Below are 129,248 nucleotides of genomic sequence, written 5' to 3'. Positions count from 1 at the left end.
ACTGTCCCACTGGACACACACACACACACACAGGCACTCACTCACTGTCCCACTGGACACACACACACACACACACACACACACACACACAGGCACTCACTCACTGTCCCACTGGACACACACACACAGGCACTCACTGTCCCACTGGACACACACACACACACACACACACACACACACAGGCACTCACTCACTGTCCCACTGGACACACACACACAGGCACTCACTGTCCCACTGGACACACACACACAGGCACTCACTGTCCCACTGGACACACACACACAGGCACTCACTGTCCCACTGGACACACACACACAGGCACTCACTGTCCCACTGGACACACACACACAGGCACTCACTCACTGTCCCACTGGACACACACACACAGCGGCACTCACTCACTGTCCCACTGGACACACACACACAGACAGGCACTCACTCACTGTCCCACTGGACACACACACACAGACACCCGGCACTCACTCACTGTCCCACTGGACACACACACACACACACACACACACACAGGCACTCACTCACTGTCCCACTGGACACACACACACACACACAGGCACTCACTCACTGTCCCACTGGACACACACAGGCACTCACTCACTGTCTCACTGGACACACACAGGCACTCACTCACTGTCCCACTGGACACACACACACAGGCACTCACTCACTGTCCCACTGGACACACACACACACACACACACACACAGACAGGCACTCACTCACTGTCCCACTGGACACACACACACAGACAGGCACTCACTCACTGTCCCACTGGACACACACACACACAGACAGGCACTCACTCACTGTCCCACTGGACACACACACACACACACACAGGCACTCACTCACTGTCCCACTGGACACACACACACACACACAGGCACTCACTCACTGTCTCACTGGACACACACAGGCACTCACTCACTGTCTCACTGGACACACACAGGCACTCACTCACTGTCTCACTGGACACACACAGGCACTCACTCACTGTCCCACTGGACACACACACACACACAGAGACAGGCACTCACTCACTGTCCCACTGGACACACACACACACACACAGGCACTCACTCACTGTCCCACTGGACACACACACACACACAGACAGGCACTCACTCACTGTCCCACTGGACACACACACACACACAGGCACTCACTCACTGTCCCACTGGACACACACACACACACAGGCACTCACTCACTGTCCCACTGGACACACACACACACACACAGGCACTCACTCACTGTCCCACTGGACACACACACACACACACACAGGCACTCACTCACTGTCCCACTGGACACACACACACACACAGACAGGCACTCACTCACTGTCCCACTGGACACACACACACACACAGACAGGCACTCACTCACTGTCCCACTGGACACACACACACACAGACAGGCACTCACTCATTGTCCCACTGGACACACACACACAGACAGGCACTCACTCACTGTCCCACTGGACACACACACACACACACAGACACACACACACACACAGGCACTCACTCACTGTCCCACTGGACACACACACACACACACAGGCACTCACTCACTGTCCCACTGGACACACACACACACACACACACACACACACACACAGGCACTCACTCACTGTCCCACTGGACACACACACGCACTCACTCACTGTCCCACTGGACACACACACACACACACACACAGGCACTCACTCACTGTCCCACTGGACACACACACACACACACACACAGGCACTCACTCACTGTCCCACTGGACACACACACACACACACACACACAGGCACTCACTCACTGTCCCACTGGACACACACACACACACACACACACACACACCCTCACTCACTCACTCCGTCCCACTGGACACACACACACTCACTCACTCACTGTCCCACTGGACGGACACACACACACACACACACACACACACCCACACACACACACACACACACACACCGGCACTCACTCACTGTCCCACTGGACACACACAGGCACTCACTCACTGTCCCACTGGACACACACAGGCACTCACTCACTGTCCCACTGGACACACACACACACACAGGCACTCACTCACTGTCCCACTGGACGGACACACACACACACACACACAGGCACTCACTCACTGTCCCACTGGACACACACAGGCACACACACACACTCACTCACTCACTGTCCCACTGGACACACACACACACACACACACACAGGCACTCACTCACTGTCCCACTGGACACACACACACACACACACACACACACAGGCACTCACTCACTGTCCCACTGGACACACACAGTCACTCACTCACTGTCCCACTGGACACACACACACACACACACACACACACACACACACACACAGGCACTCACTCACTGTCCCACTGGACACACACACATTATAACATACTTTGTCAACTAACATGTGCGTTACTTTCAGCTTCATATCCCATTGATTGCTTCTTTGATAGCAAAACCCCGTAAAGGGCTTTCCCATCTAGTGGCAAGTGTGCCCTCTATACATCTCTAGGGTTCGTGTACATGCGATCTATAACCAGAACCAGAGATTTTGAATGAAAAGAGAGCCAAATATCTGCACAGATCTTTTTACAGTGTACAGTGCATTTGGAAAGTATTCAGACCCGTTTTTCCACATTTTACATTACAGCATTATTGTGAAATGTTTTAAATAAAACATTTTCCTCATCAATCTACACACAATACCCCATAATGACAAAGTGAAAAACGTTTTTTAGAAATGTTTGCTCATTTAAAAAAAATAACAGAACTGAGACTCGAAATTGAGCTCAGGTGCATCCTGTTTACATTGATCATCCTTAAGATGCTTCTACAACTTGATTGGAGTCCACCTGTGGTAAATTCAATTGATTGGACATGATTTGGAAAGACACACACCTGTCTATATAAGGTCCCACAGTTGACAGTGCATGTCAGAGCAAATACCAATCCATGAGGTCCAAGAAAGAGGGCTCAAAGACGGTTGTGTGGAGTCACAGATCTGGGGAAGGTTACCAAAAAATGTCTGCAGCATTGAAGGTCCCCAAGAACACAGTGGTCTTTTTTATTCTTAAATGGAAGAAGTTTGGAACCACCAAGACACTTTCTAGAACTGGTACCTTGGCTAAACTGCGCAATCGGGGGAGAAGGGCCTTGCTCAGAGAGGATAATGACCCTACGCACACAGCCAAGACAATGCAGGAGTGGCTGCGGATCTCAATGTCCTTGAGGGGCCCAGCCAGAGCCCAGACTTGAACCCGATCAAACATCTCTGGAGAGACCTGAAAATAGCTGTACAGCGACACTCCCCATCCAACTTGACAGAGCTTGAGAGGATCTGCAGAGAAGGGGAGAAACTCCAAATATAGGTTTGCCAAGCTTGTAGCGTCATACCCAAGAAGACTGGAGGCTGTAATCGCTGCTGAAGGTGCCTCAACAAAGTACTGAGTAAAGGGTCTGGAAACTTGTGGAAATGTGATATTTCAGTATTTATTTATTTTTGACAAGCATTTCTGAAAACCTGTTTTTGCTTTGTTATTGTGTTTAGATAAGGGGATAAAAAAACATCTGTTTTAGGATAAGACTAAGGTAACAGTGGGAAAAAGTCAAGGGGTCTGAATACTTTCCGAATGGGGGGGGGGGGGTGTGGTGTGTGTAAGCAGCCCATATGATAGCTCAGCTTTTGTAGACTAGCACAGGAAAGCAGCGCCACAGATGAAAGGAGAATCTTGTGATCAAACTTGAGTTAGGCTACTTACTATCTTTGGTAGAGCGTGCGCGGCTCGCCTTGCTCCCTCTGACAGTCAAACAAACTGAGTTTGAGATTTTCCCCCACGAAAGTAACTCAAAGTAATATGTTACTTTCCGTACACAGTAATATGTAATGTATTGCTTTTTCAAGCAATACATATTAATCAGAACACTGTGCCCAATGTGGAAACTCCCTTGTTTTGACAGAGTTGAGCTGATAGCATTAAAGAGCATGAATGAACCCTCTTTTCATCAAGTTCTTAAGGATTGAATGAAATAAACCCACCAAAGATTGAAGTGGATATAGCTAGGTTCTTACTGTGTTTTTTTTGTCTTGTGTTCTTGCAGACTCATTTATGGAAAACAGCATGGGTCCTGGTGAAAATGAAAGAGATGTAAGTATTCTAACCCTTATATTAACAATACATTGGCCCATTCATGTACTGTCTCTCTCTGTCCACAGGTGCATTTTTTGCTGAAAAAACAATTTCCCATTGGGGATAATAAAATGTTCTATTACGGGGATGGTTAACTTTGATGGGGGTGTGGGATTACAAAGAATCTGAGTTTGTCATCATGGCCCAGTGGCTCACGGGTCTGCGTACCCACATTCATACCCACACATTGTCAGAGTAAGGCCCCTAGCCTTTTAGGGGCCCTGGGTGAAAGAAATCCCCCCCCCCCCCCCCCCCAGAGAGAAAAACAGCGCTTTGCTGCAATTCTACTTATTTGCCATGGGGTGGAGAGAAAAATTAGCAGTTTCAGATTTTCTGCAATTCTACACATTCTACCACATTTTGAAATTGCACTTGTATTTGACTATTCAGACCCTGACTGAGTAACTAAAATTATTAGTATATATTTTTTTCCCCTGACATTTTTCCTGCAACAGGGTGAACAAATGAAGATCCTTCATCTATATTTAAAATGTTTCCGCAGTCCCACATGTCAGCACCTGGAGATCTGAGAGACATGAGGATGGGTCCCCTCCCCCCCATGGACCCTTACTTTGCACGCAGAGGCCCCCCAGGCCCTTACGGACCCCCAGACTTCTTCCCCCCACGAGGTCCAGCAGGGCCCCCCGTAGGCAGTAAGTATTATTCTCTGTATCCCTTTCATATTATAGGCTCATATGTGCTTTGTACTTATAATGCATTTATAACTGAAGGTTTTTATGTAATAATTTGGTTCTATTAACAAGCTATGGATGGGATGAGGAATATAATTTTATACCACAGTCACTACATCTTGCAGGTTAAATGACTCTGCATGTATACTGTTAGACTGACTAAACGTAAAGCTTTCCCCCTTGTTTTCCCCTGAAGTGCGAGGACCACCTCCTCCGGGAATGTTTGGGCGATTTCCACCTCTGCTGCATTTGGGCTACCCTCCCATGAGGCCCCACCCAGACAGTTTTCCCCCTGGACCCCCTCCAAGGCCCTCCCCACCAGACAGCGAACAGCCTCCTGACCAGTCCCCTTCTCCACATGATGTCATCTGAGCCATCTCTCCCCCTCCCTCTGGGGGAGAAACTCTCTCTCCGCCTGCTTCCTGTGTGGCACTTCACTTCCTGTTGTGCTGGTAGTGAGCGACTTAGGGTGTGCTCAAGGACAGTTTCATGAAGTGTAACCTAGAGTCATTTGACTGTCTTTCCCTTTTTTAGAGGCCGACAGTGGAATTGTTTCCCCAGTCTGTCACACACACACACAAAAAAATAGATTAGTGGCTTAGGACTGTTGAGAGAATACAATACCATCATGAATTTTACACAACTGGAACTGAGTGATCATCACTGTTGCTATGTGTATTTCTGGTATTGAATGCAGTGTCTTTGAAGTTCCATAGTTATGTGAATCTGCTGATGGTAAACTGCCTGTGAGACTGCCTTTTTCTGAGTTTTGAGAAGGCTGTGTTTTCTTGCAATGTCAAAGGCTTTTTAATTTTACTTTGAAATAAGTCCCTTGCATTCTTGCCATGTGTATATATTAAGAGAACTTGTCAATATTGTTTAGAAGGAAGTGTGTGTGTGTATACCACCCTTAGTCCATTAACATTTTCTGTCAATTGACCTGAAAGATGTTCATTACCTTTTAGCTGTGAGTTCTTGACCGTCCATTGTTTGATAATTAAATGTCAAGAAATTACAGTACTGTTAGCTTTGAGGGAAAATGAGATATTGTAAAAGTGTTAATAAATTATGCTCAAGTGTTTACAGTTGTCTTACATTTTCATAGATCAAATGATTTAGGGGATAAGGATGGAATCACAAAATATTATAAATAAATGAATAGCAGCTCACTTTTCTGCTCAATTTGTATTTACAAATGGCATGCCATATTGGTCCTCTTCAGGTAGAACTAACCCTTACATGACCTGAAAAGGACCGTATCAGCTGTGCCATGACACAACGTCTAGCTCTAACATGTACAGTTGAAGTCGGAAGTTTACATACACCTTAGCCAAATACATTTAAACTCGGTTTTTCACAATTCCTGACATTTAATCCTAGTAAAAATTCCCTGTCTTAGGTCAGTTAGGATCACCACTTTATTTTAAGAATGTGAAATGTCAGAATAATAGATTAATTCCAGCTTTTCTTTCAGGTCAGAAGTTTACATACACTCAATTAGTATTTGGTAGCATTGCCTTTAAATTGTTGAACATGGGTCAAATGTTTCGGGTAGCCTTCCACAAGCTTCCCACAATTAGTTGGGTGAATTTTGGTCCATTCCTCCTGACAGAGCTGGTGTACCCGAGTCAGGTTTGTAGGCCTCCTTGCTCGCACACGCTTTTTCAGTTCTGCCCACACATTTTCTATAGGATTGAGGTCATGGCTTTGATGGCCACTCCAATACCTTGACTTTACTTAAGCCATTTTGCCACAACTTTGGAAGTATGCTTGGGGTCATTGTCCATTTGGAAGACCCATTTGCAACCAAGCTTTAACTTCCTAACATCTTGAGATGTTGCTTCAATATATCCACATAATTTCCCTCCCTCATGGAGCCATCTATTTTGTGAAGTGCACCTCCTCCTGCAGCAAAGAACCCCCACAACATGATGCTGCCACCCCCGTGCTTCACGGTTGGGATGGTGTTCTTCGGCTTGCAAGCCTCCCCCTTTTTCCGCCAAACAGTTCTATTTTTGTTTCATCAGACCAGAGGACATTTCTCCAAAAAGTATGATCTTTGTCCCCATGTGCAGTTGCAAACCGTAGTCTGGCTTTTTTATGGCGGTTTTGGAGCAATGGCTTCTTCCTTGCTGAGCGGCCTTTGAAGTTATATCGATATAGGACTCGTTTTACTGTGAATATAGATACTTTTGTACCCGTTTCCTCCAGTATCTTCACAAGGTCCTTTGCTGTTGTTCTGGGATTGATTTGCACTTCACACCAAAGTACGTTCATTTCTAGGAGACAGTACGCGTTTCCTTCCTGAGCGGTATGACGGCTACGTGGTACTGGGGTGTTTATACTTGTTTGTACAGATGAACGTGGTACCTTCAGGCATTTGTAAATTGCTCTCAAGGATGAACCAGACTTGTGGTCTACAAAGTTTTTTCTGAGGTCTTGGCTGATTTCTTTTGATTTTCCCATGTCAAGCAAAAAGGCACTGAGTTTGAAGTTAAGCCTTGAAATACATCCACAGGTACACCTCCAATTGACTCAAATGATGTCAATTAGCCTATCAGAAGCTTCTAAAGCCATGACATATTTTCTGGAATTTTCCAGGCTGTTTATAGGCACAGTCAACTTAGTGTATGTAAACTTCTGAACCACTGGAATTGTGATACAGTGAATTATAAGTGAAATAATCTGTCTAAACAATTGTTGGAAAAATGACTTGTCATGCACAAAGTAGATGTCCTAACCGACTTGCCGAAACTATAGTTTTTTAACCACTCCACAAATTGTTAACAAACGAGTTAATGACTCCAACCTGTTTGTAAATCGCTCTGGATAAGAGCGTCTGCTAAATGACGTAAATGTATGTAAACTTCCGACTTCAACTGTACACTGGGTTAATGGGAGGTAAAATTACAAAGGTAAAGCACTGCCATAAACTAGGATCAGCACAGGATTATTGCAATTCAAATTAAGCCACCATGAATAACAAAGACCATGTTTGTCTTTTGTAATGCTTTTATTCACTGGTTTAAAAAGGACCATTCAACATTCAGCTGGTTTACCCAATATGTCACTTAGGCTTTTCCTTCTTTAGTTATCACTTTTTCGAATAAAAAATGTTCACACCTGCACCAGTGGATTTCCCATTTTCAGATGTACAATGCTATGCGCTCACTTGAGACAAAGTTGACAGAACACACCTGTCCAAATATTTTAACATTTAGCAAAAGTGGTAAAACCATCAAAGCTTACAAATGTTCATAAATAGAACCCGGACATATGTTGCATAAGAGTATACATTAATGTATTGATATATACAAATACGCACAGTTATTTTTTCCCCCCGAAAGCTTATAAGGACACAGCCTAGGTGTTCGCACTGCCCGTGCCCCATGGTGGCCACCTGTAATGCATGACTTATTTTGCAATAAAATATCCTGATTTTAAACAAATGCACAACATTCATACCACTTAAAACTGGGGCCCGCTGGCCAGTCTCATAGAGACCATGTCTGTAACCCACGGTAGCCTTTGAAACAGAGTTTGGCTTCCGAAGAGTCAAGATCTTAAAACAATCACATTGTTATTTCCATTTGTAAGTGATAGAAAAATAAAAGCCACTGGAATATATGCGTTTGACTTGGCTGTAATGCAAGTCAGCCATTAAGAGATGTGCCTTGATTTAAGCTCACTTCCCTCCTGACCCCCACAACAGTGAACCTGTTATATGATAGTGGTGCAGGTGTTTAATAATGGAATAAAACAAAACACTCACTCAGGTCTCTTGACTTCAAGCGTTTACACTCTTAATAAGGCTGGTATGAGGTCATTTAGCCGTAGCTTTCGCAGCACAATGAGGTTCTACAGGTAACTCTCTGAGATGGACATGCCCTCAAGCAGCTCACTGTCGCTATATAGCTTCCTCCTTTTCAACAAGAGAGATGTGGATTGTGATTGCATATAAAATGTCAAGAACAAAAAAATGAGATCCAACTGATTTGTAAGCTGTAATAACCCAACTGGTATTTTTCTACAGAGTATAAAAAGAAAATACCTCCACTACTATGACTGTTAACATGCAGAGTGAGACTGGGCTGCACAACCACTTCTATATGACTTCACACAGCAAACCATGTTTTCATCAAAGACCAATTGTGCATAATTTACTGGATCCAATTACCCCTAAAAAAAATATTTTGGAAAATACATTTTATACAGACATTTGGCCATTTTCTGTTGGTTTTTAACTCCCCAGTGGAATGTTCCTTACACGTCTCATAGCAGCGTACAGGGCTGAAAGAGTCAACCAAACTTGATTTTATCTATACTTAAATGACATTCACTTTTCACAATGAAACTGGTGAGCGAGAGCTCTGTTGTTGACCAAGCCACAGCACAGCTGTGCACCACATGTGGTCCAACTTCACCCAATATTCAGTAGGTATATTTCTAGTAGTATTTGTGGAGGAGCAGTCATAGTAGTACATTTTGGCTGATCAGCCATTGGCCCTGCCCTATGCCAGCACGTGGGCACTTCATAAGGGTCGTTTCACACAGTTATCTTTGGCAGCTGATGCAGACACGCTGACAGACCGTTTTGTTTAATCCAGTGACAAGTTGGAAAAAAGATTCTTCCTAACTTTCATCATTTATTTTTTTAGGCATGGAACACCTCTCCTCCTCAACTGACAGTAACCCTGAGAAAGGTTGTTTCCTGCTCACTGGTGAGAAAGGGGCACACCATACACTCCCTTCTTTGATGTATGCACTTCTGAAACTTCACACACACACACACACACACACACACACACACACACACACACACACACACACACACACAATGCAGAAATGAGATGCTTTAACGGTAGTCAAATGCTGTACTAGACAATGAATGGTGAACTGGAACGAACAACAACAAAAAGAGCGAAAGCTACACTGGATTTAGGCACAGCATTAGGATGTTTTACACATTTTAACAATTGACTGGCATTTGTCATCCTCTAACAAGGTCTTACACTACCCCTGCACAGCACAAACAAGTTAACTCCAAATATAGAATATTATCTACATCCTTTTTGGTGTGGTACTAAAAACAAAAAAAGGTAAGAATCCCTCTGTTAAAGGAATATTGAAACGATATACATGTTATCACTTCTCATGGATCAACCGTAGATAGACTAAGGTGAACCGTGCATGCAGGCTCATATCTTACTGCCACAACTAAACAGGTTAGCAGTGGATCCCATATGCTGATCATTACATTGCCTAGAAACAGCTGGCATCGGTTCAAACAAACGTATTTTTTCTCAATATACAGAACTTTGCATACTGTGTTTCTCTTCCTTGACTAAAATGGCTGGCTTTGGTAGTACCAATGAAAGTTATGGGCACGGAGGAACACAACAAATAGTAATAGCCGACCGACAGCTTCACAAGTCACACAAGATCAAGAGAAACCTCTTTTCCGGAATGTTCCAACGTCTCAGCAGCACAGAACAACCACAGGTCACCTATTCCAAGCACTACTGCGTTATCAGTCAAGACTGGCTCCCGGAGCTTTACAAGCAACAACAAAAAGATATGCGTATACAAGGGGAATTCTGGATAGCAGGCAACTTTACACATTAAAAAGGTTGTTAGCTTCATATTTACATCTACCACTGAGCAATCAACCTCAGATTCTCTCTACTACTCTGAGCTCTAAAAAACGTCAAATACACGATAGAAAACGCCATTAAAAGTATTTTCACAGACGCACATCAAGGATGTTAACTTTTAAAAAGGTTAAGAGGAAACGAGAAGGCGCGTCTAGAAAAATAAAACCAACAACCTCTGGTGTGCGTAGTGTTGGAAGAGCTCTTTCCACAGTATTAGTATCCAGTCACACCACCACGCACACTGGCCCGCAGATCAACAGAAAGCTTTATATTAAAAGAAAGCCTTCAATGGACAAATTTACTGAAAGTGCAAAAATCCTGAGATTTGGAACAAGCAAGCACATACTTCCCTCCATCCAACATTCAGATGGTGAAACACTGTGGCCCTGGAATCAGCCAACATAGCTGTGAACAAGAGAAACATGTGCAAGGAGTAGCTTTTTGCCATTCTTTAAACACCTTAAATCTTAAAACAAATGTACGACTAAGTTTGTTTACCCCATGGTAAAAGGGGCAGATTGGATGGCAAAAACTATTGATACTAGAAAACAAAGGGTTTTCCAAGGCAAATGTGAAGAAAACTGCATTAGACTGACAGACTAACTGATTGTTTCATAGTATATACATCCTCATCATCACCATCTTCATATAATCATGTTTTGCCCACCTGAGACACAGAGGATTCTTCTGAGAACAAACTGCAGCGTACGACTCGCAATGCTAACCCCTGACTTAAGTACTGCAGCAGAACGTAGGAAACTCAGTGTGGAAACCTATCATATCCCACCTCTGGGTTGAGAAGAACCAGCAGGATCTTAGTCCCGTAACATAGCAACAATATCATCTCCAAAACACAAAAGTAAAGAGCTGACAGGATCTTGCTAGGCTGAGGGAGGCCTAACCACACACTCCATCAGCACGGTCCCTCCCTCTACCGGAAGACTACTAGACTAATATCCCATTTAAAAAAAAATTTGCACAAACAAGTACACAGGATTCCATCATTGCAAAAAGCCAAGGTGGATTAACTGATAACTCAGCACTTGCTAAGATAAAACACAAAGCAACAACAACAAAAAGCTTGCAATACAACTAACTAAACTAGCTGTGTAGAAAAGCCCCCTTGCAACACCAATTGCTCATTTAGCTACTAAACAAATATTTGACTATACTCTCCTAATCATAAGCAGGATATATATAGATAGATATAAATATAGAGCTAATATTGATAAACACGGCACATAGAGGATAAGTTCATGCTACAGAGAAGAAAATAAACACAAATAAAAGATAAAGTATGTAAATTAGATGGGACCTATAAGGTGATTAGATCATCAAGACAAACACTCAGCATGTGCAGCAGGCAAGATCACACCAGGGTTGTGTTCATTAGGTCATTCAATGGAAAACGTTGTAACAGAAAATGTGCATTGCTTATTGGTGAAGTGGGGTCCCTCCTGTTTAGGTCTTGTTTTCTTTTGTTTGATGCCTAATGAACACGACCCAGATGGCTGCCCGGTCTGGTAGCTGCAGCTCTAGCCTACATGCCCAAGCTGAAGCTCTGCATCTCCCTGTGGAAGTGCTGGGTGGGCTCGCTGAGGACCAGGTTGGAGTCCATAGAAGGGTGCCAGACGCGCCCCAGGCCCAGGGACACCTCCTTCACCAGGTTGTGGACGGGGTCACCTTCCATGAAGACCCTCTGGTCTGGGTCGAAGTCGATGCTCTCCTCGGACACAGCCAGGACCTTGAGGCTGGAGCCACGCAGACGGGAGATGGCCACCAGGTTATGGGACCACACAGTGTAGCCTGTAGTGTTCAGACAGAGGAGAATCACATTGAACGCCACTGTCGAAAGAACATACTGGATATTGAATGTAAAACAACTCCATTTGATCTGTTCTATACATATGAACATGCTGCCAATATGACCTCTATAATACACACACACTAGACATTAGGGCTGTCCCCTTATTTTTATTAGTCGACCAAGATACTGTTCTTTCAACCAATCGATAGGTCAATTTTAAAACATGTATTTTTCCATATACTGACACATCCTATGAGTTTTAATCAAATCAACTATATGCACTGAGCTTGTCTGATGCTTTAAACAACCCGTTTGTTGAAATAATTAAGGCACAAATGACTAGAGGGAGTTTGACCGCAATTGATTGGCTCAGACATGCGGCGCTGTGTAAAAAAATAAAAAAAAATAAGACAGCGAGTGACTGACTAGCTCCTGTTGTCTCGCTCTCCTCACTGCTGCATCGACACCACAGAACATCAACAGTGCGCTGTCCGTGTTGCAGAAGCTGCAACATAATTTGCCATTTCTGACTGAAAAATTGTGTTACCGAAATCCCTAATTTGTTTAGGAAAAAATATTCCCTCAACCCTTGCTCTCTTTACGTGACCAATAGGGCTTGACCTACAGCATATCATAATAACATCAATAAATTCGTTAGAAACTCTGAACACGTAACAGCAAATCGGATGCAGAGGACTTGACAAGTAAACTCGAAACAGGATAATGTTTACTTGTTGCTTACTGGTAAAGGGGAAGTCAGCTGTGTGGAATAAATTTGACTAGTTATGGAAAATACTGAAGATCAAGAAAAATGAGGTAAGGAGCAAGCGCTGCATGCATATTATGTGTGCCAAACAGGTGCTGTTAGATTACAATATAATTTCTCTGACCGTTTGGAACAATGTAAACTACACAAAATAAATTATAAGTGGACCAGAGAGTTGGTTGAAAATTCTTAAAAACTTAAATGCTTGATTGCATTTCAAATCATGAATGACTGTGATGACATGAATGAATAAATTGATTCATGCAGTAGCCTATTTACAGTGCCCTTGACTTTATCCCCCGTTACGTTACAGTCGTATTCTAAAATAGATTAAATAAAAACATTTGCTCAGGAATCTACTCACAACACCCCAAAAAGACAAAGCGAAAACAGGCACTTAGAAATGTTTGCCTCCCCCCCCCCCCCCAAAAAAAAAAAACTACGAAAGACCTTATTTACGTAAGTATTCAGACCCTTTGTCACACCTGTTTATATAAAAGGTCCCACACTTGACAGCAGAGCTCAATTTCGAGTCTCATAGCAAAGGGTCTGAATAATTATGTAGATAAGCCATCTGTTTTATGTTTTTAATACATTTGCAAACATTTCTAAAAACCTGTTTTCACTTTTTCATTATGGGGTAGTGTGTAGCTTGATGAGGAAAATGTTTTATTTAATCCATTTCAGAATAAGGCTGTAACGTAACAAAATGTGGAAAAAGTGGTCTGAACACTTTCCGAATGAACTGTAAGTACTGAAATATAGGCCCAAGTTACAGTATTAATACTAAACAGGATGCGCTCTTAGACCTACAGCTCAATGGTGGTTATACAAGGCTGCTATACTAAGCCGACTAATGAGAATGAAATTACTTATAATTATTATCATCATCATCATAATAATAACAACAAGGAGATCAAGGAAAAAACGGCCAATTGTGCGCCGCCCTATGGGACTCCCGGTCACAGCCGGTTGTGACACAGCCTGGGATCGAACCTGAGTCTGTAGTGACGCCTCAAGCACAGCAATGCAGTGCCTTAGACCGCTGCACCAGTTGGGAGGCTTATGGATGATTTAGAAAGTCAGGCACATTAGCAGTTAGGCCTATATACCTAATTAAGTTGGGGTTTCCACTCTTAATTTTCTTGGACAATTAAGGCAAAGTCTGTTTTCTCATCTCTCCTAACTTCGCTGCTACCTCCACAGCATTGTTCTCAACACCATGCTGGTTAACTATTACGCACTTAGCAACATGGTCTAGTAAAAGACGCCAATTCAACAGTGTACTGATGTGTTTCAGAACTGAGGACAGTGACTACTATCCAAAGTGTGAGAGGGCGCAGTTGTTAAAAACATTTGATTTGTGTTGCACCATTGTTCTTACATAACCATATACAGTTTCAGTAGCACATTTTAGACTGCTGGACTGTGTCATCCCCACGGCTTCCACAATGGATCAGTCCACTCAGACAGATGTCTTGTACACCATGATTTTTTTGTTGTTGTTGCTACTCGGTCGACCAGCAGCCTATCACCCAAAACAATCAATCAATCAACCAGTCGACTAAATGGGGTCAGCCCTACTAGACATTTTATTTTTATTTTTTATTTTACCTTTATTTAACTAGGCAAGTCAGTTAAGAACAAATTCTTATTTTCAATGACGGCCTAGGAACATCCAACTGCCTTGTTCAGGGGCAGAACGACATATTTTTACCTTGTCAGCTCGGGGATTCGATCTAGGAACCTTTCGGTTACTAGTCCAACGCTCTAACCACTAGGCTACCTGCCGCCCCACATAACATTACTCCCAGAAATAACCAGCAATAAATATTTCTATCAGAACATCTTGTAGAACCCATGCCATTGGAAATCAATAATTTCCATTAAAATGTTAGGCTACACTAAAAGAGTGGTGAGCTATGTAATGCTAACATCTGGACCAGGCTCACCGTGGATGACCAATACAGAGAGGTGTACGCAGCGCCAGGCCAGTAGGACCAGCGGGTCCTCGTTTCGGTTGATGCCAAGGTCAGGGAAGCCGGTGTCATCCCTCATCAGGACGAAGTGGCTCAGGGTCTTGTTGTACTGCTGGGCAATGAGCTCCAGGTTTCCGTCTGTTACCAAGGTAGAGTAGCTGTCCAGGTGGATCCTCTCCAGGGGCAGGCTTGGTTTTAGCACCCTCAGCAGGTCCTGGCTGCACACATCCAGTGCCATCATGTAGACCCGCAGGTTAGCGCTGCGTTGGACCAGGGCCTTCCAGTCGTCCTCACTGGCGGTGCCATCGAGCGGCTTAGCCTTCAGAGCAGCGCCGTTGAGCATCAGGGAGAGGCGGTGTAGCGGAGCACGGTCTCCTCCAGCCAGTAGGTGGCTCAACTCAGAGGTGAAGTCACAGAAGTCGAGGGCCAGGGAACGCAGGTGGACCAGCCGCTCCAGCTCCACAGGGGAGACCAGGCAAGACAGCTGGTTGTCCAGCAAGCCAAGGTGCTCCAGGGAGCCTGCACTGGGGTTGGACAGAGAGGCCAGGGAGCATGGGGTCACCACGCCCAGCATGAAGGCGGAGGACAGCCACTTTATCTTCCTGCTGTTAGACAGAACCTCCACTAACAGCTGTTGGATCCTACCCCAGCCCAGAGGAAAACACAGAAAGTTTGAAAACTTTTGACATTTTTTCTCTGTTCCATTTCTGCAAATAAAGGCCTACTCACTGACAATGAATACATAAAACAAAACCTGTATGGGCAGAACAGAGATCCTATTAAAATGACCTATGTGTTCTATGTAATTCTATGAGGCAGAATTTCAACTGAGAACAGTTTGTACTGTGATTTTGAATGATTGTGAACCTAAGTATTTTGCTGTGCGACCTCGAAGAAAAATCAGGATCCTAGCTTTATTAACTCAAATTATTTTCATTGTGTTCCTAAATTTCTTTATGTGTCCTGACGTTTTTCAATTTAGGCGCACACATGTTCCTTGTAAAAAAGGTTAGTGTAGAGCCCTGCTGTATGCCCTTTTGTCGCCCTGGGTAAGATGTAGCCTTGCCTAAAAGCTACTCACTCTTTGATTTTCTTGCCTCCTTGGTCAACCTGCTGGAGATAGGCACTGTCCAGAATGCCCTCATCCTGAATGCATGTATCCCCATACAGACTCAGCTTCTGGAGATTTCTGAGAGAAGGAGCGAGAGAGAGCGAGAGAGGTGGGTGGGGGGCGGGGAGAGAGAGATATGAGCTTTAGTCAAAACCGGACACAAATCAGCCATAGTGGAGGTCAGTGATAGTATGTTCTAATTGTGGTCTGCAACAAACACAATCAAACAGTATACATGTCGTCACCAATTTGCCAGAAAGCCTCTGACAATAAATACCTTTCAACATCACACACTGGTGTCCACCACAAACCTAGCAGCTAGACACCACAAACATAGCAGACTAAATTCCACTCCATGGTGACTTCCTTCACCATTGAACGGAGTTTGGTCCACTACCACAAACCCAGCTTCCCGCATTTGATTGTGCCACTAAATCTCCCGAACTCTCTTATACAAGTGTGTTGTAATTGAATGAACACTGGAATTAGTTATCAACAAAGAAATGCCTCAAGACACTTTTAAGCCATCTCTGTGGCAGTGCAAGTGTAACTTTTCAGGACACAAATGTGTCCAAAAGATATTAGCATATTGAAAGTACATGTTTGAAAAGGCAGAGTTGTACATCACCAGGGTTGGGGAGTAACGGATTACATGTAGTCCGTTACATGCAAGTGATTACAAAAAAACGAACTGTCATCCATTACCAGCAAAAATATTGTAATCAGATTACAGATACTTTCGAAAAACTAGATTACTTTAAGGATTACTTTTAAATTCAGAAATGATGTTTGTGGGAAAAAAATCTTTGACACTTCTGTTCTCAATGACATTCAAATCAGCAATGAAAAAGGTGCAAGTTTAAATTTATTCAACGTGTGAGAGTCTGACCGTAAGTCAGAGACCACTATGATGACAAACCAAATGTATTTGATGGATCGCGGGAAAACAGCAGGAATATGCTTTTGTAGGCTACAGTCCAAGCTATGTCTTCCATGCCTAGAAGGCCAGCATCCCGGAGTTGCCTCTTCACTGTTGCTGTTGAGACTGGTGTTTTGCCGGTATTATTTAATGAAGCTGCCAGTTGAGGACTTGTGAGGCGTCTGTTTCTCAAACTAGACAATAGCGCCTATTTGGTAGTGTGCACCGGGGCTCGAGGTGCTCGACCAGTCGGCGAAAGCCAACATCCCCCACGACCGAGAACGGTTGATTGTCAAGGGCAATCAATTCCATTATCTTGGCTTTAATGGGTTTCGCCTTTGAGTTGTCTCGCTGAAATGTTCTTACTCTTTCAAATGACTGCTGGACTTGAACTTGTTTAGTTGTTGGAAGTGTGCGCTTAGTTTTTCTGGGGGTGATGCACTTTCAAATGACTAATTAGGTTTGTGGTATTGAACGATTTCACTTTCTCCCCTCGGGAAATAATAGCAGCACAAACGTTGCATATGGCCTTTCTGTTATCTTCCTTTGAAACTTCAAAATAGATTCACACAGCAGACATTGTGGGCTAGGTTAGGAATGCTGTTTGATCAAGGAGGAGAGTGATTTAGTGCTGCATCAGATGACTTGGCTTCCACAATACCCCGACCTCAACCAAATTGAAATGGTTTGGGATGAGTCGAACCGCAGAGTGAAGGAAAAATCAGCCAACAAGTTCTCAGCATATGTGGGAATTCGTTCAAGACTGTTGGAAAAGCATTCCAGGTGAAGCTGGTTGAGAGAATGGCAAGAGTGTGCAAAGCTGTCATCAAGGCTAAGGGTGGATGCTTTGAAGAATCTCAAATATATTTTGCTTTGTTTAACACTTTTTTTGGTTACTACATGATTCCATATGTGTTATTTCATAGTTTAGATGTCTTCACTATTATTCTACAATGTAGAAAATAGTAAAAATTAAAATAAATCCTTGAATGAGTAGGTGTTCTAAAACTTTTGACCGGTAGTGTATATCCATTGATTATTGAAGAATATAATTTAAATGCGTCATCAGCTTAGTTCATCTGTCACACTCCATGAGAACCCAAAATATAAGCTTGTTTTTCACCAATGTTTGTTAACATTGGAAATTTAAACAAACACTGGATAAAACAATAATTTTGATATCATGGATGGTCAGTCCTTGCATCAATAGCTCTGTCTACTAATCTGAGAGTGGTTACATTTCTCCAGGCCCATCGCTCAACTTATTACCAAAAACAGAGGTGGGGCGACCGTTTTGTTATTGTTTCATCTGTGGATTTGCCCTTTAACACAACTGCATATTATCAATATATCAAAGCCAACAAAAAAGTAAACAATAGGCCTATAGCAAATGCAGCATATGGCATTCATTTTTCACATGTAAATAGCACTTTTCAATAGTGCTCAAAGCATACCATTCCATGAGCGCAGCATTTATTTTTCAACTCGAATCAATGAGCCCAATCAATCCTCCATGACAACAAAATCATAAACAGTAGGGATGGCTAGTAAATCCTTAGTTTTGGGGTTATGCTCAATTAAAACAATTTGGCTAATCTATACTTCCAAGTCCTATTCTTGAAGATCACGTAGTATAATTGGAATGACTGGAATTCTGATAGACTTCGGTTATAAATGTAAAGATATAATTAAATGTAGTAGAAAGCAATGGGTTAGAAGAACCCTAAATAACCAACCCATAAATTAAAATGTAGCATCCATATAAAGGCCAGCTATGTAAACTTTAACATGTATTTATGCTGCAATAGATATCGTTCAATTGGTAACATACATGTTTGCATTCTTCATATGCATCTTAAGGGGAAGTCATCTAAAAGTAACTTCATGTAATCAGATTACGTTACCGAGTTTGGACAATCCAAAAGTTACGTTACTGATTACTATTTTGGACAGGTAAGTAGTAACAGGTTACATTTAGAAAGTAACCCACCCAACCCTGAATGACAACATGCTGCCAATGTCATTGTTGACCTCAGTGGTTGAGCCTAGCTAGATTCCCTGAGCATGACCACCACTGCTGCTGCATTGTTGTTCAAATGTCATTGAAAAAACTCCTTGCAACATTCTTTGCAAGGCAAGCAGAAAAACAGACTTCAAACTGACATGCCTTTTCCAAGTAGTCAGATTATAGCTTCAACAGACTGAAAACCACACAAGTAGCATAACGTTAAGCAGAAATCGGTAGAGTAACGACATGACCCGATTACGTAATGATAGTTTGTTTATAGCTAGGCTAGCTACTTAACGTTAGCTGACTACGACCCAACAAACACTCAAATCGACACGTATGGAGTTGCTGACTCAATTTGCTTTAAACATGTATTGAATAATTGTAGTAACTATCCAACTACCTGTTATTTCGAATACATCCGAGCACACACAACACCTGTTCCAAATAGGTGATCCTTGCGTCTTCCCAGCGATCAAGCAATTGAGGGTCGCGTTCTACAGGTTCTACCCTGCCCTCCACTCCGCTCAGTGGGCTTAGATATCCGTCCACAGGGGAAACCTCGAGATGTAGCTCGCGCACGAAGGAGCCAAACTTCCTCATGAGAAATTCTAATCTTGGGGTCTGTTCGGAGCCAGAGCCTCCCCGGTTTGCACCACCTCCGACACGCAACTTCAGCTCCGTCCAAAGCGATGGGTAAAACAGACACTCCCTCCAGCGAGAGCACACGGACGAGGCCCGAAGCTTGTCACTGTCGGACAAGAATGAAAATATATGGACGATAAGCTCGCTAGGTAAAGCCATGGCTCCGACACCCCCGTACAAAGCCATGGCGCAGACCACTAAACTACGGTATTAATCGCGGACAGAAAGTGTAAATATAACCGTTGTAAGATTGTACGACAACAGTCCAGTTCCGGTACTCGCTCTCCTTAAAACTAAACATCCAGCAGATTTGCTTTCAATACTATTGGATCATACCACTTATGACTACGTGGGGATGAAAACAATATTCTGCAACGTTTCACTTTTTGAAAACAGGCCGACATCATTTATGTTTAAGTTACATATTCATATGTTTGATCATACTTTATGTTTAACTTATATATTCATATGTTTGATATACTTTCATTTTCTGTAGAATATGTTGTTAATTTAGTTGTCACCTGCAAATATAGTTATTTTATCAAACCATTTGCAATAGTGGTTTGGCCCAATTACTTATTTTTGCCATACCTCTCAAGTGCACAAGGGGGAGAACTTTTACTGCAGTTGAGTCCCCCACATAAGGGTGCATTTTATTGAATTCTCTGCCCACGACAAGACCACCTCGTTTTCTCTTTGCCGTTATAGTGTAGGATACCATATTATTGACCTAACTAGCACAGCCAATGCTGTAGAAATGTAAAAGGAATTATTTTTCAAGGACAATATCCAATAGCAGACACCTTCATCACATTTAGGGGTATTTGATTGAATGCCATATACACATATTTGGTTGCATCCAACAATTTCTTATCTGTAAATTGATGGAATGGGAAAAAAGAACCAATCAAGTCGAGGCAGGAATCATGGTGTAATTGAATGCCGAGTTTGAAATGAGAAGTGCATCATGTAGAGAAGGAGAGGCAAAAATGGCGTCTTTGGGCTGGATGGCCTGTAAGAAAGAGGACCGGGAAAAAATGAGGAAAGTGGAACATATGAGTAAATATGGAGTGGGGGATTGCACAAGCCTGCAAGATCTGATGAGGGAGAAAATGTTGGACAAGGAAAAAAAGAGAAAAGTGGAACATGTTTTGAGTGAATATGGAAAAGAGGATCATACAGAACTTTCGGAAGAGCTACAAAAGAAAATTGAATGTAACGAGAGTGAGGATGAAGTACCTGCGGTGAAGAGCGCCGAGTTGGAGCCTCGTCCCGATGATGACAAGGATGATTCTGGCCCAGTGGGAGTGAGATTTGTGGAGAGAATGGATACTTGTATTCTGGCTGATCCATATGTGGTTTCAGGTTGGATGGAAAAATAGGTTTGGGACTGTTGAGTTGGTGAAAGTAACTCAACAGTGATTTATTGTGTTTCTTCCATCCAGAGGGAGAGGGCGCTCCGGACCATGTGATTAGGGACAAGAACTGTGACTTGCTTTGCTCTTCGGAGCAGGGCGCTGTTGAAAGGCGTGATAATGTGGGTGGCATTAAGTATTGCGGAAGATCAGCTGAAATGGAAGATTCCTGGTGTCTGTGAGGCCAACCGTTTGGAGCGATGCAGACCCGGTGGAGAGCATGGTGAAATGGAGAAGACATTGGCTGTTCTGCTGAGTTTTGATGCAGAGTCTTTGCACAAGGTCAAGTTAGGATGTGTTAGTTATCCCGTGAGAGTTTCTGTTCCGAAAATACTACAGTGTTATAGGTGCCAAGCTTATGGTCATGTCGCACCAGTGTGTAGGAGGGAGATTCCTAGATGTGAGAAGTGTGTAGGAGGGCATGAGATTAAGGAATGTGTAGTATTGGTGGAGAAAGTTGTGTGTGTAAACTGTGGGGGTGCCCATGGCGCTGGAGATCGGAGGTGTCCGGTGTCAGAGTAGTACTCCAGGCGTCAGAGTAGTACAGAAAGTGTCATATGCTGAAGCAGTGAAGAAAGTTGTAGAGAGAGATGGGTACAGGGTGAGAGATCCTGATGGGATTCCTGTGAGTAGGCAGAGACCAATAGAGAGGGATGGGAATAACATGTGCTTCAGTAAGGTGGGTTTCTTAGCATTCATAGCCATGGTTGTCATCTGTACTGTAGAAATGGAACATAAGTCACAGAAAATAAAGGTGGTGGTGGCAGCTGCAGAGAAGTACTTAGGATTGTGAGGTTGTACTGCAGAAGACTCGCAGGGAGTGTTGAGTGTTGTGTTCTGTCCTCCCTGACCATTGGCCTGGAGTAGGATTAAATAATGGAATGGGGTGGTGAGTTTTTTAGTGAGGGTTAATAGTTGGCAGGGTAATGTTCCCTTTTCCCAATTTTGTATTACCGGAAGTTAATGTAGGTAGGCCGTGACTGGCCTCACATTCCAGTACAGTAGGTAGCAGTGTATTCCCGTAAAAGTTGGTTGCGATCCGCCAACCCAATACCGAAGAAGAATGGACAAAAGTAGTGGTGAAGAATGAAATGAAAAATAAGTGTTGATAATTGAAGGGGATGATAGTATATCAGACAAGGATTCGTTTCTTGTTGGGATGCGATTTTTTTGAAAAGGGTGATTATCTGGGAAATCAGTTTGGCGTCTCGAAGACGGTGAATCGTAGCCTATGTTAGGAAAAGTAAAATCAAATCAGAGTGACCAGGCGTGGGCCTCACAAGAATCGAATCACCCAAAGTATCATGCTTCAAACACCGGAGTAGGGGCAGGGCACCTGTTCAGGGAGTCATCTCTGGGTTGTCAATGGAAACAGGAAAACCTTGTGACAAGAATCCCAGGTGTGGTTAGTGCCCGTCACTTGACCTGCATGGTGGATGGAAGAAAATTTGTCGGTTGTATTTTTTTGAATTATGTCACCTTTTGTTACGTTACAGGCTTATTCTAAAAATGTATTTAAATGTTTTCTCATCAATCTACACACAATACCCCATAATGACAAAGCAAAAACCTAAATACCTTATTTACATACTGTAAGTATTCAGACCCTTTATGACACTCGAAATTGAGCTCAGGTGCATCCTGTTTCCATTGATCATCCTTGAGATGTTTTTACAACTTGGAGTCCACCTGTGCTAAATTCAATTGACTGGACATGATTTGGAATGGCACACACCTGCCTATATAAGGTCCCACAGTTGACTGTGCATGTCAGAGCAAAAACCAAGCCATGAGGTCGAAGGAATTCTCCGTAGAGTGCCGAGACAGGATTGTGTCGAGGCACAGATCTGAGGAAGGGTACCAAAACATTTCTGCAGCATTGAAGATCCCCAAGAACACAGTGGCCTCCATCATTCTTATGTGGAAGAAGTTTTGAACCACCAAGAGTCTTCCTAGAGCTGGCCGCTTGGCCAAACTGAGCAATCGGGGGAGAAGGTCCTTGGTCAGGGATGTGACCAAGAACCCGGTGGTCACTCTAACAGAGCTACAAAGTTCCTCTGTGGCGATGGGAGAACCTTCCAGAAGGACAACCATCTCTGCAGCACTCCACCAATCAGGCCTTTATGGTAGAGTGGCCAGATGGAAGCCACTCCTCAGTAAAAAGCACATTACAGCCTGCTTGGAGTTTGCCAAAAGGCACTTTTTATATTCACACATTCAACAGACATTCAACAGACATTCGCCAAAAGCCATTTAAAATTGTAAAAATCAATAACTAACTCATTGATTGTCACAGAAACATAAAAATAGATAGAGTTTATTTTATAAATGTCTAGCATACTTTTACAACCTTTGTTTTGAATAAAAAAAATCCAGTTTTGATGGAAATACATAACATCTATAAAATGCCATTTAAAGCTATATAAATCAATAACGTTTTCACTGATTATGACAGAAAAATTGAACTAGGTATGATTTATTCTATAAATGTCTAGCATACTTTTACAACCTTTGTTTTGAATACAAATTCCAGTTGATTTTATAGAAATACATCAAATCTATAAAATGCTATTTTAAACTGTATAAGTCAATAATTAATTCACCGTTTGTCACAGAATCATCAAACTAGGTATGATTTATTCTATAAATTTCTAGTATACTTTTACAACCTTTGCCTTGAGTAAACATTCCAGTTCTGATTTGATAGAAATACATAAAAATCTATAAAATGACATTTAAAGAAGTATAAATCAATAACTAATTCACCGTTTGTCACAGAAACATCAAACTAGGTATGATTTTTCTATAAATGTCTAGCATACTTTTACAACCTTTGTTTTGCGGGAAAATTCCAGGTTTTAATTTTATAGAAATACATAAAATATATTTACATATTTCTATAAAATCAAAACTGGAATTTGTATTCAAAACAAAGGTTGTAAAAGTATGTTAGACGTGTATAGAATAAATCATATCTAGTTTGATGATTATGTGACAAACGATTAATTAGTTATTGATTTTTACATTTGTAAATAGCTTTTGGCGAATGTCTGTTGAATGTTCGAATGTGCGAATATGAAACCAACTTTACCTCGGTTCTTTAGTGACCATAGAGTTGGGACACCCATTAAAAGACCCATCTTCAATTTTATTGAGGAACATTCCATTGTTAGTTAGTACTTCAACACTATCAAAATGAAATGAATGTTGTAAAAGTGTATGGTATAAATTACAGCAGCATTTCTTAAAGAGTGGGTCGCGACGTAAATGTATAATTATTTCATTAATTACTGGAGTTTATTTGGCCAAGTGAAACTGCGCTCTCGGTTCAGTGCGCTCTCTGCTCAGTTTGGCAGCTGCGCGAGTGGGAGAGGTAGAGGGAGATGCCCTTCTGCTTCGCGGTTTTCCAGATTTTTTTCCCTGCAGTTTGGTTGAAAATCACTCCGCGACCCACACGCTGCAGCGCTGTGGTTCAAGCCGCTGATTTGTTATTCCCAGTCGCCATCATGAAACGGACTCATGTTAACCACAGTTCTGACTGAGCTCAATCGTCATGAAACGCAAATACAGTGATTACTTTTTGTCTCTTTCATACAAACTTTGAGAAATAACGAGGAGCGCCCACAATGTGTTTTGTGTGGGGAAGTGATAAGTAATGAAACAAATTAATAAAACGACACGACCAAACATCCAGGCACAACATGACGGTAAACCCAGGGAGTTCTTTCAGAACAGGGCAGAATGCTTCAGGAAACAGTGCTTCGAAAGTGGAAAAGTAAGTCAACTAGCAAGGCATTGTTGTCATTTTATAACAGGTGATGATATGCAGAAATAAGGGAGTACTATCTCTCATAGTAGTAGATGTGAGTTTCTCTTTCAAACAATCCACTGGCCTTGTAACTTTACACAGCTAATAGCTAACGTTAGCCAAAGCAAGCTAACTAGCTACTGATAGTGCAACCCTAACATTTTACATTTTAGTCATTTAGCAGACACTCTTATCCAGAGCGACTTACAGTAGTGAATGAATTAATTTCATGCATTTTTTTTTGTACTGGCCCCCGTGGGAATCGAACCCACAACCCTGGCGAAACAGTACAGATGAAGATAAAAAATTATTCAGGCCTACTGTACATTTAACTGTAAAAATAATTGTTGAAAACAAGTCTAGATTGGAACTGTTGCTGTTAAAATACAAGTAATTTTTATTCTGAACTGGAATAAACTGATTGAAGCAAGATACTTTGAGGCAAACACTCACACAGTTCTGGGTAGCTCATCTGCAGTCATTTAGCAGACGCTCTTATCCAGAGCGACTTACAGTAGTGAATGCATACATTTCATACATTTTTTTGTTTCTGTGCTGGCCCCCGTGGGAATCGAACCCACAACCCTGGCGTTGCAAACACCATGCTCTACCAACTGAGTTACAGGGATGCCAGTAGATATTCTGATCCAGTTTGGCACCACATACCTATGCAAGTCAGGGTTCTCAAGTACAGAAACGGTGTCAATGCTGAGCATGACCTCAGTGTTGCACTATCAAAAACTGAGCCCAGAATAGACATGCTTGTTGAAAAATTCAACCAGCCACACACCTCTCATTAGGATTGTGTTTTTTCTGGTCTACATCTGTGTGATGTGATCAATCAGTTTATTCCAGTTAAGAATAGAAAATATGTATTTTAACAGCAACAGTTCCAACCTAGACTTTCTATCAACAATAATTTATACAGTAAGATGTACAGTAGGTCAGAATTTTGTATCTGTACTGTTACTTAGGGTTGCACGATCAAAAAGCCTGTGTGTGTGTGTGTTCTGTATTACATCGGTGTGATGTGATCAATCTGTTTATTCCAGTTCAGAATGAAATTATTTATTGTATTTTAACAGCAACAGTTTCAACCTAGACAGGTATATAAGTGTTTTAATGGGGAAAATAAACATGAAAATATATTTACATTTTCGCCCAAAACTTTTGTCCTTTTGTAAATGTTACGAATTTTAGTTACGTTGCCGAATGTATTTAGTTATTTGGTTCTCAAACTTGAAGTCGAGATATGCCAATGATGTTCTGCTTAAAATGTATGTAGTTCTTGTCTATTGATGTTCTGTACTTTGTCATGTTATGTGTGGACACCACTAAGAATAGTTGCTTTTGCAAAAGCTAATTGGGACCCTAATAAAATACCAAAAATACCATTTCGAAAATGAGGTGTTCTCCGCGAAGCAGAATACGCGCCATCACACTCCCTCATCTGATTGGTCGGGTAGGCGAGCCTTCTGATTTTGTGGCCGTGGTAACTCCTGATAGCCCCGCAGAGAAGTGTGATCACTGAGCTAATAATGGTGCGTTCAAAATAACTGGGACCTCGAAAAAATACGAGGATAAATCATGACATCTGTGATCTTCAGGTCGGAAAGTCGGAGCTCTAGAAAGAGGCCCGAGTCCACATGTGAATTTCGAGTTGGATTACCGTTCAAAATATGTTTTCCAGTCGGAGTTCGTTTTTTTCCAAGTTCAGTTGTCTTGAACAAACAGAAGTTGGAAGTAGGACACTTCCGAGTTGATCTGAACGCGGCATAAGAACGGCGTCGCTGTATCTCTAATGTCATCATCCCTTTGGGGCAAGCAATGGACACTGAAAAGGTGTGATTATTCAAATGTTATACCTGTTCTCATGAGTTTAGCCAACCAAAAAACGAATGTGTGTGTGTGTGTTTTTTTTTAGCTAGCTAGCTACTTCATTGTACTGTAACGTTAGCCTCAGCAGCTGGCTAGTAGCTATATCTAGCTAGTAGCAAGCTGTCTCGAACAGGTATAAATATGTGCATTCTGTAGCCAATTCGTTCACAATTGTACATTTATACGACATACATAGCTAGCTAGCTACCATAGTAACAGCCACTAGCACTCTTTAATTAGCTACGGTACGAATTAAACACTCACAGAAACGGCTTGAATAAACATGCTGCGTTGGAATGTTTTCATTCAAATGTGTGACAAATGTCAACAATCCTAATGTACCTGCTAATCTTTCTAGTAGTTAAATTATGATAGTAAAATTCTGTTTCTACCAGCTGTATGTAACCAAACACGTCAGGAGAATTAACTGTTATGATGATTGACAGAGCTCCAATATGGTGAAGGAGTTTGAGAGTGTGGAGCTGGGAGACATGGGGATGAAGAAGCAGAAGGTGCCCCGTAGGACGATTTACTTTGCCAGTGGCGAGACCATGGAGGAATACAGCACAGATGAAGATGAGGAAGTGCAAGTTTCTATCGCTGTTAAGACCTCAGCTGACCCGGTTGGTTTCTCTGGACTTTACTCCATGACATGCACTTGAATAGAATTAATAATTCCCACATTTTGTTAACTTTGTTTTCTTATTGTGTCATGTTTTTGATAGTCCAAGTTGAATTGGGGTCCATACTTTTGGTTTCACATGTGGAGAGTGGCAACCTCCACTATTTCAGGTAAATGTGGTATTTTGTATACTACACTCTAAAGATACACATGTATGATGAGTGACTTAAAATGTAGCCTATATAAATTGAGTGCTCTGTGTGTTAGTAATACTGTGCCTCTACCTTGTGCTTTTTACTTTCAGTTTGTGACTATCTTGGGGAGAGAATGGCCTCATTGTTCGGAATTACCTCACCCAAGTACCAGTATGCTATTGACGAGTACTACAGAATGAAAAAGGAGGTATGCTGTTGTCTTGTCTTTGTGGAAAGCATCTATTTACAGACCTTGGAATGCTTCATTACTTCTACTTTGTTACTACTCCATGATGTAGTTTGTAATATCCCTGTTTTTCCATTCATGTTGTGACTGACAGGAGGATGAGGAGGAGGAGGAGAACCGGCTGTCTGAGGAGGCAGAACGTCGTTTTGAGGAGGAGCACAACCAGGAGATCCAGCAGCCAGCCACGGAGCAGCCGGAGGGCAAAGCCTCCTTCGTCAACGTCAGCTTCGAGCTGGATCAAGATCCCACACCTGATGCCAACAGATGTCCTGCCCCCATCCCCACCTAACAGTTCAATTAAATAGGTGTTTCCATTTTTCTCATTTCACGATGTAGCCTTTTTTTTTGCTATAGCATAGAATTCTTATTATCATATTGATTCAATGATGAATCCTCAACATTTTTTTCTATCGTGTAGTTTTCTTATTTTTGCCTAATCGATCATGCTGCGTTGTAAATATGCATGAACTTTTGTGTGCAATGAACATTGCTGTGTGTCAGTGACAATGAATAAACACAGGGATGATATCTGATGCTGATTTTAACTATTTGCAGGTTTAAGAAATGTCTTTGATTCTTTTTTTCAGGTACATAACATTGTTATACAATAAGTCAGCAGCTATTTTCAGCCAGTTAGCGGCGAGATAAGTTACCTTTTAATAAAACTATTCCAGATGTGCACAATGTTATAGGAATAGTAAAGATTTATTTGAACTGAAAATGATTTATATTCCATGGCTAACCATAAATCTATTTTAATTTCAGAATGACCACAAATGTTACTATGAGAAGTTATGCACAGTGCTTTTCAGAGTCCATCAATTTAATGTTGGGATCTGTCCCCAGGCCTTTAATGTAATAACTTCACACGTTGCTCATTGGCATCTGTGCGAACACTTTAGACATTACTGTTGTCCAATCAAAGACATTTCTTAAACCTGTCGTCCAGGGCCGTATATTTAGAAATACAGTGAGCTCCAAAAGTATTGGGACAGTGTCCATTTGTTTTGGCTCTGTACTCCAGCACTTTGAATTTGAAACGACTGACTTTTTGTACATGGTCCCCTAAAATGGGGGAACTAAAAGTATTGGAACAAATTCACCAATGTATTTGGTCCGATATTCCTAACACAAATTGGGCACAAAATAATCTGAAACACAAACAAAACAGCAAATGAATCCAATGCTTGATGTAATCATTGTGTGCTAAGAATATGGGACCAAATAAACTTTTGATAACTTTGATACACACAAGTGAACTTGTCACAATACTTTTGGGCCCCTAAAATGGGGGGGGGGGGGGGGGGAGAAAGAGTCCATGTACAAAAAGTGCTGTCATTTCTAAACGGCTCATATGGATGAAAATACCTTCAAATTAAAGCTGACCGTCTGCATCGAAAGTGCTGGAGTACATAGCCAAAACAAAACACACTGTCCCAATACTTTGAGCTCACTGTATCTCTGCTGGAGCTGACCTTATCTGCTATTGTCCCTTCTCAGTGTACAGGGCTTGAGAGGGATGCCTAAGGTAAAGCCAAACATGTTTAATGTTAAAATCTGCTACTCTTTTGGAACGCAGTATTGTCAAGATAACTACTTTTTACCGTGTGTAAAATTGCTTGTTTCATTTGAAAGCTTTTTATAAAAATACAAAAAATGCATGAAATGAAATGTATGCATTCACTACTGTAAGTCGCTCTGGATAAGAGCGTCTGCTAAATGAGAAATGTAAATGTAAAATAATAATTTGAGTAAAATACATATTCTTTTTCTATATGAACTGTACATTAATAAACATTTAAATTACATACAACTGTCTTGCCTAGTCCACAGGAGTGTGTGTCAAGAATCTTCAACTAACATTCGGGAAGTATTCAGACCCCTTGACTTTCCCACATTTTTTTTTTTAACTTTACAGCCTTATTCTGAAATAGATTTTTTTTTTTTAAACATTCCTCAATCTACACACAATACCCCACAATGACAAAGCAAAAACAGATCTTCAAATTAAAATAAATTTAAACTTTACTCAGTACTTTGTTAAAGCACCTTTGGCAGCGATCGCAGCCTTGAGTCTTATTGGGTATGACGCTACAAGCTTGGCACACCTGTATTTGGGGAGTTCCATTTTTTTCTGCAGATCCTCTCAAGCTCTGACAGGTTGGATGGGGAGCGTCGCTGCACAACTATTTTCAGGTCTCTCCAGAGATGTTAGATCGGGCTCTGGCTGGGCCACTCAAGGACATTCAGACTTGTCCCAAAGCATTTACATTTACCCACTCCTACATTGACTCGGCTGTGTGCTTAGGGTCATTGTCCTGTTGGAAGGTGAACCTTCGCCTCAGTCAGAGGTCCTGAGTGCTCTGGAGCAGGTTTTCATTAAGGATCTCTATACTTTGCTCCGTTCAGCATTCCCTCAATCCTGATTAGTCTCCCAGTCCCTGCAGCTGAAAAACTTCCCCACAGCATGATGCCGCCACCACGCTTCACCGTAGGGATTGTGCCAGGTTTCCTCCAGACATGACGCTTGGCATTCAGGCCAGAGTTCAATCTTGGTGCCTTTTGGCAAACTCAAAGCAGACTGTCATGTGCCTTTTACTGAGGAGTGGCTTCCATCTGGCCACTCTACCATAAAGGCCAGATTGGTTGAGTGCTGCAGAGATGGTTGTCCTTCTGGAAGGTTCTCCCATCTCCACAGAGCTCTGGAGCTCTGTCACAGTGGCCATTGGGATCTTCATCACCTCCCTGACCAAGGCCCTTCTCCCCCTACAGATTTTCATGGGAATATTCTAAAATCCACATAAAGAAAATATTCACATTTTCCCACCAGTGGTGTTTCCACCAAACTGACTTGAAGATAAACATCTGTGTGTGATGATGTAGTGCACACAAAATATACTTTTTGTTCTTAAGTTTTCATGTACCGAATAAAAAACCCAGTGTTCAATTTGTTTCCATCGCATTTTCAGCTCTATCGATAGTTGTCACAAACAGCAAATATGACTACTCTCATCTTTGCACTTGCACTCTAGTCAACAGCTCGCAGATACTGTGCGGGTAGGCTAGTCTACATGACGAGACTATTATGGATAAGAGCGAGAATATTTTTATTTGTCAAACGGCAGTCAAGCATCAAGTCACCAGAATATGACCCTCGATATTTAGCGGAAATGAGCATCAATATCACTGTGCACTTTCACCACCCTGTGAAGTTCATCATAATTTATTTAATCTGTAACTTAATAAACTGCATGGTTTCCTTAATCGTAGTGGGAGTCAGGACCACACACGTGACTCCAAGTTTACTTCAATAGGATGGTTATTATATAAATATTTGCGCATAAAAAAAGGTGTTTCCGCCGCTATTTCTCACATAATTAATTCCGTCGAAACAAAAAGATCCCACCATGTCGAATGAACAAATGACCTGTCGGCACGATTTTTTTTTTTTTTTACGTCGGATAAAAAATTTATAAAAAAACTGACAGGTCCTATTGAAAAATTTGTTGGTAAACTTTCCAAATGTCGACAAAACAAAATACGCTAGATAAGGTGGGCTCTTTTTGTGTGTCGGTCAAATTATTTATACGACAAATGTCGGTGGAAACGCTTTAAATGCGCAAATTTTTATATAATAACCATCATATCGAAGTAAACTTGGAGTCATGCGATGGCATGTTGTGTGGTCCTACCACTACGACTTGGGAAAGCATAAAGTTTATTAGACTACAGATTTAAAAAATGATGATGAACTTCACAGGGTGGTGAAAGTGCATGGTGAAGAGATGTGATGCTCCTTTCCAAATATTGTGGGTCGTATTCTGGTGATCATCGATGCTTGGCTGCTGTTTGACAAATGCAAATATTTTCGCCCTTTTGTCCATAATAATATCATGTAGTAGCACTGTATCTGAGCTGTTGGCTAGAGCCCACGTGCCAAGACCAGAGTGGTACATTCGCTATACAACGCAATTTTATGTTGTTGACAAAACCATCAGTAGAGTTAAATGCGATGGAAACCCATTTAACGTTTTTATTTGATACCTGGGAATTTAACCCCAAAATTATTTTTATGATGCACTATGTCATCACACACTGTCTTTTATCCGCAACATGTCAATTTGATGGAAACCCCGGTGGGAAAATGTGCATATTGTTTTTATGCTCATTTAAAAAAATATATTTGCATGAAAATCGGTCACCAATTGGATAGCTTCTGGTGGGAAAATGCACATATTGTTTTTATGCGGATTGTAGAATAGGCCATTCGCATGAAAATCTGTCGCCAAATGGATGGAAACCTAGCTACTAACTATGTTTTCATCCACAGTTATGTGAGTAAAGTCATACAAACTTCACAGGGTGGTGAAAGTGAACAGTGATGACCTTGATGTAGAGGTCTGCACGAGACTGATTTCTTCAACCCGCACCCACTTGCTTGCTGTCCAACTCCCACCCACTACCGCAAGAACTGGTCCTGAAACCAACAGCGGTAATTGTGAGTATTTCTGTCTGTAATAATGCCCTTTTGTGGGGAAAATCTCATTCTGATTAGCTGGACCTGGCTCCCAAGTGGGTGGGTCTATGCCTTCCCAGGCCCACCCATGGCTGTGCCCCTGCCCAGTCATGTGAAATCCATAGATTAGGGCCTAATGAATTTAAGTAAATTAACTGACTTCCTTATATGAACTGTAACTCTGTAAAATCGTTTAAAGTTGCGTTTATATTTTTGTTCAGTGTAGCTAGCTTTTAGCTACTTGAAAACCGAAGCCCATCTCAGTGTGGAAAATGCGGACTAGACATTCGGCAAAACAAAATGGATATGTATCTGGTGGACATCTGGCATTACTGGGCTATATCAGCCAATAGGCTAGATGTAGTTTGAAGAGAGCAGAGTTTGGAGCGAGAGCAGACACTTGCACTTTCTCTTGAGTTACGTTTGATAGCCTATTTTTTAAGAGTGGGACGATTTTCAGACAGAGACAAATATGGGTGATCAATGTGTATTTCTAGGCAATGTAGTAAACTATAGCCTGTTCATATTTAAGAAGTTAATTTCCTTGGAAAGATAACTGCCCCATGCTTCTCCGCCAATGCATAGGCTAGCCTACTATTTTAAACCACACAAAATCAAAACGTCACGCCAGGGTAAGCCTACATGAAACACAGCCCTTATTTTAAGAGTTTCTAAAATCCCCTATGGGAAAATGAATGATGGAAAAACGACTGGAACCATTTCCCTGTTTGACCGCTAGGTTTTATGGGTATTATGACTCATACTGTGGTACTCTATTTAGACCACACATACAAGGCACACTTGATCTCGCACACCCAACTAGGAGAAGAGAGGTAGGCTACTGAAATTTAAGCAGCAAATTCTGTGTGTGAATAATGCGGCAAAGAGGTGCTTTTAACACAATAGGTAGGATAATGCCTACAAAGCAGACAGTTTCCAAATAATTTGCAGGACCAAAGAAATATCCTCATCCCAAAGTTGTCTGTCTGACCATGTGCTTCCTCCCGCAGCATTAAAAATGCCGACACGCACAGCCTACCAGCACTGTGTCTGCGAGCTTTTGGCTAGAGCGCATGTGCCAAGACCAGAGTAGGCACATTTGCTACAATTTTTGTAACAAAACTCTCGGTAGAGTTGAAAATGCGATGGAAACACATTGAACTTTAGATTTGTATTCGGTACATGAAAATGTACACGAAAAGTACATTTTGTGTACTCCATCTCATGCACTGAAGTCTATTTGATGGAAACACACCACTGGTGGGAAAATAAACATTTTCTTTATGCACATTTTTGTATATTCGCATGAAAATCTGTCACCAATTGGAGGGAAACCTAGCTAGCATTAAATATTGTATCAGCAAATAGATTAGATCTTGGGGAATCAAAAGCAGCAGCACTGAATACCTACTGAGCACTATGACTTATGGTTAACTCCATAAAAATCCTTGACACCCACAACCTAATCCCTCCACAACATTTCTGGATGAGACTTATTTCCGGATACTTCCAGCTCATTTTACAGTAACCAGTAGTACACTTCAGTTACTTCATCCATGGTGAATATGGTAACAAAGTCTATTTACCTTGACATCCTGGAAAAATATCGTCTCCTGCCCATGGATTTTCATCAACCCCTGAATGGCCTGGTGGATTTTTTTTTTTAACATAATAGATGACAACACTTTTTATACAGTGAGCAGGAGTCCCGCTGTCTGCTGTCTCCATTGACTTCTATTATTTCTGGCCCAATGTGGCATGTTCTGTCAGATGTCCGTCTCACCCTGAAGAAGTAATTGAGAGCGAAGACATTGAGGTAACCCTAGTTCTCCATGTCCAGCAGCATGAAGATGTACTGCAGCGCTGCAGGCTTCTTCCTGTTCTCCAGAGCCAGAACAAAGTCCACGTACGTCTTATAGTCCTGGGAGAGATGCACACAAAGTCAAGACCAGATTTAGTATTAAATCAGGTCCAGTGTTAACCCCTATATTCATTTAGCAGCGGCTGCTATATTGTTGCCGCCACTCCAAAAAAATTATAAAAATAAATAATAATAATTTTAAGGTAAGAGTGACAAGTTACATATCTTCCTCAGATTCTCATGATTGTCAGAGAAATCTCCAAGGTAACTATCTAGCTAGCTTGTAATCCTGGAAGTGTAGCCAACCCTATTAATAGATGTACTGTATGTAATAATTGTTAGCTAAAATACAGTAATGTTACACTAGCAAAAACATTTTTGGAGTTAATATAGAATTGGCTATGATGTCATTGAGATCAAGACATAAAATTAAACTGTCCTCAATTTTGAGATGAGTTTCAAAGGAAGAGAACATAATTTAATTTTCATGAATTTGAGTAGAATGTCCTTTTAAAAAGTCAGCAGAAGTGACCTTACCATAGTTTAACAACAAAAAACTCCCAAGGGAAGACCCCAAGCAGATAAGGTTTTTACAATTTCTCCGTCGTAGGTGAGGCACTTCCGGTATACGCAGTCCAGAAAGACGCTGGTCAGAGTGCCAGTGCCGTAGCGAGACAGCTCCTCCTTACTGAGCATGCCGTTGTGGTCCTTGTCCAGATTCAGGTATTGACCTGCAAGAGGAAACAGAGGATCGACCATCTTACCAAGACAAAACAAACACATCTAGAGTACCTTTTTTTATTTTAACATTCAGGTATTACCGGCTTCAGATTAGTCCGATGTCCGATTAGTCCGATTGGATTCCTGGCTCTCCTTGGAAAGCTCCTCATCTCTCAGCTTAAGTAGATCATCCAAAAAAACTGCAGGCCAAGATGTCTTGAATCTTAATTTTCCCTGGAAATTAACATAAATAAATGGAGCAAGATGTTTGTTTGTAAGAGTGGGCACAGGCAAACAAGTTGTAGGCATGAAGATCAATCATCGGAATCTTACAGATAGGAATTCAAAACCTCAGCGTCTCTTATACATGTATAAATCTGCACATTTGACTAGTGTTTCTGGTTAGTTATCATTAACTAACCAGTCCGTAAAGAATCCAGGAAGAAGAAGAACTTGCGGACAGCGGTGCAGACATAGAAGGACATCTCCAGGCCATCCAGCTGAGGGAGTGTGGGGATCAGTTTTAAAATGTAGTTTTCCACGTCCTGTCACATAACAAGACAACACACACACATAGCAACTCAATCCAACCTGAATTCCAAACAGCCTGGTGTTCAACCTATTTATGGGTTGCACATTGTCACAATATCGTTTAGAACGTTCGTTTTAGGACTGATGGCCAACTGAACATTCTACTCAATGCATCCTCAATGGGCGATGATGAAGATTTGGTCTAATGCATTACTAAACCTTGAAAACACAATGATATTTCTAAAAGAAGGCAAATTATTACTAGGAAATCGTTTGGTCATCATTTTGTTGTCGCCAGATTGACTTTATTTGCAGTATAACGTTAGGTAGCTAGCTAGGATTGAGGGGGGACCACCGAATTTTTAGCGCACTAATGTTAGCATCGCAAGCTATTTTTGAGGAGCTTTGCTAGTTAATGACAACATTGCCATCTGTCTAAAGTAAATTTAACAACATGATGACAAAGTTTTTTCCTACAAAATATTTGCCTACTTCAGCAATGTCATCTCATCTTATTTCTAAGTCACTAATGTAATCTAGGCGAATATTCATTAGCTCCCATTCTACTTTTGGGCATCAACATGGCTGCAGTGTCTGTAAAATGATAACAATGGCAACTACGCAACCAAGCGATAGAGGTGCACAAATCTGGGGCTACTTGGACAATTTACACCCCAAAAGTCATAACATTTGTCTCTTTGCTGGAAAAGACAGCAATACAGAATGGTTATCCAAAGGTAAAAGGGTCACTGAGAAAAACATGATGTCACAGTGAATAAGAAAACCATTTACTGTAACCAGAGATACTTCACAAGAGGTTGGTTCCTGCCTCAAGGTCATAGTACATATCATCTTTCACATCTCTGAAAGGCACAAATGGGCAACCTCAATTGGAATCATGAGAAAGTAAGGAGGGAAGGGATATCCCTATTTCAGTAAGGAGCCAACAACACAAGCTTTTGGTCTGAAAGTATAATAGTAGGTAGAGAGCTTACAGACTCGCAGAGGTAACCCTGTCCGGCCATGTCATGGAGACTCAGCCCTAGCTGTGTTTGCTAGGGATGGGGGAAAAGTGTGACACCAATCAGGCCCCCGAGGACTGGAATTGCCCAGACCTGCTCTAAACGCTCTGCAACGTGATGTAAAAGCTGTTGAATTCTGTTTAGTTGTAGTTAATTCTTTTGAAGCAGAGCGGCAGAGCGAAAGGCCTATGAACTACATCTTCCGTTTAAGAATGAAATGGAACTCAACAGCCTTTACATCATGTTGAATAAACCCCTAGCTTACAAATACACTATGTCTCATCATCACGGCATTCATGTCGCCTTTTAACACCAGCCTTTGGGCTAATGTGAATGTACACAGAGGTAATTCTGCTCAAGATTAGCACAAAACTTTGTGGCTCCAAAACGACTAATATGCAGAGTACTCACTTGCACTTTACTCCTGCTTTGTCTCCAAAGTTCAGAAAACAGTCATAGCTTATCATCGCCTCATCTCCTGTCATGGATGACACTTGGTGTTTGTCCAGCAGAAACCACAGGATCTATATAACAGAAAGAAGATTTTGGTAAAATAATTAGGTTTGATTACTTGAATAGACTTATGCACTTTTCCGGTGCTTGTAAAGCTTTCTATTTTAATAAACATTTGTTTGATTCTGCCAGATGTTAGTCTCACCTGTAACTCCTCATTTGTTCAGAAGCTCCAGGCTCTTCCTCTGCAGAAAGATGGCTCTGGACTCCTCTAGCAGTTTCTGTCTGAGAACTTAATCCTCTGCAGGAAGCTATATGGGTCACAAAGATAAAAGACTTCATTAAACATGATCCTTTCAGCCCCTCAAAAAAGTAAAACAGAAGCAGGCTAATGATAGAAAACGTCAATAATATCATAATTATTTTAGGCTATAAAGCTGTTAAAAAATTGTTGATTAGTTAAAATGTTTAGTTAGAATGTTAGAGATTGTCAGAAAATGCAATTGCTTGCCCTGTAGTAGAAGCGTGGAATGTTCTTGTAGTTCTGTGCTCTTTAGTAAAGAGTATTGTCTCGTCTACTTTCTTCTCCTCAGCCCTCTGATCTGAACAGAAATTGATAAGTCAACGTAACAGGTTGACACAATAAGGCTGTGTGAAGGTTCAATCATTGAAATACGTGGGTAGATGGCTAGTGTGGCTACCTGTAGTTAGTTATCTAGCTGAATAGGTACTTCTTACTCAAAAATAAAGAAGCAACGTTAACTAGCTATTCAGGTTTCTATGAAATTTGCCTAGCTAGCTAGTTAAATAAACACAACCAATATATGGATGCAGCAAACCATTCATGGAGGATGCCAATCTTCTTTTCAAAAGCTCTTTCCAGTGCACTAACTTATCGTTTGACATTTTACTTCTGTTTGTTCGTAATAACATGAAAACTAGCAAACCAAAGTCATGATAACTTCTTAACTCCAGCGTCTCTAAAATCTCTAAACAATCGTAGCTCGCTTGGGATTGGTCGGCTATCGACGTGACCTCTGAACTGAAATGTCACACGATTGTGACGTCATGATATGCGACTTTCTGATCACAGGCATGCCTTCTTCTGCAGGTGAATACTCCGTAAAGTGTTATTTAGCTACATTTATTTAGCCAAATTATCATCCAAAACAAGTGCATGTAGATATTGGGTCTCCGGACTCCTTATCGAAATAATAAAACCGGCAAGCTGGTTGTTTGTTTATAGGCAATGTCAATTAAAGTCTCTAGCTAGCTAATTAGTTTGAACCTCGTTTCTTAAAGTATCCCTGACTTCACTTGACTGTTTTTTTTGTTCAACACAGACATGAGACAGCACATCTGACAGTGTACAGTAGTAGTATATTGTTACTAACTATGAGCTCCCTCCTGATATTAAAAACAAGAATATGTCTGAAATACATTAGCCCACTCTTTAATCCAAGCACTGCTGGCTTTACTCCCCTGAATAATGTGATTAGCAAGCTATCAGTTAGTTCCAGACTTTTATGCACTAAAGGAGGGAGTAGACATGCAGGTAACAATAGGAAAGAGGACAGACAGAGGGAATTCAATATCAGAGAGAGGCTCCCTTTTCCCAAGTCAGTGTTTGCTGCTGGGACAGCCAAGAGAACTGCTGAGTACCAAAAGAAGAGGGCTGAGGAGGAACCAGACTTCCCCAGAAAGAACAAGAGAGTGGAACCCCCAGACCACCCTCTCACTGCCTCAGAATGGAAGAGCCTAAAATTGACTTCACCGAATCCTGATCGCTTTGACGTCCGGATGATTTCATCAATGCTGGCCGATGGGACAGACATCAACGTGGCCAAGTCCCTGCTGGCCTATGTTGCCATGGATACCGGTACGCTGTCTTACGAGCTGCTACTGCGGTACCTCACCCTGTGTGTCGGCAGCGGCCACCACTCTGAGGTGTTTGACATGTATGATATCATGAGGAGCCGGTTCAGGACATTAGACACTGGAGCCTCCAGCCTGTTCATAAAAGGCTTCAGCAGGACAGAACGCTGGAAGGAGGCGCTGACCATTCTGGAGAACATCAAGAGGGCTATCACGCCATCACCGCGTAACTACGGCGATACCATCGCTGGGGCGGTGCTGCATGGTGACGGTGACACTGCTTGGGCCCTGTATGCTGAGCTGATGGAGAAGGGCCTCATTCCCAACCAGGAGACATGGCAGGCCCTGTTCCAGTGTGGTCTCTCTCATCAGGGCCACGAGGACGGGCTGCAGGCCATCCTGCTCCATATGAGGGACAACCAGATCTATCCCGAGGAGACTCTGGCTAAAGATATCAAAGCTTGGTTTGATAGGTAAGTCCTGAATATAGGTTACTAAATAAGCCTACAATCACACAATGTTATTGGGACAAAGCATGGGCTGTGCCTATTTTGGTTTGATTATGATATCTTCTCCTGCCAGTCTTCCAGAACAGAAGTGGATTGGAAGCTGGTCCACCGTAGACCCCAGGTAACAACATAAACATTATTTTCATTTTCTTCATTAAACCATTAGACCTAATGAATTCAGAGTTTGAATCAGCACTTCATACACCACTACTTCTATACTTCTACTTCTATTCGAAATCTAGATGGCTGGAAAATGGAAATTCTTTATTAACCTCTGACCCTGTTACCTTTGCCTTTTTAACCAGGGGAGTGTGTCGGAGCTGCCAGGCAGAGCTGGAGTCCATCCAGCTGAGTCGGGAGGAGTACACCCAGCTCAAAGACAGGGTGATGGGGGACGTGATCCAAGGCAGAGACGTCTTCAATAAGACCACTCCAGAGGTTTGGGAACCTCTTTTTCTTAGTTTGTCTCCCTCTTGTCCTCTATCTCTGCATTGATAGTGTCCACACACATTATGCAAATTGTCTACACTACAGGTCAGCTTTATGTAATTGGTCAGCCAATCCTTTTGAGTACAGTTGGTTGTAATATAAACGCAACATGCAACAATTTCCAAGATTTTACTGAGTTACAGTTCATATAAGGAAATCACTCAATTGAAATAAATTAATTTGGGCCTAATCTATGGATTTGACTGGGAATACAGATATGCATCTGTTGGTCACAGCTACCTTAAAAAAAAGGTAAGGGTGTGGATCAGAAAACCAGTCAGTATCTGGTGTGACCTCCATTTGCCTCATGCAGTGCGACATATCTCCTTCACATAGAGTTGATCAGGCTGTTGATTGTGGCCTGTGGAATGTTGTCCCACTCCTCCTTAATGGCTGTGCGAAGCTATTGAGCCGTGCATTATCATGCTGAAACATGAGGTGATGACTGCGAATGAATGGCATGACAATGGGCCTCAGGATCTCGTCACGGTATCTCTGAATTCAAATTGCTATCGATAAAATGCAATTGTGTTCGTTGTCCGTAGTTCATATCTGCCCATACCATAACCCCACCACCGCCATGGACACTCTGTTGACACAACTTTGACATCAGCAAACCGCTTGCCCACACGATGCCATACACACGGTCTGCGGTTCTGAAGCCAGTTGGACATACTGCCAAATTCTCTAAAATTATGTTGGAGGCGGCTTATGGTAGAGAAATTAACAATCAGTCCACCTGGCAACAGTTCAGGTGGACATTCCTGCAGTCAGCATGCCAATTTCACGCTCCCTCAAAACTTGAGACATATGTGGCATTGTGTTGTGTGACAACACTGCACATTTTAGAGTGGCCTTTTATTGTCCCCAGCACAAGATACACCTGTGTAATGATTGTGCCATTTAATGAGCTTCTTGATATGCCACACTTGCAGTGGTGTAAAGTACTTAAGTAAAAATACTTTAAAGTACTACTTAAGTAGTTTTCTGGGGTATCTGTATTTACTATTCATATTTTTGTCTACTTTTACTTCAACTACATTCCTAAACAAAATGATGTACTTTTTACGCCATACATTTCCCCTGACACCCAAAAGTACTTGTTACATTTTGAATGCTTAGCAGCACAGGAAAATTGTGAAATTCACGCACTTATCAAGAGAACATCCCTGGTCATCCATACTGCCTCTGATATGGAGGACTCATTAAACACAAATGCTTTGTTTGTAAATGATGTCCGACTGTTGGAGTGTGCCTCTGTCTATCCATACATTTTAAAAAGTAGAAAATTGTGCCGTCTGGTTTGCTTAATTTAAGGAATTTGAAATGATTTACACTTGTACGTTTACTTTAGTATATTTTAGTATAATTTTGCAATTGCATTTACTTCTGATATTTAAGTATATTTAAAACCACATACTTTTAGACTTTTACTCAAGTAGTATTTTACTGGGTGACCTTTTCACTTTTACTTGAGTCATTTTCTATTAAGGTATCTTTACTTTTACTCAAGTATGACAATTTGGTACTTTTTCCACCACTGAAAACTTGTCAGGTGGATCTATTATCTTGGTAAATGACAAATGCTCAATAACAGGGATGTTAACAAATTTGTGAACAAAATTTGAGATAAATAAGCTTTTTGTGCTTATGGAACATTTCTGGGATCTTTTATTTCAGCTCATGAAACATGGGACCAACACTTTACATGTTGCGTTTATATTTTTGTTCAGTGTGTAGTTCGACAGCAGAATAGTTGCGTACAATGGCCACTAGATAGTGCTAGTGTCGTATCAAACCAAATCTGCACGTGAATTCAACGACAAGCACTGCAGACTTCTCCACATGCACACTTTGAGAATTGCCCAAGAAATGTGAAAAACCTCTGGCAAAGTTTTATTTTGGATTTAACTACTCCTTTGGTAATGGATGTTTTCGGGCTACATTTTTTAAGTATTGGTCAAACTTTTCAGCCATAAATGCAGTGTTTCATGATTCAGTGTTGTTCAGGGCTGATCTTGCTTTACTCTTAGGGTTTTCTGTTGTTTAGGGGTTTATCTCCTGAATTAAACATGATATTTTGCTGCGTGAGGGCCAGTTGTATGAGCTTGGGGGTCTACTGATTAAAATAGCAAGTCGTCCTCCAAGGGATCAGGCCTGTTCCACAATTAGATGAGATGATGGGGATTTCCAGTTGCAGAACATGTATCTGTCTCTCTCTCTCTGCATCTGCACTGAGCCCGCTCTTAGAGTCAGTCAGCACAGCCACACATTTCAAACATTGAAAAAGGCTGGTCAATATGTAAGTGACAAAATGCATTTTAACCTTATACTGGCGAAGACCCGTTTCACCTCATTGTAAGGGTATTTGATGATAGCTGCCTGTAGGCTCTTCTCAGGTCAAAATAAGTGTACTGTAACTAGCTTACCTCCATTTGTCATTCTCCTATATGTGGTCATTTATGTTTCATCAATAAGAAATCTACAGATGCATGGTAGGAAACATACAATTATTTGTTTATTTGAATCCCCATTAGCTTTTGCAGAGGCAGCAGCTATTCTTCCTGGGGTCCACAAAAAACAGGAAACATGAGTAACAAAGGACAGTCACATAAATGTAAAATACAACTATATACAACCACAACAATACAACAACAAAAATTGTGTGTGTGCATGTATTTGTTTGTGTGTGTGTGTCCCCTCACAGTCCCTGCCGTTCCATGGGATGTTGTTAAAAAACATGTTTAAATGTGGTGGCATGTCTTATTGGGTATAGGTGTCTCAGCTGAATGTTATTTAATTATGCAGACAATCAGGAATTTTCATTACGGTAATGCTTCTCATAAAAACTAGAAGAGAAGCAGTTCATCTCTCGTCAACCCTCAACCAGGAAAGGCAGGCATACATGTTGTTGATGTTAGTTCTGTATGTGCAGTTAAGGGCAAGACGTGCTGCTCTATTTTGAGCCAGCTACTGCTTTGCTAGGTCTGTCTTTGCTGCACTTGGACATATTACCAGACAATGATCTAGATGGGACAAGACCAGAGCCTGAACAACTAGTACAGTTGATTTGTATGTAAAAAAAAAAAAGACAGAACATCTTTTAATAACAGACATAACCCCTCCACATCTTCACAACAACTTTTTCAGTATGACTTGACCATGGTAATTGACCATCCAATGTTATACCTAGGAGCTTCCTCAACTTGCTCAATGGTCACACCCTTTCTACACAACTCCAGTTGAGGTTTAGGTCTTCGAGAATGTTTTGAACCAAATATATGGGGCGATTTCAGTGCCAACATAAATTGTATTTGAATTCCATAATTTTACATTTGTATTAGGATATTGCATTTTTTTTATTTGTAATGCACAAATTAAATCATTGTATTCATAAATTGAACTTGTATTTCATGATTTGAAACACAATTGAGTGAATATTGCATTCAGCTTTTATAATTCAATTTAATTGAATATTCAAATGCAATATTTATATTTTCATTTTCAATATGGTAGATATTGCATTCATTGTCTGTGTATCAAGTTTACAAACTATAATTTCAAGTTGATCAAAGTTTTGTATATTCGACTTCTCAGATGCGTTCAGATTCAGTTTTCAGATTCAAAACCAGAGACAACATCCTGGTACTTTGCCAGCCAGGAAAGGTAGAGGAAAACAGACAGAATCAAACGCTCACTGTGGTCAACAGAAGTTTCTGGTGGTTTCTGAAGCCAATGTGGCATGTTTAATGCATTTTCTTTCTATGAATTTGGCTCTAGCATTTTAACCGTTTTGGCTATAAGCTATTATGACCCCATTCCTGAAAGTTAAGACTGTCTGGAACGTGGACGTGCCTTCTGTTTCCCGCTATGATGATCACAGGCCTTGTTAGGAGTGTCAACAATTTGGCCCACATTAGAATATAGTTGAATAGCCCTGTCATAGCCCTTCTAAGGATAGCCGTTCCACTCCCTATTTAATCGTGTTCTTGTGACTGACTGGGTTTGAACCAGGGCTCTTGCATGTCACAAGACTTTGTTAGTAGAGCTGGGACGATAGACCGAAAATGATCGACACCGTCCATATCTTTCACTTATTGCAGGCCTTTTGCTGATATCGTTCATTACGGTAATAAAAAAATAAAAAAAAATAATATTTCACCTTTATTTAACCAGGTAGGCTAGTTGAGAACAAGTTCTCATTTACAACTGCAACCTGGCCAAGATAAAGCAAAGCAGTGCGACACAAACAACACAGTTACACATGGAATAAACAAGCGTACAGTCAATAACACAATAGAAAAAAAATGAATGTCTATATACAGTGTGTGCAAATGGCGTGAGGAGGTAAGGCAATAAATTGGCCATAGTAGCGAAGTAATTACAATTTAGCAAATTGACTCTGGAGTGATAGATGAGCAGATGATGATGTGCGGGTAGAAATACTGGTGTGCAAAAGAGCAGAAAAGTAAATTAAAAACAATATGGGGATGAGGTAGGTAGATTGGGTGGGCTATTTACAGATGGGCTATGTACAGCGGTAAGCAGCCTATACCATTGAAATGTAAAGTTTGAAATGAAATACGTTTGTTAATGTGGCTGATTGTTAATGGGACAATTGATGGTTACAACCATTAAACTAGTTGTAGTAGTTTAAAGGATAATAACAAACAAAACAGTTGCACATTGTTAAAAACATATCGTTCTATTTATTGTTATCACATCAATTCAGGCAGTTTATCAGAATATGGATTTATACCAATATTACCCTGCTCTATGTGTTAGCCCACTTAGCTTAAGCCTATAGGGATCTGTTCAGGAGTTTAATGTAAAGGATGAAACGTTGCTTGCTTAACGAGTACCGCATCCCCTTGATTCAGCTCATACTGAGACTCGAACACAGGACCTCTGCCTTGCAAACATACTTGACCGCCCTCCTGAAGTGTTCCAACCCACCGTGCTATTTAAAAAGGCCTTCTTCAATTGCACAAGGGGCGACGCTTCAGCCTTATGAGTGAGTTTCACAGATCCCGATCTGCTACATTCACCCCCTAAACTCACTCCACAGCGACCCCAGTTGTTGAACCAGCGCATCTGTAGATCCAAGTCCAGTGGCACCATTGTAAAGGACATCACGTTGACTGCTTAGCGAGTACTGCTTCCCCCTGATTCAGCTCATATGGAGAGGCCTTCTTTAATTGCGCAGACTGAGGAGTGAGTTTCACAGATCCCAATCTGCTACACTAATACAAGTATTCAAGATCCAGCTAGGTTACTCATCAAAAGAGCGTGGTTTGGTGATCCATGCTTATGTGATGAGAACCTTGCCTGAGACCTGAAGGCGTGTTAGTTTGACATGTGTTAGTTTGTGTTAGACGTGTACGTTTTAAGTCTCCGGCAAGGGTAGTCATTATAAGGTTAACATGTTTCTGACTGTGTTAGCCTGTTGAGCTAAATAGGCATTGGTCCTGTGGCTTGGATGTGTCTCTTCAAGGAGTAGGTCAAAAGGGGTTGAAGTGTAGCACAGGTGGATCAGTGACCATGTTTGTGTGATGAGTAACTTGTCTGAGACCTGTAAAGTTGCATTGTCTGGCACACAGGCTACCTGGGTTAGAAAGTGCATCAGTCAAGCTAATTCCGGTCTCAGGTAAGGTTGCTCATCACATGCATGGATCACCAAACCACCTCTGTTGCACTCTCATTAAATGGGGTGCACAGATCCTTCTGCTTCTGTTTGCCACAGAAAGTGTTGTTGTTGTGCAGTACTTTTAGACTTTTCCTCAAGTAGTATTTTACTGGGTGACTCACTTTTACTTGAGTCATTTTCTATTAAGGTATCTTTACTTTTGCTCAAGTATGACAATTGGGTACTTTTGCCACCATTGAGAACTACTCTCTTAAATCTGTTTTGGCTTAAAGGGATACTTCAGGATTTTGGCAATGTGGCCCTGTATCTACTTTCCCAGAGTCAGATAAACTTGTGGAAGAATGTTTTGTGTCTCTGTCGAGTAGGAAGGAAGTTAGAGGTAGTTTCACAAGCCAATGCTAACTGGTGTTAGCGCAATGGGAACTATCCTTTATAGATACCGTAGCATGGGAAATATCATTTTTGTACAGATGTACAAAGCATTAGGAAGACCTTCCTAATATTGAGTTGCACCCCCTTTTGCCCTCAGAACAGATTTACTTTGTCGAGGCATGGACTCTACAAGGTGTCAAGTGTTCCACAGGGATGCTGGCCCATGTTGACTCCAATACTTTCCACAGTTGTGTCAAGTTGGCTGGATGTCCTTTGGATAGTGGACCATTCTTGATGCACACAGGAAACTGTTGAGTGTGAAAAACCCGGTAGCGCCTGGCACCTTCTACCATACCCCGTTCAAAGGCACTTAAATCTTTTGTCTTGTCCATTCACCGTCTGAATGGCACACATACACAATCCATGTCTTAATTGTCTCCCCCCTTCATCTACACTGATTGAAGTGGATTTAACAAGTGACATCAATAAGGGATCATATATTATCTGGATTCACCTGGTCAGTACGTCATGGAAAGAGCAGGTGTTCCTAATGTTTTGTACACTCAGTGTATATTGTATAATAAAGTGATAGGCTATTTCATGGCAGTTTATTTGAGAAATGCAATTACCTTTGATTACTCGATTGCCTGTCAGGATGAACTGTAATACATTGTTAAATCCCTGTCCTGAGCTGTAATCCCTCTCTGTTGCTTTAGGTAACACTAGTCTTGTTTATATCTGGGCATAGTTTGGACATTCTTTGGCCTGCTGCAGTCATATAAGCTGCACAAAAGAGTTTCACATTTCAACCCTCAACAGGCTCTCACATGAGTGACCCTGGAAAGTCCCTGTTTGTGTGTGTGCGTGTGTGTGTGTGTGTGTGTGTGCTTGCGCGGACTCTAACCCCCCATGGTTACATGAGTGAGTAGTTTATGATGTGAAACCAGTGTGAGGCACTGAAAACTAAGGCCCTCAGTCCTGGGGCTGGAGCTTTGCTCCTATGCAGCATTGGTGTTTTCTTTGCAAGGTTCAACTTCATTGTAAAGTCTATCACATGAAAGAGTGAAAGAAAAATGTGTTTAGAACAAATTGAAAAGCAACGGTACCATTTAAACAAAAATAATTTTGTCTATGATTCACAGATTAAAATTAGAAACCACTTGTTGTGGTTTGTCTGCGGTGCAGCACTGCTTTATGTTAGCCTTGTTAGCCTATTTCTCTGTCTGTCCAAATTAATACTTTCAGAGGTGAATTCCTAGCATAGGCATAACATAGTCTTGCACTGAGAAGTAAGATTTTATTGTTCTTCTGTAACTAACCAGGATATAAAGGGCAACATTTTGCAGCAGGTTGACAGGGAACACCCTGGCTTGCAGGGTTTTAGAATATAGGCCCAGCCAAAGAACATAACATAACAACCTGTTCCTCGCGCTTTAGACTAGAGGGAGATGACAGACCGGTGGAACAGCCACATGTATTTTTATCTACAATTTTTGTTTGGGGAGGTTGGATTGAATACAGTTATGTGGAACGTCACTGTATAGCCTAATGCTATTAAGATATCAAAGCAAATGTTATTTGTCAAGTGCTAAATTCAACGGGTATAGAATTTACCATGAAATGATTGCTTGTATGAGGTATTTGAGATAGATACAGTGCATTCTGAAGTATTCAGACCCCTTCCCCTTTTCCACATTTTGTTACGTTACAACCTTATACTAAAATGGATTAAATACCATTTCTCCTCATCAATTTACACACAATAATACCACATAATGACAAAGCGAAAACAGGTTTTTAAAACAGTGCATGCTAGAGCAAAAACCAAGCCATGAGATTGAAGGAATTGTCCGTAGAGCGCCAAGACAGGTTTGTGTTGAGGAACGGATCTGGGGAAGGGTACCAAAACATTTCTGCAGCATTGACGGTCCCCAAGAAACTTCCAGAAGGACAGTCATCTCTGCAGCACTCCACCAATCAGGCCTTTATGGTAGAGTGGCCAGCCTGAAGCCTCTCCTTAGTAAAAGGAACATGACAGCCTACTTGGAGTTTGCGAAAAGGCACCTGAAGGACTCTCAGACCATGGAAAAACAAGATTCTCTGGTCTGATGAAACCAAGCCTGAATGCCAAGAGTCATGTCTGGAGGAAACCTGGCACCATCCCTACAGTAAAGCATGGTGGTGGCAGCATCATGCTGTGGGGATGTTTTTCAGCGGCAGGGACTGGGAGACTAGTCAGGATGGAGGGAAAGATGAACGGAGTGAAGTATTGAGAGTTCCTTGATGAAAATCTGCTCAGGACCTCAGACTAGGGTCGAAGGTTCACCTTCCAACAGGACAACAACCCTAAGCACACAGCCAAGACAACGCAGAAGTGGCTTCGGGACAAGTCTCTGAATGTCTTTTAGTATCCCAGCCATTGCCGAAACCTGATCGAACATCTCTGGAGAGACCTGAAAATAGCTGTTGGGTGACGTTCCCCATCCAACCGGCCAGAGCTTGAGAGGATCTGCAGAGAAGAATGGGAGGAACTCCACAAATACCGTGCCAAGATTGTAGCGTCATACCCAAGAAGACTCAAGGCTGTAGTCGCTCCAGAGGTGCTTCAACGAAGTACTGAGTAAAGGGTCTGAATACTTATGTAAATGTGGAGTTTTTATTGTTGGGGTCTGAATACTTTCCGAATGCACTGTATGTACATGAAGCAGGGTAAAGTGACATTATCTGGATATATAATAGTATATAATAGTAAGAGTAAAATGAAGAACGGAGTAGCAGCAACATATAGTGTAAAAGTGTATGTTTGTGTGTTTGTTTTGTGTCGGTTTGTGTGCTTATGTAGTGTATGTGAATGCGTTTTGTGTGAAAGTGTCAGTGTAGTGTGTGTGTATATATATATAGTCTTGTGAGTTTGCATAGAGACAGTAGGGTCCGGGCAGATAGTCCGGGTAACCATTTGATGAACTATTTAGCAGTCTTATGGCTTGGGGGTAGAAGCTGACCACATTTAAAATACCCAAATGCGGGACAACGGGATGATTTTGCTGGACAATGTAGTCTGTCTGTGTAACCCCCCCTCAACCTTTTTAAAAAATAAATTAGTAGTGTTTGAATTTGTTGATTATTTGTGGGACATGATTGTTTGGTTGTGGGACATGGGACCAAGGACCAAAATACAAGACTGTCCTGCACAATCTGGGACATGTGGTCACCCTACTGTGCGGGTGTGAGTGGGTCATGTTAAGTCCTTAATGATGTGGAAGCCAAGGAACGTGAAGCTCACAACCCGCTCCACTACAGCCCGATCGATGTGGATGGGGGCGTGCTCTCCCCTCTTTCTCCTGTAGTCCTCGATCAGCTCCTTGGTCTTACTGGCGTTGAGGGAGAGGTTGGTGTCCTCTGGTGGTTAGCACCACACTGCTATGTTTCTGACCTCCCTGTAGGCTGTCTCATCGCCGTCGGTGATCAGGCCGACCACCGTTGTGTTGCCAGCAAATTTAATGATGTTGTAGTCGTGCGTGGAGTGGACTAAGCACACACCCCTGAGGGCCCCCCATGTTGAGAGTCAGCGTGGCAGAGGTGTTGTTGCTTACCCTCACCACCTTGGGCCAGGAAGTCCATGACCCAGTTGCAGAGGAAGGTGTTCAGTCCCAAGGTCCCCAACTTGGTGATGAGCTTGGAGGGGACTATGGTGTTGAACGCTGAGCTGTAGTCTGAACAACATTCTCACATAGTTTTTTCCCCTCTTGTCCAGGTGGGAGAGGGCAGTGTGAATTGCCATTTTGCGTCATCTGTCAATCTATTGGGGCGGTATGCGAATTGGACTGGGTCCATGGTGTCTGGGATGATGGTGTTGATGTGTGTCATGACCAGCCTTTCAAAGCACTTCATAATTACAGTTGTGAGTGCCAGGATGATTACAGTATTTTAGGCAGGTTACCTTGGAATTCTTGGGAACTGGGACAATGGTGATCTGTTTGAAGCATGTTGAGATTACAGACTAGGACGAGGAGAGATTGAAAATGTCTGTGAAATCTCAGTACTGAGGTGCCACTAGAGCCTTGGGTTCGATCCCGTGACCGCGAGACCCATAGGGCGGCACACAATTGACCCAGCGTCGTCCGGGTTTGGGGAGCTAAATTGCCATTAATGTTTAATGCTTTCCGACCTGTTCCCAAATTAGTGTAATTGGTTCAGAGTTTGTTTTGATATTTTAACCTGCGTGTCGTGATCACGTTTGGTGTAGGGGGACAAAATAAATTTAAGCACGATGGCGCACGTGCGTAGCCATTTGGGTTCCGTGAAAGGCCTCCCGAGTGGCGCAGTGGTCTAACACGGAACCCAAACCGGCTGCGAGCGTGCGCCATTGTGCGCCATCGTGCATACATTTATTTTGTCCCCCTACACCAAACGCGATCACGACACGCAGGTTAAAATATCAAAACAAACTCTGAACCAATGACATTAATTTGGGGACAGATCGAAAAGCATTACACATTTATGGCAATTTAGCTAGTTAGCTTGCACTTGCTAGCTAATTTGTCCTATTTAGCTAGCTTGCTGTTACTAGCTAATTTGTCCTGGGATATAAACATTAGGTTGTTATTTTACCTGAAATGCACAAGGTCCTCTACTCCGACATTTAATCCACACATAAAAACAGTCAACCGAATCGTTTCTAGTCATCTCTCCTCCTTCCAGGCTTTTTCATCGTTTAACTTATATGGCGATTGGCATCTAAACTTTCATAGTATTACCACGACAACCGGCAACAGTTCGTCTTTCAATCACCCACGTGGGTATAACCAATGAGGAGATGGCACATGGGTACCTGCTTCTATAAACCAATGAGGAGATGGGAGAGGCAGGACTTGCAGCACGATCTGCGTCAGAAATATAACTGATTTAGCCCTTGGCAACGCAGACGCTCGTTCGTGTGCGTGAGCAGTGTGGGTGCAATAATTTTATAACATAGATTTCTAAATATATTTTGCGATGCGAGCGGTGTGGTCAGCCTATAAGGCAGTGCTAGCTGTGCCACTAGAGATTCTGCGTTCGAGTCCAGGCTCTGTCGCAGCCAGCCGCGACCGGGAGGCCCATGGGGCGGTGTACAATTGGCCTAGCATTGTCCGGGTTAGGGAGGGTTTGGCCGGCAGGGATATCCTTGTCTCATCGCACACTAGCGACTACTGTGGCGGGCCGGGCGCAGTGCATGCTGACACGGTCGCCAGGTGTACGGTGTTTCCTCTGACACATTGGTGCGGCTGGCTTCCGGGTTGGATGGGCTTTGTGTCAAGAAGCAGGTTGGGTTGTGTTTCGGAGGACGCATGGCTCTCGACCTTCGCCTCTCCCGAGTCCGTACGGGAGTTGCAGCGATGAGACAAGACTGTAACTACTACCAATTGGATACCACAAAATTGGGGAGAAAAAACGGGTGATAAACCCCCCCCCAAAAAATGTCACGTGACCCTACAACCTTTGGGAATTCCCAGTTCTTCCAGTCCCATTGTGTACCTCAACTCTCCATGACAACTGCTAGTGCTGCAGGGGAGTAGATAGCAACACAACAAGCTGTGTTAATAAGGTAGAGGTGAAGTAAAGGGGAAAGTAAGCTCCTCCCCAGGCTATTGGTTAACGAGATGTTAACATTCTGCCTTTATCCCAGAGGCCTAATGATGTATATTAATGTCTATGGCTTGAAACAGGGCCTGAACGTTTCTTCAGTACTTAATGTCCTTTAGTTGCAGAACTCGTTCTCCCTTCGGCACCACATAGGGATTTCCCAAATATTATTCCTCTTTCCGTCCCATACAGATGTCTCATTGTAATGCTGTTGCTTACAAAGTCAAAAGCTTTAGCTAAATTTGCTACAGTTTTTTATAGTAGTATTTTTCTCAGGGGTATACAGTACTTTACTGTTGTTCTGGTGGACTTTTAGGTTTGTATTGGGGGTGTGTCAGGGGATTTTTCAGGCTCTTTGCTAGCAGAGACAAAGAAGTGAAAGTACTGGCCTGTTCCATGGGCTACAGTATTGTATAATGGACACTTATACCACATTATTTGTTGGTTTGTAGGCTGTAGTTGGTCTGTCTTGTTGCATTCTCAGGAAACATGGTGAATATATTAGCATCTATATGTGATGAAATTAATTTAAAAAAATGTTTTATGTATGTCGCAATCAATTTTTTCCCATTTTTATCATCACATAGAAATGCTAATATATACACCATGTTTCCTGAGAAGGCAACAAGACTGACCATGTATGTCGCAATCTAAAAAAAGTATTTTCCAAACTCATAACGTTCATGTGTCAGTGGATCTCTATTTCCTATGTACTAAGCAGCAGTGACAGCAACATGAGAGACCAATGCATACGTGCAGTGTAGAATGTACATGATAGACAGACAGACACGTGGAGGTGTGGCCTGGGGTTGGCATGTGGTCTATCCAGAAATTCTGCACTGTACTGTGTACTGCCAGACTTATATCTGGAGCCAGTCCAGGTTCCCATTGAAACGGAAACAATGAAAGAAAAACAAGAGCGAGAGGGAAGTCCTGGCTGTCGAGTTAAGTAAATATTGACCATGCCATGTTTGATTTATCTTGCCCTGCTACTGAAGTTCATCCTTGTTGTGTACAGACCAGCATGCATCATGAGCTGGTGCTCAAGACTTTCAAGTTTTTTTTTGTGAATAAGTATGTGAATTTCCCACTCCCTCATAGATCACCTGAGTCATTTCATGTGAGTCATTTCATTTGAAAAAGATTACATTTAATATGGACTTGACATGCACAAACATTTCAAATGGAAGCATAAAACATTTAACCACATATGTAAACCGGTAGCTTGGGTAACCAAGTGTTTCTCCCTCTCCTAGGAGCTGGAGAGCTTCAAGAACTTTGTCAAGCGGAAGCCGGCCTTTGACGTGGTCATAGATGGACTCAACGTGGCCAACATCGGCATCAAAGGGAACCAGTCGCAGACGGTGAGTTCTCTGCGAATGTGAGTCCAGAATACATCAGTGTCATGAGTTAAGGCAAGGCTTTGCCTATTTTCGCAAGCAACAGACCTGCCAAACTCACTGGAACAACAATCACAGGGTATGAAATGTTCTGAGCCTAGGTTGGCACCATTGATCTGACACATAAGGATGTGGTGTTGTGCTATTGATTAGTGATGGGGCGGGGGACGATAGTTACATTTTGGGGTATTTTTTATTTTATTTCAATTTTTCTCCCCAATTTCGTGGTCTCCAATTGGTAGTTAGTCTTGTCTGATCGCTGCATCTCCCGTACGGACTCGGGAGAGGCAAAGGTCGAGAGCCATGCGTCCTCTGAAACACGACTCAACCAAGCCACACTGCTTCTTGACACAATGCCTGCTTAACCCAGAAGCCAGCCACACCAATGTGTCGGAGGAAACACTGTACACCTGGCGACCGTGTCAGAGTGCATGCGCCCGGCCCGCCACAGGAGTCGCTAGAGCGCGATGGGACAAGGACATCTCTGCCGGCCAAACCCTCCCCTAACCCGGACGACGCTGGGCCAATTGTGTGCCGCCCCATGGGTCTCCCGGTTGTGGCCTGCTGCGACAGAGTCTGGACTTGAACCAGGATCTCTAGTGGCACAGCTAGCAACTGCGATGCAGTGCCTTAGACCACTGCGCCACTCGGGAGGCCGACGAGAATATTATTTTTGACGATATCGCAATATAATTTTTGCGGAAGTTGGCTGTACCTGCACCAAAACTCCACTATTTTCCTTCATAGCTTATTCTCCATCTTCTTTTTAAATAGGGAGCCAATTCGTTTTCAGCACGTTTATTTTCTTGACTGATCAAAATTTCATTTATCATGGCTCTCTATTGTCCCTCTGCAGCAGTCATATGGTGAGCAATATGTTTAGAACATCAAATCACAATAAAATCACTGTCCCCGAATCACTATATATATATATATATATATATATATATATATATATATATCAGCAAAAAAATAAACGTCCCTTTTTCAGGACCGTCTTTCAAAGATAATTAGTAAAAATCCAAATAACTTCACAGATCTTCATTGTGAAGGTTTTAAACACTGTTTCCCGTGCTTGTTCAATGAACCATAAACAATTAATGAACATGCACCTGTGGAACAGTCGTCAAGACACTAACAGCTTACAGACGGTAGGCAATTAAGGTCACAGTTATGGAAACCTAGGACACTAAAGAGGACTTTCTACTGACTCTGAAAAACACCAAAAGGAAGATGCCCAGGGTCACTGCTCATCTGCGTGAACGTGACTTAGACATGCTGCAAGGAGGCATGAGGACTGCAGATGTGGCCACAGCAATAAATTGCAATGTCCGTACTCTGAGACGCCTAAGACAGCTCTACAGGGAGACAGAATGGACAGCTGATTGTCCTCGCAGTGGCAGACCACGTGTAACAAGACCTGCACAGGATCGGTACATCCGAACATCACACCTGTAGGACAGGTACTGGATGGCAACAACAACTGTCCGAGTTACACCAGGAAGGCACAATACCTCCATCAGTGCTCAGATTGTCCGCAATAGGCTGAGAGAGGCTGGACTGAGGGCTTGTAGGCTAGTTGTAAGGCAGGTCCTCACCAGACATCACCGGCAACAACGTCACCTATGGGCACAAACCCACCGTCGCTGAACCAGACAGGACTGGCAAAAAGTGCTCTTCACTGACGAGTCGCGGTTTTGTCTCACCAGGGATGATGGTCGGATTTCCGTTTATCGTCGAAGGAATGAGCATTACACCGAGGCCTGTACTCTGGAGCGGGATCGATTTGGAGGTGGAGGGTCCGTCATGCTCTGGGGCGGTGTGTCACAGCATCATCGGACTGAGCTTGTTGTCACTGTAGGCAATCTCAACGCTGTGTGTTACAGGGAACGCATCCTCCTCCCTCATGTGATACCCTTCCTGCAGGCTCATCCTGTTCATACAAATATTTACACATGTTAAGTTTGCTGAAAATTAACGCAGTTGACAGCGAGAGTTTATATAGCATTGTGAGAATCACATTGCATATCGAATCGGCACGTAAGTAACGTGATAATATCGTGAGGTCACTGGCAATTCCCAGCACTACTAGTGATGTGGCTTCTGCAGTGCAATTAGACCTGCAACCTATCTACAGTAGCTATTAGAACATAATGCACAGCTGGTGTTACCACTTCCACATCAGTGTGTTTAGGTTCATACTGACTCACTGTTAGTCTTACTCAGTCTTCCACACTAACCAAACCACAGTCAGCGTCAATCAAAAGCAATATCCCAATGCAGGGGATGTGTTTCCTAAATCTGAACTTTTTTACTACTTGAATGGTCGAGCATCAGTCATCATCATGAAAGCAAATACTCTCGAACATCTCGGACTTAGGTTGAATCAGTGGGAGAAAATGGCTTTTTCCCCCACTGATGACTAAGGCTGGAATCACTGTCAATATTACGGATTCCGATGAAACGGAATATAAAAGGTGCCTATCTTGTATTTGTAACTCAGTACAATTAAGTAATTCTGGACAGGATGTACGGTATGTCTGCTCCCTCTCTCCGGGTTGCTACTAGGGGATGATATAGTGCACAGCACAGCCACGCCAGCATGTATTGACCCCCTCGGAAAGAGCCAAATACAAATATCCGTCTTGAATTCCAATGAAGTGAATAAGTTGTAATGCCAGTCCACATAAGTTACCCATGTGCTTCCCCCACTTGAGACACAGAGGAGATGGCATTGTCACAGCTGCATGGTGCTGTGGGAGGCTGTTAACAAATTACAACACTTTTTCATGTGGGAAAGATGGGTATATTTTTAGTGCTGTGTATATTTATTTAACCATGGGCTCAAAGCCGAAGAAACCCACAGAGTATTATATCTGTGCTCTGTAAGCGGAACCCTCAGTCACCACAGAGCCTGGCCAGCAGTCTGCCATGCACACACAAACACACACACAGTGTGAATAATCCCTCCACCTCCCCACAGCTGTTTAGCATCTTGTTTCTCTGACAGGTGAGCTAAGCATTAGTGAGGAGCAGGGGGGACTGTGGCCTCAGGGCACTGACTGCATAGAGTAGATATGAATAACCTGCTCCCAGCTTTCAAATACAGCAGTTCTGTATTTGTATAAATGCAGCACAAGTAGCTTTGTTTCAGCACACCTACAGACTCTGATGCCTTATTGAGGGGCTTTCTCTTCCATTTTAATATGACTAAAATCAGTATTTGTGTATTTGTGGTGCTGATTTCTGTCCTAGTTATCAGCTAAAGGTCACATCTCCCCAACCCACTCGTCTACATTCTCAACCACATCAGACAGACATACAATCAGACATGTCGGAGTTTTTGCATGTGTGTGAAACTATGACTCTACCAACAGATATTTGCACTTAGTTATTATACTGAACAAAAATATAAATGCAACATGCAACAATTTCAAAGATTTTACTGAGGTACAGTTCGTATAAGGAAATCAGTATTTCACATGACTGGGAATACAGATATGCATCATTGGCCACAGATACCTTCAAAAAAAGGAAAGGGCTGTTCGGGATGACCAAGCAGGCAATGAGAAACAACTTATTAGGGTGCAAACAATATAAGGATCAGTAGCGGTGTGTGGGTAAATCCACTGGGCAAGCCAGAATAAATGCCATATTATAACATTTGTGTTGTGATAATTGCGTTGTTTCCTCTATAACCTGTTAATTCATATGCCTAAAGGCAGACAATAAGAAGACACAGTGACAGAATAAATTCAACCATAACTTTATTTTATCACAAAACCGGATAGCAACCTCTGTCTGGTTTAGTCCACAAAGCATATTGCATTTACAGTAACAGACTGTTACATGACCTACAGCATGGTCAAGCAAGTTATTGTTTCTGACATTTTCGGACCACTAAACTATTGATTTAGAACCATGGAGAGTTACCGCAAGTCACAAAGAAAACAGGAGCTGCCTCCACTATTCCAGCAACATGTCAACTTCAACATTTCAACATCATCAAATCATCTCTGCTTAGTCTAATACAGTGACAATTAAAAGATACCAAAAACTATTTAGCCCAATCAACGTAAGCTAAATATGATGTGGCTGCCATGGTTCTGATTTCTCTCTGTGTGTGTGTGTGTGTGTGTGTGTGTGTGTGTGTGTGTGTGTGTGTGTGTGTGTGTGTGTGTGTGCAAGAAGAAAAATATTTTAATGTCATTAGGTACACACTTTTATTTTTTGTTGTCCTAGGCTGCCTGGCTAAAATGCTTGCTCGCTAGCCTAACTTACATTCATGGGCAACGTTAGCTAGTTAACATTAGCCTTCTACATATAGCTACAGTGCATATTGAACTTCAATCCTCTCAGGCCAGGGGCACAACAATGTATGAATTAATGGTTGGGTTATAATCATTGGCCAGTACGGAGAATTAATTAAAACCAAATTCCAAATCCCTATCTCCATCCATGGCTAATTTAGGAAGGCCCAACTTTAGCTAGCTAGCTAGTCACCGGAGGACAACAACACAACATGATGCAACAATTCAAATTGTTTATTTCAATGACGTATGCTCTCAATGCGATTTGATAGGAGTGACGCCAAAATACAAACTGGCTTCCCTTGTCACTTTTTTTTGGTGCGCCAGGACCATTCACAGTTGAGCTCACTCAGTTTAGCTCAATGCTGGATAATTTTTTTATACTTTTTTTTAACAAGGGAGGACAAATGCTCGATGGCTTCCCTTGCATTCCATTCAGTGCTACTGGGAGCAACAAGGTCATACTCATTTGGACCAGACCGCATCAGATAGATGGCCTACACAAAAAGGGACAGAGGGGCGCTGTTTGGCTCGCTCGGATGCTTTCTCCGGTGAGATACATTAAGCCTCTTGCGGATTGAAGGAAAATTATGAAACACAGAGAGATGAAAGATAAATTATTGTATGTTTTTTTTATTGGCACATTTTTGGGGGAAGCTTGGCTTCCCTTGGCATCCATGAATACACACCACTGACAAAGGGTTTATTTCTCAAATCTTAGAAAATACAAATTATGTCAAGGAAATAAACCAAAGTGCTTTAAAATATACAAAGGGATACGTTATTTGAAATGAAAAACGGACTGTCCTATACAGTCTTAACTTAAAAAATTACTTTGATCAAACGTGCAGGAACAGAACGTACACAAACCAAAAATAAACTACCTGAAGGGAAGTTCCACAAAGACTATAAGGAGAGTGGCCAGTTCCATTCTCTGGTCCAAAGGGAGTCTGCAAACCATCAAGTTTACATTATGACAAGAATGATATAACGTTTAGATATATAGATCATGTTTTTAAATACAATAATTATTTTAGCAGTAACAGTACACGATATCAATGTATAACTGTACTTCACTATTTAAACAATTTTGGGGGGGGGGGGTTCCGGGGTGAACAGAGTGTTGGCACTTCCCAACGCCCGCCGGAACCCTATTTTAAGCCTGGGATTCCGTTTGGGCCTCCTTTACCAGAACACAGCGGCATCCATGCTGCAGACATGAGGCTGTAAAAGCCCATTTATGTTTGATCCACAAATGTGGTCGGGGGCCGTGTGGATGGTGTGACGCAATTACGGAGCCTCCGAAGGCGCGCAGAGGCCAAATCGAGCTCTGTACCGCATCGCTGTGAGCCTCTTAGATGTTGTAACAATGTGGAGAGCTTCTATAGCTCCACATTGACATGATTGGTTGACGGTAGGTGAGTGTGGGAGGTCCTGTATAAACACAAACTCACTTCCTTGACAACTTCCTTCACAACAGCTCTGCACTGCTCAGCGAAGCGCACAAAGTGTGAATGCCCTGACTTCTGCAGAGGCCATATCACCGTAAATGCTGCACGATAAATGCAAACGTCAGATTGACCATGTAACGCCTTTAAGACTGCTGGGACACAGAGATAAACAAGACATTACATTGAACTGTGACTATTTTCTTGAGAATGGTTAAATGATAAAGTTAGATGATTGAGTTAAATTATACCAATGACTATTACCTCGTAAACTATGGATCATGCACTCAACATAGAAACAATGATAGCAAATGTCAAACTGTATTTCTGCAATAAAGTTATGTATGGGATATAAGAAACAAGCTATGTGTCACGTCATCATTTATATATTATATGTATCGCCATATACAGTATATAGTGCAAACTGAGTACATAAAATGAAAGGGATATTTGTTAGGCAGGGTTTTTTCCTGTGTGGCTCGTGGTGCGGCTGTCACAGGGGCATGGATCAGAAACCTGTCAATATCTGGTGTGACCACCATTTGCCTCATGCAGCACAACACATCTACTTTGCATAGAGTTGATCAGGCTGTTGACTGCGGCCTGTGGAATGTTGTCCCACTCCTCTTCCTGAGCAAGGCAGTTAACCCACTGTTCCCCGGGCGCCGAAGACGTGGATGTCGATTAAGGCAGACTCCGCACCTCTCTGATTCAGAGGGGTTGTGTTAAATGCGGAAGACACATTTCAGTTGAATGCATTCAGTTGTACAACTGACTAGGTATCACCCTTTCCCTTTTAATGGCTGTGCGATGTTGCTGGATATTGTCGGGATCTGGAACACGCTGTCATACACGTCGATCCAGAGCATCCCATATGCAGGCCATGGAAGAGCTGAGACATTTTCAGCTTCCAGGAATTGTGTACAGATCCTTGCGACATGTGAATTCAAATTGACATCGATAAAATGCAATTGTGTTCGTTGTCCGTAGCTTATGCCTTCCCATACCATAATCTCACTGCCACCACAGGGCACTTTGTTCATAATGTTGAAGGCAGCAAACCGCTCGCCCACATAATGCCATATACAGTGCCTTCGGAAAGTATTCAGACACCTTGACTTTTTCCACATTTTCTTACGTTACGGCCTTATAATATAATGTATTAAATTGTTTTTGTCCCTCATCAATCTACACACAATATTTCATAATGACAAAGCAAAAAGTGTTAAGAAATGTTAGCAAATGTCTCCCTCATTTCTCCTTCACCCAAATCCAGATAGCTGATGTTCTGAAAGAGCTGCAAAATCTGGACCCCTACAAATCAGAAGGGCTAGACAATCTGGACCCTCTCTTCCTAAAATTATCAGCCGAAATTGTTGCAACCCCTATTACTAGCTTGTTCAACCTCTCTTTCGTATCGTCCGAGATCCCCAAAGATTGGAAAGCTGCTGCGGTCATCCCCCTCTTCAAATGGGGAGACACAAGACCAAAACTGCTACAGACCTATATCTATCCTACCCTGCCTTTCTAAGGTCTTTGAAAGCCAAGTTAACAAACAGATCACCGACCATTTCGAATCCCACCGTACCTTCTCCGCTATGCAATCTGGTTTCCGAGCTGGTCATGGGTGCACCTCAGCCACGCTCAAGGTCTTAAACGACATCATAACCGCCATCGATAAAAGACAATACTGTGCAGCTGTATTCATCAACCTGGCCAAGGCTTTCGACTCTGTCAATCACCACATTCTTATCGGCAGACTCAACAGCCTTGGTTTCTCAAATGACTGCCTCGCCTGGTTCACCAACTACTTGACAGAGTTCAGTGTGTCAAATCGGAGGGCCTGTTGTCCGGACCTCTGACAGTCTCTATGGGGGTGCAACAGGGTTCAATCCTCGGGCCGACTCTTTTCTCTGTATACATCAATGTCGCTCTTGTTGCTGGTGATTCTCTAATCCACCTCTACGCAGACGACACCATTCTGTATACTTCTGGCCCTTCTTTAGACACTGTGTTAACTAACCTCCAGGCAAGCTTCAATGCCATACAACTCTCCTTCCATGGCCTCCAACTGCTCTTAAATGCAAGTAAAACTAAATGCGTGCTCCTCAACCGATCGTCGCCCACACCTACCCACCCGTCCAGCATCACTACTCTGGACGGTTCTGACTTAGAATATGTGGACAACTACAAATACCTAGGTGTCTGGTTAGACTGTAAACCCTCCTTCCAGACTCACATTAAGCATCTCCAATCCAAAATTAAATCTAAAATCGTCTTCCTATTTCGCAGCAGAACATCCTTCGCTCATGCTGCCAAACATACCCTCGTAAAACTGACTATCCTTCCGATCCTTGACTTCGGCAATGTCATTTACAAAATAGCCTCCAACACTCTACTCAGCAAATTGGATGTAGTCTATCACAGTGCCATCCATTTTGTCATCAAAGCCCCATATACTACCCACCACTGCGACCTGCATCCTCTTGTTGGCTGGCCCTCGCTTCATATCCGTCGCCAAACCCACTGGCTCCAGGTCATCTATAAGTCGTTGCTAGGTAAAGCCCCACCTTATCTCAGCTCACTGGTCACCATAGCAGCACCCACCCGCAGCACGCGCTCCAGCAGGTATATTTCACTGGTCACCCCCAAAGCCAATTACTCCTTCGGCCGCCTTTCCTTCCAGTTCTCTGCTGCCAATGACTGGAATGAACTGCAAAAATCACTGAACCTGGAGACTCATATCTCCCTCACTAGCTTTAACCTCTCTGGGGTATGTGGGACGCTAGCGTCCCACCCGCGAGACACACTATTCAACAGCCAGTGAAATAGCAGGGCGGCAAATTCAAAACATCAAAAATCTCATAATTCTAATTTCTCAAACATACAACTATTATATCCCATTTTAAAGATATACTTCTCGTTAATCCAACCACATTGTCCGATTTCAAAAAGGCTTTACGGCGAAAGCATAACATTAGATTATGTTAGGACAGCGCTGAGACAAGAAAAACCACATAGCCATTTTCCAAGCAAGGAGAGGCGTCAAAAAAAACAGAAATACAGCAAAATTGAATCACTAACCTTTGACGATCTTCATCAGATGACACTCCCAGGACTCAATGTTACACAATAGATGTATGTTTTGTTCGATAAAGTTCATATTTATATCCAAAAACCCCATTTTACATTGGCGCGTGATGTTCAGAAAATGTTTTGCCTCCAAAACCCTCCGGTGAATGAGCACATCAATTTACAAAAATACTCATCATAAACGTTGATAACATTTACAACAGTTATTGAAAGAATTATAGATACACTTGTCCTTAATGCAACCGCTGTGTCAGATTTCAAAATAGCTTTACGGCGAAAGCACATTGTTCAATATTCTGAGTACAGAGCTCAGCCATCAAAGCAAGCTATACAGTTACCCGCCAAGTTCTGGAGTCAACAAAACTCAGAAATAGTATTATAAATCTTCACTTACCTTTGCTGATCTTCGTCGGAATGCACTCCCAGGACTCCCACTTCCACAAGAAATGTGCATTTCGTTCGATAAACTCCATATTTATATCCAAATACCTCAGTTTTGTTCGCGCGTTCAGATCACTATTCCAAAGGCACAATGCGCAAGCGTAAAACCCTAGATGAAAAGTCAAAAAGTTCTATTACCGTTCGTAGAAACATGTCAAACGATGTTTACAATCAATCAATCCTTAGGGTCTTTTTATCATAAATATAATATTCCAACCGGACAATAGCGTATTCATTACAGAGGAAAAAGAAGGAACGGCGCGCCTGCGTGACTGCGCAGTAAACAACTCATTGGCCTCAGGCAGTCCACTTGTTGAGTCAGCTCTTATTCTCTCCCCAGTCACAGTAGAAGCATGAAACAAGGTTCTAAAGACTGTTGACATCTAGTGGAAGCCTTAGGAAGTGCAAAATGAACCCTAAGTCACTGTATACTGTATTGGCAATCACTTGAAAAACTACAAACCTCAGATTTCCACACTTCCTGGTTGGATTTTTCTCAGGTTTTTGCCTCCCATATGAGTTCTATTATACTCACAGACATCATTCACTACTCAGAGTGTTTTCTATCCAAATCTACTAATAATATGCATATCCTACCTTCTGAGCCTGAGTAGCAGGCAGTTTACTACGGGCACGCCTTTCATCCGGACGTCAAAATACTGCCCCCTACCCTAGAGAAGTTAAGCACCAGCTGTCAGAGCAGCTCACATATCACTGCACCTGTACATAGCCATTCTGTAAATAGCCCATCCAACTACCTCATCACCATATTGTTATTTATTTTATTTATTTTGGTCCTTTGCACCCCAGTACAGCTACTTGCACACTCATCTTCTACACATCTATCACCCCAGTGTTTAATTTGCCATACTGTAATAATTTTGCCACTATGGGCTATTTATTGCCTCACCCCCCTTATCCTACCTCATTTGCACACACTGTATATAGACTTTCTCTATTGTATTATTGACTGTATGTTTGTTTATTCCATGTGTAACTCTGGTTGTTGTTTGTGTCGCACTGCTTTGCTTTATCTTGGCCAGGTCACAGTTGTAAATGAGAACTTGTTCTCAACTAGCCTACCTGGTTAAATAAAGGTGAAATAAATTAAAAATTAAAAAGTAAAATATCACATTTACTTAAGTATTCAGACCCTTTACTCAGTACTTTGTTGAAGCACCTTTGGCAGCGATTACAGCCTCGAGTCTTCTTGGGTATGACACTACAAGCTTGGCAAACCTATAGTTGGGGAGTTTCTCCCGATCTCTGCAGATCCCCTCAAGCTCTGTCAGGTTGGATGGGGAGCATTGTTGCACAGCTATTTTCAGTTCTCTCCAGAGATGTTCGATCGGGTTCAAGTCCGGGATCTGACTGGGCCACTCAAGGACATTCAGAGACTTGTCCCGAAGTCACTCCTGTGTTGTCTTCGCTGTGTGCTTAGGGTCGTTGTCTTGTTGGAAGGTGAACCTTCGCCCCAGTCTGAGGTCCTGAGCTCTCTGGAGCAGGTTTTCATCAAGGATCTCTCTGTTCTTTGCTCCGTTCATCTTTGCCTCAATCCTGACAAGTCTCCCAGTCCCTGCCACAGAAAAACATCCCCACATTATGATGCTGCCACCACCATGCTTCACCGTAGGGATGGTGCCAGGTTTCAGGCCAAAAAGTTCAATCTTGGTTTCATCAGACCAGAGAAACTTTTTTGCTCATGTTCCTAGAGTCTTTAGGTGGCTTTTGCCAAACTCCAAGCGGGTGGTCATGTGCCTTTTACTGAGGAGTGGCTTCCGTCTGGCCACTCTACCATAAAGGCCTGATTGGTGGAGTGCTGCAGAGATGGTTGTCATTCTGGAAGGTTCTCCTATCTCCACAGATGAACTCTAGAGCTCTGTCAGAATGACAATCGGGTTCTTGGTCACCTCCCTGACCAAGGCTTTTCTCCCCCGATTGCTCAGTTTGGCTGTGCGGCCAGATCTAGGAAGAGTCTTGCTGGTTCCAAACATAAAGAATGATGGAGGCCACTGTGTTCTTGGGGACCTTCAATGCTGCAGTAATGTTTTAGTACCCTTCCCCAGATCTGTGCATCAACACAATCCTGTCTCGGAGCTCTAGGGACAATTCCTTTGACCTCATGGCTTGGTTTTTGGTCTGACACACTGTCAACTGTGGGACCTTATATAGACAGGTGTGTGCCTTTTCATATCCTATCAATTTAATTTACCACAGGTGGACTCGAATGAAGTTGTAGAAACATCCTCAAGGATGATCAATGGAAACAGGATGCACCTGAGCTCTTTTTCAAGTGTCATCGCAAAGGGTCTGAATACTTATGTAAATAAGGTATTTCTATATTTTAGTTTTAATACATTTGCAAAAATGTTTAAAAACCTGTTTTCAATTTGTCATTATGAAGTATTTATTGTGTGTAGATTGATGAGGGGGAAAAAAAACAATTTAATCAATTTTAGAAAAAGGCTATAATGTGGATAAAGTCAAGGCGTCTGAATACTTTCCGAATGCATTATATGTGATGATGACTAATCGTGTTGGTGTTTCTATGCAGCTCCTGGAGGTGGTGTCGGAGCTGGAGCGCCAGGGCCTAGTCATCCTGGTCCTGGGGAGGAAGCACATGCAGCGGCCCTCACGCAGCTGGGACAGACATGACATGAGCTTGGTCCAGCAGAAGGCCCACTGCTTCTTCACTGACAACATGTGAGTTCAGCCCTATGTGTCTTACAAACCATAGCTTTCTGGTAAGTCATTCATATCCATATTATAAGAGTACAGGTCACTCTTGCAAAATAGACTTTATCTCATTGAGAATAACTAAAGGCTGAAAGAAAATATGTTTTTGTGCAATACATTGGATAAAGTAACCAATGAGGATTCTTTGGGTTTGTTTGGATGTTGACACCTCTGGTTGTTTGTCAGTTCTGAAGATGACCCTTTCCTGCTGTATGCCACACTGCACTCTGGGAACCACTGCAACTTTGTTAGCCGGGACCTGATGAGGGACCACAAGGCCTGCCTGCCAGATGGTGCCACCCGACGCCTCTTCTTCAAGTGGCAGAGAGGCCACCAGCTGGTGCTGAGCAGCTACACCCCGGGAAAGAGAGTACGATTCCAGGTGAGAGTAACAGGGAGATAGAGCTTGCTTATTTATTACACATCAATGCATAGTATAGTATCTGTTGTCTACATGAGGACCTAAAAGGCACATTGATAAAAAATAAATATGGCATGTGTATGTTTATTACAATTCTTGTGTTCTGTACATTTTTTCCAGAGGATATTAAGTTATGACACCATTGTCCAGACAAATGGAGGCTCCTGGCACATCCCCTATGATGAGAATGGGGCAGAGAGATGCACTTATGAAGTTCCACAGAAGTGGCTGTGTCTCACCAACGCAAAATAAGGACCCGCTTAGAACTGTTTGATCTTCACAAACCTGTCAATACAGTGTTCGTTAATGAAACTATAGCATGTGAAAAAGAATAAAAGACTGAAAAAAAGTTTTGTACTTTTCTTGTAGTCCTAGAATATTTTTTTTTTAAAATGCATTCAGTAAACCAAGAGGTGTCTTAAAACAACATTTGTTGGATTGACCCGGACCTCAACTACTGTTCCTAAACCAATTCCGGGGTCATTATCTTGCATGCTTTTTCCTCAGTAGTTCTGTTTTCAGTTGGCAACTTTTATACACATTTACTTGTTTACCAACACAATGTCCCGAGGGTCGAGTGCAGGATTTGACCAACATATTACCATCTTCTCTCCGGAGAGCAGACTCTAAAAAAGTCGGTTAGTATGGGATAGTTCTGAAGAAATTAAAATACCAACTTGCCCAGTCATTATTGTAGCCAACTATAGTAGGTAGCTAATGTTATCTAACCTGGCCATAGCTAACGTTAGCTCAGTTAAAAATATTAAAGCTAACTAGCTGCTTTATAATGTCAGTGAATGGATAAAGTATGTTAATATTGTCAGATTTCTAACAGCTAGCTTATTGATTATGTTTGCTAACTACAGCAGTTAAGAAATTAACTAAATTGGCTGGCTAACGTTGTAAGCTGATCAAATTCAAATCTGCCACTATTCATGCTGAGTTTGAAACAGTTACTATAGTAAGCTAACTTTTAGAACTAGCAATTCCTGTCAAGTTATTTGACAGAAGTAGACCGTTACACCATGGCCATAGGAGGCTAACTTAGTAGCAACTAGCTGTTCAGTAATGAGTTGTCATTGGCACAGGTGCGTTCATGGTCTGAGCCCGTCAATGTGATGAATAGCCTTCATCATGACATGCAGTGACAGCTTTGAAGCTGTTGATCTCTCACCTTAACAAAAGTCTGGAGTGATGCATAATTTTCCCCTGTTATATTTATTTTCCCAGAATATGCATTCAAGGCTATCAACCAAGGTGGCCTTACCTCAGTAGCTATCAGAGGACAAGACTGTGCAGTTGTCATCACACAGAATTCCAGTAAGAACACCCTTTATGACTATTTCAGTACTCAGTTATCAATATGCCTATGTGATGTTATATGCAGTCATCAGATGTACTCTTCAATCTCTCCCATAGGACAAGCTTGTTGATGCCATCCACAGTCACACACTCATTCAGAATCACAGAAAACATTGGCTGCGTCATTTCTATAATGACGGGTAAGAAACGTGTTAATATTGAAATATCCAATACACACTAAATGAACCTTGTGAAAGGTATTAGTTAATGTATGTAATAATGACTGTAATCGTGACCGATTCATTTGTGTTCAGCTGACAGCAAGTCCCAAGTCCGGAGGTCTCGTTACGAGCCTGCAAGTACAAGTACGGTTATGAAATCCCAGTGGATATGCTGTGTAAGAGGATGGCTAACATTTCTCAGGTGTACACACAGAGTGCTGAGATGAGACCTCTTGGTTTCTGTAAGTGTTACACAATTGTCAAAAAAAACACCGGTGTAGCTGAGAAGTTTCAAGATATACAGTACCAGTCAGAAGTTTGGCACACCTACTCATTCCAGGGTTTTTCTTTATTTTTACTATTTTCTACATTCTAGACTAATAGTGAAGACATCAAAACTATGAAATAACACATATGGAATCATGTAGTAACCATAAGTGTTAAACAAATCATTGTCATTGTTCTTATCTGACTTGCCTAGTTAAATAAAGGTTAAATTAACTTACTAACAGACATGTGGTTTCAGCTCTTCTGGAATAAATTGTGGGCCACTCTAGTATTAAGCATGAGAGATACTCACGAGCTTAATACATTAGTGATGCAACAACACAATAATATTATAATTAATTGATTGCTCCTAGCTCCTATCAGTACAGCAAAAATGTCAAACAAGTACACAAATAATAAATCACAAATGTCAGAACGAATCCAGTTATCCCAAATAACACATTTTCAGTAATCCAAATGCAATCTATGCGTATATACAGTTGAAGTCGGAAGTTTACATACACCTTAGCCAAATACATTTCAACTCAGTTTTTCACAATTCCTGACATTTAATCAGAGTAAAAATTCCCTGTCTCAGGTCAGTTAGGATCACCACTTTATTTTAAGAATGTGAAATGTCAGAATAATAGTTGAGAGAGTGATTGATTTATTTCAACTTGTATTGCTTTCATCACATTCCCAGTGGGTCAGAAGTTTACATGCACTCAATTAGTATTTGGTAACATTGCCTTTAAATTGTTTAACTTGGGTAAAATGTTTCAGGTAAACTTCCACAAGCTTCCCACAATAAGTTGGGTGAATTTTGGCCCATTCCTCCTGACAGAGCTGGTGTGACTGAGTCAGGTTTGTAGGCCTCCTTGCTCGCGCAAGCTTTTTCAGTTCTGCCCACAAATGTTCTATAGGATTGAGGTCAGGGCTTTGTGATGGCCACTCCAATACCTTGACTTTGTTGTCCTTAAGCCATTTTGCCACAACTTTGGAAGTATGCTTGGGGTCATTGTCCATTTGGAAGACCCATTTGCAACCAAGCTTTAACTTCCTGACTGATGTCTTGAGATGTTGCTTCAATATATCCACATCATTTTCCTTTCTCATGATGCCATCTATTTTGTGAAGTGCACCAGTCCCTTCTACAGCAAAGCACCCCCACAACATGATGCTGCCACCCCTGTTCTTCATGGTTGGTATGGTGTTCTTTGGCTTGCAAGCCTCCCCTTTTTCCTCCAAACAAAACGATGGTCATTATGGCCAAACAGTTCTATTTTTGTTTCATCAGACCAGAGGACATTTCTCCAAAAAGTACGATCTTTGTCCCCATGTGCAGTTGCAAACCGTAGTTTGGCTTTTTTTATGGTGGTTTTGGAGCGGTGGTTTCTTCCTTGCTGAGTGGCCTTTCAGGTTATGTCGATATAGGACTCGTTTTACTATGGATATAAATAATTTTGTACCTGTTTCCTCCGCATCTTCACAAGGTCCTTTGCTGTTGTTCTGGGATTAATTTGCACTTTTCGCACCAAAGTACATTCATCTCTAGGAGGCAGAACGCATCTCCTTCCTGATTGGTAAGATGGCTGCATGGTCCAATGGTGTTTATACTTGCGTACTATTGTTTGTACAGATGAATGTGGTACCTTCAGGCGTTTGGAAATTGCTCCCAAGGATGAACCAGACTTGTGGAGGTTTAAAAAAAAAAAAATTCTGAGGTCTTGGCTGATTTCTTTAGATTTTCCCATGATGTCAAGCAAAGAGGCACTGAATTTGAAGGTAGGCCTTGCAATACATCCACAGGTACACCTCCAATTGACTCAAATTATGTCAATTAGCCTATCAGAAGCTTCTAAAGCCATGACATCATTTTCTGGAATTTTCCAAGCTGTTTAAAGGCACACTCAACTTACTATATGTAAACTTCTGACCCACTGGAATTGTGATACAGTGAAGTATAAGTGAAATAATCTGTCTGTAAAGAATTGTTGAAAAATGACTTGTGTCATGCACAAAGTAGATGTCCTAACCGACTTGCCGAAACTATAGTTTGTTAACAAGAAATTTGTGGAGTGGTTGAAAAACGAGTTTTAATGACTTCAACCTAACTAAGTAAACGTCCGACTTCAACTGTAGATGGGAGGGGTTGAGGGTAGCTGAAGGCTGTGACTGGATGGTCTTCAGATATAGATGGGAGGGGTTGAGGGTAGCTGAAGGCTGTGACTGGATGGTCTTCAGATATAGATGGGAGGGGTTGAGGGTAACTGAAGGCTGTGACTGGAGGGTCTTCAGATATAGATGGGAGGGGTTGAGGGTAGCTGAAGGCTGTGACTGGATGGTCTTCAGATATAGATGGGAGGGGTTGAGGGTAGCTGAAGGCTGTGACTGGATGGTCTTCAGATATAGATGGGAGGGGTTGAGGGTAACTGAAGGCTGTGACTGGATGGTCTTCAGATATAGATGGGAGGGGTTGAGGGTAGCTGAAGGCTGTGACTGGATGGTCTTCAGATATAGATGGGAGGGGTTGAGGGTAGCTGAAGGCTGTGACTGGATGGTCTCCAGATATAGATGGGAGGGGTTGGGGGTAGCTGAAGGCTGTGACTGGATGGTCTTCAGATATAGATGGGAGGGGTTGAGGGTAGCTGAAGGCTGTGACTGGATGGTCTTCAGATATTGATGGGAGGGGTTGAGGGTAGCTGAAGGCTGGCACGAAAGACCAACAAAAGATAACTAATGTAAGATACAGTGCATTCGCAAAGTAATCAGAACCCATTACCATTTCCACATTTTGTTACGTTACAGCCTTATTCTAAAATGTATTCAATATTTTTTTCCCCCCTCAATCAACACACAATACCCCATAATGAAACTATCAAAAACAGGTTTAGAATTTTTTGCAAATGTATTAAAAATAAAAATATAATATCACATTTACGTACGTATTCAGACCCTTTACTCAATACTTTGTTGAAGCACCTTTGGCAGTGATTACAGCCTTGAGTCTTATTGGGTATGACGCTACAAGTTTAGCACACCTGTATTTTGGGAGTTTCTCCCATTCTTCTCTGCAGATCCCCTCAAGCTCTGTCAGGTTGGATGGATCTCTCCGAAGATGTTCGATCGGGTTCAAGTCCGGGCTCGGGCTGGGCCACTCAAGGACATTGAGACTGTCAGAGTGACCATCGGGTTCCTGGTCACCTCCCTGACTAAGGCTCTTCTTCCCCGATTGCTCAGTTTGGCTGGGCAGCCAGCTCTAGTAAGAGTTTTGGTGGTTCCAAACTTCTTCCACTTTAGAATGATGGAGGCCACTCTGTTCTTGGGGACCTTCAATGCTGCAGACATTTTTGGTACCTTTCCCCAGATCTACGCAGACGACACCATTCTGTATACTTCTGGCCCTTCTTTGGACACTGTGTTAACAAACCTCCAGACGAGCTTCAATGCCATACAACACTCCTTCCGTGGCCTCCAACTGCTCTTAAATGCAAATAAAACGTAATGCATGCTCTTCAACCGATCGCTGCCTGCACCCGCCCGCCCATCTAGCATCACTACTCTGGATGGTTCTGACTTAGAATATATGGACAACTACAAATACCTAGGTGTCTGGTTAGACTGTAAACTCTCCTTCCAGACTCGCATTAAGCATCTCCAATCCAAAATTAAATCTAGAATCGGCTTCCTATTTCGCAACAAAGCCTCCTTCACTCATGCTTCCAAACATACCCTCGTAAAACTGACTATCCTACCGATCCTTGACTTCGGCGATGTCATTTACAAAATAGCCTCCAGCACTCTACTCAGAAAATTGGATGTAGTCTATCACGGTGCCATCCGTTTTGTCACCAAAGCCCCATATACTACCCACCACTGCAACCTGCATGCTCTTGTTGGCTGGCCCTCGCTTCATATTCATCGCCAAACCCACTGGCTCCAGGTCATCTATAAGTCTTTGCTAGGTAAAGCCCCACCTTATCTCAGCTCACATGTCACCATAGCAGCACCCACCCGTAGCACGCCCTCCAGCAGGTATATTTCACTGGTCATCCCCAAAGCCAACTCCTCCTTTGGCCGCCTTTCCTTCCAGTTCTCTGCTGCCAATGACTGGAACGAATTGCAAAAATCACTGAAGCTTGTGTCTTATATCTCCCTCACTAACTTTAAGCATCAGCTGTCAGAGCAGCTTACCGATCATTGCACCTGTACACAGCCCATCTGAAAATAGCCCGCCCACCCACCTACCTCATCCCCATATTGTTATTTATTTTTTTGCTCCTTTGCACCCCAGTATCTCTACTTGCACATTCATCTTCTGCACATCTATCACTCCAGTGTTTAATTGCTAACATGTAATTATTTTGCCACTATGGCCTATTTATGGCCTTACCTCCCTAATTGTACTATATTTGCACACACTGTATATAGATTTTTCTTTGTGTTTTTGACTGTACGTTTGTTTATCCCATGTGTAACGCTGTGTTTGTCGCACTGCTTTGCTTTTTCTTGGCCAGGTCGCAGTTGTTCTCAACTGGCCTAACTGGTTAAATAAAGGTGAAATAAAATATATAATAATAATAATAATAATTAGAGTCTCATAGCAAAGGGTCTGAATACTTATGTAAATAAGGTATTTATTTTAATTTTTAATACATTTGCAAACATTTCTAAAAACCTGTTTTCTCTTTGTCATTATGGGGTATTGTGTGTAGATTAAGGGAAAACATTATCTTGTCAATTTTAGGCTGTAACAACAAAATGTTGAAAAAGTGGAAGGGGTCTGAATACTGTATATATATTCCCCTTCATGAAGACAGTCCGGATTTTCCATCCGAAGGCTTTGTCATTTCTCCTTGTCATGCTGAGTCATATGATTCCCTCATATCCCCCATTGGGGCTCTTTTCTGAATTGCCTGACTGCCCCTCTGTGTTTCCTTCTCACTTAGGGCTTTGAGGGAGCATGCTATGACTAAATAATTTGCCTTCACTCGCAGAGGTTTCTTTGAGAATATACCACTGAAAAGTAGAGCGACAGGGGCAAAATTACTCATCTTTGTAGTATAAACACTAGTAGCGCTATGGTAAAATCCCGTGAGGTTTTTAGGTTGTACAACCACACTGGCACTAGTCTCAGATTTCTAGCAGACTTTGTTCAAACACGCAGTTAGCTATACTGTAGCTTCCTCATCACATGACCTTAATTACATTGGAGAATCCCTTCTTCTGACTAATTCTAAGTGAGGAATTCCGTGAAGTTCCTCATGTCTGGGAACTATGACTCCCCAGCGGAATTTAACGCTGCCGGTCTTGGCCCTTCCCTTACAGGAAATTCCAGTGTACTCAGCTATAATAATAATTTTACATTTACGTCATTTATCAGACGCTCTTATCCAGAGCGACTTACAAATTGGGTATAATAATATGGATATATTTTACAGCTCATCATATGCCTGCGACTCATTCACAATCCTGAGCCTGATCACCAGCATCTTTACACTTCAGTCCCTTATTCTGTTCAGGCATTTGTGATTTGCCATTTTATCTTCATAATAATGTGTTTGTCTTGAACACTGACCTTCAGGATCTGTTTGATTTAACCTCAGAGATATGGTCACATTCCAAATAGTCCATTGGGCATGTTACCTGCACTTTCAAGTACTTGAAAAATAAAAAAGCTAATCTTTTTCATCACTATCTCCCACACTGATGGAAAAACACCAGAAATCAAGGCGAAGTTAAATGTCATGTTTTAATTTACTGGAGTTTGTGGCTTGCTTTACCTTTCCACACGCAATGGATAACATTTACAGTAATGTCAAACTTTATACATTTACAGTTATAAAAAAAATATGTATTTGTATTCACAGCCATTTACAATATAATACATGCAGATGCTATTACATCGTTGGTTGGATGTAAGCTTTGTGATAATGAGTATCTTTCAGAGAGCCATAAAGACCATTATTTATTGGCATCTATTTAGTTTATTTGGCATCTTCTCATTGGTTCACACTGTCCATCATCACTATGTCAGTCCTAGGGTGTACCCCAGCCTTCTGCCATCCTCAACCTCTGAGGTTGGCACCACTGCTGGGCATTCCACTGTACCATAGCTAGAGCCTGTGGGCAGCAGAGCTTCTCCCTGTCTGTACTACTGTTCTCTACAGGTTCTTTGGTCTACTTCCTACTTGTGCATATTCCATTGAATGTCATCATACCAACATGTTACCTGCGAAAGGAAAGGAAAAGGTGGATTAGTCAAAAATTAACTTTGGCTCTATCTAAAACATCCAATCTGCTAGGTTCACTCATGACATACAGCTAGATATGCTGAACCGTTTTCACAGCTGTTTCACCAGAGAATATATGGAAAAACCCTACGCTGCATAAGCAATCACACACAGTAGAGATGCCTCACACACACCTACAGTCCAGTCACACTCACCTCTTCCTCATCAGACTGCCCCTCTTCCTCACTGTCCTCAGACTCACTGTCTGGCAGTTCTCTCAACTCCTGAGCCGTCAGCTCATACAGTTCCCTTTGGATGGCGGCGTTCTGGCGACCGTAGGTCAGGTGGTATGGCGTGTGACCTCCATAGGTTAGGCTGTTGACGTTAGCCCCGTTACTGACCAGGAGCCGTACCAAGTCCAGGTTCTGTAGGTCCACAGCCAGGTGGAGAGGGCTGCGGCCATTACACTGCTCCTGGAATTCCAAACAAGTGGCAAATAAGTTAATGGGAAATGCACAGCATTTGGGTGCTTTTTAGGAAATGTGAATGACATAATCAAATGGACTATTGTGAGGGTGGGGTTGAAAAAAGGCTAACTTGCTGCATAGCCTACCTGTGCATCGATGTCAGCTCCGAGAGCAACAAGGCTCTCCACAAGCGAGAGGAAGCCATGGATAGAGACCAGATGCAAACAGTTCTGACCTGAAACAGAGAGCAGAGGAAGACCAATGGTCAGAGGACAGGGTAATACTTTACGTTAAGTTTCTCTTATACCTGTGCAATTACTACAGTAACATTGTTGTTAGACATTTTTGTAATTGCTTAGTTCCAGTATGGCCACAGTTTCCCCACCAGCTGAAACAAGTAACAGAAAATAAACTATATGTTTTTCAGTGACTTACCACTGTAGTTTGGTGTGGCCATGATGGCTGGGAGCTGGGTAGAGCAGCCCTGGGTCTGGGTGAGGACACTGAAGCAGGTGAGAGAGCCCTTCCTACAGGCAATGTGGAGGGCTGTATTGCCACTGTCGTCCACTAGCATTGGGTCACAGCCAGCCTTCAGCAGATGCTCCACTATCTCAGCCTGCTCTGTGATCACAGCCAGATGGAGCGGAGTCTGTATAGGGGAGCAGGACCGGTATGGTTAGGAACTGGAATTATGAATCTCTCGCTGCCCCTCTCTCGATCTCTCTCTCACACACCTTTTATTGTGTATCTACTTCATTTTCTCTCTCATACACACACCTTGTATTCAATCTAAGCATTTACTGTAATTGTGCAGGTTTTTAACTGTATGTACCTGTCTCTGGTAGTTCTGTTGATTGAGGAAAGGCTCATTGCATGACAGCTCTATCAACTTCCTTGCACAGTCCTTGGCTTCATGGATAATGGCAAGGTGGAGAAGTCTGCATAGAAGAAAAGAAGGGGGAATTATTAACTGCTCAGACTACTCAAAAATAAATGAACATGATTCATGAATATGACATATGGTTAAAACTTGGAATGAAAAACAGGCAGCACTTTATAGTCGTCACACCTTTCCCTCAAGCTATTTCTACTAGTGGTGGCTTGACGCACTGGCGCACGTTGCAGCGTTTCTTGGCACGAGGCCCGGGACTTTCCCAACCAGCTGAGTGGTGGCGCCGCCTTCTTTGACCCCCAGCCATAGTACATTCCGTTCTGAAAGGTTTGTTTATGTAAAGCCCACAATGGCCATAATCACTCGCCCCCAATACCTTCATTGTTTAGATTGCAGCTACTTTGCAAGCAAATGTAACTTTTGCACACAGGAAGACAACCATAATTGCGCTATAATTAGTCGACTACAACAATGAGCTTATTATATAACCTGGAAATAAGTAGATTTAATGTAACTCTGGAAACAAAACTTGAATGTCTATTGATTTGATTATAGTATCTCAACATACGTGTCTCCGTCCTCTAAAACGTGTTCCTTCCAGGGTTCATTGCAGCATTCGTCTCTCTGCGGTGAGGGACAATCCACACGAAGACGCTCGAGCTCACTGGCGACAACTTCATATTCCTCGTCTTTGAGAGAGTCAAGGCCGCTGTCCAGCCGCTCTTCGTTGATAGATTGCACTTTCCTATCCTTAGAATGTCGACCATCAGTGTTATAATCCATGTGGTTGAGGATACTAGCTCGATGAAGGTCCATTGTTGACACTGGCTGCTGTGCTGGTTGTAATTCGGAACTTGACATGCACCAGCGTTAAATTGTCAGTAGTGCCAGAGGGGGAGGAGTCAACACAGGGTGGGGGATTTCCAGGCGGAACGCAGGACTCCAAACGGTCTCCTTGGGGAAATTTGGGCCCCACATATTTCAGTTCTGCGTTTTCATACTTGTGGCAACAGATTAGGTTTATGTTAGAACACTGCAAAGGGGATATTTTTTGCATAATCCTACATAAAAGAAAAGATTAGTCTAAATGAAAAACAAAACAAATAAATTCACTCATGAAATTAATTAAAATAAAACAAAATATGATTTTGTGCATGGAGATTATAGGCTACTAGCAGAATAGATCATAGCCTATTGGCTGAGTAGACCTATGAAATGTTTTTATTTAAAAAAATATATTTTGTCCCTCTGCAATGATATGTCTAATGAGACATAATATTTCCTAATTGTAATGCAGTTAGTTCTAAGAGAAAGTCCTGTGTTTGCTTATTTATCCTGGGTGCCAATTTACTTTACTGTTCAAATTGTGCGGTTCTGAACAACACAGGGTATTCTAGGGGTATTTCTATTTGCATAACACAGGGGATAAAAACACAATCACACACATCAAGGTACATTTCTCTTCAAATCATAGCAACAGAAACATAGCAACTTTCTCCATGTTACCAGACCACACTGGCAGGAACATACGCACTCTAGTGGTAACCACTGTTCGTCTGACTTCATAGACTGACAAAACATGACTAATACCTCTGATAGGACCCAACTGAACTGGGGAAAAAAAGAAAAGAAAAAGAAGACCCATTTGTTGACATTCTAGCTCTGTGTATACCTGGTGCTAACATGGGTCCTGTGTCCCGATCTACTCTACATTCTGATCGTGCCCACATTTCCAGAAATGTGTCTACATATGGTATTAAAATGTGTCTGTTATCTATCCACTGTGTCTGCATTGTGACCAGATGTCCTGGTCCATTCCTTTATGCAAATTATTTCACAACTATTCTTTATAAATTATATTTATTGTAAGACGCATTTATGTTATCAGTCAATGGTGTCACCTGTCAATGATTTTAGAGAACCGAATAATGATCATTTAAATGTTGTTTTCTCTGTTCAGTTCTGTCTACACTTGTAAGATATCCAGACACATTGAGTGTCTGACTACTGTACTTCCAGAGGTGGGCAGGATGGACATTTCACAATCAGATCACAATGTTCCTTTTGATTGTCTACACCTGTCTAAAAACGTGGGCACAATCAGAATGTCGACAAGATCAGGACAAAAGACACAACCAGATATAAATGGTGCTTTTGAGTCTGTCCGTCTGACTATGGTTGAACCATGATTTGATCAATAACCAGCATAACAAGACAACTAATCATTTGATGAGGCAGGTGGCAGAAAAATACCTGATTTGCAATAAAGGAAAGAAGTCATGTTTACTTCCCTGTGACACAAGACCGTATGTTAAATCTGACTTTAAAGTCTAGGTTCGGGAGGCCATCACGTTTTTGATCTATTATGAGAGGCCTTGTATGGAATGTTCTCTTGAGATATTCTATTGAGACACATGACTGGGTGAACCAGACGTGGTAGGAAACTCCCGGCACATGGAGTACTTTTTGAGGAACAACAAGAACGTCTGTCTCTGGCTAACTGTGTGTAAATAACAAGGGGGATGGGAGACTCTCTTGTTACACTAATGAGTGTGCACACACACACACGTTGCAGCCTAAGTATAAGAAATGCAGTATATTCATTTTCAAGAGAAAATGTCTCACCTGACATTGTAATAGAAACACTTAACAACAAGCGTTGCTGCAGGTAGAATGTGTGATGGGTGGATGGGGGTTTCAGAGGAAACTCAACCTTGTATGAACCAATGACATACAGTACACTTAATATACCAACATTAGGAACACCCACCCCACCCCAACCACCTTTTGCCCTCAGAACAGTGTTAATTCGTCGGGGCATGGACTCTATAAGGTGTCGAAAGCATTCAACAGATGCTGGCCGATGACTAAAACGCTTCCCACAGTTGAGTCAAGTTTGCTGGATGTCCTTTGGACCATTGTTGATACACATGGGAAACAGTTGAGTGTGAAAAACCCAGCATGGCATCTACTACCATACCCCGTTCAAAAGCACTTAAATCTTTTGTCGTGCCCATTCACCCTCTGAATGGCACACATACACCGCTTACAAAAAACTATTGCAGTTTAGAAACTGCAGTAAAAGTGCAGTAACTGCACTTGAATGTAGTATTTTGGATGAAGTAATTGCAGATTATCTGCAGTGTACAGCAGTTGAACTGTAATTATACTGCACTCTAACTGCAGTTACACTGCAAAAAAAAAAGTGTTATTTTGGATGCAGTATTGACTGCAATCTTTTTTCAGAAGTGACAATCCATATCTCAATTATCACAAGGCTTAAAAACCCTTCTTTAATCTGTCTCCCCCGTCATCTACTGATTTGAAGTGGATTTAACAAGTGACATCAATAAAGGATCATAGTTTTCACCTGGATTCACCTGGTCAGTCTGCCATGGAAAGAGCAGGTGTTCCTAATGTTTTGTATACTGTGTATTAACCCTGGATAGCTGACCGCTGGCCTAGCACACACCCACGCAGCCATCATACTCTTCTTTTCTCTTGGCTTTGATTAATGGGAGTGAATCAGGGAAAAACTATATCCCCTTCATAAAAATAGCCAACTTAGTCAACAATGCCACGATGTGCAGCCTATGGATGCAGCCAGCACCAATTCAAGGTACCAGTCAACAGTACCAGTCAAAAGTTTGGACACACCTACATTTTAGAATAATAGGGAAGACTTAAAAAAAGATGAAATAACATATATGGAATCATGTAGTAACCAGAAAGGTGTTAAACAAATCAAAATATATTTAGTTTTTGAGACTCTTCAAAGTAGCCATCCTTTGCCTTGATGGCAGCTTTGCACACACTTGGCATTCTCTCAACCAGCTTCACGAGGACGTCACCTGGAATGAATTTCAATTAACAGGTGTGCCTTGTTAAAAGTTAATTTGTGGAATTTCTTAACTTAATGCGTTTGAGCCAATCAGTTGTGTTTTGACAAGGTAGGGGTGGTATACAAAAGATAGCCCTATTTGGTAGAAGACCAAGTCCATTTTATGGCAAGAACAGCGCAAATAAGCCAAGAGAAACAACAGTCAATCATTACTTTAAGACATGAAGGTCAATCAATACGGAAAATGTCTAAAAAAAACTTTCAAAGTTAAATAGCAGTTGCAAAAACCTTCAAGCGCTATGAAGAAACTGGCTCTCATGAGGACCGCCACAAGAAAGGAAGACCCAGAGTTACAGTTGAAGTCGGAAGTTTACATACACCTAAGCCAAATACATTTCAACTCAGTTTTTCACAATTCCTGACATTTAATCTAAGTAAAAATTAGGACCACCACTTTATTTTAAGAATGTGAAATGTAAGAATAATAGTAGAGAGAATGATTTATTTCAGCTTTTATTGCTTTCATCAAATTCCCAGTGGGTCAGAAGTTTACATACACTCAATTAGTACTTGGTAGCATTGCCTTTAAATTGTTCAACTTGGTTCAAACGTTTCAGGTGGCCTTCCACAAGCTTCCCACAATAAGTTGGGTGAATTTTGGCCCATTCCTCCTGACAGCTGGTGTAACTGAGTCAGGTTTATAGGCCTCCTTGCTCACACACGCTTTTTCAGTTCTGCCCACAAATGTTCTATAGGATTGAGGTCAGGGCTTTGTGATGGCCACTCCAATACCTTGACTTTGTTGTCCTTAAGCCATTTTTCCACAAATTTGGAAGTATGCTTGCGGTCATTGTCCATTTGGAAGACCCATTTGCGACCAAGCTTCAACTTCATGACTGATGTCTTGAGATGTTGCTTCAATATATCCACATATCCTGCATCATGATGCCATCTATTTTGTGAAGTTCACCAGTCCCTCCTGCAGCAAAGCAATCCCACAACATGATGCTGCCACCCCTGTGCTTCACGGTTGGGAAGGTGTTCTTCGGCTTGCTAGCCTCCCCCTTTTTCCTCCAAACATAACGATGGTCATTATGGCCAAACAGTTCTATTTTTTTTTTTATCAGACCAGAGGACATTTCTCCAAAAACTACGATATTTCTCCCCATGTGCAGTTGCAAAGCGTAGTCTGGCTTTTTTTATGCCGGTTTTGGAGCAGTGGCTTCTTCCTTGCTGAGCGGCCTTTCAGGTTATGTCGATATAGGACTTGTCTTACTGTGGATATAGATACTTTTTTACCTGTTTCCTCCAGCATCTTCACAAGGTCCTTTGCTGTTGTTCTGGGATTGATTTGCACTTTTCGCACCAAAGTACGTTCATCTCTAGGAGACAGAGCGCATCTCCTTCCTGATTGGTATGACGGCTGCATGGTCCCATGGTGTTTATACTTGCGTACTATTGTTTGTACAGATGAACTTGGTACCTTCAGGTGTTTGGAAATTGCTCCCAAGGATGAACCAGACTTGTGGAGGTCTACAATTTTTTTTTTAGGTCTTGGCTGATTTCTTAAGATTTTCCCATGATGTCAAGCAAAGAGGCACTGAGTTTGAAGGAAGGCCTTGAAATACATCCACAGCTACACCCCCAATTGACTCAAATTATGTCAATTACGCTATTTAGAAGCCTCTAAAGCCATGACATCATTTTCTGGAATTTTCCAAGCTGTTTAAAGGCACACTCAACTTAGTGTATGTAAACTTCTGACCCACTGGAATTGTGATACAATGAATAAAAATGAAATAATCTGTCTGTGAACAATTTTTGGAAACATTACTTGTGTCATGCACAAAGTAGATGTCCTAACCGACTTGCCAAAACTATAGTTTGTTAACAAGAAATTTGGTGAAGTAACAGACACATCTCAACATCAACTGATCTAAGGCTAGCTGTGCCACTAGAGATCCTGGTTCAAGTCCAGGCTCTGTCGCAGCCGGCCGCAACTGGGAGACCCATGGGATGGCGCACAATTGGCCCAGCATTGTCCGGGTTAGGGGAGGGTTTGGCCAGCAGGGATGTTCTTGTCTCATCTCGCCCTGGTGACTCCTGTGGCGGGCCGGGCACAATGCACGCTGACACAGTTGCCAGGTGTAAAATCTCAAATTCTTGTACAATTTCAGACACATTGGTGCGGCTGGCTACTGGGTTAAGCAGTATTGTGTCAAGGCTTGGCTTGTTTGTGTTTCAGAGAATGCACGCCTCTTCCGAGTCCGTATGGGAGTTGCAGCAATGAGACAGGACTGTAACTACCAATTAGATACCACGGAATTTCGGGTAAATAAAAATACAAACTGTTCAGAGGAGATTGTGTGAATCAGGACTTCATGGTCGAATTGCTGCAAAGAAACCACTACTAAAGGACACCAATAATAATAAAAAGAGACTTGTTTGGGCCAAGAAACACAAGAAATTAGTCCTTTGGTCTGATGAGTCCAAATTTTTGATTTTTGGTTCCAACCGCCATGTCTTTGTGAGACGCAGAGTAGGTGAACGGATGATCTTCGCATGTGTGGTTCCCACTGTGAAGCATGGAGGAAGAGGTGTGATCGTGTGGGGTTGCTTTGCTGGTGATACTGTTGGTGATTTATTCAGAATTCAAGGCACACTTAACCAGCATAGCTACTACAGCATTCTGCAGCGATACACCATCCCATCTGGTTTGCACTTCGTGGGACAATCATTTGTTTTTCAACAGAACAATGACCCAAAACACCTCCAGGCTGTGTAATTGGCTATTTGACCAAGAAGGAGAGTGATTGTGCTGTATCAGATATCCTGGCCTCCACAATCACCTGATTTCAACCCAATTGAGATGGTTTGGGATGAGTTGGACCACAGAGTGAAAGAAAAGCAGCCAACAAGTGCTCAGCATATGTGGGAACTTCTTCAAGACTGTTGGAAAAGCATTCCTCATGAAGCTGGTTGAGAGAATGCCAAGAGTGTACAAAGTGGCATCAATGCAAAGGATGGCTACTTTGAAGAATCTAAAATCTCAAATAATATTTTTATTTGTTTACATTTTTTGGGGTTAATACATGATTCCATGTGTGTTATTTCATAGTTGTGATGTCTTCACTAGTATTCTACAATGTAGAAAATAGCCAAATAAAGAAAAACCCTTGAATGAGTAGGTGTGTCCAAACTTTTGACTGGTAATGTGTCGCAATTAACAGTGTCGAAAATTAACTATTTTTGTCTATTTTGAGAGACAGAGGCGGAACTCCTGACAGCTGGTGGTACTGTGTAACCATAGCAACGCATGTAAGCAAATGTCCGTATGCTATTCGAGTTTACAAAATGATAGCCCATTGTTGTTATTATTAAGCATGGATGAAGTGGTGATACATAACAACTGAACTGTTCTTATGGATTTTCTAATAGTGCTTTCACAACTGTTGAACAAACAGTGCATTGACAATGAATGTACTGTAGTTAACATTAGCAGCCAACCTAGCATGAAATGATGTATACAAAAAAAGCCATCAGTGAAGCAAGTGTTTTTTACAGTCAAAGTAAATAGTTTATTGTATTAAGAGTAATTTATTGATCTTAACTAATGCAATTTATTTTTTTACTTGCTTCATGGGGGAGTAACAAGATGGATCTTAAATTGGTCAGCAGTATTAAAAACATATTATTTTGGTATAATGCATTAACTTCTCCAGCTGTACTTGACAGTAATCTACATTGTGTTGCTTTGTAGTGTATAGAGATGAGCTACATGTTTTCATTTCAACAGGTACAGGTTTTGGAAGATGAATATGTTTTTTTTTTTTTTTAATTCATTACAGACACTAATACATACATTTCTTAAACAATACATAGTACTGTATGAACTGAATAGAAGCCAATATTGTATGAGCTGAATAGAAACCAATCCTTTCTCAAAAAAAGAGGGGAAAAAATAGTTCTTATGTTGCAGTCCCCACTAGATCAAAAGAAATGCATGTATTTTTGTCCTTTAAACATTATGTTGATATTCTGTAAAATCCCATGAATCCTATGGAGGTTGTTCCTTATGAAGAGTATCGTAATGGTGGAGGCGTCTTCAAACAGTGCCCCCTGTCAGTCATCTAGTGAATACATATCATTGGTAAGAACCTATAATCTGCATCTCACTGGTAGAGGAGGACAATGGTGGGGGTGGGCATTGATGGGAATATCTAAAACTCCACAGGACAAGAGTTTCTGAAACACTGAGCAAAGGCTAAGAGCAGACAAGAATGGTGACTCATAGTTAATACTAGTGAATTACTGAATCAAAACAAAGCTAATTGTACAGTAGTGATGAGTGTGCTGCCTTGTCAAACATTAACCCAATACAACCCAATGCAAAACAATAAAGTCTGTTAATGAAATGGATGACTGTGTATTTTGTGTGAACTTTGTATTTACAGATTGCATTGCTTTCTGATATAATTGTAGCATGTTAACAACAGTGACCAAACATTTTCATACCATCTGCTCTCTAGTCGAACATGGAATAAAAGGAAATGCTTTATTTTCTTAATTAACCTTTATTTTAATAGGGAGGACATATTGAGACCTAGGTCTCTTTATCAAATGTGCCCTGTATAATACAACATACATATGCACATTATAACCAAAATATATACAGTGCCTTCAGAAAGTATTCATACCCCTTGACTTTTTCCACATTTTGTTGTGTTACAAAGTGGGATTATAATGGATTTAATTTTCATTTTTTGTCAATGATCTATGCAAAATACTCTGAAGTCAAAGTGGGAGAAAAATTCTAATGTAAGAAATTCATAAAAAATAAAACACTAATATATCTTGATTACATAAGTATTCAACTCCCTAAATCACCTTTGGCAGCCATTACAGCTGTGAGTCTTTCTGGGTAAGTCTCTAAGCTTTCTACACCTGGATTGTGCAACATTTCCCCATTATTCTTTAAGCTCTGTGAAATTGGTTGTTCATCATTGCTAAAGAAACATTTTCAGGTCTTTGAATAGATTTTCAAGCAGATTTGAGTCAAATCTGTATCTCGGCCATTTAGGAAAACATACACTGTCTTCTTGGTAAGCAACTCCAGTGTAGATTTGCTGAAAGGTGAATTAATCTTGCAGTGTCTGGTGGAAAGCAGACTGAACCAGGTTTTCCTATAGGATTTTGCCTGTGCTTAGCTCCATTCTGTTTCTTTTTTTATTCTGAAAAACTCCCCAGTCCTTAATGATTACAAGCATACCCATAACATGATGTAGCCACCACTATGGTCGAAAATATGGAGAGTGGTACACAGTAATGTGTTCTATTGGATTTGCCCCAAACATAACACTTTGTATTAAGGAGAAAAAGTGAATTGCTTTACCACATTTTTTTTTTTTATTGCAAACATGATGCATGTTTTGGAATATTTGTATTCTGTACAGGCTTCCTTCTTTTCACTCTGTCAATTAGGTTAGAATTGTGGCGTAACTGAAATGTTGTTGATCCATCCTCAGTTTTCTCCTAATGTAGCCATTAAACCATGTAACTGTTTTAAAGTCACAAATGGGCTCATGGTGAAATCCGTGAGTGGTTTCCTTACTCTCCAGCAACTGAGTTAGGAAGGACGTCTGTACAGTTGAAGTCGGAAGTTTACATACACCTTAGCCAAATACATTTAAACTCAGTTTTTCAGAAGTTTACATACACAAAGTTGACTGTGCCTTTAAACAGCTTGGAAATTCGAGAATATGATGTCATGGCTTTAGAAGCTTCTGATAGGCTAATTGACATCATTTGAGTCAATTGGAGGTGTACCTGTGGATGTATTTCAAGGCCTACCTTCAAACTCACTGCCTCTGCTTGACATCATGGGAAAATCAAAATAAATCAGCCAAGACCTCAGAAAAAAATTGTAGACCTCCACAAGTGTGGTTCAGACGCCTGAAGGTACCACGTTCATCTGTGCAAACAATCATACGCAAGTATAAACACCATGGGACCACGCAGCCATCATACCGCTCAGGAAGGAGACGCGTTCTGTTTCCTAGAGATGAACGTACCCTGGTGCGAAAAGTGCCAATAAATCCCAGAACAACAGCAAAGGACCTTGTGAAGATGCTGGAGGAAACAGGTACAAAAGTATCTATATCCACAGTAAAACGAGTCCTATATCGACGTAATTGAAAGGCCGCTCAGCAAGGAAGAAGCCATGGCTCCAAAACCGCCATAAAAAAAAGCCAGACTACGGTTTGCTGAGATTTCCCTCGAGATCACAACTTCTTTATCTCATAATCACAACAGAAAAAAAGTTGTTTTGTAGAGGTCACAAGATATTTAAATAGGAGTGTAAGTATTGATGATAGATTGACAGTATGGCTGAGGCGGCAGAGAACATGGTGGATCACGCACACATTTTAATGATTGATACACTATGGGATGGTACATTTCATGCTAACATCATGCTTTCATTTGTGGTTGGAGCTCATCAGTTTATAAATCACAATGTTAACAAGCTAAATGTCCCGTACCTTGAGCTAAGAGCTTTTGGGGCATCTGTGCCCTCGTGGGGCATTTGATCATTGCCACCCCCAAGACAAACAGCCAATCGCATGCAAGCAACAACACAGCTAACTTGGCTAGTCTTGTTAGCAAGATAGCTAACTAGGTATTATTGTTTGCTACCTAACTAGCTTGTTATCTGTGCTGGTTGTCTGCTTGCATAACTGATATGTGTATAATTGTAAGGGACACTTTGTGTTTTATGGATAATATTTAAATGTACAGAGTGGGTGAGCCTCTAAGGCTGAAATTGAATCTCATCCGCCTGTCAGGAATGCAGCTCACCCACTGTAAATATTAATATTATCCACAAAACATGTAGTGTCCCCATACACATATCAGTTATGGAAGATAACAAACAGCATAGATAACAAACTAGATAGCTAACAAAACTACCTAGCTAATTAGATAGCTCACAAGACTAGCCAAGTTAGCTGTGTTGTACCTTGTATGCGAATGGCTGTGGTCTTGGGGGCGGCATGCAGCCTGGGAGACAGTGCTGTCTGTCAGGCAGGCATCTTTCAGGGCTTAAATGCCCCACGAGCTCATTGCATTCAATGCAGCAGCAGCCACAGGGCTCCATGATGAGGTGGTTATAGTGCATGGTGCATCTGAACAAATGAATGAATGATTCGTGGTAGCCTATTTTTGATTATCTCATGATCTCCACAAAACAACTTTTGTTATGTCGTGATCACAACAAAATGTTCTTGTGAACAAAACAACCTTTGTGATCATGAGATAAATCGTGATCTCGACATAATGAGGGAAATATACGTTTTTTTTATTAGTATGTCCTCTGGACAGTAATATTTTTATTTGTAAAATGGCAGTCAAGCGTCGATCATCATGTCACCAGAATAAGACCATTGATATTTATTGTAAAGTATAGCATCAAGCACAACACTTTCTCCACCCTGTGAAGTTCATCATAAGTTATTTAATCTGTACCCTAAGCATGGTTTCCCGAGTTGGAGAACCACACACCATATCATCGCGGGACTCCAAGTTGACTTCAATATGATGATTATTATATAAATATTTGCACATAAAGGCGTTCCACCACCATTTCTCGCATAATTAATTTTACCAACACAAAATGGTCCCACCATGTCAAATGAACAAATTATCTGTCTGCATTTATAAACTTCTACCGAAATGAAATGTTATTTTTTTCATCATGTCATCATTTCATTTTTTTATACAGGTATGACTTTCCTCGCATAAAAAAAACTGTGGATGGAAACATAGTTTAAGTCTCAGTTTGACAACCCTTTAAGCCCAATGATGCGTTTTTACAACACTTACGAAACTACCTCTCTAGCTCAGAATGTTTGTTTCTCCATCTCTTCAGCCATTTCTTTAAGGCATGTACTTGGCATGGATGGCTAACAACATATGCTTGTGTCTGGGACCAGTGTGGTCTCAGACCGGTGGACAGGTTTCTAATGTTTCAGAGGCTACTGATGCCACAATAATCATATTGACACAACAAATATTACTAAGAGATACATCTGGGTCAGAAGAGATGCACTATGTAGTGTTTGACATAATTATGTTGTTTAGGACCTGTACGGAATGCAGTTTAGGACAAATGCAACTGTGGGTCACACAGGGTTAAAGGCAGACTGAAAACACCTGATTTGGATACGTGTGATGTATTGGGTTGAAAAGATATCACTAGCTACACAACAGCAACATCTCAGTTCAAGCACAGCACAAGAAACATAAGGATCTGACATTCTGAAATAAAGTGAAAAATGTAATCTACATGCACTAATTTGAGCACGAACTAATCACAAGACACCAGAAGATGGCGACAGAGGACAGACATATTCCTTTAGTTCATGAAGAAGAAAAAAACCCTATGCATGTTCTGAAGACTTCGATTTACCAGTCGACCTTTACAGCAGTAGGCCTATATTAGTCTAGCTAGGTAGGACTACATGTAGACAGAGAGAAAGAATGAAATAATGAAAAAAGAGAAAGAACGTAATATGTTTCCGTTTAAGTCATAAACAAGACTGTCCATGTCTTTCTAACGGGCCGGGGCAGAACATGAGTGATAATTAAGAACAATCAAAAATGTAATTATTGAGCAATCTGTCGGCCAGGGAGCTGCCAAATCTTGCAGGGCTGGAGCTGAGGCTGGAGCTGTCCGTCTCCCGCGGTGCTGAAACTCCACCGCACCGCGCACTAACAAGAGAGCCGACCCTGAATCCAACAAACACACTTAAACATCATATAATGCTAGTAGTACGAGGTCCCCAACAGCGATTAAATAAAAACAAAGAGCATCAGAAAAAATGCATATTATTATAAGGACTAAGCGATTATAGGCCACTGTGACCACATGCCAGGCTGTAGTCCAGACGTAATACTTAAAACGGATGAAAAAGAAAAATCAATAAATTCATTTTCAGCAGTCTGTGGGATTAGAGGAAGGCATTGATCAAACATAACATCTCAATAATCTGACATCGGGGCTAATCTTGTCAAGCAGTAAGTCTATCTAGCAAGAAGAAACGTTCAAAAATCCGGCCAAGGTCTAAACAATTTTTTAAAACATTTTGACAATGAAAAATATTTCAAAAGTTCCATTTCTGAACAAAGTAGCATAGGCCTATGAGTGTCATGAACAAATAGTGTTGTAAATGTTTCCCTAATGTTGATTAGATTCCTTTCATTAAACAAGGCGTAGACTATGCATGACATAACCTGCTAAAATAGCCTATAATAAATAATGCAAACGTAGGCCCACAATTAAAATATATTAGATGTTTTTAATACTACTTGATGCAAAGCCTAATTTTGATTTCCACTGAATTTGCATTGGATGTTAATTCCCGAGGTGGCCCTTGTCAAGCGCACGTCAAAAGGAAGTGCCGGTTCTCACGCTCATCCGCTTTGATTAATTTCCAGAGACGCCCCCTAACCACGAACCAACTCGGCACAACATATTGTAAACCACCAGGGCCAGAGCGATACGCTCCCCCGGGATAAAAATGTATTTGCTTCTCTGATCTCTTATCTGCGTTCCCAGCTTCGCAAGGAGGGCAGGAGAAACGTAAATGCCCTCTTTCCCGCTGGCAGGTTATCGGTGGGTTGGGTCTCCGCCACCAATTATCTTCTCTTGTCAGTGCCGTGAGCATCACTAACCTTCTGCAGCTGAGATAGCGCGTTGGTCTCACTAGGGAACACGGACACGGAGATATTCTGTTAGATATTCCCATCGATAACGCAACAGAGGACAGATAGGGTGCTACGTCCCTAATGAAAAAAGCAATAGCACATCTCATTATCTTATGACCTTAACTGATTAAATAGCCTACAGGTTTATATAGGCTGGTTCTGAATGCTGACAAATTAGGATGGCCATTTGTAAAAGCACAGTAGACCTAAAGGCTGAATAAATTAACATGAAGGGCAGGGCTATCGATTAACGTAGGTGTACTCACCACCTTAGGCACTACCTAGGCTATATCATTCTGATATGGGGATCTGTTTGAATAAAAACAATCTGCATTCAGGCGACAGATAAAAGGTTTGGAGAGACAACATCTGTGTTTTATTGTTGATAGGCCTAATTGGGCTCCTCCAATCCGAGTCACTGTACCCAGTTTTAATGACAGTTGGTAAAATCACGCACAAATGTAAAACATGAAGATGTCTGTTAAGGAGACGTATATAGGCTACTCAAGGGGAGCATTCGTAAGTCTAATGGATGTTGCTGTAACATTGTTGGCATAGGTTAGGTCCTACTAATGGCTGTTGAAAGATTGCATCTGGAAGAGCTGCCTCTCAAATTAGACGGGTTAATCGCGCGGTTACATTCGTTACTGCGCGCACAGCTTGCAGCCCCACAAAACAAATGAGAAAGCAGGTAAAGTGCATCAAATGGACAGATTAAGACAACAGACTTCTCATAAATGCTATAAATTACGCGGCATGCCAACAGAACAGAAAACCAAAACAATCATGTCATCTTAATTGCTAGTCGCTTATCAACAGCAGGATAATTCAAATCCGAATAAAGAATTCCCAGAAAGGTTAGGCGCGTGAGGAAGCAAATCATTCATTCATTACGCACTTTGCTTGGAGAGAGGGAGTCACTCCATTATAATCAACATGATTTAGGAAATAACGACCTATCCTTGTTGTATTTGTGGCATAATATTAATATTAATCATATGCAATGACATTATTAGGATTCAACAAAAATGTTATGAGCTATTTCTTATTTTGTAATTTCCAACAATATTTGATCAAATTCTGGAGGTCAGTCTGCTTTTTCTTGCATTTGGCTAGTTTATTAAACACATACTGTTCCTAAAGGACATTCATGTATTTGCAGAAACTTGACTGTCTACGAGATAGTATAGTCCAAAGCATCTCGGTATCACAGAGAAAACATTGAAAAATCACAAAACATATAATTGCATGGTCAGTTTTTTTTATTGTTATACATTACTAATGTCAATGTAATATGGATAGCGTTAATTTAACGTTTTAGGGCATCTTCTGATCCGATCTTGCAAATCGTGAATCACTAGGCAAGCTGTAACGTTATTGATGGGTTATTAAGGAGAACGTGGAAAACCAATGGGATGATAAAATGTTAAGTGTGTAACTGATTTATAATAATCCACTCCACATTAGTAATGCCTTTGTAACTGGATAGTCTCTTAAACGCTCGAGCGTCGCCCACTCCACTGTCCGTGCTGATTGGACAGGGCTTGGCCACAAACCGTGACTTCACAAAAAAAACAGAAGGCGACCCCAAAGATAAAAAACAAGCCACGATCGTCGATGTGGCAGTGTCCTCTGTCCCTTTCACCTGTCAGTAGTCACCTCGCCTGCGCGCCTATCAGAAAGCGACCGCGAGTGCTCTTTCACGCGTAACGGCACTTCAAAGTTGACCCAGGAACTGTTCTGTTCCGGCGTTAAGATGCCCAGAGGATTTTTAGTGAAGAGGAGCAAACGCGGCTCAGCGGCTTCTTACAGAACTCGTAATGACAACGAACTGCCAAAAGTGGACATGCCTGTGCATACACCGGAGGGGCGAACTGGTGTGCCAAATGCGTGCCCAATTGTGCCGTTATCCGAGGATGGTACATTTGGAGAGCCATGGACCAGCGACCCGGCTGAAGCGGACCAGGTTCAGCTGCCGGAGAGCGCAGACAAGGTGGAGATCAGGGAGGACTTTGGGAAATACACCCTAAACTATCCCCTCACTGAACCGGACCATGACGGATCTCCTGGCCGGGCTGACCTCTCCTATAGCCCGATAAAACCAGTTGGCACCGAGCTGGAAAAATCTTTCTTCGACCGGTGTATGAGTTCACCAATCGTGACAGAGCCGTTCCCGATAAGCACGCCCGTGTCCTCAATAGAGAGACTTCTACTAAATCACGCGCCCTTTGGACACTCTGATATGAAATTCGACCCACCTGTGCACCTCTACCCGTCTCTCCATCATGCTATGAAACGCACGTACATGGAGCCGGAGCGCAAGACCAAGCCAGCATCCAAAAAGCCTAAAGTGATCAGGAAGCTCAGTTTAGAGGATGAAATCTCCACCTCACCAGTGCTTGGGCTGAGAATTAAGAAGGAGACCCCTGAATTTAAAGCAGCTATAGCATCTTCTGGTAATAAGAAACCGTTGGGAGAATTCATCTGCCAGCTCTGCAAAGAGGAATACCCTGACCCTTTCTCCCTCGCGCAACACAAGTGCTCCAGGATTGTGCGCATAGAGTACCGCTGTCCCGAGTGCGACAAAGTTTTCAGCTGTCCTGCCAACCTGGCCTCTCATCGCAGGTGGCATAAGCCTCGTCCGGTTAACAACGGAGAGGCACAGAGCGCAAAAAAGTCACAACCGGAGGCACAGTTGCACGAGAGGACATCCGTGGAAGGGAAAGAGAATGCGAGCGAGTTGAGAGTTAACAATCAGCACCACGTCTCTCTGGACAGCTCCATTTGTCAGCGGTCCATCACGGTGGACAGCTCCCACAGACAAGAGCAGCTACTCAGGAGGGCACAGGAGAGTCCGCCGCCCTTCGATCCGCGCTACCGGGTCACAGAGAAAAGCATGGACCTGCACATCAGAGCGGGTGACAGCTCAAGCACAATGCATTGTCCGGAGACTGACGTTGCCTCTCCCTTCTTACAGAACTCCGGGACAGTTGAGGAGATTTACGAATGTCGCTATTGCAGCAAGAAGTTCCGAAGACAAGCGTATCTGAGGAAACATCTTGCGGCGCACGAGACAATCAAAGTCTCGCCCTATAACCAGATAGAGAGTGGGCAAATCACGTTTCCCTGTCACTTGTGCGGTGCCCATTTCCCATCCGTTGAAATTCGGGACAAGCACAGAGTTTGGCATGCAATGAGAGACGACATTCTAATGAATCCAGGGAAGATTGCGGGTAGACCAGACTTGGTAAGACCAGACTTAATAAGACCAGACCTCACACAGGGAGATCAACAGATATTCACCTGTAAGCACTGCCCCTCTACCTTCTTCAGTTCTCCTGGGCTCACGAGGCATATCAACAAGTCTCACCCTACAGAGAACCGGCAGGTGATGCTGCTACAGATGGCAGTCCGGCCAGGCTGCTAGTAGCCTAGTCTACTGTAACCCATGAGCAACAAGTGGATTCATTCATTACTACATATGAAAGTATGAATGTGTTTTCTTTGTACACCATGTGATTGTATTGTAACTTATTATACTACCTGATCAGGTCAAAAACAATAGCCTATTTTCATTACAAAATTGTATTTTTTTTGTTTGTTGCAATGACAGATTAGCCTAGAACCCACTAGGACCACATTTTAACAGTGACAGATTAGCCGACAGCCCACTAGGACCACATTTTAACAGTGACAGATTAGCCGACAGCCCACTAGGACCACATTTTAACACTTGCTTTTGGCCTATATTCACTAATGTACATTGATTGATTTACAGTGTAATGATTGTTGAAACATTTAACAGTGAAAATGGGTATATACAATGTTTTAAATATTCAAGAGCTGTCATTTTAAGCATGTAATGAAAATAAGAGGGTGGTCCTGTGAATGGGCCATCTCAAGAGTATCAGACCTCACCACCTTTATCTTAAATGTAGTTCCTATGGAAATTGAATGTGCTTGTTCAGTATAGTTGTGGAATTTATTTCTAAACCAGCAAGGCTATCAAGATGTATTTTCATACAGAAAATCAAGCTTACCTGTTAGAGTATAAAACTGTTTTAGTGAGTTTAAAAATGTATTTATTCTATAAAATGTAATTGCTCAATAGATGCCTTCATGATGACGATGGTTACAATTATGTTGTATTTTAATATGTAGCCTAGTGAACATGAACAAAACTTACTTTGTCAATAAACACAAGTCTGTGCATAATAATGATGGCTACTATACAGTATTTGATTAGATTTTCACAGAGCTATTCCAATAACAAGCAGGTGGTAAGAATACTTTTTATTGTCAAATTCCATTGCACACCCACTCCCTTTCTGGACAGCCATTACAAATGTATAGATACAAGTATGCCAATACTATTTCATTTTGTGTGATTGTGTGCGCGTGTGTGTAGATGTTATACCAACACATGCAGTTAGTAGGCCTACTGGCATCATGCTGTATTTGGTCAGTAGTAACATACAGTATAACTCCATAAATGAGAAAGTTTTTTTTTACTTTACACTATGTACAAGTTTCAGTCGCATCTGAGTGTAGGGAGAGAGCAAACCAATCTTATCCAATCTCCTCAGCTTTAAGTAAGGATGCAGCATGATTTCTTCACTCTCTCTGGCAAGTTCTTAGTTCTCATCCTCGGTCATCTTATAATAATAACTCTATCGGAACGGACTTCAAGCTCATATATTCAAACGTAACACAAAAAGAACATGGATTTGACCTTAGACATGGCAGCAGTTTTTAAAAGATATTACAACCAAAAAGATCCAAAACAGGTATTTACAATCCCTTTCCTCTCTAGGAGAGAACCTATAGCTGAAAGCAAATAACGACAAAGTATAGCACAAAATAATAGCAGAATTCAAAGATAAAAATGCAGCGTTTGCTCTGCTAGTGTGTCGTAAAGTTGGACACAGTTGGCAACTGGAGTGACAAAGGGGTGGGTCGTTCTTGAATTGCAGTGGGATTTGCCTCCCTTGCCTTCGCAACCACAAAACACACTTTAAAATGACAAATAGTTACACATCATACATGTTTTTGTTTATAGGGAACGGTTTATCAATAGTAAAACAATGTTAAGTCCTTTATACTGCAAAACGTTATGTTTACGCATTGTTTAATGTACTAAGGATAAGCAAATTGGCTTTTTTCCAGTAGTGATGTAAAGTTGTATTGACATGTTTTGAGGATTTAGAGATCGATTATTTTGAATGCTAGAAAGTGAACAAAAGTATTTAATAGATCAGGGATAGGCAACTCCAGTCCTCAGGGGCCGGAGTGCTGTCACACTTTTTCCCCCATCCCTATATCTAACACAGCTGATTAAACTAATTGCATTCTAAACTGAAGATCATGATTCTTTGATTATTGGAGTCAGGTGTGTTAGCTGTGGTGGGGGCAAAAGTGTGACACCAATCAGGCCCCCCGAGGACTGGACTTGCCCACCCCTGGTATAGATCAAACTGTCCATCAGTTTTATGTCAGTGGTGTTACCGCCTGGAAAATCACTCATTGCAAAGATATACAACGACCTTGAGCATTCCCTCCAGTGGCAAACCTATTGAGGGAGGGGTCTATGTTAAAGAAAATGTAGAGCGAATCACACCCTTTTAGCATGTCATAAATTTGAGGATTCCATTGATAATTTGGTGTTTTAATCCAACAGGTGTTACTCAATTTAAATGAAGGGAAATTACATTGTGAGCAAAATTATTAATCATATCACTTAAATTATTTTTAATGACCTTACAAGAAAATCCTCAACCTAAAATGTCTCGTCGGTGTTACTCCTCCTACTGGTGGCACAATGTTATCATAATGGTAAACATTATTTAAAGTCATTAAGCTGCCATATTAATTGATTTAGAATGGAAAGATGTACCCAAATACATTTAAATAAAAAATATACAGAAAAAATACATTTTTTTCTTCCCAAAATGCCATCGGAACTCAAGAACGACCCAGGTACAGGTGTTGTTTGAGAAGCAGGCCAGAAGACCACGATTAAGACCTGCTACAATACATGAAGTGGACAGTAGAGAAGTGTTCTAGACAGGTAGCACATTAGCTTGCTGTGAAGCCCACCTGCAGACCCTAGCTGGAGTTTCAGAAGAACCCAAATAAATAACAGTGGCGTCAAACTCATTTTGCCCCAGGGACGGCATTCGGTCTTCAACGAGGTCCAGAGGGCCACACTGAATTTTTTAAATATTCCCTCGCAGTCCAAATTTGCAAAAAATAAACAATCGTCTTGCTAATTTTCAATACTTCCTGTCTAGATTTAATTTAGGTGATTATTAGCGAGCTGGACAGTCAAGAAACGGTATATGGTTGTTTAAGCTCCTATACAGTACATACTGTGTTAATACCAATACATTACTGGAGGGAATGTCTCCATAACATAGATGGTCCTCTTTCCATCCTCATTTGTGTTGTTGCACAGACAGACACTCGACCATAACAGCAATGAGCTTTTTCTTCTAGCTGTGGACAAAGCTACAGTACAGTGTTGTATTGGCCAACTTCAGCAGGCAAGCTTTGTGATGACGTCCGAGGCAGAAGACCTCTTATATGAAAAGCAAGCAGAAGATCTGATCACACATCCAACCGTTGGTCTACGTATCTTGAAGGTAATAGACTTTTAGTTTTTTTTGGCCAGCTATATTCAAATATGTACAGACCAGATATGGTCCTCAACACTACACACCTTAAATATATATATATATATAAGTCATCATGAGTGAAAAAAGGGCTGGTTCAATACAACACATTGTATATGAACAAAACTAAATAATCAGTAACATTCTTTATCAGGTGAAAAACAATTTTACAATCTCGATTAAAAAAAATACATGTGACCCTCAAAAGAACAGTAGTGAATATTATACTCAAAGTCAAACTCAGTTACACGTTCAGCGTGAAAACCAAAACCAAAACGTAAGTGCTTCACTTTAACCAAACAATTTCCATCTCACAATTCTAGAAAGAAACTTCAAAACTTTCATCTCATCTTTGAACACTGGCTGACATTGCTTCAGTCCAAGTGTAAAGAAAGTGACAACTCCTGTATATACAGAATATAGTACAAATATATATATACACATTTGTCTCACGGTGGACACAGTGACCAAATATGACAAATAAGCTTTTCTTACTTTGTGTTTCTTTGTCCTTTCTTACAAACTCTTACAATCCCTTTCCTAGTGGGTGCAGAGAGTCAGGTGCCCAGAGCCAGGGGCCCAGAGAGCCAGGAGGACAGGATATTAGCCATTCTGCTCAGCTACAACAGCAGAGAAAGACCACACTGTAGTTCACCATCTCAGTCTAATATCAAGTGATTTCAACCATCAACAATGCGACTTACAATGAATGTTGCCTTTATGCTTTCTATACAAAACCAAACCGATGCTGCTTCTTTTATATATCTAAGTATATTATATTTAGCATAAAGTTTGAGGTGGTAGTGAGCATAGTTAGCTAACCTTGCCCAGGGGACTTGTTTATTCTGTTGGAGGCCCTGCTAGCACAAGTCCTGGGGGCCCCTGGGCTGGCCCCTGAGGGTCTGGCTCTGTTCAAGGCCTTATCCTGCATCTAGGAAGGGTGGTGCAGTAGGGGTGATGCTGATTCTGACCCTGCAGGGCAGGCATGTCCATATAGTGGGGGTACATAACATGCGATGCAGCACTGTTAGCAGGTAAAGGCTGGTAGTTGCAGGTAAAGGCTGGTAGTTGCAGTGCAGTCCTAGCTGTTCAGTACAGAGAGTCTGAAGGCTGTGACCTCATGCAGGGCGTTGCGTGGAGGACGGTCAGCAGAGGGAATGTCCGATCAGGTCTTATTGGCCGAGCCGGAGGAGCGTCGGAGCTTCACGGACATGCGGCTCTTGCTAGTACGAGGGGACATTGGCGAGGCTAACTGGTCGGCCCCGTCTAGCTGCACTGCCGCTGGACTTCCTCCCTCCTGACTCTCGAGGCATGAGCCTGTGAAAGGAGAGAGGGAGGGATGAAGGATAGGGGAAGAAACAGAGGGAGGGAAGGAGAGCACAGGCATTAAGAGTCCCCCCGTACCTGCCCAGCCAACCCACTACAGTCAATAATAAAACAGCAATGCTGAAGGCAGGGCCAGCTGCTTGCCCCCCCCCCCCCCCCCCAAATACTACTGGATCTTACTCCTCCAGTCTACACCCTGCCTTTCTGAGGTTAGTCCCCAGCTCATATTAGCCTTAGTCTAAGGAAAGCCAGGGGAAAGTCAGTACATGCACTTTAATTTCTACTGTAGTGGTAGAGGTGTTACATCTCTTTGAAAATCATTGTTTTGACTTGTGTTTTAGTGACTGTATTATACAGAGAATACAGTCAGCTCTTTTTAACTGTGATGAATCAAAGCATCAATGTGCATGAAATGAATCCAAACAACTATGGTGGTAATATTAAAACACAGGGATATGACACCTAGACCGTCAGAGAACAATACACAGGACACTAAAGAAGAAGGAAACAGGGGAAGAAGGAACAAGAAAAAAAGGTACTTTGCCGTGTTCATGTTTTAGCGTACCATTCACAGCTAGCATGAAAGACCTTCCGTTTCAAGCCTTTGCCCTTTACCTTGCCGAGCCCAATGTTTTCTAGTGGAGTTTTGGGAAGGAGCAGAAATATCAAGCTCTCTTTGGTGGGGAAGATGAAGAGAAGCCACAAAGCCACAAGGGAGAGGGGAGGAGAAGAAAGTAGAAGAGGAGACAACAGGACAACAGAGGTCAGTAGAGGTGAATTGGAAAATGGGTAAGGAGAGGAAAAGGGAAGAGGAAGTAATGAAGCAGTTTGAAGGAGTAGGCAGGGATGGAGCGGTACAGCGGGGTAGAGCAAGCAAGGAAAGAATTGGAAAAACGCAAAAAGAAGAAGACAAAGACAACAGGAGAGAGAAAAGATAAGAGGTGTGAGCAGAGGGGGAATCAATAGAAGGTGCACAGAGAACAAAGACAGCAGAAGCACCACCTAAACACATCATCACACACACACACGTTGACTGGCGCATTAATGCAATGATTCCACTTACTTACCAACGTTTACGCTGTTTAAATATTGATCTTCAGGGCCAGCCATCTTCAATGGCTACATAACGTGTGTGCGTCTGTCAGTCCATGAGTATAGAGAGCAACTGTACTGTGCTCTGACTGGGCTCATAAAACAGACTTGACTGCCTAACAATTACTGAACATTTCAGATGTAGTGAACACACGTGTAAAAAGGTAAAGAAGCAGAGCTCCAGTAAATTCATGCTCAGGAACACACAGAGGAAGATAGTGGTTAGAATCAAAACACAGGATTCAGAGTGGGAGTGATGATGAACAGAGGACAACACGAGAAAAGGCTTGAGCCTGTTATGGTGGAAGCATGCAAGGTCTGAGGTTCAATGTTAAAGTTAAGACACTCATCTGACAACATGATGGAGAAGAAACAAGAAACGATTGAGATCAGCAGATTTGGTCAGTGGAGAGAGAGAGAGACCGATAGGTATGGGGAAAAGTAGGATGTTCATAACATTGTTACAAGTGAATCAGAAGGGAGCGGGGGTTTCCAGGAGTCTTACCTTTAGATATACACAAGTGATAGATTATGATCTAAAGGGGGAAACAAAGGAAAATAAAAACAAAAAAATAAAAATGGAAAACCAAAAAAAAGAAAGGGAATAAAAATAAAAAACAAAACAGAAATATGATCATTTGGGGTTAAGAGGAACAGAGTCCGTGGTGGACTGGTGTTATCAACATAAAGGCAAGGTTTTAGGGCTGAAAGATACTCATCACATTCTGTACTAGGAGACTAACGTTTGTTAAAGCACAAGTCAATGACATAATTACATTACCAGAATAATATTGGGGTATTTTTCAGCCACAAAACATGCTTATTTTTCTCACTGTGCGGAACAAAAACCCATGTACAATACACATGCATCTTTTTACAAATGAAAGGGTCGCAAATTCAAACTGTCAAAAAGCAATGTCATGGACAGATTGAAAATCTTTAGGGATTTTTGAAAAAAATTCAATATTGTATTTATTTTACTGTCTTAATGTAAGCTACTGCTTTTAATAAGCACACACCTTACATCCATGACTAACATTAGAAAGAAGAGGACAGAGAGAACTGCTCTGTGTCACAGTATAATGCTCTCCTTTAAGATTGGATATAAGAACAAGTCTTCCGGCTGACTGACCCTTTCATTTCCGGCATGCATGTGATGTAGCCTGTCGCCACCGAGCAGAGACAATGAAGCTGGAGAGAGAATCAATGTGATGTAGCCTGTCGCCACCGAGCAGAGACAATGAAGCTGGAGAGAGAATCAATGTGATGTTGGACCATGAGACCAGGTGTGTCAGCCAAACAAGTCCAGGTCCTGGCAGAGCACTTATCACTCCATGAGGGGCCCTAACTGAGGAGGGAGAGAGGGCACTACGCTATGGAGGGGAGTGTGAGACGTGGCTAACTGTTCCGTGTGAGTGTGTGGGGGGGAGGGTGGGTCTGTCCAGGGGAAACACTTGGTGTGCATTGTTACAGAATACATAAAGAAACGACAGGTGCATAGACAGAACTAGTGCGGTTAAGGTTACTGCAGTAAGTGAAGGAGGTTTTCAACGCCAATACCTAACTCGTAACTACACAGAAGAATTTGTGGATCATTTCTCAAACAGGCCAAACTTCTCTACTGCTAACTAACACTACAAAAGTACTTAAGTAAAAACACGTTAGAAGTACTACTTAGTTTTTTAGAGTATGTATATTTTCACAACTTTTATTTCACTACATTCCTAAAGAAAATCATGTAATTTTACTCCATACATTTTCCCTGACACCCAAAAGTACTCGTTACATTTTGAATGCTTAGCAGGACAGGAAAATGGTACAATTCACACACTTGTAAATGATGTCTGAGTGTTGGCGTGTGTCCCTGGCTATCCGTAAAATATAAAAACACGGAAATTGGGCAGTCTGGTTTGCTTAATATACAGAATCGGAAATTATTTATACTTTTACTTTTGATACTTTAAGCATATTCAAAACCAAATACTTTAAGACTTTTATTGAAGTAGTATTTTACTGGGTGACTTTCATTTTCTATTAAGTTATCTTTACTTTTACTACAGTATGACAATTGGGTACTTTTTCCACCACTGGTTGCAGTATATGAAAGATGGACTGTGATGGGCTACAGACCGAGTAGAGGGAGTAGAGAGTGTGTCATACCGGGGTCTGAGAGATGGTGGTGGTAGGGGGCGGGGCAGAAGACCCTCGCTGCGTAGTCCTCGAAGGTGGTTGGCTCCAGGTGGTGCTGGACGATGGTCTCCAGGTAACGGGCTCTCTCCTCGTAGCTGGTCCACAGGTCAAGGGTCAAAGGTCATTCAGTATGGAAGACATTAGGGCACAGGACCTCTCTCTCAAAAGGGAGATACAAGATACAAAAATCAGGTTGTAAATAATGCCCTTCGGGACTGCATTACCTGTGCAGCATTGTACCCACATACTTATTCGACAGAGTTGTGATTAAATCTTACCCTCTCTTCCCGTGTGTGTGAACCAAATAAGTCTCCCTAATCAGAGACTCTCTGCTCATAATGACAACCATCCACTGCTATTAGAAGCTCCTAGGTAAAGAGAGACAAGTCACAACCATCTCCGTCCAACCCAGAATATCAAAAGTGTGTTAGGAACCCAACATTGGCTTTTCAATATCATGACATTTGGCAACAATTGCCTTTTTACTGTCTCTATTATCCAGTTAAGTAAAAATGATGGTATTCTGTTAATGGATTGAATTGGATTAGTTAGGATGTTGCATATGGCTTTCCCACATGAACACAGCAGGCAGAGGGGCGAGAGAAGTGGAGAGAGAGGGAGGTAAAGACAACCAGAGAGAAAGAGAGAGCATGTGACAGAGACAAAGGGTGAGGACCCTCTCCTGCTGGAGTGAGGAGGGGGAGAGGATATTTTGGGAACAGCCGAGTGTTTCACTGCGCAGGGTGAGGAGCCACCTGGCGATCGCTGACACAAGGAACAGCAGCAAAACATTGTTAAACGGTCACACACACACAGTCTGACGTCTAACATGGTAAAGTGTGATAGGCTGCACAGCGGGGGGAGGACAGCACTCCAGTGGATCTGCCACCTGCCTTTTCCCAGCACCCCACTTCCTGCTCACTGTTAAAGCTATCAAAGATGCCACTCAGGGCTGTGAGAAGGCCTTGGAGCAGGGTGTGTGTTCTGTGTGAGCGCCTGTGTGTGTGTGTCAAAGTAATAATGAAGGAACAAGTTAATGCACGTCAGCCAGCAGCCACCAGATGAGACGCCAACACCTCACCTCTTCATGCCACTTAGAGACAAAGACGCCCCACACGGCTCCAACACAACACGTCACTCTGACACCAGGGCACACTAACACCGGGAGGAAAACAACACAACCAATCACCTCTCTGGATGGATGTCTGAGATGGAGGGAAAAGGCAGATTCTGCAACACAGTGCTTCATCAAGTCAACAGGTTTTCTACAGTTTAACCGAGCCAATGAAATGAAAAACATATCAGTGTGTGTGTGTGTGTGCGCGCGCGTCAATTGGGTCTTGACATCAGTGCATCACCCTGATTCATTCAACGACACCCAGGCAGGTTACTGTATGAAGTACGTTCCAACCCAGTAGCAGAGCCTGTGTTTCTTAGGACACATGCCTGTCTGAGTGTATAGTATCAGTACTGTACATAACCCTCATTCACTGCACACACGTTACTGTGTGAAGTGCTGCGTTGGGGGACCTGTATGTAGGTAGCCCAACATGCATTGTCGGACAACAGTAGCTGTGGCTGACCTCAGTTTTGAGAGGAGTGAGCCGTAGAAGCGCCACTGCTGCGTTATTTAATGGTAATCATTTCAGCCTCCTTTTCTCCTCTTCGTCTGTCCCTGCTCTGCGTGTGTCCGCCAACTCGCCCTGGTGTCGCGTCACTAATGCCAGCCATCACCACGACAACTAATCCTCTGCACTGTTGACTTGAGATGCTCTTTTGTGTCTTACAAAAAAAAAAAAAACGAGGTGAAGAGAAAAACAGATTTTTGCATTATACATCTTTCAACCATCAAACATGCCCTGGCCGGCTACAAATATACTGTAATTGAATTTGATGGGCATTACTTTTAACAGCTTGTTAAAGAAGAAAAGTGTCTTTAGAGAATGTGCATGGTTCTCTCTTCAGCCTTCCAGTCTCTCGAGTGGGGAGTGGAGCAGGAGAGGAGAGGGGGAAAAGAAAGGGGGCTTTTGTGTATCACCAGAAACTCATTTTCCCTGTGGATGAAAGGCAAAAAGGAAACAAGGGAAAAATGCACCTGGCTTCTCCCCCCTCCTACCGAGCATGTCATTGTCACCGCGCTCAACTCCCGGCTCTCGGAGGAAAGAGGACAAATTGCCAGTGAAGAGACACCAGAAGCGAGCTTGTTAGCACATTATCAGTGGTGGAGAGTGTGTGTGCGCGTGTGGTGGAGGCTGTGTGTGTGTGGACCGTGGTGGGCTACAGGAACAGTTCCCTGGCGCTGTGTTAATTCAGCACACAGAACATGCTGCTGCTGATAGCCTCCAAATTGATCACTCTTTTTGTTGTCGTTGTGCCCTGCCTCCCTCCCTGCTTCCCCGTTATGAAGGAGTGAGTGTGCCAGGAGGAGAGAGCTGCCAGCCTCTCCAGAGCACTGTGTTGCTCTAAACAAGCCGTTGCTCTCCTCTCCAGTTGGAGATTCAGGGCCAAGAGCGTTGGTCTCTCCACTGAGCAGAGCAGCACTCCCATCAGTGACCTGCTGCACAGAGAGAACTCAGGCCCATCAGTGACCTGCTGCACAGAGAGAACTCAGGCCCATCAGTGACCTGCTGCACAGAGAGAACTCAGGCCCATCAGTGACCTGCTGCACAGAGAGAACTCAGGCCCATCAGTGACCTGCTGCACAGAGAGAACTCAGGCCCATCAGTGACCTGCTGCACAGAGAGAACTCAGGCCCATCACTGGCCTGCTACAAACCTCAGAGCTCACACACAATGACAAGTGAAACTGTAAAGAAAAAAAAGAAAAAAAAACACATACTTCATCTGTAAAAAGAAGAGTCGTCGGGAGAATTGACCCGTCAGTTAATGCAGACAATACGCATGAGCTGTACAGAGGGCACATATCAGGCTGTGGTGCCCAATGAGTCAAATAGCTAGCTAGCATTGAATTGTTTTAACGTGGCACTATTCCAAACCGTATGGACCCTTGGTATTTACAACTGTAAACGAGAGGGGAGAGGTGTAAGCCTAGCTAGGGGACCGAACTGACACGTACAGGGTGTCAGACACACACCAGCTGAGAGAGGATTTTTTTAAATTGTACACTTGCTCATTCCCCCTCACACCACATCTAGCTCTATTATTTTAACCTAGCGGTCCTAAGTGGGGTGTTGTTGCACTGCTGGCATCTTCAGAAAGAAAACGCATGCAGAATGTGGAGAGCCCACTTCTCTATTGTGAGACGAGAGCATAGCTACAGAGAGAGGACACATTTCCCAATGTCTCACTAACTGTCCCGCAACACTGCCTCAATACAGCTCTGCAATGTGCCAGCCAGGCCACTGGGGCCCCACTAGAATAGCAGAGAGCCAATATGGACATGATCATCAACCCAGTTTAGAACGCACATTACATTCAACATCTACTGACAATTAGGCTCATCGACTGAAGCATCCCGAACAGTAAAATGGCCCAACAATAGGGTTTTGGTGAAGGTCGGGGTTTTTGACAATACATTTCTTCTGGGCTCTGTTCAAAAGTAGTGTACTATATAGGGAATAAGATGCCATTTTGGACGTAGCTCCGGTACTTTGAAATAACCACAGACACCTGCGTGACCAGCGTTAGTCATCGGACCAGCGACTACAAGAATCCTAGGACTCCACTGCTTATCTCACAGCACGAGAATGATCAAATTGAATGATGGTTAAAAAATAATAATAATATGGGGTAGCAGAAATGGGCCCAACATCAGTGATTCTGACTGGCAGTGTTCGTATAGCTACCTGCTTTATTCTGTGCCACAGGGCAATGGTAGAGAGAACAGAGCCGAAAGAGAGAAAGAAAAAAACATCACATAATTTAATTTAAGGACTTTTACAGACTATGATTACAGAAATCTGTGTGTGCCCTGAAGTGCAGGGTAATCGGTTTATTCCCCCATCTGATGGCTGTGATATCGAAGCCCTAACAGTGATTTTATTACTGGGAGGAGGACGAAGGGATGGAGGGTGCTGCGGCTGGCTGCCATAGCCCTCCTTGTCATTACAGCCAATGCCCCCCTCGCTCCATCCCCAGCCCCCAGATGAGAGGAGAGATAGCCCAGCTAATGCTTCTCCGCCTGGGGCCACACAGACATAGATCTGGGGCCCTCTGGAGTCAGATCCACTCCTATTAATCTCCTACCAAACCCAATTGGAGGCCTGGCCTGCCTGTGAAATATTGCTCTGACCTGACCTGCAGCCCTGATTTATCTGTCGCCCGTTCTGCCTCTCTCTCCCCCCCGTCCGATGGTGAGACGGTGCTCACTGCTCACACCGTGTGCCTGCTGACGCAAATTCAACGATTATGTAACATTTAAGGGCACAGAGGAGGGAGTGCTAATGTTATCCCGGGCATGAACAAACGCATATACACGCACGTACCTGGTAATTATGATTCATGAATTGCAGAAAGTGGGGCAGTTTACATGCGTTTCTGTCAATTGTTTTCCACCTGGACTGTGCTCTGTATGTAGGAGAATCAGTTATAAATCGTTTTATACAGCCAATACATACATACATACATACATACATACATACATACATACATACATACATACATACATACATACATACATACATACATACATACATACATACATACATACATACATACATACATACATTCTATTAATTTGAACTGTACAGCCACAGATCAGATGATACATTTCCTTATTATAGTGCATTTCTCTATTGGTTTAAAAACACATTCCTAAAGGAAGCAACAGTGAGGACAACACCGTCACATTAACCTTTTCAATTATTTTTGTTGTTGAGGATTGAAAGCCACTAAGAGATGTGTGCTCTTAAAAAGCCTGTCTTTATAATGATCTAGGACAGTCAGCTCTATAGTAGCAACAACAGCTACTGTGTGAAGACTGGTTCTGTTCTGATGTGGTTCTAGTGTGTTTATCCAGGCAGCTGGTGGTCTTGGGCCTAGATGGGTCACAGGTAGTTTGCATTGATTCAGGCTGTGGGCTACCAGTCAGGCAGCTCATCTACGAGCATACAACTGACCCGTGGCCAACACACACACACACACACACACACACACACACACACCTCATCTCGGCGCCTGTAGCCAACCTGCGGCGAATCCTAAACACCTTGTCAGAGAGCCCGCTCTCCACATCCGTGCCTCCCAGCCCCCCAAGGGGTTAGCTTGTTTACCCACTTTCCCCAACCAGGAGGGGGGCTGACAGAACAAACCTTCTTATAAAAACATTATGCCTCTAGCTTATGTGTGAGCACAGTTCTGATGCTGAGGCACGAAAGAGGCAACACAACAACATAGCTGGAAAACTAGAAAATGATTAACTAGGAGATAAAAACAAGGTTGAAGACGTTCCATAAACACTGACTGATATCAACTGTATAAATAGTACGACATTAAGATGATAATTATGCATAGGAAAAGAATAATGTGCTCATGGATGCATCTTGATATATAATTTCACATTAGACTGCAATTAGATCGATAATCAGATCTACTTCTTATCTAAATTCAATTGGCTGACAATGTACGAGAGAGCACGGTAGTCGAGAGACATATCTGAATTAGTGTACAGATTATGTTGTCTGTGCTAAATTAATAAATAAGTATATTTCCATGCAGCCAGAGTCCTCATCAGCATCACAGAGGTCAGGAGGACAGAGCAGCTAGGGTCAAAGCCAGCCAGAAAATAAACAAAATCGGAGAGGAGTGGGAGAGAGCGATTAGTTGTGACCCCAGCCTATGTTTCTTTATTTACTCCCCCCTTTTATACTTTGACAGGAAACAATTAGCGAGTAGCTAAGCCCCCCCTGTCACACACACAGTCCAGCAGGCCGCAGTGCTACTGGGATACAATGGGGCTCATTGTGGGAGCTAGCAGTGTGTGGCTGCGCTGCTCGTTAGGCGTTTGGCTGGGCCTGGTTGTGTGTGGGGGAGAGCGAAGGGACAAAAGGAGCCCAAGCCCAAAGCTTTCATCAGCTCAGTTGCCTTTGGAAAAGGCAGAGCCAGAGCAGAGGGAGGAAGGCACTGACCCAACGCTCCCTCTATCCCTCCACTATCACGCTCCACCATATGCTGACCCCAGCAGCAGGGCAGTGATTGCTGCCAATCAGAAGCCAGTGTGTGTGTGTTTGTGTGTGTGTGTGTGTGTGGCTGTCCCTACCGCCATTCTCTCACTGGCTCGCACACAAACCACTGGACTGGCAGGGCCAATGGGGAAGCCGCTTAGCAACTCTCCGCTCTCCCCTCCTCCTCCACAACCAACATTGTCTCCCCGGCTCCACAATCGGCCACTGACAGATGGAAGATGGCCGCGGCTCACACAGTTACATTTTAGTCTGCCTTCCAAACAGCTTGACAGTCCCCTATACTCCTAAACACACATACCAGATAGGCAAAACAGAGGGAGACCAGAGGATGTGTTGTTGAACATTATCAAGGGGCTTTACCTCGGACAGACCACATGGTCCACCGGCTGTAGAGGTGGTCTAGAGGGTGGATGGTCGAGCCCCTGGCCCTACGGCCAGAGAGGTCAACCTAGCTCTAAATCACACCCAAACATTCTAACACTAACTAACCAGCGTGGTCACTCCGTTTGCCGCGCCGCTCAGGCCTATGGTTAACTTATCCTGTACTATGCTAGTTAACAACTTTCCAAGCTGGTACACTAAAAGCATTTTTTCACACTACCCCCAAACACACTGGGAGGGAGTGCATTGGTGTGTGTGTGTGTGTGTGGACTGCCACAGAACAGATCTCCAAACTGGCTGTTTACATGACCCTTGGATTACTCTTAGCAATGTAGCAACAAAAGCCTGATATCTGCGATAGGATAGAGGCCTGGGTTATGCTGCCTGTGTTACCCTGAGCCTCTCTCTGCCTGTGTTTGCCCAGCAGCTCCATGACGTGCCATGATTCGCAGCGCTGCCTGACGCCAGGTACTGTAGCAGCTATCTGCTATTTGAGTCCACCAGACATTAAGACCAGCAGCAGAAAAAGGGGGCCCTTTTTTCCCTTCCAAGCACTGATTTCACAGTCATGGCAAATGAGGGATCAGTGAGTGGAGGCAGATGGACGAGCCCCGGGGCCAAGAGCATGAACTGAAACTTAGTGTGGAAGAGAGAGCGGGGTCGACGGGCGCGTGCAGGAGGGGAGAAGAGGCAGAAGAGAGAGAGAGAGAAGAGAGGTAAAGGGATAGATGGCGGACAGAGAGAGAGTGTTCACAACATCTAAAACTACGACTCAAACAAAAAAGCAGGCTTCATCCCCTGGCGCTGCTCCGTTCAGAAAAGGTACGCAGAGGACGAAGAGGAAAAGAATAAGAGGAGAAAAAGCTCTTTTGATGTGGTTTCACAAAGCAAGGCGGTCGGCAGGCGGGCAGTCTCTGGAGGAGATAAAGAACCCAGTGTTCTCCTTTATGAACAGGATCACTTAGCTGCTCCGGGGTTGGGCACCGCTGCACTCCAGGGGGATTGTGGGGGAACTAACCTACGTCACACCATCACTACAAGCTCCAGTTTGCTGCTGTAACGCAGTTTGACCTGATTTCAAGTCCACTCACAGAGATCATACATTATTAAATAGGGACTCAATATGTAATTCCACCTTTCAATAGTATATTGGTTGAGTCTTCAATTTCCAACCCGCTGCACCCTGTTTCCTAACCGAAAAAGGAAAATTACAGCACTGAATGCTAAATTTGTTCCGTAAAACAAAACAAGGACTCATTCCAGAACACAGCAGAACACAGGAAATAACCAATCATCCTTAGAGGAAGACAGGAAATCCTTTTCTCCAGTGGATTTCACTAATAACGTCATTACAATCATCATAGTCAATAATGCTGTTTGTTCACATTGTACAAGAACGATCCGTCAGAGGTGGTGGTGTGGTGGTGGGGGGTGTTGTTGTTGCAGAACCATTGTACATCTACTGTTGAGGAATGAAAGGAGAAAGTGGCCCAACATGCCCGCCCGCCCGCCCGTTTACTGGCTGTGCTCTGCTGCTCTATCAACAGGTAACTAAGTACTGCTCAGTGTCACAGTGTTGCTGGTCCAGTGGGACCACTCAATTCCTTCTGCCTCAGTGCTCCCTAAAAGCCCCTCAGTGGAAGGCATTTAGAGAACATCTCCCTTAACACGCAAACACGAAAGCAGCGACCGCGCACACACACACACTTAAAACATCGCTATGAATCATCCCTTAAACAGACTTCAATTAGTTGCCTGCTGAAAGACAAGATCTCTGTCCCCCCTCACACACATTTTGTCAAAAGAGTGAGAAAAGCTGAAGTAAAAGAAAATAAAAAAAAGAGGGGAAGAAAACAAAACAAAGAGGGGCTGGAGGCAGATAGAGAGATAGTCTGGAAAGACATCCGTCGATAATGACAGATTACTGTAATTCTGGCTGTCAGGCCCATCGACCGGTGCAACTCACGCCAATCAATAGCCCAGTCCAGTATCGAGCCCTGCTCTGCCCCCCCCCCACACACACACACACGGGTGAGATTGCTGCGAGCAGTCTCAAGCCGAGCCAAACAATCATTCGCTCCGAGAACATGGCAGATGCGAATGGCTTTTTACCCCCTTATTTTTTGCTTTGTTTTCAAGCAGTATTATCCTTTTTTGAAAAGAGAAGAGCTTGAAAAGAGGGGTTAGAGGGTTGAGATAGAGTATTTAGAGGTGGGGATTTGAAGCATGTGAGCTTGAGTGGTCAACATAGTAGCACTTTCCAGGGAGGAATAAAATAAATCAGTACCTAGAAGCTTCAGTACCTAGAAGCAAACTGGACTGGAGGGCAAAGTGGTACTTGGTTATAGATTTGAGTGTATTTCTACATGGCATAGAAACTGCTGGAGGCTTTTTCTATTGAGTCAAGGTATAATATACTGAAGCATTAACGTTCATATTGACATTACGTACATTTTGTAACATTGTTACAGCGATATTATTGGACAATATTGAAACTATTTGACAAAAATATGTTACTATTCAAAAGATCCAACATTAGTGATGGACAGAGTTTAAAAGCCATGCTATTAGTGATGGACTGAGTTTAAAAGCCATGCTATTAGTGATGGACAGAGTTTAAAAGCCATGCTATTAGTGATGGACTGAGTTTAAAAGCCATGCTATTAGTGATGGACTGAGTTTAAAAGCCATGCTATTAGTGATGGACTGAGTTTAAAAGCCATGCTATTAGTGATGGACTGAGTTTAAAAGCCATACTATTAGTGATGGACTGAGTTTAAAAGCCATACTATTAGTGATGGACAGAGTTTAAAAGCCATACTATTAGTGATGGACAGAGTTTAAAAGCCATGCTATTAGTGATGGACTGAGTTTAAAAGCCATGCTATTAGTGATGGACTGAGTTTAAAAGCCATGCTATTAGTAATGGACTGAGTTTAAAAGCCATGCTATTAGTAATGGTGAGTTCAAAGTGAAAAGAAAGAGGCCACGAGAAATAAATTGCTACTGAAGCATTTCATTATTGAAACAATATTGAAACAATTTGGCTAAAATAAATCTACGTAATCACTCCAAAAAAGTGCCATTCAAAGGGATCAAGTAAAATTCATGTTTTTAAGAGCAGCCATGATATTGGCACTGGTGTGAATCAAAGTAGCGGCGGCAAAATAGAAATCACTACCCAACCATTTCAAAAGCAAATTGCTCTGAATCATCGTTAGGAGACGATGGGCAATGATCAGAGGCTCCTGCGGTCTATTGGAGAAAAATGCTGTCACCTCTTTGCACCAAGCAGAATGTGAAGCTCTGCATGTTGAAAAATACAGTGCGGAAGGGGATGAGACATCGATCATTATCGATCGAGAGAGACGCTGTTCAACCATTACGTCTCCTTAGCTTGCAGTGCAGTCAGGAGCTGGTCTGTCTGTCAACCTATTTCCTTTGCCCGTCTCTACAGCAAGGTGACACACACTCTACTGATCTCCCTTGCTAGTGAAAAATAACAAGCTCAACAAACACGTTAACGTGACAGCACTAGCCACAGGCGAGGATAGGCGTAACAGATCACGCAGTGTATTGTGGTTTTATCTCCCCCCTACAGGCAGTGTGCTGGACAGGGCTGAGGTAGGCAGAGTCAGGGTAGAGAGATGGGGAAGGATACAAGTTCTGGTAGAGGGGGATGAGGGATTTTAGAGCCCTGCTGGCATTGAGGGCTGTAGCCCGGACCATGGTGGGAAGGATCTTCTCATCCACTATGGCTCCATCAAACAGCGGCCCGAAAAATGGGACCTGGAAGGGGGTAGAGTGAGAAAGAGGGACGAAGAGAGAGAAAGAGAAAACAACACCGGAAGTTACCATTGATTAGATAAAGCCAGAACGATATAAGAAACTTTATAAACCAATAACAGTAAATAGTGATCTTCGTCTCTCAGATCCCAGGGAATGCAATGTTCATTTGATAAAATAACATAAAAGCACTTTATGGCTGATGTTGTTTCAGTGCCAGAATTGACTTTCATGAAAGCCAGACCTCTTTTTTGTCCTTATCTGGTCATCTTTCCACATTTCCCCAGACTCTGAAGGGACAGACCCATCTTCTAGCCATATCCATACCGCAATTTAATTCTAAGAATCCTGTTGACCCGATTAGTCCGGACATAACTGAGCAGGAAGCAGGAGTGCCGCGAGACATGTTTATTTGAGATATATAGAATATATATATCAAATAAAATAGAACACTGCAGCAGGAATAGCTGTTATTGTCCATTGTCATTTTTCAGAACAAAGACATTTCTATTTTTTTTGCTTTTAATCCAACCCCCCACGAGAAACACACACAAAAAGGAGGGGTTAGAAGCCAGGGTCAGTCAAGATGCGGCGCCCCTGGAGCAGTTAAGCAGTTAAGTGCCTTGCTCAAGGGCAATGATAGGAAATGGAATCTAGGATACCATAATGTTAATGTGATGAAGAAAACATCTATAGACATGGGAGTTTCGGGTGGATGTGGGACAGATCTGAACCCACCTCTGGCTTCTTGAGGATATGGATGCTGTACATGTGGTTCTTCATGGGGTAGATGATGATGAGGACGTCGCCAAACTCCGTGGGGATGATGCCTCTCCTGTAGTCTCGGGAGTGCTCCGACCACACGATGTGCACCTCGTCATTCCCAAGATGGCGTAGCTAGGAGGACATAGATGAGAGGAGGAGAGGGGAAGAGATGAGAGAGAGCAACAGGGTGAGTGGACGTCAATGTTGACGTTTTCAAAAATAGTGTTCAAGTTCATGTAATTCATTCACATGGCAGAGGACGATTGAACACAGTCACACTTTAAGTGAGAGCCTGGAGCTTGGCATCCCCGATGAATGTCAAAACTAAGGCCGTCTTTGTCTGATTCTCATTCTCTCAGGGCCCCCTATTCAAAAAGCATCTCCGAGTAGGAGTGCTGATGTAGGATCAATTTCCACCCCCTGTTCATATAATCTTTTTCATTGTGTTCTAAAACGGAAAACTGCTCCTATATCAGCACTCCTACTGTGAAACACTGAATACAGTGTCTAAGGCTCCTTCATTCATCCAGGATCTTCTAACACATTGTGTCCTGTGTGGGGCAGGCAGAGAGGTCGCTGGATGCCTAAGACTCCTCTATCATTAACCTTGAAGAGTGACAGGTGCCGCCCCCGCCACACGCTGCTTTAGACCCCAGTACCCATCCATCTTCCACAGTTCACTCCATCTTCTCACCTTCACTCCATCTTTCTAACGTTTTCTCCATCTTACCGTTCACTCAATCACTGAGGGCCACAGTGTGTTCATTAGGTACAAAAACTGATGAAACCAGGAGGGACTACATGGACTTATCTAATAATAAAAGCTCATAAAATGTTTCTGTTTTGAGCCCTAATGAACATGACCCTGGCCTGTATAGCACCTTGTTCTCATCCTCTGCTCTCAACAAATAGGAAACTCATTCTTTCCTCCCAGCAATTCACAAAATGTAATCCTCATCCATTGCAGAGCAGATAGCTGCTGCATGAAACATCTCCCTCTTCACATATCACATCAGCAGCCCTCATTCATAAATCTTAAGACCCAGAGGGTGTGGATGTATTCTCAGCCTTCAACCTTCGATACGCCTGTCACTGTCTGTGGGGAGATGGGGGAACGGTACTAGTCAAAACAACAAACGAATAAATATGCGGGCTGGAGTGTGTGTGTGTGTGTGTGTGTGTGTGTGTGTGTGTGTGTGCGCGCGCCTGCTGGCCGCTCTCTTGCTGGCTGAGCTGACACGCTTTAGTGTCTGGTTAACATGGTTTAGTGTCTAGCTGCAGATTGCTCTGTTGGATAGCATCTCCTCCAGCCTCTCCAAATCCAATCAGCTGCTGAGGAGTCATGATATGAGTTTAACCAGGGGGACAGCCACGGCCAGATCTAATTTGGCTACATTATGGCCATGTGCAGCGCGGACCGCCGGGTGAAGGGGGAGCAGGAGCGAGAGCTACGCTCCAGGCCCCTCACTATGACAGACATGTGATCCAAAATGGCACCCTATTCCCCATATAGTGCACTATTGGGCTCTGGTCGAAAGTAGTGCACTACATAGGAAATGGGGTGAAATTTGGGACAAACAAGGGGGTTTGGGGGGCCCCCCCACCACCCACACGTACACTATATGACCAAAAGTATGTGGACAACTGGTCATCGAACATCTCATTCCAAAATCATGGGCATTAATAGGGAGTTGGTCCCCCCCTTTTCTGATATAACAGCTTCCACTCTTCTGGGAAGGCTTTCCACTAGATGTTGGAACATTGCTGCGGGGATATGCTTCCATTCAGTCACAAGAGCATTAGTGAAGTCAGCCACTGATGTTGGGCAACTAGGCCTGGCTCGCAGTCGGGGTTGAGGTCAGGGCTCTGTGCAAGCCACTCAAGTTCTTCCACACCGATCTCGACAAACCATTTCTGTATGGACATCGCTTTCTGCACTGGGGCATTGTCATGCTGAAACAGGAAAGGGCTTTCCCCAAACTGTTGCCACAAAGTTGGAAGCACAGAACCGTCTAGAATGTCATTGTATGCTGTAGCGTTAAAATGTCCCTTCACAGGAACTAAGGGGCCTAGCCCAAACCATGAAAAACAACCCCAAACCATTATTCCTCTTCCACCAAACTTTACAGTTGGCACTATGCATTGGGGTAGGTAGCGTACTCCTGGCATCCGCAATAACCCAGATTCGTTCATCGCACTGCCAGATGAAGAGTGATTCATCACTTCGGAGATCGTTTTTCCACTGCTCCAGAGCCCAATAGCGGCGAGCTTTACACCATTCCAACCGATGCTTGGCATTGCGCATGGTGATCTTAGGCTTGTGTGTGGCTGCTTGGCCATGGAAGCCAATTTCATGAAGCTCCCGACAAACAGTTCTTGTGCTGACGTTGCTTCCAGAGGCAGTTTAGAACTCGGTAGTGAGTGTTGCAACAGAGGATAGACGATTTTTACGTGCAACGCGCTTCAGCACTCGGCGGTGACATTCTGTGAGCTTGTGTGGCCTACCACTTCACGGCTGAGCCGTTGTTGCTCCTAGACGTTTTCACTTCACAATAAAAGCACTCACAGTTGACAGGGCAGCTGTAGCAGGGCAGAAATTTGACTAACTTGTGGGAAAGGTGGCATCCTATGACGGTGCCACGCTGAAAGTCACTGAGCTCTTCAGTAAGGCCATTCTACTGCCAATGTTTGTCAATGGAGATTGCATGGCTGTGTGCTCGATTTGTCTGAAATAGACGAATCTACTAATTTCAAAAGGTGTCACATACTTTTGGCCATGTAGTGTACAAACCTTGCTTTGCTGCCATACATACCCACCTTAATTGCAGCAACGAATTATAAGTAGAGCGGTGAGGACTGGTGCAGTACATGAAGACAGACAGGCGTTTTGGGGGGCTGGAGGATGGAATGACTGATTTGAGCAATGAAATGGGAGGCTCTTATGTGAGATACGGTGGTAAGAATTTTCCTTCATTTTAGGGTCATATCTTAGAGGTCATCTGACGGACTGGATGCATGATAGTTCACATTATCAGCAGTGTGAGTGAAGAACCAGACAATGCTCACAGGAAGCAAGCAATCAGTGGTGTTTCAGGTCGTTATTCAACCCCTCAAATCAGACTGTGATAAAAGACACCCCTCTCAGCTCATCTAAGCCGCTGCAGAACAAGGGGAAGGAAATTAAAACTCACAGCTAACGATCCATCTGCTTATTACAAGTCATTATACACCACAATGTTCCTCTGGTACAATCCCAATCCTCTCATCTACTATACTCAACATGAAATCACTGCAGCTATGCGTGTGTATTATTGGCAATCGCTGTAATCCAATTAGAACGCCCCCCCATGAACGTCTTTCTCAGGTCAAACTAGGTTCCTCCCAAAACATACACACCCCATTTCAATATTCCCCTGCTGTCGGTCTGCGTTCATTAATGAGTCTGTTGTTCGTATTAGCAGCACCTTAGTGTCTGGCCAGGGCTGTGTGTGTAATGCCACTGTTGAAGACGAATGCTAGGGGAAGTGAGGGGACAGCTCTAACGATACTTCATTGTTCATCCTGCATCGCCGCGGCCATTTATGGCTACAGGCTGTATCATGGGCCGGCCTCACAGACAAACTCATTACAGCCCAAGCCCTCTGCGCTCTTATTCCATTTCTGCCTGCCTGCTGAAAAATAATACCAATGCAGATGGACATTTGTAGAAGAGGACAAAAACAACGGAGAGAGGTGAAGTCTGAGGTAAAAGTGACGGAGGGGGAAAGAGAGAGAAACGCTGCCGTGTTCCAACGGGAAGGAGAAAAGAGAAATAATTAGGTGAGTGAGGTAAAGGGATATGAAGCAAGACAGAAGGGGAAAGGGCTTCACGAGGACATGAGAGAGAGGGGGATGAAGGTGAGAATATTATTTCTCCCCCACTCCCCCGGTTGCTGGAAGGACATTTCATTTCCTCTAGTCTTCTGTAGCAAAACATGGCATGTTTCTCTGTGGGGATCATGTTCACACAGAAACAGCTCTCTGCAGGTAGAAATGTGAGCCACCTGAGAGAGCTGGTCATATAATGGTTAGTAGTGGACTATGAACAGTGTCGTCTGAGACTGTCTTTTTGTTTCCGCATTGTAAGAGTCGGGTGGTACAGACAAGCGCTACAGAGTGGTGTCTGTGTAAGACACAGAGCAGACATTGGGTATCTCTCTCTCTGTAGGGGGATCAGTGGTCATCTAAGGTGGCAACACAGAATAACCTACACCCTGCTGACTGGGTGAAAAGGGAGTGAGCGGTACAGACAGATTGTGTGCATCTCAATAAGAGAGCATAACAGGATGCTGTCAGACATGACTTTTTTCACACAGACGTCAACTGCCGTTTCCTGGAATATCATAACAGACCTTTTTGGTGAGTGAGTCGTCAGAGTCGGGGGGCATGCGTGTGGAGACGTGGAACATGACCTCCACGGTAGAGGTGGCGAAGTAAGGCGTGGTCAGACCCGTGCTCTTGTTCCTCTGAAGACCTCCCATGAAGCCACAGTGACTGGTCAGATTCACCTGTTACACACAAAGGACCATCAGCAAGGGACACAACCATACATTAACCTTAACCACCCACGTCACAAAGTCCCTCCAAGAGGCAGAAACAATACAACGTAATATTAATATAACTCACTATTAATGATACATGTAAGGCTTATATACAGTGATGCTGAAAGGTTGTAGTGCAGAGAGTAGGGGTCTGTCTTACCTCCCAGCCCAGCCCAGAGACAAAGTCCTCGTAGGCCTGACTACCACTGGTATTAGACAGGATAGAGTGCTTGTCCTCTTGCCCCTCCGCCACGTAAAACACAGCTATCTTGTGAGTCTCACGACTAGAGGAAAAGAGGGGCATTGGGAGAAAAGACGATGAACAAGAAGAGAAAGATAAGGACACATTTTTGTTGTTTCCTAAAAGTAAAACAGTCACTTTTTCAGTCTGAAAGAGAAACAGTAACTTACCACTGCCTGGAATCAAGGTTCTTCAGCTCTCTAAGCAGTTTCTCGTTCTTCTTCAGGAGATGGAAGTTGCTCCTATGACAGAAAACAAGTGTATATGCCATTGGCATAAAGAATTGTGGCGTAGATTCTACATAGCCTACAGATTATATTTACAACACCGTGAGGTCTTGGTATAGATTCTAAAGATTATCAAGCTTGACTGCAACAACACACGGAGTATGGACAATAAAGTATCTATTCTAGTCTATTCAACAACAAGGCCCTGCATCCTCACTCCCTACAGGCAGACAGTGATCAGGTGATTAGGGCTATAGTCCACATACATTCACTGAGTAGCCCCAGACCTCTCCCTCCAGACTCTCTCTCGCCCATTAACAGGCCCACACTCCTAAATGACCACCACTTTGTTTTAGTCACAGTATTTCCTGGAAAATCAGACCAATCGAGTCAAACCACAGCCAAACAACTGAGAAGCCCCCCAAAATCATCACTCACAAGATTTTAGCTAAAAACACAACTACTCTGCTACTTTATAGCAAGCAACGCACAGATGATCCTGAGAAATCAATAAGCTTAGATCTTAGTTACCGGCGTCACAACATGAGATATGGAGTTTTTAAAATTGTGCCTTATGTTCTCCCATCTGGAGCTTGAACATTAGCAGCTTAGTGTAGGCGAGAGGTCCTCAAGTGGGGGGTGTAAAAGCCACGACTACTTTCATGAAAGGACTTTGTTTCGTGGTGTTTTTCCTCCTCCCACCCTTTCACCATTTGAGTATAGGCCTCTATATTAGCTTGTTACAACGTAATGGTCTTCATTTTCTCCATTGAAAGTGAGCCATTTCAGAGGCGGCAAGCGGGAACAGCATGAAAGGCCGTTATTACACAGTTCCTGCAAGCTCGCTACCCCCGAGAGTGAATTGCAATATATTAGTCTAACGAGGAATAAATGGCAGTGTTTCCACTATAGTCAAAATAATTTTCAGGATGGAAAATGCTGTCAGTGTAAACTTAAACTACTAAAACCTGATAAAGTATGTAGAAAAGATAAAAGGAGCTATATATTTTTGATAAGATCATCTTTGAAAACGAACAATCACCAATAAAAACTAGACAGAGTCTAAAGGCGCTAAGAGACAGCGTGCACTAGAAAGGCTGGACCATTCATTTTCAATGAAGCCTAGACGGTGGCAAAATTCTATCCAGGCGGAGCGGTCAGTGGTGCTCGTGCCCATGGAAGCAAAGCAGCCGAGGCGGAGAAAATAGGATTCTGCTCTATTCTTGAAGCGGTGCTGTCGTTGTTGACCAATCACAGTAGAAAACGTTGCCTGCGTGGTGATACGTCGGCACGCATGTCCAACAGCAGCACCAGCTCACTCTAGCTAGCTAACACTATCAGTTTACAGAGTCACGTTTGAACTAAAATAATTGTTTTCTAATCCATTTTGGATGAATAATTTATGTTGCATGTAAATACGTTTGTATGCATGCTTATAGTCTTATACCGATTATTTATTCGCACGTTGATGTTTGTTTATTTTGTTGCTATGGTCACCGGTGGCTAAGGGACAAGTGGTGTACTACGCGAGGTACTGTAGGTGATATTCCGCTGGCTGTCTGAAAAGGGTTAAAAATGTATATATTTTTGTTATAATGCTTGAGCCACTCATGGAAAAAAATGTGTAGAATTGCAGGAAATTAGCTTTAACACAGCAAATAATAAAATATCTGCAGCCAAGAGAGACTTTAAAAACTTTAGTTGAGACCCCGCAATTATTGGCCACGCCCACTACCGCCCCATACGCTAACTTTTTTTATTTAACCTTTATTTAACTAGGCAAGTCAGTTAAGAACAAATTCTTATTTAGAATGACAGCCTAGGAACAGTGGGTTAACTGCCTTGTTCAGGGGCAGAACGACAGATTTTTACCTCGTCAGCACAAGGATTCGATCTTGCAACCTTTCGGTTACTAGGCTACCGGCCGCCCCAACTTTGCCACAGCTGCTGAAAACAACCCAAGGGGAAACACTGAATGTGGTATGAATGCCAGGAGAAGGAAAGTGATGCATTTTTTTTTAAATTTAAAATTGTGATTGAATAAAATGTTTTTTTAAAGGAGAGAGAGGCAGGGTTTTTGAAAGTCTGTGTCCTTTTATTCTCCCTTTGTATGATGGGAGTAGGCTAATAAATGTATGTTCTACTGCCTGTCCCTCCATTCCACTCATAAGATAAAGAGATCTTTATATATAAACCCCCCCAATCACAATCATAACCCCCCCCCCCTTCAAAACACACAAACCTGTTAAAGATATATTTTCGGACGAGTAATGAGGGGGAGAAATGAATGGAAGGGCTATTTTTATGTCGAGCACTGCTCCTGGATAGATGGATGGAGAAAACATGTGTTCACTGATAAACACGGCCATTAGGGCTCGATGTGATGCGCGGTTTCCATTTAGCCCAATTAGTTCTCATCAATAAAGACCCAGCATCCATCTCTCGTAATACAATGAGATAATACTTCAAAGACATCAATGCAATGGGAAAAGCCATCAGAAATAGCTGCTTCGGAAATGAATCTAAGTAAAGTAATTTAAGTGAAGTGTGGTGATAATGAGGTGGATGAGATTATAGAGAGAAACAGAGAGAGACAGACATACGGACACAGAGAGAGAGGGAGATGAACAGAGAAAGAGGGAGATAAACAGAAAGACAAAGAGAGAGAGTGCGAGAGCTGGACTATCTAGTCTAAGCTGATTATACTAAATCTGACGGGCTGAGAGACAAACAAGGCTTGCGGTAGCAGTGACACAGAATGCAGTTTCCCACTATCTGAATTTAGCACAGTACCTGGAACAAGCTAGGAAAACAAGCCAAAGCCGACAAGCTAAAGTTAAATCACATACCCATCCTCTACCTGAATCTACTGGATTTCTAAAACATTTTCATCAAATGTCCCAGTTCTCTAAACTAATACCTACAGAATAAAGCTATTTCATTATAAAAACTTAAATCAACTGTAAACTATGATTTTGGTTGTGTTCAGTAGGGCACAATGTAGCAAAACTTTTTGAAACGGTTTGAAATGGAAACTGAAAATGGGCTTTTCATTTTGGACAGGGTAGTACCTCGCTTTCACTCAGTTTCAAAAAAATGTTCTCCTGCTTCATGCCCCACTGTACAGGACCCTAGTTTGTGGTGTGGTTGGTCTCTCACCTCTTCTCCCAAGAGTTCATGCCCAGGATGTTGAGTAGCAGCCTGCAGTAGTAGAAGGCTGACTGGGGCCTGTGGGGCTCCGGCTCCCCCTGCTCCACAGCCCTCATGTTCAGCCCATTCCCCCTGTGCACCGCAAAGTCCCTCTCCTCAGCACACTGCTTCAGGATGGCGTTGATCACGTCATTCTCCTGCTTCTCCGAGACGCAGACAGGGGGCGGGGCGGGGATGTTGAGGGGGGCTCCGGCGCGCTGCAGACACTCGGGGCTGGAGTAGCCCAGGTACTGCAGCATCTCATCTAGAACGTCATCTTCTCGTAGGGAGTCCCAGGACGGAACCACCTCCCGACACACACGCTTGGCCTGCGGGGCCATCAGCTCCAAGGCACCTTCCTCCTCCCCCTCTTCTTCCTCCTCCACAGCCTCCCCCTGCTCCTCCTCTCCCAGCTCATCCTCTCCCAGCACCACAACCACTTCTTCTTCCTCCTCCTCCTCCTCCTCCTCCAGTGCAGTCCCCTCTTCCCTCTCATTTTCTTCCCTCTCTCCAAGCTCCCCTGCTCGGTTCTTCTCCCCATCTGTATTCGTTCTCTCTGCAGGTCTTTTACTGTAGAGGTGCAGGGGCTGGTTAGGAGCAGCACAGTGAGGCGGGCCGTACAGTACAGCCGAGTCCCACGAGTGTTTGCCGGAGATATCCCTAACAATAACCCTCACACAGGCGCTGGTAGTGGTGAGGCCTGCAGACATCCCACCGCCGGGCACACCGTCCTCAGCCCGGATCTGGAGACAGGACAGGAGGGTGGTACCGTTCAGGACAAAGAACTGCAGGTTGGGCCCGTCGAAGAGCTCTGGGGCCAGGTCAGGGCTCTCGCTGTATGGGTTGTCCATGTTCTCACAGACATGGCTGGTTAAGGTGGCAGGGCCTCCAGACATGGGGTAGTGGCCAAGGTGGTTGACAAGATGGGTGATGACTGTCCTGGCTGCGATGGAGATCAGACCATGCTGAATACGGCTCCGCACTACAGGGAGAGAGGAAGAATAAGAAGATAAAGAGAGGAAGAGCTCTACAATTAGAACAGGGGTATGTATTGGAATCTGTTTAATGTTGACATTTCAAGGCCAGTGTCAATAAACAGAGAAGAGATAGAAAAAGAGAAGTCAGCCAGTCAGTCAGTCAATAACATGTAGTTATCAGCTCATCCCAGTGGGACCAGGTATTTGTAGTGTCAGAGTTTATCTCCAACAGAGTGTAGAGGGATGAGGGAGAGGACTCTGTCTGTGGAATCTAGCCAATCAAAGCACATTTAGGGTATGATGAAGAAATCAAGGTCTGTGTAGTAGAGCGCTAGATTCCAGTTAGAACACTAGATACCTCAATGGCTCCAACTGAGAATCTCTTTACATTTCTGTGTGGCACCATGCAGAGAACAAGCCAATGCCATCACACTCAGTGTGCTAGCAGCCATCCCTTTGCAATAAGCATAATTACAGTCCCACAGAGCTGCACAAACCCTGAGCGAGCCATTACAGGGAAAAAGAATGTGCCTATCGACAGAACATGACGACAGGTTTCTCTCCCTCTCTCTCCAACAAAATCGAACGTGCCCTTTTAGGTACAGGTGTCTCTTGCATAAGCAATTTTGATCTCAATGAGGTAAACCTGTATAAATAAAAAGGTAACATCTTCCCTCCCTCCCTCCCTCCCTCCCTCCATCCATCCTCTGCCACACCAAAAGAAAAGGAGTGAAATAAACAAATAAATGGATAGATAGAGGATTATAGATAGAGGACCGGAGAGAAAGACAGTTAGTTGCTAACTTTGGAAGGAAAGCAGCATGCCTCACAAAGTGCTCCAATGATTAGTCATTTTCTCCTGATGGAAAAAGCTGCAGGTGCCCAGGTACAGAGGCTCCCTGCTGCTCTGAATTTAACACAGGAGTCAGGACACAGAGGAACCTAGCTGCATTCACATTACATTCAGTCCTTAGCACTGCTACCTTTAACAAGCCAGGCCACACCTAGCACTGATATAGTGGTACCCTCCGTTAGACACCATGAGGAAGAAGGCTAGACATATCAGGGCTAGGCCAGACCTGAGGCAGAGCAGAGCAGCCACACTGACTGGACTCAGCTCATCCATTTTCTCTCTCCTCATCAGATAGTTGGTATTATTTCAGTGGGGAAACAAAAATGTCAGGATCGGAATAACATGGTTATAGTTACTCTGTAGTGTAAAGTGCAACCAAGATGTTTCTAAAAAGGGGCTTTTGAATATCCATGAGGTTATATGGACTAAAACATGAACGAGTAGGATATGTAGAGATGACAATGTGACTGAGAAAAGGAGAAGTAGCAACAGAACAGGTAGTGTTCTTACCCTCGGTGACAGGCTGTAGTTTGGAGGAGCGTTCTGAGTCAGGGGAGTGGAGGGGCTCTGGTTCCTTCAGACTCTCCAGCAGCAGGAAGGGGTCGTAGTCAGGACTGGTCAGGTCTGACAGGTTCATGGGGAAATACCTGGGGCTGTTAAAGTTCTGGGCCCCATACACACAGCCATGCAGCACCTGGGAGTAGAGAAGGGAAGAAAGGGGAGATCGGAGAAAGCCCCAAGAAATCAATCAATTAACACTACCATATTTCACATGACTGTAGCTTTCTATAGAGAGAGAAAGAGAGAAAGTAATTAAATTATCTGCCAATCCCGTCACTGTGCGTTTCCATGGAGACAGAGAGGGTGGTAATGGGAAGAGAGAATGCCGTGATTGAGTGCTGACTACCGAGGACTGACTACTGAGCAGTGAGTGATTCCGGGTGCACTCAGTGCCAGCTGTGGCATGCATTAGGAAGGAGTCCCCACAGTCTGTATTAAAGATGTAACGAAGCAGTCCTGAACTGTTCCACCATTAATGACTTCAGAGACAGATAGACAGATGCCCTGCCACAGAAAGCCTCTGCTAATAGCTCCATTACTAAATAAAAAAAACCTAAACACAAAGAAATACTACATGGTTTGTGCTCGACACCCCACTATATGCTACGGTCAACGTGAAGCAGAGATCCCTGCTAGCATTTGTACAAGTAAAATCGGATATGTCGGCATTACAGTTGAAGTCGGAAGTCTACATACACTTAGGTTGGAGTCATTAAAACTTGTTTTTCAACCACTCCACAAATTTCTTTTTAACAAACTACAGTTTTAGCAAGTCGATTAGGACATCTACTTTGTGCATGACAATTGTTTACAGACAGATTATTTCACTTATAATGCACGGTACCACAATTCCAGTGGGTCAGAAGTTTACATACACTAAGTTGACTTTGCCTGTAAACAGCTTGGAAAATTCCAGAAAATGATGTCACGGCTTTAGAAGCTTCTGATAAGCTAATTGACATCATTTGAGTCAATTGGAGGTGTACCTGTGGATGTATTTCAAGGCCTACCTTCAAACTCAGTGCCTCTTTGCTTGACATCATGGGAAAATCAAAAGAAATCAGCCAAGACCTCAGATAAAACGTCTGGTTCATCCTTGGGAGCAATTTCCAAATGGCCGAAGGTACCACGTTCATCTGTACAAACAATAGTACCCAAGTATAAACACCATGGGATCACGTAGCGGTCATACCGCTCAGGAAGGAGACGCGTTCTGTCTCCTAGAGATGAACGTACTTTGGTACGAAAAGTGCAAATCAATCCCAGAACAACAGCAAAGGACCTTGTGAAGATGCTGGAGGAAACAGGTACAAAAGTATGTATATCCACAGTAAAACAAGTCCTATATAGACGTAACCTGAAAGGCTGCTCAGCAAGGAAAAAGCCACTGCTCCAAAACCACCATAAAAAAGCCAGACTACGGTTTGCAACCGTACATGGAGACAAAGAACATACTTTTTGGAGAAATGTCCTCTGGTCTGATGAAACAAAAATAGAACTGTTTGGCCATAATGACCATCGTTATGTTCGGAGGAAAAAGGGGGAGGCTTGCAAGCTGAAAAACACCATCCCAACCGTGAAGCACAGGTGTGGAAGCATCACGTTGTCGGGGTGCTTTGCTGCAGGAGGGACTGGTGCACTTCACAAAATAGATGGCATCATGAGGGAGGGAAATTATGTGGACACATTAAAGGAATATCTCAAGACATCAGTCCGGAAGTTAAAGCTTGGTCGCAAATGGGTCTTCCAAATGAACAATGACCCCAAGCATACTTCCAAAGTTGTGGAAAAATGGCTTAAAGACAACAAAGTCAAGGTATTGGAGTGGCCATCACAAAGCCCTGCCCTCAATCCTATAGAAAATTTGTGAGCAGAACCGAAAAAGCGTGTGCAAGCAAGGAGGCCTACAAACCTGACTCCGTTACACCAGCTCTGTCAGGAGGAATGGGCCAAAATTCACACAACTTATTGTGGGAAGCTTGTGGAAGGCTACCCGAAACATTTGACCCATGTTAAACATTTTAAAGGCAATGCTACCAAATACTAATTGAGTGTATGTAAACTACTGACCCACTGGGAATGTGATGAAAGAAATAATAGCTGAAATAAATCACTCTACTATTATTCTGACATTTCACATGCTTAAAATAAAAGTGGTGATCCTAACTGATCTAAGACAGGGAATTTTTACAAGGATAAAATGTCAGGAATTGTGAACAACTGAGTTTAAATGTATTTGCCTAAGGTGTATGTAAACTTCCGACTTCAACTGTATATATTGTCTTGAAGTCAATCAATTCACAACGCTACTTCAGAAAGCTCATTTAGAAAGTTCAATTTTTGGATTGGGCATACCTTATAGATACAGCTGAGGACAGACTTGTCTGGCTTGTCCTTGTCAGGGCTGAGTGTTTGGACAGGCTGCAGCAGAGTCTTAGGAGGCAGAGCCATCACCCAGTCCAGGAGGCACAACAGCAGAGACACCACCAACTAGGGACAGACAGGCCACAACAAATACAGTTTCATTACATCAATAAATCAGAGAACAAAATACTGGATCATGACAGAAAATGAATTGTGCTTCTGCAAAAAAACGTGTCAGGCCAGTACTGTAAACAGAAAACTAACAGTAACGTTGTATTATTAATAGGTCTCCATTTGACTAGGAGAGTTGTGTATGAGGTGAGGTGACATACCCTCTTGTCCAGTTCATGAGGGGAAGATTCTGTAGTGGGGAGTAGGTGAGTTACGGTCGCTATGAGGATCTGAAACAAGAGTTTAAAAAAAATTGAAAGCAAAAAGATATTGTATTGTTTTGTAATTTAAAAAGGATACTCTTGAAAAGCTCCAGAAATAATTTACATACCTTAATGCATAAATAAAAATGGACACCCAAATTTACCTCAACTATTTTCTTTGGAGTGTCTGGGGGGAATTTCTGAAGGTCATCGACACAGTTTATGAGCAAGTGCAGAATGTCAGAGGCCACCAGCGCGACAGTTTTATTTGGAAACTGAAAAACAAAAAACAGACAAAAACACACAGCAGATGTAGAGTAGTGTAGGGCAAGGATGGGCAACTTGCGGCCCGCAGGCCCCCCCTTTTGTAGGTCTGCAGATCAATCCCCCCCCCGCCAAAAACACATAAAAAACATCTCAACTTACTGTTGAGAGTTAGAATAGTAGAATACCCTATGTGCCATTTCGAGATGTGGTTGCATTAGCATTTTTTCGCTTGTTTTGTCAGTAAATGACAGTCACTTAATAAGCCCTTGTCAGCTAACATTTTGTAGATTGTAGTAAAGATGGTCGAATTAGCGACCGGGGGGGGGGCGGCCATTGATTTTGTTAGTCACTCACTTAGATACCATATTAAAAACAGCAAACATTTCTCTCCACCCTATGGCATAATTACTAGAATTGCATGAAATGAGTTACAAAATTACTAAATCTTCTCTCCACTCCATGGCAAAACGGTAGAATTGCAGCAAACTTGCTATAAAACTGCCTCCCCCAACACAACTTAACTTAGGGCCCCCAAAAGGCTATGGCTCTGACTGCATGTGTGAGTATGGATGTGGGTACGCAGACCCACGAGCCACTGCAGCCCCTCATGATGAGTTCAAATTTTTTGTGGCCCCCACCCCCCATCAAAGTTGCCCATCCCTGGTGTAGAGCCAAGCTGACAGGAGAAAAACAGCACATTGTGTCAGAGACTGTCTTGATCTGTGATCAGGATTAAGATGTGGATGAGCCTAATTCTGCTGACTGGAAGAGGCCCAAACACTCATTGAGAGGGAGGGTGGGGGGCTCGACCCTCCTCTCATTGTGAGAGGTGTAGGCTGAAAGGGCACAGGGAGAGGCAACCCTCCTATTCCCTGCTCCTCCTTCTGGCACTATCTTAATTGCTTAAAAATCTCCTCCCCTTCATCTGCACCAATTTGAAAAGACTTGATAGGTGAAAAAGTGACAGGCTTTCACCTGGCCAGTTATTTCAGATCAGTGCAATAAAGGAAAGGAGGTGAAGAGAGGACGGACCTATTATACAATTGAGGAAGAGCCATTGTGAGTGTGTGAGGGGTGTGTGAGGGGCTCAGGGAGACGACCCTCCTTTCCTTCTCATTGTGACCCTGGCTCAGGAAGACTGCAGAGTGCTTCTCCAGACCAGCAGTGCCAATGCCCACACAAAACAATGGGCTGGATCACCAGCCATTCCATTTGATTGGATAACAGTATGGACAGGAGGAGGGAGAGAAGGGGGGCCGTTTGGCAAGCGCCCTCATTTCAGACGATAGAAATATAATAATTCCTTGAGGTCGGTGGAGCATGCATTCTTCACTGGATTAGCCTTCTGTCTGAGGAGAGTGGAGCGCAGTGGAGAAGCCAAACATGTTGACAGTCGGGCCAGATTTAGCTGGGTTAGAGTTGGGTGGTGTGTGTGTGTGTGTGTGTGTGTGTGTGTGGGGGTGGGGGGGGGCCCAGACCAGTCGGTACTGTCAGTAAGCTTCTTCTGGCTACTCAGTGCAGCCCATCGCTCTCTCTCTCCAGGCAGGCTAAAACTAAGTGTGCCAGTAAACACCACACAGACCAGGGCAGGCCACAGGGAGACTTCTGCTGCTGTGCTACTTCTAACCAGGGACTGCAACAGAACACTTCCCATGGCAAGGGATGAAGGCAAGGCAACACATTTCAAAATTCAAGTCACTTTGCATGACAGATGATGCCAAAAGCACCAAGGTTATGGGTTCAATTCCTGCAACGATCACATACTAGAAATGTACCCACTCACTCACTCACAGAACTATTAGTCACTTTACTTAGCAGACGCTTTTGTCTAAAGTGGCATATTATATATAGCTACCTTCAGAGTGACACAGATGACGTTGAGGGCTTCTTTGATCTGAGTGTGTTGGGTGCCGTGGACCAACTCCTCACACAGCCAGATACCCAGACTGCACAGGGCCACACACCTGACGGGGGCAAACACAACTCCTATTCATTGTCTATTGGGCTGTTTTTTTAACAGACATCTTAGACCATTATAAATTATGTCACATGTTAAACTTGTTAACCCATAAACCAACATTAACATTTGGAAAGTATTCAGACCTCTCGACTTTATCCACATTTTGTTATGTTACAGCCTTATTCTAAAATAGTTTAAACAATAAATAAAAAAATCCTCTCAATCTACACACAATACACCATAATGACAAAGCAAAAACGGTGTTTTCTTTTTTAAGAAATGTTAGAAAAATGTATAAAACCCCCTTGAAATATCACCTTGAAATAAGTATTCAGACCCTTTACTCAGTACTATGTTGAAGCTCCTCTGTCAGCGATTACAGCCTCGAGTCTTCTTTGTTATGACGCTACAAGCTTGGCACAACTGTATTTGGAGAGTTTCTTCCATTCCTCTATGCAGATCCTTTCAAGCTCTGTCAGGTTGGATGGGGAGCTTCGCTGCACAGCTATTTTCAGGTCTCTCCAGAGATGTTCGATCGGGTTCAAGTTCGGGCTCTGGCTGGGCCACTCAAGGACATTTAGAGACGTGTCGCGAAGCCACTCCTGTGTTGTCTTGGCTGTGTGTTTAGGGTTGTTGTCCTGTTGGAAGGTGAACCTTCGCCTCAGTCTAAGTTCCTGAGCTCTCTGGAGCAGGTTATCATCAAGGATATCTCTGTACTTTCCCTCTGTTCATCTTTCCCTCGATCCTGACTAGTCTCGCAGTCCCTGCCGCTGAAAAACATACCCAAAGCATGATGCAGCCACTACCATGCTTCACAGTAGGGAGGGTGCCAGGTTTCCTCCAGATGTGACGCTTGGCAATCAGGCCAAAGAGTTCAATCTTGGTTTCATCAAACCAAAGAATCTTGTCTCTCATGGTATGAGAGTCCTTTAGTGCGTTTTGGCAAACTCCAAGCACGCCATCATGTGCCTTTTACTGAAGTGTGGCTTCCATCTTGCCACTCTACCATGAAGGCCTGATTGGTGGAGTGCTGCAGAGATGGTTGTCCTGGAAGATTCTTCCATCACCAAAGAGGAACTCTGGAGCTCTATCAGAGTGAACGTCAGGTTCTTGTTCACCTCCCTGACCAAGGTCCTTCTTCTCCGATTTCTCAGTTTGGCCGTGCGGCCAGCTCCAGGAATTGTCTTGGTGGTTCCAAACTTCTTCCATTTAAGAATGATCCAGGCCACTGTGTTCTTCGTGACCTCAATGCTGCAGACATTTTTTGGTAACCTTCCACAGATTTGTGCCTCGACACAATCCTGTCTCGAAGCTCTACGGACCATTCCTTGGACCTCATGGATTGATTATTGCTCTGACATGCAATGTCAACTGTGGGACCTTATATAAACAGGTGTGTGCCTTTCCAATCATGTCCAACCAATTTCATATACCACAAGTGGACTGCAATCAAGTTGTAGAAACATCTCAAGGATGATCAATGGAAACAGGATGCACCCGAGGTCAATTTCGAGTCGCATAGCAAAGGGTCTGAATACTTATGTAAATATGGTATCCGTTTATTTTTAATACATTTGCAAACATTTCTAAAAACCTGTTTTCACTTTGTCATTAAGGGGTATTGTGTGTAGATTGATGAGGAAAAACAATTTAATCACTTTAAGAATAAGGCTGTAACGTAACAAAATGTGTAAAAAGGGAAGGGGTCTGAATACTTTCCAAATGCAATGTAAAAGCTTAATCAACTGGTAATGTCATTGTCAGTCTGACCTTGTATGAGACGAACAAGGACAATATGCTGTGTAGACCACAGTATAACCAAGGACTGTTTTAAATGTCACCACAGCCAAAACAGTGACACCCTCTTCCCCATTCCCTCACGTCCAGCCCCCCCAGGTCTCTCAGTATTTAGCTCTCTAACACCGTGGCACGCACACTCAAACTAGCACCTCTTCCACTGAGGGGGCCTGGTCCTGCAGAAGACAGAGACTGTCCACCAAATAGAACCCTATTCCCTATGAAGTGTAACATTTCTGACCAGGGCCCATAGGGCTCTGGTCAAAAGTAGTGCACTATAAAGAGAATAGGGTTCCATTTGGGACACCGTAGGCGGCAGGGGGAGTACACTACTCCTCACTCCCCCATAAGCCTACAGTCAGTGGATTACTTCAGATGACACTTGGCTTAATCTGTCTGTCTGGCTAGGTTACAGTATGGATGACCAGACAAATCTGACAGCATTGATTACTTCCCCCTGCCAAAACCCCAGCTCTCATGACCTATTGTCTACCACAACCATTATCACCATTATTATTACATTAATCTGCTGGGCAGATGTCTTCCTCAGGTCAGAGAGACAAAGACTGCTTACTGTCATATGCTAGTAATCTACCTCACAAATGTCTATGTATGTTTTTCGTATAAATCTATGTCAGTGTAGTATGTAAATGTTGATTGTCGTTTAATTCAAGAGCTCGAGACGTGAGAAAAATACCTGGCTGGGGCTGAAGGCTCATCTCTGGCTGAACTCAGGATGTGTTTGATGATGTGTTCCTAAAACAGAGAACAGAGTCAATCAATCAATCGACAGATGAATGTACAAATCAGCCGGTTTTATTCTCCAATGAAGAACCGGGCTCCAGCAAAATCTGTTGGTCTGCTGAAAACAGGGATGCACACAACGAAAAAGCAGACTGCCTATTTGCTGAATTAACCAGTGCTTTGTCATTCATAGCCAGACCCAGGCTATCAGATGCCATCGTGTGAAATTCTCTGTCCAAATAAGAAACGCTCTCATGCATGGAATTAGCTCTTTAACCAGCAATCAACCAAAAGCGGCCCAATAACAACAAGGTCCTGTGAATGGGCGC

At 42.8% G+C, this 129,248-nt stretch overlaps 8 protein-coding genes and 1 long non-coding RNA gene across 24 annotated transcripts in view; 5 read left to right on the top strand and 4 right to left on the bottom strand.

Annotated features, from left to right (window-relative positions):
- LOC106601134 (melanoma inhibitory activity protein 2) overlaps positions 1-6,009 on the top strand; it is a 31,022-nt gene extending 25,013 nt beyond the window's left edge. For all 5 annotated transcript variants that reach the window (XM_045717335.2, XM_045717339.2, XM_014193102.3 and 2 more), the window contains 3 exons: positions 4,148-4,194; positions 4,739-4,889; positions 5,125-6,009. In XM_045717335.2, the coding sequence (XP_045573291.1) occupies positions 4,148-4,194; positions 4,739-4,889; positions 5,125-5,300 (374 nt within the window). In that variant the 3' untranslated portion in view covers positions 5,301-6,009. The remainder of the gene's footprint in view (positions 1-4,147; positions 4,195-4,738; positions 4,890-5,124) is intronic.
- A 1,913-nt stretch (positions 6,010-7,922) lies between these two features.
- Positions 7,923-20,149, bottom strand: LOC106601170 (F-box only protein 33). The gene is made up of 4 exons (XM_014193138.3): positions 19,576-20,149; positions 16,216-16,323; positions 15,108-15,775; positions 7,923-12,388 (listed from the first exon to the last, which is right to left on the bottom strand). Exons 1-4 carry the CDS (start codon positions 20,001-20,003, stop codon positions 12,123-12,125), a joined length of 1,470 nt encoding a protein of 489 aa, XP_014048613.1. The 5' UTR covers positions 20,004-20,149; the 3' UTR covers positions 7,923-12,122.
- A 4,131-nt stretch (positions 20,150-24,280) lies between these two features.
- LOC106601171 (protein FAM177A) lies at positions 24,281-29,794 on the top strand. 2 transcript variants are annotated; one of them, XM_014193148.3, is made up of 5 exons: positions 24,281-25,007; positions 27,365-27,541; positions 27,644-27,710; positions 27,845-27,942; positions 28,076-29,794. In XM_014193148.3, the coding sequence occupies exons 1-5, from the start codon at positions 24,888-24,890 to the stop codon at positions 28,268-28,270; spliced, it is 657 nt and encodes a 218-aa protein (XP_014048623.1). In that variant the 5' UTR covers positions 24,281-24,887; the 3' UTR covers positions 28,271-29,794. The 2 variants fall into 2 exon arrangements, with proteins under 2 accessions (XP_014048623.1, XP_014048628.1); XM_014193153.3 differs by lacking the exon at positions 24,281-25,007 and adding an exon at positions 25,956-26,882.
- Positions 29,795-33,761: 3,967 nt separating this feature from the next.
- LOC106600826 (serine/threonine-protein phosphatase 2A regulatory subunit B'' subunit gamma) lies at positions 33,762-36,929 on the bottom strand. Its single transcript, XM_045694748.2, is given in 7 exon segments — positions 33,762-34,418; positions 34,953-35,089; positions 35,180-35,276; positions 35,278-35,312; positions 35,500-35,623; positions 36,605-36,664; positions 36,897-36,929. Coding segments are annotated over 7 exon segments (744 nt in total). The 3' UTR covers positions 33,762-34,160.
- A 1,005-nt stretch (positions 36,930-37,934) lies between these two features.
- Positions 37,935-65,808, top strand: prorp (protein only RNase P catalytic subunit). 3 transcript variants are annotated; one of them, XM_045717295.2, is made up of 9 exons: positions 37,935-38,195; positions 38,428-39,432; positions 39,542-39,589; positions 39,774-39,906; positions 52,855-52,962; positions 64,508-64,621; positions 64,845-64,993; positions 65,213-65,408; positions 65,568-65,808. In XM_045717295.2, the coding sequence occupies exons 1-9, from the start codon at positions 38,158-38,160 to the stop codon at positions 65,697-65,699; spliced, it is 1,923 nt and encodes a 640-aa protein (XP_045573251.1). In that variant the 5' UTR covers positions 37,935-38,157; the 3' UTR covers positions 65,700-65,808. The 3 variants fall into 3 exon arrangements, with proteins under 3 accessions (XP_045573251.1, XP_014048592.1, XP_014048599.1); XM_014193117.3 differs by lacking the exon at positions 64,508-64,621 and having other exon boundaries at positions 37,937-38,195; XM_014193124.3 differs by lacking the exons at positions 37,935-38,195; positions 38,428-39,432; positions 39,542-39,589; positions 39,774-39,906; positions 64,508-64,621 and adding an exon at positions 52,483-52,718.
- A 98-nt stretch (positions 65,809-65,906) lies between these two features.
- Positions 65,907-67,479, top strand: LOC106601661 (uncharacterized). Its single transcript, XR_001328048.3, has 4 exons — positions 65,907-66,085; positions 66,678-66,767; positions 66,867-66,949; positions 67,064-67,479. It is a non-coding gene; the product is annotated as an uncharacterized LOC106601661 (long non-coding RNA).
- Positions 67,480-72,971: 5,492 nt separating this feature from the next.
- On the bottom strand, positions 72,972-75,705 carry LOC106601178 (NF-kappa-B inhibitor alpha). The gene is made up of 6 exons (XM_014193164.3): positions 75,398-75,705; positions 74,770-74,875; positions 74,373-74,586; positions 74,084-74,172; positions 73,686-73,943; positions 72,972-73,469 (listed from the first exon to the last, which is right to left on the bottom strand). Exons 1-6 carry the CDS (start codon positions 75,688-75,690, stop codon positions 73,425-73,427), a joined length of 1,005 nt encoding a protein of 334 aa, XP_014048639.1. The 5' UTR covers positions 75,691-75,705; the 3' UTR covers positions 72,972-73,424.
- Positions 75,706-90,033: 14,328 nt separating this feature from the next.
- LOC106601221 (insulinoma-associated protein 2) lies at positions 90,034-92,650 on the top strand. Its single transcript, XM_014193254.3, has one exon. It carries the CDS (start codon positions 90,189-90,191, stop codon positions 91,857-91,859), a length of 1,671 nt encoding a protein of 556 aa, XP_014048729.1. The 5' UTR covers positions 90,034-90,188; the 3' UTR covers positions 91,860-92,650.
- A 60-nt stretch (positions 92,651-92,710) lies between these two features.
- LOC106601189 (Ral GTPase activating protein catalytic subunit alpha 1) overlaps positions 92,711-129,248 on the bottom strand; it is a 74,826-nt gene continuing 38,288 nt past the window's right edge. For 5 of the 9 annotated variants that reach the window (XM_014193174.3, XM_014193218.3, XM_014193185.3 and 2 more), the window contains 14 exons: positions 128,873-128,931; positions 126,274-126,382; positions 124,316-124,426; positions 124,110-124,178; positions 123,769-123,903; positions 121,363-121,546; positions 118,993-120,004; positions 115,777-115,848; positions 115,526-115,649; positions 115,177-115,332; positions 110,759-110,917; positions 109,896-110,023; positions 99,682-99,806; positions 92,711-96,420 (listed from right to left, as the gene is read on the bottom strand). In XM_014193174.3, the coding sequence (XP_014048649.2) occupies positions 96,269-96,420; positions 99,682-99,806; positions 109,896-110,023; positions 110,759-110,917; positions 115,177-115,332; positions 115,526-115,649; positions 115,777-115,848; positions 118,993-120,004; positions 121,363-121,546; positions 123,769-123,903; positions 124,110-124,178; positions 124,316-124,426; positions 126,274-126,382; positions 128,873-128,931 (2,595 nt within the window). In that variant the 3' untranslated portion in view covers positions 92,711-96,268. Of the gene's footprint in view, positions 96,421-96,563; positions 98,058-98,653; positions 98,768-99,681; positions 99,807-109,895; positions 110,024-110,758; positions 110,918-115,176; positions 115,333-115,525; positions 115,650-115,776; positions 115,849-118,992; positions 120,005-121,362; positions 121,547-123,768; positions 123,904-124,109; positions 124,179-124,315; positions 124,427-126,273; positions 126,383-128,872; positions 128,932-129,248 lie in introns of those variants that run through there. The other 4 variants (XM_014193201.3, XM_014193244.3, XM_014193195.3 and 1 more) reach the window with 3 other exon arrangements.

The sequence above is a fragment of the Salmo salar genome, chromosome 01 (genome assembly GCF_965601325.2).
Source record: "Salmo salar chromosome 01, fSalSal1, whole genome shotgun sequence".
In the NCBI taxonomy this organism is placed as follows: domain Eukaryota; kingdom Metazoa; phylum Chordata; class Actinopteri; order Salmoniformes; family Salmonidae; genus Salmo; species Salmo salar.
Note: the sequence above shows the minus strand (reverse complement) of the source record. Positions and strands in the feature narration are given on the sequence as shown.

Bases quoted from the DNA above. Each gene is read 5' to 3' on its own strand.
- LOC106601178 (XM_014193164.3), bottom strand. From the start codon at position 75,690: ATGTCAAGTTCCGAATTACAACCAGCACAGCAGCCAGTGTCAACAATG. The intron at 74,587-74,769 runs GTACATACAGTT...TCCCCTATACAG, and splicing joins AACAGAACTACCAGAGACAG to ACTCCGCTCCATCTGGCTGT. The intron at 74,173-74,372 runs GTAAGTCACTGA...TCTCTGTTTCAG, and splicing joins GGCCACACCAAACTACAGTG to GTCAGAACTGTTTGCATCTG.
- LOC106601221 (XM_014193254.3), top strand. From the start codon at position 90,189: ATGCCCAGAGGATTTTTAGTGAAGAGGAGCAAACGCGGCTCAGCGGCT.
- LOC106601170 (XM_014193138.3), bottom strand. From the start codon at position 20,003: ATGGCTTTGTACGGGGGTGTCGGAGCCATGGCTTTACCTAGCGAGCTT. The intron at 16,324-19,575 runs GTAGTTGGATAG...TCCTTCTCTCAG, and splicing joins GGATGTATTCGAAATAACAG to AAATCTCCAGAAGCTGAGTC. The intron at 15,776-16,215 runs GTGAGTAGCTTT...GGGCTGGGGTAG, and splicing joins GGAGGCAAGAAAATCAAAGA to GATCCAACAGCTGTTAGTGG.
- LOC106601171 (XM_014193148.3), top strand. From the start codon at position 24,888: ATGAAACAAATTAATAAAACGACACGACCAAACATCCAGGCACAACAT. The intron at 27,542-27,643 runs GTTGGTTTCTCT...TGTTTTTGATAG, and splicing joins TTAAGACCTCAGCTGACCCG to TCCAAGTTGAATTGGGGTCC. The intron at 27,943-28,075 runs GTATGCTGTTGT...TGTGACTGACAG, and splicing joins ACTACAGAATGAAAAAGGAG to GAGGATGAGGAGGAGGAGGA.
- prorp (XM_045717295.2), top strand. From the start codon at position 38,158: ATGCGACTTTCTGATCACAGGCATGCCTTCTTCTGCAG. The intron at 39,433-39,541 runs GTAAGTCCTGAA...TTCTCCTGCCAG, and splicing joins ATCAAAGCTTGGTTTGATAG to TCTTCCAGAACAGAAGTGGA. The intron at 39,907-52,854 runs GTTTGGGAACCT...TCCCTCTCCTAG, and splicing joins TCAATAAGACCACTCCAGAG to GAGCTGGAGAGCTTCAAGAA.